At 42.2% G+C, this 143337-nt stretch overlaps 7 protein-coding genes across 16 annotated transcripts in view; 2 read left to right on the plus strand and 5 right to left on the minus strand.

Annotated features, from left to right (window-relative positions):
• The window catches only part of raraa (retinoic acid receptor, alpha a), a 149044-nt gene extending 134103 nt beyond the window's left edge, over positions 1-14941 (minus strand). Inside the window, exon 1 of one of the 2 annotated variants that reach the window (XM_030400692.1) lies at positions 14573-14941. The gene's annotated coding sequence lies outside the window, so the exon portion shown is untranslated. The remainder of the gene's footprint in view (positions 1-14572) is intronic. The other variant, XM_030400690.1, reaches the window with a different exon arrangement.
• A 41754-nt stretch (positions 14942-56695) lies between these two features.
• Positions 56696-60577, minus strand: LOC115570773 (gap junction delta-3 protein). Of its 4 annotated transcripts, none has more exons than XM_030399481.1 (2): positions 60445-60577; positions 56696-58966 (listed from the first exon to the last, which is right to left on the minus strand). In XM_030399481.1, the coding sequence occupies exon 2, from the start codon at positions 58906-58908 to the stop codon at positions 58033-58035; it is 876 nt and encodes a 291-aa protein (XP_030255341.1). In that variant the 5' UTR covers positions 58909-58966; positions 60445-60577; the 3' UTR covers positions 56696-58032. The 4 variants fall into 4 exon arrangements, with proteins under 4 accessions (XP_030255341.1, XP_030255343.1, XP_030255344.1 ...); XM_030399483.1 differs by having other exon boundaries at positions 56696-58962; positions 60445-60499; XM_030399484.1 differs by lacking the exon at positions 60445-60577 and adding an exon at positions 59765-60070 and having other exon boundaries at positions 56696-58962.
• Positions 60578-60637: 60 nt separating this feature from the next.
• On the minus strand, positions 60638-73192 carry top2a (DNA topoisomerase II alpha). Of its 2 annotated transcripts, none has more exons than XM_030400870.1 (35): positions 73017-73192; positions 71537-71683; positions 71233-71323; positions 71051-71114; positions 70810-70955; positions 70460-70557; positions 70153-70365; positions 69572-69745; positions 69111-69212; positions 68881-69018; positions 68648-68786; positions 68401-68558; positions 68150-68275; positions 67853-67963; positions 67361-67466; positions 67109-67218; positions 66918-67010; positions 66720-66834; positions 66504-66625; positions 66233-66381; positions 65878-66109; positions 65653-65787; positions 65103-65303; positions 64789-64984; positions 64507-64598; positions 64271-64417; positions 64089-64172; positions 63781-63990; positions 63556-63676; positions 62772-62939; positions 62214-62394; positions 62052-62107; positions 61825-61956; positions 61343-61575; positions 60638-61202 (listed from the first exon to the last, which is right to left on the minus strand). In XM_030400870.1, exons 1-35 carry the CDS (start codon positions 73032-73034, stop codon positions 61053-61055), a joined length of 4758 nt encoding a protein of 1585 aa, XP_030256730.1. In that variant the 5' UTR covers positions 73035-73192; the 3' UTR covers positions 60638-61052. The 2 variants fall into 2 exon arrangements, with proteins under 2 accessions (XP_030256730.1, XP_030256729.1); XM_030400869.1 differs by having other exon boundaries at positions 62772-62942.
• A 10475-nt stretch (positions 73193-83667) lies between these two features.
• Positions 83668-91367, plus strand: lrrc3ca (leucine rich repeat containing 3Ca). Its single transcript, XM_030399249.1, has 2 exons — positions 83668-84172; positions 87646-91367. Exon 2 carries the CDS (start codon positions 87726-87728, stop codon positions 88521-88523), a length of 798 nt encoding a protein of 265 aa, XP_030255109.1. The 5' UTR covers positions 83668-84172; positions 87646-87725; the 3' UTR covers positions 88524-91367.
• Positions 91368-98865: 7498 nt separating this feature from the next.
• csf3a (colony stimulating factor 3 (granulocyte) a) lies at positions 98866-102308 on the plus strand. 3 transcript variants are annotated; one of them, XM_030400259.1, is made up of 5 exons: positions 98866-98921; positions 99484-99659; positions 101123-101230; positions 101326-101466; positions 101557-102308. In XM_030400259.1, exons 1-5 carry the CDS (start codon positions 98906-98908, stop codon positions 101746-101748), a joined length of 633 nt encoding a protein of 210 aa, XP_030256119.1. In that variant the 5' UTR covers positions 98866-98905; the 3' UTR covers positions 101749-102308. The 3 variants fall into 3 exon arrangements, with proteins under 3 accessions (XP_030256119.1, XP_030256120.1, XP_030256121.1); XM_030400260.1 differs by lacking the exon at positions 98866-98921 and adding an exon at positions 98990-99111; XM_030400261.1 differs by lacking the exon at positions 98866-98921 and adding an exon at positions 98998-99105.
• A 1015-nt stretch (positions 102309-103323) lies between these two features.
• med24 (mediator complex subunit 24) lies at positions 103324-115883 on the minus strand. 3 transcript variants are annotated; one of them, XM_030400257.1, is made up of 26 exons: positions 115745-115883; positions 115345-115475; positions 115150-115232; positions 115006-115044; positions 114847-114920; positions 114208-114431; positions 113895-114006; positions 113600-113750; positions 113291-113404; positions 112551-112604; positions 112333-112415; positions 112131-112217; positions 111837-111948; positions 110773-110915; positions 110543-110580; positions 110346-110428; positions 109954-110132; positions 109521-109620; positions 108916-109091; positions 108546-108810; positions 106795-106976; positions 106614-106707; positions 106311-106410; positions 105558-105638; positions 104013-104161; positions 103324-103655 (listed from the first exon to the last, which is right to left on the minus strand). In XM_030400257.1, the coding sequence occupies exons 2-26, from the start codon at positions 115472-115474 to the stop codon at positions 103539-103541; spliced, it is 2970 nt and encodes a 989-aa protein (XP_030256117.1). In that variant the 5' UTR covers position 115475; positions 115745-115883; the 3' UTR covers positions 103324-103538. The 3 variants fall into 3 exon arrangements, with proteins under 3 accessions (XP_030256117.1, XP_030256116.1, XP_030256115.1); XM_030400256.1 differs by having other exon boundaries at positions 111837-111936; positions 115345-115496; positions 115745-115832; XM_030400255.1 differs by having other exon boundaries at positions 115345-115496; positions 115745-115832.
• Positions 115884-124180: 8297 nt separating this feature from the next.
• kcnj12a (potassium inwardly rectifying channel subfamily J member 12a) lies at positions 124181-135805 on the minus strand. Its single transcript, XM_030400262.1, has 2 exons — positions 135152-135805; positions 124181-129070 (listed from the first exon to the last, which is right to left on the minus strand). The coding sequence occupies exon 2, from the start codon at positions 128914-128916 to the stop codon at positions 127615-127617; it is 1302 nt and encodes a 433-aa protein (XP_030256122.1). The 5' UTR covers positions 128917-129070; positions 135152-135805; the 3' UTR covers positions 124181-127614.
• Positions 135806-143337: the final 7532 nt, after the last annotated feature.

The following is a 143337-nucleotide window of genomic DNA, read 5'->3' on the forward strand; positions in this document are numbered from 1 at the left end:
ATCATAAAACCATCTTTGTTGTCATTATTCATCTGGCATAAAACGCTAGCCTGTTAATTCAGACTCAGGATGTTGACAATAGACGGTCTACAAAGGGCTTGGAAGGCACAGTCTCTCTCCCAATTGGTCTTTCATATGCTAATGAGGGAACCGTTTTGGGTTTACTGGCCTGGTTGGAAATGATTTAGGGTGACACTGGTGCTCTGAGCCTTTATGTTTAGACTGGCCGCGGGGGCTCATATATCACCCTGATCATTAATCAATTAGCGTCTCCGAGCCACCTGTCGGACACATCGACACACAAAACATTCCTGCCCTTGGGCAGTTGCTAGACGATGATCATCAGTAGCACCGCTATTACCTTCCAACCCCTCGACACCCTGCCCCCATCCCCTTTATGGTAATACCCTGATGGATTACATAATCACACCCAAACACTGCCCGCGACCAAAAGGGCTCCGCTCCAAGAGAAGCAAATCTGAGTGAAAACCGCCATGGTGGGATTTTTAATGGGTCTCCACCTCCCAGCTCAACTGCACAGCAAGTTTTTTAACACGTCCTCCGCTGTCACAAACAGAAAAGACGAGGCAGAGAGGAATTGATGCTGACCTTGAAAAGGAATCAATAAGCTGACGGCTATTCAAAAGTGCTGAATGCACACCAATGCTGTGTCCTCCATTGTTTTAAATGCAACTGCCTCCAGTGGGGTATTGATGGCTGTTTAGTATTGATGACGTGTCACAGTAGCCAAATACATGTGAGATGGAAAGGTTTAAGCTATCAGGGTCTTAGTGACTTTAGAGTAGGTCCATGAAAGTGATTTTGTTTAAACCGTATGAACTTACTGATGACTGGCAGTAAGTCAACTAGAAACTCTAATGCCAACAGGATTTTAACACTTTATTTCGACAAGTCTAGTAAAGAGTCAATGTAGTCCTACTCGTTCCAAGTGTCACAGGTCCACAATTGTTCCTAACAATGCTTGGAAACTTGAAATGAATACGGTGACCGATGTGACATTACAGTGGCTCTCAAGCCCATGGGAAAGCAAACTAGTTCTGAAACGGTTCACAGGTTGAACCAGCTTTGAAGCACCAGCCCAGAACCAGCACATGGCTAGCTTTGGTCAAAAAGGGGCAACAGGTGATGGGTCAGGATTGCCATGCAATCAGCTACAGCCAGTGAGAGCAGAGACAGGCTGGAGGAGGGGATGAGTCAAGAAGGACACATGGGCAAGCAAAGGAGCAGCAGCCAGCCAGAAAATTTAGTTTGGAGTGAAAAGATAGACTAGTCGAGGATTCCTCCGACCCAAGTCGCTGATCGGTCATGTAGTGTGCAAACCATGACTTTGAGATTCCTGATTATAAGACAGAATGTTGTGCAGTGCGAAGAGCACAGCCATCTGACAAATTTGAAAGTTATGTAGTGTGACCGAGGCCATAAACAAACACTCAGTGGCTTTCTGACTAACTGTTCATTCATCACAGATTCTGCAACAATCACAAATGTTTCTGTAAACTTCCAGTTTCTGGAATACTGAACGAGGCCAGACAGAGGTGAAAAAAAGTTGTGTTCAATTTTTCATGGTCTGGGTTGTTCGAAAATTCCATCGAGGTTTGTAAGCTCATGAAGCCACTTGAGACACCGTGTGGCGGGTGCGACGGCAATTGAAATACTCCTCAAAGATTTCCGTTTAACAACTGCCCCCTGCTTAACCGCCACAAGTGCCGTTTTTTTTTCCTGGAGATTTGTATGCAAAGTTAAACTCTATTGCAAAGGCCCTCGCTGCCACCAGACAATCTCTTTTTCACAGCCTCGCTTCGCAGACAATACCCAACTCCCTGCACCCTCCCATCCAACCCCCAAAAACCCTTCACATTTTTCACACTTTTTTGTTATTTGGAACTAATTCTTAAAAGCAGCTGAAGAGATAAGTGGAACTAAAATTAGAGTCTAATCCGCCAACCCTCAATATGGGGACATGGAGAAAGTAGATTTGTCAAGCCTTGATTTAGCAGTATTCTTTCATTATAAAAGTAGCACTCTTCACGCAGCTTAGCAATACGAAATGGCTCAATCAGTCTCATGTGGAACACTTAAGTGGGAGAAGGGTGAAGAGGATGGAGTAAGGGCCTATCTGTGAACCCAGACAACTTGGCATCCCGCTGGTGCCATTATTGTGTCACCTGCATTGTTTTCCCTACCTGCGCTGCACTCTTCAACTCTCTGGGTTCCCCCTTGAAAACAACATTCGCCATCCACTTCTAAAGGCTCCAAACAGAGGAGCTGTTTCACTGGGGTATTGTGGAGAATCTGGGCCACTGTGTTGGGTGTGTAAAGAGTGTAACACTGGGCTGGGCACTCGAGACTAGTTTTTTTTTTTTTTCTTTTTCGTCTTTTAAATCCAACCAGCTCAGGCAAGGAGCCAGCTACGGACATTATCAGGTGGATTTTCAGAAGAACAAAAGCTCCTCTGCGATTCTTTACACTGGCAGTGAAAAAAAAAAAAGCCACATCCAGCATAGATACTACCGTGTGTGTGTGTGTGTGTGTGTGCATACACGTTTACAGCCTCTGTTTCACCCAAAACTCATTTCTTCCAGAAGATTATTTCCCAGATAATCTCACACTTTCTTCTATTTGCTTATCTCTCTCGAGTAAGATCCTAAAAACTGGCTGTGATATTAGAAGTGCAAAGGTCAAAACTAAAGCTGAGAACACGGAGAGGGAAGTATATCTGCTCTGGCTCACCGTATCTAATCACATTCACAACATAAATGTATTTCCGAGGCCACAAGGCCAAATAACAGATTTTTTCGGGACGATAAAGAAAAAGGGGGAAGAAAATCTCACACTTGACTGCGAACAAGGAAAAGTGCATATTTGTGTTGCCTGGTATCTGTGTTGGAGAGAAAAACTAATGCCTGAGCAAGATAAAGGCTATCCAGGGGGAACGGGGGCAGAGGGAAGACAGCGGGAAGGCGGAGGGTGATGGGTGACAGGGCAAAGGCTTGACCTCTCGGGGTCAATAGGTGATTAGTAACATTTATCATACCTACGCGAGCTGCTAAAAGAGAAGCCAGGCAACTTCCCTCTGAAGAATTCATCCACATTTCGATGTCAAAGTCCAAATGAAGGCTGGACCCACTACTGGCAACCAGATGCCCCGTGTTTATGACAGAGACAAATATTGGAATCCCTAAGTGGAAAAACATGCCATGCTGGCACACAGCAGCAGCAGTGAAACGTTACATCATTTTGACGATTTAATGAGCGCAGCCTGGATCACATCAGAAGTTTAAATACCTGCCAATGCCAATATAAAATCTTGTATTTCACGCTTCATGAGAGGGGCTAAAAAATAAGTTTCATGCGATAGAAACACAATGGCTGGATGATGTAGGAGCGGCGGTTGTGGTTGAGGGGGAGGCAAGCAGTGCTGTCTATGTCCTGATGGAAGCCATGTAAGGTATGAACACAGGGAATCCATGGAGCCACAGCTCAGCCACAGTGACATTCACATGGAGGAATTGACAAAGAGGCAATTGAGTGCCGTGACCAGATTTGGCACAGACTTATTAGAAAACACTCCACCCTTGGGGGACTGCCCGACAGTGGCTCTCTGAAGAAGCACGGCAGCTTCGCATTGTTTTGGCGCTCTGGACAAGTGGACCAGAGCTCAAGTGGGCCAGGGACCGGCGGAGGATGAAAACATGCTGTTGTGCGGGAGGACAATTAGGACACGCTCACGCACTAGACATCCATCAAAGTGAAGATGACACTTAATTCACCAATAAAACAACATAGCCTTCTTGTTAGCCATTTCATAACTTGTGCATGGGCAGAAACCCCACAATGAGTCTACTATAGACATGAAATTCACAAGCAAAACACAAATTAAAGATGGCATCCCATTTTCACATCCCACACCTCCAACGCACAAAGATTAACTGCGTTCAGTTGAAAACACAAGCCTTCAAGATTCTCAAGCGCTTTCTTTAAATCAAGTGTTGAGATGGTACAAACGCAGTGAAAAGCTACTTTTTCTGGAATTTTTCATTAGAAAATCAGCGACCCTTAACCCTGCAATCTCAGTTGTCCATGGAGACTACGTTGCCTAATGCAACAACTGAAGGCAGGGATCCATTAAGATGATGGGCTTTTATTAACTGAGAGAAATCATCAGGTATGAGCACATCCAGCTTTGATAGATTTACATCTAAAAACTGTTCTACCCCTCCTTCAACAACTTGATAGTGCTCCCTCGGTGCTCAGATGATGAAACAATGCACACCTGTTTTCAATTTTTCAATTCACGAGCCAGATGACCACAAGCCCGACAAAGAAAACATTACACAGACACGCGTTAATCACAGCTGTCATTTTGTTGTTTGTGAAGAGGTGAAAGAAGAATAACGGATTAACAGTAATAGTTTAGCACTTCAAGCGCCCCTAAAATGTCGGGGAGCAGGGCTTAGCTAGAACGCAAGAAAACTTCTCCAGACTTTTCACATGTGCATAGGTGTCACAACGGGCAGAGCTCCAAATGCTCTGCAAACTGTTTTCACCTCATTTTTCACATTCCTGCTTCCACCACTGTCCGCGCTCACCGCTGAGCCACGCCGGTCAACTCTGCGGACTGGGACAGTGAAGGAGAGCAGTCAAAATCAGCAGCCAGCATTTTCAAATTTCATATCAGAAAATGCATCATGCCCAGAAAGCCATAACAGTGAGCTATCATGTACAGAAACAGGCTTTAGAACTGGTAAAAACTAAACAGGACACAGCCATTTTAATGTTATTAGTTACACCTGTGCCTTTTTTGCACTGAAGGGGGAAATTTCAGATTTTCTTCTTGATTCAATCTGTTTTCAAATATGCCTTCCACAGAAGATACTATTTTTAATGTCTCTGTTAACAAGTCCTTGATTGTGGCAGATAACCCTCTGCTGACAATATTTCGGTTGACATGGGGGGGGCGGGTTTGCTGCAGGGTTAACTACTAGAAATGTGGCTGTGCCTTAATACTCTTGAGTGTGTGGAGCCATTTTTGAAACGACCACATCCTGTTGTGCTTGGGTCTCCCACCCACACGCTGGATCTATATAATATCTACAAAGAAACTAATATCAATCAATATAGTCATTAGTATTAATGTGCACAGTTATCGGATTGAGATGAAAATCAGTTACACATGAATAGGGATCACAGTTATTGATATAAATGTTGTTGAGGACGTCCAGCCTCATTCATTTTGTCTTTGAGTTTTTTTTTTTGTCGCAATGAAAAACAGAGCCTAGCTTGTGATTGTAGCGAGCTTAAACTAGGTGCGTCCCAGGCTGTTCAGCAGGATGGGGATTGAGGCCATCTAGGCATTTTTTAATGGATTATATAAAGCTCAATCACTACTCCGATCCTTTGTTTATCATAATCCACTGCGCTCCTATAAACACTGGAACCTGGTCCTTGAGGCGCAGCATTGTACTGCAAGTGAGTGAACCGAAAGGCAGCATGAACAAATAAACAGTAGCCAGGAGTCCCAATTAATATTTTCCAAACAAGACAGCCAGTGAAAGCAACCAAAGTTTGGGTTTTAAAAAAAAGTCAGTGTCACTTCTCAGGTGGAATCGATGATGTGGCTGAGGAGAGAATGTCCAGATCCTGCCCATACCTTCCGGTCATATGAGACACACACGTTTTTTTCTACGTGGATACTAAATAAAACAATACAGGCCACAAAATCACATAGGAAACTATCAAAAGGAAGAAGTGATGCATGCTGTGATTCGGTATGTATTAAAATGTAATGGCAGTGCTCAGTTGAGTAGGCCGTGACTAAGAAAACTAGCAACAGCAAATGAGAGGTTCAGCAGAAATCGCCCTGGAACACGGAGTGGAGCGTTGCCGAGAAGCCTCCTGGAACACGGTCAACACATTTCACACACGCAGGGCCTGGAAACAACACGCTTGGGGCTTCCACCTTCATTTAGATGAAAATGGACCTCCTCGAGAGGAAATAAAGCCATTTTTAACTCCCCCTCTCGCTACAAGACGGCCTCCTGTAATGTGCCCAGTCAATGGACTGTGGGTTTATTCAACTGCAGGCAGCCCACAGCACTGCCATAAATAATGTAGGGCAGCTCACATGAAACCCTAATCACCATTGTGCTGTCACCCAACAGAGAAGATTGCTTGTTTAATTTACAGCGCCGCATCTGTCTCAGTTCTGCCCAATTTAGCTTCACAATTTCAGTGGGCAAGTGCTCCAGGTATTTATCAATATGCTTTTCAGCCAAAGCCATGAATCAATAAGAACGTAATGTTTATGTATCGAAGTCTGTGTGAGTGTGTGTTTGTGTGCGCACATGTGTTTTGGATGATGGCGTGCGTCTGTGCCATGAAGAACAAACAAGAAAGCTGCGGCTCGTGAAACAACAAAGGCTGGCAGAGAAGACGCCATCAACACTCAATAACCAGGGCTCATTATTGGCCATCTACAACGTACTTCATTACATTACAATTCCATTAGCATGCTCACATTTGCATATTCCAGTCACCTCTTTACAGGGGCTGTTGATCATAAATGGCAGCCATATGCTGCCTGGTGTGCCATATTACAGAATTATTACTGCGACACAAAAAGGCAAGAAAAATGGAAATTATGTTGACATGAAATGAAGTACAAAACCAATCAAAGGATCCGCCTTTATTGATAGTGTCTGACAGACTCACTTACTGAATGAGTATCATTTACATCCAGCAGTTGTGGTTTCTCACTGACAAACATCTGCAGCCGGAGGTCTAGTTTGATGGGTGCATTTCTGAGATACTTGTCTCGCAAATACACATACTGCACATGCAGTTTATTTGTGTAAACTGCCGACAAACTAACGGCCGACAAATGTTTACTTAACTTTTACAGAAACAAGACATGGAAGATTAATTTGTGCTCTATACCCACACAAAGGGAAACGTCATTAGCCTGTAATCATCGCACTTCTTTTTGGGGCAGATTTTTGGCTTGCCGTCCACTCCTGCAGCTAAAAGCATAGGAATCCTATCATCTAGCAGGCTCAGCACTGAAACATTTCAGCATGACAGTGATTCGGTGCGAAGGCTCCTGCACTGGGATGACAGCCCATGGAGACGGAATAAGCAGCAGCAGCTCACTAGCTACACAGACTCTGCGGGCACGAGCTAAGGCAGCAGAGCAGTGTGATAACGATGCTATGAGCTGAGCCACTTACAACCACCTAGCTGTTCGAGCTAGCAGCAACCAGAGTGGTATCATCTTTGTTCAGGACCATTATCTCTCCGACGCGGTGTTCACTTCACACTGATAAATGTGGCGGCGCAACTGAGGCTAATGTGCAAGCAGCTGCAACCGCAGCAGCTGGGTAATACACTGTCAACTGCCACATACGCCCACACAGGAGGCACAATAGAGAGGATTTGTTCCACTGAAATCTTTGTTAAGATGCTTTGGTTTGTGTAGGGAATCTGGACATGGCCGCTGCACATGACACTTACATGTGTCTTAATTAGGCAGATTAGATTTGGTATGATGAGGAGCAGTGAAGCTGATAAGTAATCACTTCAGTCTTAATAGATTCTTGATTAGTTAGATTTGTTTGATAATTGTTATTCATTCTATTTATTAGTCACGTTTTCAACAAAAACACCAACCACTCTGAGGTTGCAATATTGAATAATAGTGAATATTTTCTCACTGTAAACTGAATATCATCTGGTTTCGGACTGTTGGTCATAGGGCTGGACGAAAACCCAGTCTGCTCTGATTGGTCGGCTCAAACACACCTGAGCCAGCACACATCACTGCTTCTACAGTTGGATCAGTCATAGCTTCCAGTTAGCCTCACTTCTCTTGAATATAGGCAGAAATTATGCAAATGTGTGACATGGTGATGTAGTGTGATGTCAAGAAGTCACATTATTAAAAGTGGGACTACTTACAAGGCATTTCAGGCACTTCAGGAGCAGTATTTTCTGTAAAAGAGAGGGGCTCCACTTCGGACTTTTCAATTTTCAAGACCTTTTACACTCATAACAACCTACGTTGCACACTGAAGGAATTATTGTCCAGTCCTAGTTGTTTGGGAAGTCTCAGTAAAGTTAATCGAAAAAATAACAGAGTAACCCAAAAAATGAAAATAATTGTTAGTTGCAACAATAATCTGGAGACATCGAGTGCGACAAGTATTATCTTTTTGCCTCCTTGGGTATTCTCTATCTAGCACCTTTGTGTGTTATTCTATTATTCATTTTTTTTAAATGAAGGTTAAATTCAACCAATGTCTCTAAAGTAAATATAAGAGCGAAAGGCTTTATTCTTCAGGACAACCAACCACAAATCACTGCTATCTGATAACGGACCGCAGACACACACTGGGCAGTATGGGCACAGAGCAGAGCTGGTTTTATCAAGGAGCACTTAAGGACAGATTGGCTGGTCAGACATCTGTGTAAGTGACACCAGCTATCTGGCTGGCTGTCTGACTCATGGCAGCAGAGGGTTAACTTGGCAGCCCGGCTGTACAGTGCAGCTCTAAAAGGAATATTAACAGTGTGTCCCTCAGTGCAGGCTGAGAGAGAGCAACAAGAAAAAAAGGAGGACGGAGAGAGAAGGAGAGATGGAGAAAAGGCAAGCAGCAAAGGGGTGGGTGTGCGAATCCAATTTCCAGTGACAGTGTGCTCAGGATCACTGTTTCAGTGAAAGAACATATCATCTGTCAAAGTTAATGGCAGTGTCCTGGGGAAAATGAAGGAAAATAGAAAGGAGACCATTCATTAAGAGGGTGGGGGATGGGGTTGTGTCGAACCCATTGGTCTGCTCCAGTGTCTCCCCGGGAAAATAAATATATACACAAGCCATTATTTGTGCATTTACGAGGTGGCAGTGCAGCTACAATCAAGGTTCTCATGCTATAGAGATAGTATTAGAGGAATCTGTGGGCAGCACAGAGCCATCACTGGAAACGACAAGGTCGGCCTGGCTGCCTGGTAGGACGGCTGGCAGACTAGCTAACAGGCCCGGCCAGTCTGTCTCTCACTCAGAGCTGTGGATGTACTCAGTGGAAGCAATTGATACCATTGTTTTATGGAGAGGAGGGTGGAGGGGGATTAACAAGCAACAATAGTGCTCTTTCACTAGAAATGTCAGCCGTCACGCCGGGGGACTGTCCGACTGGGCAGAGACACTTTCGTAAAAAGCCAAGGTACAAAATGAGTGTGGAAAATAGTATGAAACCCTGTGACGAGGGCAATGAAACCGGGTGACACGGGCCAGAACATTCCCATGCCAAATGGTAGAAACGCAATCTCGAACATGGGACAGCAGGCAATGGGAAACTTCACAACACAGATCATGTGAGAACAAGTCAAACAGAAACACAAGGCTTTCAATTTATTATTGTTTTCTGCATGTCCTGAAGATGTCTGTCTAAAAAAAGCAGCACAACAGATAAACATGTCGATGATTTCAAGGTCTACCAAAACAACCCATAGCGTGAAACACATTCCAAATCAATAACCAGGATAATAGGTTATATGGGTCTTTAGCTCAGCCTCATTAGGAAGAAAGGAGACAAACGTGGCCTGATTCTTCAGGCAAAATTAACATAGTGAGGAACCTAAAATATCACAACCGATGAGCCGTTCTGGGACATTTTATCATGAGACTATACAACAGAGAGATACAACATTCGCTTTCAGAGTGCTTTGATAACCCCGCTGGCCTTGGACCTCTTTGAAAATCTCACTCTGAAGGTTTGAGGTGAATATAAAGCGCAAGTTGAAGTGAGGTACCCTGCCGCTTTAAGGCTGGGATGAAACCAAGTTATTCTACCACTCTGACCTAATTGCTCTCTCGCTCTCCCGACATGAACACTGGGAGCTGTGCACTCTGACACGTAAAGATTATTTAATACCATCAAAGCCATAAAAAGAAGAATAAAAGGAGGCGGTGTGAAAGAAGGGGGGATGTTAACCCTTGTGAGGCTGGCAGTGCCGGGCAGTCCAGTGAGCTATGTGGAAAGCAGAAGAAAGAAGAATCAGTATGCGAAAGCGGGCCCGTCTAACTGCTGCCGGCCTACATGAGTGGAGCTCCCACATCCCGACATCACAGCAGCTCCTGAACTCCCCCTCCGAAAAAAAATGAAAAATCCCACTCGGCTTCAGCTACACTCTCCTGGTATCGGCTCCCACCCTTCTTCTCTCCTGCTTTTCCCACACTCTCCCCAGTCCCTAAGGCAATGACTACGTCATTGGGCACCACAGCCAAACCACTGTAATATCCCAATTTATTTCTACTTATTCTGACAGAGTCGGGGCCTGTTTCATTTAGGTCAAGGTTGATTTTATTAGCGTAAGCTACACTGCTTGGTTCCAGTGGACTCCATTTGCAGAAGTAACTGCTTCTCTAAAAACCCAAACTGAATTAATCTGAATGGCGACATCACTCCACATGTGCAAATCAAAACAAATTCTAGAATCCTAGCTCACCGTTTTTTCCTATTTACAGTGAGTGAAACTGCAGTGCACTGCAATGTGGTTATTCATTTCTTCCTACTCCACAAACAGAGTTACTAGCAGTCAAGTCTGACAGCATGTGGGTGGGCCTGGGTAGAGGTGTTTACCGTTAGGCAAGCGCTAGGTGACATCTCCAGGGTGCCCTGCCATTGTGGGGAGCATGTCTCATCTGTCAGTGCCTGATGACTTTATGCTGCACAGCCATGGCCTCGTGGGTCAGCCTGACTTGTCAACAACAGGGAAGCAGGCTGCTGTTTCAGGGCTGTGTGTAGACCACCACAGAACAAAACACACTAAACCACCTGCAACGCTAAAAGGGTTGGGCACCTAAACACCACGGCACTATGGCACCGGTTACTGTATGTTTTTGCATGACAAACTGATCCAAGCACCTACAACAGAGCAAATCATTTCATGTTGATACTATAGTAACTAGCACTTGGTGGCTTCTGAGATCTAAACCTATGAAAAAATATAAAGAGTTAATATCCTAAAAGGCTGCTGTAAACTCAGCAGGGACCTACCCTACTTTATATCCCATATTGCTTCATCCTAAATAACAAATCTGTGTTGGAATCAACAGGAGGAGAGTTAGTTAGCCGTTCGCTGTTAGCATCTAGTGGGCAGCGAGTCCCGGTGTCAGTGTTTTTGGCTAATGGAGCTAACAGGTAAACACTAACACTAAAGTTTGCTGTAAAAATATGTACTTCAGCTGAGTGCAGTCTGGAGCAAAAGTACAATGAATGCTGATACTTGTAGCTAAGAATTGGGCGGAGATGAAAATAAAAAAATAAAGGAACAGCTCTTTGATCGAACTGAAGGTTCTCCTGAAGAAAAGGGACATGAGAAGAAAAAATACACTTAAACGGTCTTCATCAGAAATTTGTACCCTGATGAGGAACTTCAGGGTTGAAACTAGCCAGTGTTTTATTTCATAAGTAGCCAAGTATTGAATAAAAGGCTTTTTAATTTGATTCAAGCGTTTTTGTTCCTGCTCCACGCATAAGTCCCTAAGGTTTGTTGTTGTCTCATTTGTGGCCCCTTTTTTCAAACCCATCTGCGTCTTTAGTTTGATAATATAATGGAAGTTCTTGAACACACTACCACCTTTTTTGAGAAAAATTAAATAATCCTGTTTAAATATTTGGCCTTCCAGCTACAACAGCGACCCCATTTAACAGTTGATAAAAAGAACTGCTTAATTTAAGTCCAAATGTGCCTTTCTTGTTCTCCGAAAAAATGTTTTATTTCATTTCGTCAACCATCATTGTGTGCTATTTTTAAAGACAAAGTTAATTACGCCAAGAGTGCATCTCTAAAATCCTCTCTCGAAATATTTCCTCCTCACTTTGCCAAATCTGCATTTACACCGCCTATTTCTTATGGTTTATCAATCTTGTGACTGAAATCAAACCGATGTGCCTATTTCAATGATTTGGTGACCTACTGAGCTGCATGGGTGAAACCATCGATCACAATCGGGTGGAAAGCTGCACTGCACCCACTCAATATGAAAACAAATCACTCACATTCTTAAATTCAGAAAAAAAAGCCGGTGCTCCTTTCAACGAATCATCGCTGAACAGACATAAGCGCCACAAAAATGTCTCTAATGCGAACAATCCAACCAACTTTTAATAACTCATTATCTTTCATCTGGTAGCGTAATTCGTTCCACAGATGATGAGCAAAAGAAACTGCGATCAAACATGATAAATACAACTGTTTGAGCTAGGAGCTACTGACTCACCGCTGCTGTGTTTTTAGGCAACAAAGCTGACAAAAATTTCCTCTCCAGTGTCATTCACACTTGACTTTACAATCTGCAGAGGAAGAAGAGGGACGTGGTGACGGTGTGTGTGTGTGTGTGTGTGTGTGTGTGTGTGTGTGTGTGTGTGTGTTTGGAGGAGACGACGACAAAGTGAGTGTGCCACTGCCTCAACAACGATGACACATTCAGTACCATGTGAAACTGAGGCGTGCAAGGCCTTTAAGTGGCACGGTTCACACGAGGAGAGAAGCGACTTCCCGTTGGCGCTTGTCGGAGAGGGTTGACAGTATCACAAAAAACTTGCGCCTTGTGTTATGTAATAGGACACCACTGCATTTATTTATTGATTTTACAGTACATCACTGAGCAGTTTGACATATAATAAACCCTCAACTGAATTCATTTTAAAATTGTAATTTAAAAAGTTTTCACATCTGCAGAAACGAGGAAGCATGAGACAAAAGTGTTGCCGGAGCTGCTTGCTTTACGGCCACACTTTCCAACTGGATCTGAAGGGTTAAAACATGAGAATTACTTGTGAATGTCAACATCATACCTTTGATATAGCCTCATTCCTGCCACTAGGACAGGAACTGTATTTTTAGAATTCAATAATGAGCAGGAGGTGGGATTTGGTATCATAAGACGGCTAGACAGCGGATTAAAACAATTACAACAACCGTCTAAAGGTTATGATCAAAATCGTTATCATATGTGACAGTTTAGCGGGCACATAAACAATCTTGCGTTTAACCCAAGCCATCCCAATTATGGCGGTGGCACAACATTTAACTGTGAATCACACCAACAGAGGAGGCTGACAGGGTGGGAAAACCCTCAGACACGCCAGATTTCCCACAGAGTGCCTCGGCCGTCCGCTGCATCTCGCTCTGAATGTCACAGGTTGTCACAGGAAAAGGGCATCCTCTTCTCTCTCTGCCCCACCCCGCAGGAAAGTCAGTGTGCCGCATGCATACGAGAGAAGCCGAGCGCAGGCCTCATAAATCTGTGGCATCATAAAAATAAAAAAAAAAATCATTCAACAAATCAGGCCGTGCCAAATGCATAAAGTGCCCGGATTACTCAGATTAAAAGGAGGCATCTTGAAAGTACTTGTTACAGCCTTAAATGGAGGGTAATAAGCAGTGTAATCTGCGGTTCTACATGACAGTCTTGCACACTAACACTGCAGGTTTCTGATGCTGCAGGGTATGTTCCTCCACTGTTATAACACAGTCCTGACATTTCGTTTCAGCTGGCATCCAGACACCTCAAAACTGCCACATTATGTTGGCAGAGGATAATCAGGGGTGTTAACAAATTAGGTTAGATGTCTGTCAGTTCGCAGTGGCGTTTCATTTTTCTTTTTTTTTTTTCAGAGGGGATGCATGTGTGTCATGGAGTGCTCCAGCTCTGTACATTGGAGCACGCCAAAAGGAATGCAGGCTGTGGTCGCCCCTGTGCGAGCTCGTACCTGCTCATCCATTCACAGCACACCGAGGAGAGGAAGTGTGCTCCTGGGGTATGATCGCTATCAACGGCCAAGTACACCAGTGCACTCGAGCAAAGTTCACCCTGAAGCCTTAAACAGCCCACTGCGAGGCAACATTGGCCGAAATGTGCAAAACGACTCTCCACATTCCGTTGCGAGAGCAAAATCGGACTGGGTACACGCACACACACACAGAGTGAAATTAATGATTTCTACCCCACATATCGACACTTTTCTGATGTGACCAACAGGATGGTAAGCAGGCTGGCTCTGCTAACCGACTCTAGAAAACTGTCAGCGCTCAAACACGTCCCCCCCATACACACACACACACACACACCACACCAGGTCTCTACGAGCCCCGCCGAGGAGCAGGGGAGCGTTAGCTTCGTATGCTAGCTGCCCGGGCGGACGTCGTATACACTAAATGTACGCCAATGTCGCCAGGACAAACACAGTTCTACTTCTTGTTCGTTTCGGCCGCCGCGGATTAGCAAAACTCGACGGGCAGCCTCGGACTCCGGTCGTTCTGTCCAGCTATTTCAGACAGTGAACGGCGTTTTCTTTTCTTGTCTTTTCTATTTTTCCAAAAACCAAAAAAACCTGTCACACATCGCACATCAACCGTAGCCGTGCATGACGCATTCATGGTCCTCCAGGTGCAACAGTTAAGCTACACGGTTAACCCCCGGCAGAGGCTGACACCTGGACGCATGCTGTCAAATGTTGACAAGCTGTCAATGACAAGTGGATGGTAGTACCTGGGACCTGTTGACTCCTCCTCCCGGCCCCCTCGGGCTGCTGTTGCTGTTGCTGCTGCTGCTGCTGCTGGAAGTTGAGCCGCGCAGCTGTATTTCACCGCGGCGGCGACTCTTTTCAAAGTTTTCTGTCGACTCTCGGATCTGCAAACGGTGGCTCTCACGAGGGCTGAGTGGCATTAAGCCCCCCTCCCCCCCTCTTTCTTTCCCCGTGCCCTCGTCAATAAAAAAAAACGCGGTAGGTGAGAGACGGAGAGCCGCTTTTTTTTCACAGAGCAGGCAAGTTTGGCACGGCTCTCGCGAAGGCAACCATTGCAGTCACGTTCTCTGGCTGTGAAATCCAACACCAGCCCTGACCCCGCCCCTTTCCTTCTGGGGGCCAGTCCTCGACAGAAACCAGTGGACGTCCTGCTCTCTCCAGATGTGCTCAGTGGTCCGCTCAGGTGATGCGTGGCATCAGGACAGCTTTTCATCATTTTTATTACAGCTCTTACGCGCTGGACTAAAATTAGAGGTGCTCACATACAGTATTCACTGAAGTCAAAGTAGCAATAAAAAGTCATGCATTCATAATGTGACTTAAAGGGGCACTATGTAGTTTGGGAGAAGAAATTCCGAGTCAGAATTATAATTTACAATGTGAATGAGGGAATGATACGAACGCAGAAATATTAATTTTTTTCCATAAATTAATGAACAAGCTGTTTTTTGGTCCCCAGAACACTCTTTAAAGCTACAGAGGTGGCAGGGTCCGCCAAATATAAACAAAGTAAAACAGTATGAAATTGTGCTGTCCTTTAAGGTCAGTTTGTTCATTCAGTCATGAAAACGAAAAGAGTTCCTTCTCTTCTGATTAGATTTCCCAAACTAAAGTATAAAAGTATTATCAGACAAATATATAATATATATAATGTTTTATATATGAAAACACTAACATACATACAGCATTTTTATGTCACAGCTGGTGGAGTTGGAGGTCATTTTGGTCACTTTACAGTATACTAGTCGTTCAGTCCAGTCTGGTAAAATAAATACTCAAAAGTCATACAAAGAAAGATAGTGTACTAATTTGTTACTGGTCAAAATAGTTTAAGTCAGTCATACAAATAATAGTAAAAGTCTTAAAGCGTCTGATATTAAATGTATGTAAGTATCAAAAGTAATTTGGGGGCAATAAATGTATTAAGTATCACAAGTAAATAAAAATGTATTACATATATTTAAATGTACATACTGTATACTATGTGTCAACCGATTACCAGCATCATTCAATCTGCAAAATAGCTAGTAACTAGAGACATCAAATACATGTAATGGAGTAAAAAGTACAGTCTTGGAAGTATAAAGTTGCAGAAAATAGCAAATAGCAATGTGGTACAAGTACCTCAAAATTGTACAAAGTACAGGACAGTACAGGAAGTAAATGTACTTTCCACCACTGGTTTACTCTATGGCTATCATTAGCTGTTACATAAAGTGACCACTTGTTGTGTTCAACAAGTCCCTCCAGCTGTCAGATAAATGAAGTGAAACGTACAATATGTCCTCTACTTCCTAGGTATAAATCAACATGAAAGGTACTGCAAAATTGTTCACAGCACTTGAGTGCACAACACTCCCTTTCTATTCTCAGTCTGGCAGCCAAAGGCACAGTTCCTTGAGTTGCAAAAGACCTAACTTTGTACTTAACCTTTAATGTGAGGTTAAAGTCAATGATGTCTCCAGTGAATGTGTGATTATGTAACCTGTGGTATTTTAAAAGTAATGCAACCAAGCACAAGTTTGCAACAGCGAGTGTAGCAAGCCAAAGGAAAACACAGCAAAATGTAATAATCATTTTACAAAAGCCTCGAAATGTTTGGAATTTTGGCAAGACAGATGAAAAGTCATTTTATTTTGTAAGGAAAAGACAGAATGTTATTATAATACTGATCATTAGAATACCAGCACAACAATTCTGCATTCATTATACAACCACTGAAATAAATTCCCCTTTTTGTAAAGCTTTTAATAAAACATCAACTCCATATCACCACAGGACACCAGAGAAACTGTGGAATCCTCTGATTTTATTCAAATATGTATCATTTGTATGAAATTTTAAACAATCTGGGCCGCCCTCCATTGCGTGACTGCCTCCCCATCCTGCTGAGAACACCATTAAAGGCTCTAAAATATACTCCATCACAGATTGTACAGCACCCTTTTGTCACTCTGCATTTGGGCATTCAGCGTGTTGTGTTAAATTCACCACTCATCAAAGTCTCTTCCACATCATATAAAGATCTTCAGCTCTTTTTGTATTTCAAACCAAATTATGCATTTGTCTTAAGGCAAAGCGACTAGGTGCTTATTGACATTGTGATGCATTTGACATTTATACTACAGACATAGGCTGTAATGAATAAATATAATGCATAAATAAAAAACTGTAAATCTAAACATGACTTAAACATGTTAAATGTCATGTGTGCTTTCGTGTAATTACTCTTTTTCTGATGGGTGTACAAACTGTGTGCGGAAATACTTTACAATAAGGATCACAAAATGTGAGTAGTTACTGAGGAGTATATAAGGAATCAATCCGGAAAAGACTTAGTAGTTAATGAATCGTTATGAGTAACTCCTCAATAACTGTGAATTCCGGACTATATAGCAGATAATGATGAGTTACTAGAGAAGAGACTGGTAGATACTACATTAATGAATCAGTAGGTAATGAGAAGCTCATGGATATCTGTGAATCAACATACTGAGTTGAGTCGTGAGTTGTTCATAATTAGCTATAAACCAGCTGCTGAGTAGCACGAACTAGTGACTCATTCATTACCTATTACTCAATCAGTAGTCACTGTTTTTGTCTACCTTCAAGGGAAATTAAACATAATACTGAGTAGTTACCCACTAGAAGTGTTTAATACCTATTACTTAATCATTACCTACTCTTTTTGTGTATCTTTATGTTAAGTGAGACATAATACTGAGGAGTTACCCAATATACTCATTATGGGTGTCAACATTATATGTGGACACATACATACTTACTTGTTGTTCAACTGCAAATTAATTGGTGGTGGCAGTTGTTATGATGATAAGTTACAGCTTTTAAATAACATTTAAATTTACAATCCTTTAGATTTTTCGCTACTGATGAAACAAAATGTTTAATAAATTATATAAACATTGACTAATTTCCCCAGTAACTTGTCATTTGTGTTTTTGTCTTTATTTTTTAAAGTTTGTTTGCAAACAATTTATTTATTGGAAACATAAAAAATAGATTGACCAGCCATTAAAATAACAGTTATCTGCAGCTTTAATGACCCACATTTAGCCAAGTCATGTGTGCATACAGTAGTAGGTGCGAAGAAGTGTATGCATCTGTGAGCATGTTTGCGTGCGAAGGCGATGTGTGCCAGGGGAAAGGACAGGTCTATCAGATTTGACTGCCTCACTCAATAGCTTTCCACCCCAGAAAGCAAAGTTCGGTGACAGGTGGTGGATGTGAAGCACCTTGTCCCATATGATTGGACTAAAGGCCACGAGACAGCTTGTGACATACTTTGCCTCCACCTTACCTTCTCAGTTGCGTTTCATCTCTTTTCATTCCTGGGAGCACTGACACTGCTACAGAGAGAGCGCGAGCGACAGTATCCTCCTTGTTTCCCCCGCTGCCTTTAAGGCTTCCTTATACAAAAGCTGTGAGTGGCACTAAGCTGTGTCAGTTGTCACACATCGCCACACAAGTGAGGAATGCAGTGCTGGGGGTGGTGGTGGGGGAGTGGGGTTGTGACATGGGACACAGGCATGCGAGTAACTGTGGATTGAGGGAGTTGTGAAACGCTAAAAGTAGTGGCAGTAGCTGCTGTCACAGCAGGACGATGAAGAGATGAAACTGTCTTATTTCACCGCCTTCTGACAGGTGGATCTGTGGTCCAGCTTGCATGTGTTTTGTTCGTGTAAACTGGATGGCCTCGCCCTCGTTGACTCAACCGCAGTGTGGGGATTTGTATTGTGTTGCATTGTGTTTCCTCTACATATCTCTGGGTTGGATAGTAGGGCCTCTGGGGTCTCCTTAGCCCAGCTGCATCCTCCACTTGTAGCCAGGTTTACACTGGAAGTTACTGGAGTAGAATCTTAATGGCCTTCCAGTCTAGTATGGCTCCCCTCTGCTCTGAGATGCAGATATAGACTGCATTTCAGCGTGTACTGTATAGTGTATGTGTCATGTCATGCATAGTGAAAAGCCATGTGATGTATGTTCCACATTAATGCTTTACATAGACTCCCTGTATGCAAGCAAACCTCCAGCATGTCGGGTTAGACACAGAGCCTTGTGAGGCACATGCAGTAGCTTGGTGTCTGGCTACTGTACGGGGAGAGAAAATCAGGGTTTGGACATGCTTCAAAGATCTAAGATTTTCTAATGCTGCCTTCTCCATGTACAAGACTGTAAAGGAAGTCACTAAAAGTGACAGAGAAGCCTGACGTGAAGGATTCAGTACAGTATGCATACAGGGTGTCTGTCTAGGCTTTTGGTTAGTAGAACATTTGCAACCTGCAAGTGATGTTTCTTTTCAGATTGGGATAGCTATATCCATCTCTACAGGGGTTCCTAAACTGAGAATTAGGCTACTCCTCCGAGTCAGATGTACAGTATATGAGTGGGTGTGAAGGTGATTAAAGGGACAGTTCACACCAAAATCAAAATTATATATTTTATTTCATACCTGTAGTGCATTTTATCCATGAGGATTGTTTTTGTGTGAGTCGCACAGTTTTGTGATATTAGCGGTAGAGACTGTCTGCCTTCTCTTGAACATAAATGAGACAAGACCACAATTGGCTTGTGCTCAAAGTACCAACAAATGCATTTGAAAAACTAAATTTTGAATCCTGGAAATAGCAATTTATCTTTCCAGAAATCATGGCCCAGATGCTTAAGATAATCAACAGACTGGTGGTGAGCAGTTTTACGTAGGAGCTATTTTCTTTCTACCGCTTAGTAGAAAGTAGGTTAGTTAGCTCGCCTCTTGTCCAAGAGGGTCACAAGTCGACATTGTTTAAAAGCAATATTGTCACATTTGGGGTAATGAGCTGATTCTCTGTCTTGCTAACTAGTGTTAGCTACTGTTGCTCTCTGTTAGCGGAGCAGAATAAGGCACTGAAACGGAGACACATCTTTGGACCATCATGTAAAGTCCAACTTGAACAACTTGGTAATTGCTAAAACATTGTTACATAGGTATAAATGTAGATTAGCTTAGCTTGTCTTAGCTTAGCTTAGTTAAGCTTAGCCTAGCTTAGCATAAAAAATTGCAACAGATGGAAACATCTTGTCTGGCTCTATCAAAGGGCAGCAAAATCAGGTTTCCAGAAGCACTAAAGCAACTTAACTGTTTAACAAATTAGCATGATATATCTTGTTTGTAATCAGAACAAAAAAGACTGGCAGCCATTTCATATCCTATTTATATAACTTCTGCGAACAAGTGGTCTCTCAATCAAAGCAATTCAAACAAAAAAAGAAGTTTAACACAAATGTATTTTCATCATTGTTAAACAACCACACTGCTGATGAAAATCTGACTTTACTTAGGCAGAAATGTTCATGGACGAGGTAATGTATCGTATCGTGTACCATCGGGTGTTTCCCTTCAAGTTATAGCGACAGGCAGTAGGGATGAAATGTAATGCACCATTACCTTGTGAAGAATTACAGATGCCTCTGGGTTTGAACATAGTTGGAAACATTTGGGGCGATGTAAGTACACAACTCAGCCACATTTTATTACATGAATGTTACATATTAAATCTTAATACAGATGCGTCACAGAGCTCCCTTAATCCTGTGATCCCCTCCTATAAAACCCACGACATGAAATAGTCCCTTTAGATGCTCATTGTTACAGGACTGTAGTGGAGTGTCTCTCTCATGTTTCATTTTACAAGGCACCTGGTGAGCCCCAATAGCAGGTGCTCCGTTTCCGCCCCTAAACGTCGGGTCCGTCGTCTAGTGTAAAAAGTCCTGTGCTGTTTCCAAAGTGTGGTAACATCAGCCAGCCTGATCAATGTTTTCCCCCCCAGCACGGGGCCACATACCACATGTCACGGTCTGGTTCACAGAAAAAAAAAAAAAAGGGTGGCAGGGAGGCAGGGGGCCCCTCCTGTGTGTGCGGTGTCACCCACACCCAAGAGAAACATTTCCAGGTCCCCAAATGTCAGTGGGCAATTACAGAGGGGCGTCTAATGCACCGGGGCAACATGAGAGCTCAGGGGACTGACGTCAAAAAAAGGGAATACATTTGTAGAGGATCAGAGACGTGGTATAAGAGAAAAAGCCGCAAAGGTGCCAGGGCTTGGTGGTCAATCACCATCCACAGTCCCTTGACTTTTAATTCGTCCAGCCTGGCGCTGCCTTCTCAAAACCACATATTTATTTGGAACTCCCAGCAGCCAACCATTCATCACTCTGCGACTCCCCTTTATTAGCTTGTCATTCATAGTGGAGCGTAATGGTGAGACCGTCAGTGAAAGCACTCCACTGCCAGGCTGAAGGCTACACGATTGTGCTTAACAACAGAGCCTTTTTGGATGTATCACAATGAGATGAACAAATCGCACCATTCCGTCGCTCAAAAGTCGCTACCCTGCCAGTAGCTAACTGTACCACCCGTCTCTGTAAGTGTGTCCTGACAGGCATGCTGAAAAGCTACATAGCTTTCACATTGGTTCACTTTATGGCGCAAGGTTGTGAAGTATAAAGAAGAAATGAGCGGAGGGGGTCGAGCGCAGATGAGATTGTATCAGCCGCATGGAAACAGTTAGCCCGGCCCCAAAGCCTCCTTTGAACTGGAAAATGGCTGTTAAGAAACAGCTTTCACTCAGAACACATTCGAATAACATGCCACCTACATGCAAGAGGACACACAGTTCCACTTACACTAGATCACACACACACACACACGCGTGCCTAACAGGGACGGCCTTTGCAAACCCACCCACATCTCTTACCTAATCTCACCTGCAAGAGAGAAAAGCCATTATACAGTTTAATTTTCTTCTTTCTAATTTTTTCCCCTTTTGGCGAAAAAAAAAAAGAGATGATTTTTCAAACCTCTGACAGCCGAGCCTTTCGCAGGATTTAGTCCATCTGAAAACATGTGGTAAGCCTTGTGGAATGTTTCAAATGATTCCCAGATGTGGGCCGCAGACAGGTTTAACCCATTCTTCTCCCGCTCGGCGGCAGGGAGGAGGTATAAAGGAGGCCTTGTCGGGAGAGAGCCTGAGCGATATCAAAAAACTTTTCATCCCTCTCCGTCGATTTTTGTTACTTTCAAAGCATTAGGGCTCACTGAGCTGTGGCTTAATGTAATTTGCCGTAAAGCTAAAAATGGAAGTCCTCTTATGCTGCATTACCCAAGAATAAAGAATGCGAGAGCGCTGCGTTTTCCAGATGACTCAGCAATCGCTGGGACCTGGCAAAGTAAAGGAAAACACCTTTATTAGGGACAATCAAACTCCCGACACGGTTAACTTCTTTCCGCATTGCTCAACAAACTGTTTCCTTGGCTTTTTTTTTTTCCTCCCTGCAGAGCAACCTGTAACAAAGCAGAACATTTCTCATGTATCAGCTCAAACGCGACATCTCACAGCGCATTTAATGCAGTCTGCTGAGCTTTGCCAATGCCATGTAAGAGAAATGCAAGACTAACGCTCACTTAATGCTTCACTTGAACTTCATCATAATTGTTTACATGGCGTGATTAAGCCGGAGCTCAAAAACAGAGTTGCTGGGTCGTTTTATGAAGGACGGTGTTGTTGTAGTAACACTCCCAAAGATGGCGGTTTTGATGAGATAGGGAGGGAGGTAACAGAGGAGCCAAACTACTAAACGGGGTGGAGAGAGTGAGCCGCTTGATATCCTATGAGCAACAAACTCAAGTGACCCCATTCCCTGTTCTCCCTCTCTATCTTCAGCTCCCTCCCCTCCGCCTTTTTATCTCTCCTTCTTTCCCTCTCTCCTTCCCTCCATACTTCCCTCTCTCTCTCTCTCTCTTTCTCTCTCTCTCTCTCACTCTCTCTCACCAGCCTCGCCGACTGTGAAGCAGTTGTCCAACACGCCCGTCAGACTGCCAGCCAGCATGCTGGACTGAGTCCCATTATGCACAATCATAACAGACAGAAAGGGTACATGCAGACAACTGATAGAATTGCGCTAAAATCGAGGGCAGAGGAGAATGGCAGGCAGGGCAGGCAGTGACTCTGGCAGAGAGTCGAGTCGGTGAGCGAGCGAGGAAAGATAGAGGAGCGGTCAGAGAGAGAGAGAGAGGAGGGATAGAGGGAATAGTCTCGCGCTACGAGGCTCTTAGCAGGATACCATAGGCCATATGAGGCCAGAGCAGGCTGGGAAAGATTGTTACTGCTTTAAGCTTCCACATGTGAATGCACCGCAAAACACCCCTCCCTCCCACAAGCCTCCCTAAGGAAGACCAGTGTTTTAAAAGAAGCACAAACAACTGCCAACTCCGAATTCTGCTTTTTATTTCTGAAGGGGAATCAGGCGTGCTTTTTGCTTTCCGCCGCCGTGCTGTGTTGCAAGCGGCCCGACGCTCCGTTACTCAGGTCGCCCATTAAGACGGAGCAAGTGGGATCATATCCAGAGGGGATTATGTGCAATAGGCTCATATTTGTGAATATTTCATTTCCACCTATTCCCATCAAATATCCACTGTTTTTTTTGTTGTTTTTTTTTGTTTGTTTTTTGGAGGAGTTAGAATATGCATGAGAAAGAATACCACACGCCAAGTGCTGGATGTCTCAAATTAAGACTATGACTTTAAAGGTGCATTATGTAGTTTTGGGGGAAGACATTTTTATGAGAAGAGAAATCATTGTGTTGTGTTATTTTATGCCTAAGCTAACCAAATAAACAATCTCTCTTTGTTTTTGATGACTGAATAAACTGAATGAACAAACTTAAAGGACAACACAATTTCATACTGTTTGTTTATATGTGGCAGACCTTGCCACCTTTGTGGTGTTCTGGGAGCTTATTATCCTCTGAGAACAGCTTGTTTATACAGTTATGGAACAAATAAATATTTCTGAGTTTGTGTTATTACCTCATTAACATTATAAACATTCAGATTCTAATTTTGAAGAGCTTTTTCAAAAAGTACATAGTGCCCCTCCAAGGTAATTTCAAGAATTGACAATCAAGTTTGACATTTGACACCTGACAAGCTTAGCTTGACCATAAAGAATGGAGACAGGTAGAAACAGCTAGCCTGGCTAACTATAAATTAGATAAATACACCATCATCACATCACATCAACAGTGCCTATAAATCTTAATTAACATTTCTTTTGACATTCTTGGTCAACAGGCAACACACCTAGCACGTAACTTCAGAAAAATGTATTAATTAATACAAAAAAACATTTAAATTTCTGTTTGTTTATCGTTTAAGGCCCTGTCATATCAGGCCAACGTCCGGCCCGTCAGCCAGTGTCGGGGCTGTTGTAGTTTTAGCACTAGGCGGTCCTTGTTAGTGGCTTTTCAGCTGACTGAGCACGTTGCATAGGTCAGAGGCATAACTTTGCACTAGCTGTTCACCTAAGTGAATCAGTGCATGACAACAAAACAGAAAAAGAAAGGGAAGAATCTATGACTTCACCCTCGTGATTTTACCGCGTTTCCTCCTCATTCGCCAGTGCCATTTGCAACTTTTTATCAGTTAGTTCCCTTTAGTTCGAAAATGTTCGCTGTGTAAGTTCCTTTTCGAGTGCCCTCCCAGCGAACCTCTTAATTTATTTAACCCAAGCTCCTCAAACATCCACAGGCTGGCGCAGAACGCACAAGCTAGTTGTCCATCGGCTGTGGTCTATGTGGTGCATTCAAGAATAGCTTTTTGGCCGAGAAACGTGTGACATGAGGTGACGAAGGCCGACTTGTGCGTCACTGGGTGTCTGGCCCCTTAAGTAGACTGCTTACATCACGCTAATCATTGCGTGTTGTTTTCCTCTCGTCTTGTTTATGCTATGCTAAGCTAAGCTAAACTAAGCCAACCTTGATACCGAGAGTGGTATCAATCTTCTCATCTCGCTCTCAGTTTTTGCATGTTTCCTAAAACACCGATCCATTCATTTACAGCAGCTGAAGTCGTATTAAAAATCGTACAACTACACCTCTTGTCCTGTCACGCGACATGAATGAAACATCCTCTCCGGCCTCACCACCTGGCAGCCTCCATCTGTACGCCACCTTTATACCCACACATAAGGTTATGTTTCAACCCCCAACCCCCCCTCCTCCTTCCTGCCGCGTCTTCCATTTTGGATCATCGGGGTGCCAGTCGCCAACATGTTCCCCTTCCCAGCATCTCATCAGAGGAAACCCAGAGAGTATGTCCCTTTAATTAGACCGCCCGTGAAAATAATGGTGCATTAATGACATTTCTATGGGGGCCAATGAGCTGGAACAACAGAGGAAAGACTAAATCACAAATCAATTCCAACAAATGTAATTAAGGCTTAATTATCCTCCGGGGTGTCGGTGGAATGCCATGGAGGGGATGATGTTGAGGAAGAGAGAAAGAGAGAGGGGAAGTGAAAGGGAAATTTAGAGAAAGTGAGATCGTCACGGGTCACAGAAGCAACGTCCGCCCTTTAGCCCACCTCATGTAAAACAATCATAAAAGACACACTACATTTATTGCGCATCATGCCTGGATATCATAACGCCACTAAATGTCCTCAATGCTTTGATTAAAGTCATAAGAAACGCTCGCTTCTGTATGCTAAATGTGTGGCTCTTGGCACGTGCCGAGGCGGTTTTAAAGGGGAGGGCTGATTTAAAGGCAACACTTCCAGTGTGGAGCCACACAGCCAGCGCTGGGTAGAGAAGTGCTAATTCTCTATAAAAACAGCAGCATGTACGGTTAAGCCCAGCAACATTCTGGTGTTAAAAAAGAAAGGAAGGGGGGGGGGGGGAGAAAAAAAACAACACAGTGGAGGAAAAAAAAAAAGAAAATGCAAAACCGCAGGGAGGCTTGGAGAGGACCGGCCTGCCTCACTGGATGCCAGATCACACAAACACAGACTCTCGCGCCAATAAATGAGCTTCATAAACTGCAATTAAAACCCTGGGCACTAATTTAGTGGAAATGGCAGCCTGTAAAAAGCGAAGAGTGTTAGAGAAAGGAGGCGAGGAGGTGGAAAAGAGGCAGAAAAAGGGGAGCAGTGGAAGTTTTCTGGACTTGGTTCTGATTTTTTTTTTTTCTTTCTTTCGCTTTTTTTCATCCGTTGCATTAATGCACAACATGCCATGCTTATACTTCTCCCTGGCTTGTGCCACACACATGCAAAGACACAGACACAGTGAGTAACTCATTTTAATTCTGGCAGGCGTAGACTTTACACACAAATTAAAGGGGCACTATGTAGTTTCAGAGAAGAAATTCAAACACAGAACTTTAGTATTTACAAGATTAATGAAGATATAGTACAAACTCAGACCTATTTATTTTCTCCATAACTGCATAAACAAGCTGTTCTCAGAGGAAAATAAGGTCCACAGAACGCTGTTTTATTTAGAACAGTATGAAAATTTGTTGTCACTTATTCAGTTTATTCACTCATGAAGAAACAAACAGTTTGCCTATAAAGTTAGTTTAGGTGTAAAAATTAGTCATTGAAGATCTTTCCCTTCTCTGACTAAAAACATTTCCCCAAAACTACATAGTGCACCTTTAACTTAAAAAAAAAAGAAACTTAACTATTAACATTACTTAAAAAAAAGCACCAAATTTCCCCTGACAATGTTCTTGTCTTTGCCTCTGCGCTCACAAACACACACATTCATGCTCACTTCGCATACACCTACACCCCCTCAGAGCCTCATCCACAGTCGTCCAGGACGCCAGGCAGGCAGGGCTGTCATATCCGAGGTGTTGGGGGTGGAATGGACACGGCTGATGGGAGACATCTGCCCTGGCTGCCTGTCTGTCAGGGTCAAAGACTATAGAAAGAGGTGTCGGCATTGTGATAAAACAGCCCACACATGCACATGCACACAAATACGTACAAGGTGCAGGGAGAGACAGAACCCCGCTCCAAGGCAGACAGCACAATCCATTCTGTCAAGTGACACACTTATAATTGGGGATGAGCGGTCGTGTCATGCGAAGCACTGCAACTCTGTTAGATAATGTTGTAAATGCCTTTCGGTGGCTGTGGTGCAGAGTGACAGAGGTGGGGGGAATTGGTGTGAGTGCTGCGGCCACCGTCTGAATTCCTTGCAAACCAGCAGCAGCAGCTATTCCTTTCGCACAGGATGGGTGGTTTCGACATCTCTTCCTGGTTACGATTACCGCTGAGCGTCGTCTGACCTTGAGCTGGCTCGTCTTCCCCCCCCTCCCCCCGCGCTTTAAGACTGATCATAAGCTGCTGCTAAAAATGTTATTTGTGGAACTCGCGGAGTCAACATCATCAAATGTCAGGAAAATGGCACGGTGATGTCATTAAAAATCCTTCAAATACCATACCTGTAACCACAGATACATGAGCTAAAAGCAGCGCGGTGAGCCTTTATAAAATGTCAAAAGAAATCTACTGTAAGGCGCCGAACACACACCGGTGGGCTCATCCACGCACCGTCCCTGCGAAGGCTAAGCGTACACTGGAACTAAGTAAGCAATGCCCCTGTGCCATGTTGCCTTTTTTTTAATTGCTTATTGATTGCCGTGTCATGCTGTGACAAAAACAGGGGAAACAATGGAGGAAAACCTGGAAGTGATGAGAACTGAGGGGTGTATTGCATGGCTGAGCGGGAGCCTGGCTCAGAGGGGGGGCGAACATAAAGTAAACTCCGCTGGAGAGTAAATAAAGGGGATTTTTTTTAACAACACGCCACTGCACTAGCTCACAGGAGGGGTTCCACTTTTAAAAGCAGGACCTGCCATTTTTTTGTGTTTATTGTAGACTTTATTGTAAAAATCTATAATAAAGAAAGAGCAGACAGATGAGTAGAGTTGTCCTCAGCTGCCAGTCTGGGTTTTTTGAAAGAGAAAAACAACTTGAGCGACGGAAGTTTGTGGTTTAGGCTTTTATCACCACCCCGAATCCTCTGCTCTATCTCCTTTTTGGGTTTCCTGTGTAAAGTCACCATCACACTAATGTGCCCTCGATGACTCCCTGCATGAGCAGTCACACACACAACTTTTTCAAGGTTTATTCAAGTTCAGGTAGCTCTCAGGCGCGACTTAAAGCACCCGAAGAAATTAGCTGAATTAACACAAGCAAATTGGACCGTCATGAGCAAAATCTCATAATTCTGTTTCCATTACGAAAGCTTTGTAGTGTTATTGAAATCAGAGGGTATTTTGGAGGAGATTTTATCAGATCACATACTTTTAAACTCTCTTCAGAAAGAATGTGTCATTTCTAAATGAGAAACAACACTCTGTTCAGCCGCGCTATATCACTAGTTTAACTGCTGAAGTAATGAAGTGTCTTTTATATATTTAGACAATCATTTTCAACAAGCACAGACAGTTCACGCACTAGTTTCAGTCTCCATATTGGCACTCTGACTCACTGTCACGATGACTCACTGCATGCAGGCACGCAAATGGGAAACGATACCCACATATAATGATCGGTTGGGATCAGATGCTGCTCATCTGTGACTCCTGACGCTTTTCCCAGGGTTGCAAGAGTCCGTGCGGAGACTGACAGAAACAGGCAGCGAGGAGTGACCGTAATCCCCTAATGTCTCCCCGTGATCCACGAGCAACCTGCCGCTGATCTGATCCAAATGAGGCGGGGAAGGAAAACGTCTTGCCTTGATCTCCCTGCGGGGAAAAATAACAAATAACAGGGGGACAGCAGTTTGATGGTAATCTTGCAGAACCACGTTTCTGGGTCGGTGGACGGAGGTTTTAACAAAGCAGGGATGAGTAACAGTGCAGATTTCCCCTCTTTTCATGCCATATCATGTAACACCAGGACTGATGTCTTGATACTGGTATGGTTTCAGCAGTGTTTTTGTTTACGTAAACTGAAAAATCTCGGTGGGAGTGGGCATCAAATGTAACTATGCTCAAGGGCATTTCTACTACCACTGCCCCTTAGTCAATTCAAAGATAAACCAGCTCTTTCCTGTTGTCTGTGCCACTAGCAATGTGGTTTGTCTGCATGTCTAAGTACAGTGAGGGGAAGAGGAAGTCTCTTGTGAATAGCGACTTGCCACACTTTCTGTTCCTTTTCGACATCAGATACATCGACAATGTGAAAGCTATATTTATGATGATTATCTTACATGAAAACACACACACACGCATGCAACATAAATATAAAGAAGTGGGAAAAGATCATGATGTTTCCCTCACAGAGGTTATTAGGATACAATATGATACAATACAATGTGACTCGATATGTTATGATATGATACAATACGATACGATATGCAACAATATGATACGCTATGAAACAATAAGATATGACATAATATGATATCATATGGTACAATATGATTCAATATGCTATGATTCAATACCATAAAATATGATACAATATGATATGATTTGATACACTATGATATGATACGGTACTTTGTCTACTCAGTGAGGTTACCGACTTTGTAGATTAGCCAATGAAATTTGTCCTGTGGTGGCATTATAAACTGCTGTCCATACCCGGCTGAAGACATGAGTAAGTGCTGTCCGTGGGGTCCTTCCAATGGAGAAATGTGATGGGGTGCCCTTTAGGGTGCCCTTTAAATCAAGAAAACGTGATGCAGCACTTTTAAGAGAAGAAAATGCAGTGCCCTCTATGACGCCCTTTCGATGGAGAAAATGTAATACGAAGGTGCCCTACATGCCTTGTTTTTTCTCACACCAGTCGGCCGGTACTCATTTTACAGGTTCATGTGAACAGGTTCTTTTAACTTGGAGCCAATCTGTGGCATTTTTGCCTTCTCAAATCTCACTTCTTAATACCAGAATTCTCCAGTAAGAGAAAGTATCATCAGGTTGGAACAGTGCCGTGTGTCCATGTTAATCCACAACAAGTCTGAGCGAGTCATTATGCCAGGGCTGATTAGGGAGTGCAGTTTAATGAGGGCTAACCTATAGTGTTGTTGAGGAAAGAGGCTGTAAAAACAGTCAGGGATTATCACGCCCACCACAGGGCACACGGGAGTTGCGGAAGCGGACCTTGCATCTGGCGATGGCCAGATGTGTCAGGAGCTCAGTGACAGGCACAGAGATTAAGGTCGCACTGTCCTGGTTGGATTAGTGCCAGGCGCTACATGATGCTAATGGACTGGCAGTGCCAGGCAGAGGGAAGGCATAGGTATGCTGGCAGATGTCGACACAAGGCTTTTATGTTTGTGGCCGGCCCGTCCCTCCACACGGCCCCCTCTGCAAGCAAACTTTACAAAAACAGATGAGCAATGATATAAAAGGCTTGGTAGCAGCAGCTGGGGTTATGAAAGGGGCCACACCACCCAAAGGTCCAATCTAATAATTGATAGAGTATTGGGCTCATGTTTGTATATCTTCTTCAGTTTATCTCTCTCTCTCATGCATCTGATGCTCCAATCCAGTGCAATAAACTCTTCTTCTGTGAAGTGTATTATGCGAAGTTCTTGTTACAGTTGCAGGTATTGATTTAATCTGTGAGACTGTCTGTTGTGGTGATGCACTGGATAACCGATTATACTGTACAGATGTTACACGTTAATGTGTCTGCGCCCTTTGGAAGCACTGAAGCTGGAGTTGTGCTGTTTTTGTAAGCCTGTTTTTTGTAGCTGACCTCAGAGTAGGGCTGAAGCGTAAACAGCAATGATGTAACAAAAAAAGGGAACAGAACGAAACGTAACACAGTGAAATCTGAAAATCAACACAGCGCAACACAGGATATTGTGATGCAACTTACTGCTTTCCCTGTTGTTGTTTACCAAGAAAGCACCTGAGTCACTGCGCCGTATCTGCACTAATACTACTTGTACCACCATTGAAAACAAACATTCACTTTTTCTTATTTCCAGCTTCCATTGTAGGGTAGAGCAAGGTGAGCTGTTGCAATCTGCAAGTGTCATTTACTCTGGGGTCATGTCCCCATCACTTTTTACAAGCATTTCTCATGAAGAATTTGCTAAAAAAAAAAAATAGCCCACACCAAGAAAGGCTAACAGGCTAACTAACAAATTAGATGAAATAAATGTTGATGCACCATTTTTTTTTTTTTAACCAACTCTAACCTCGTACGATCCCCGGTTAAAGTGAAACTCTCGCCAAAATGCAACCTAGGCTTTTTTCTGAATGTATACGAGTCAAACCTTTGTGTAAAATCATAATTATGACGAAAGAGCCACTTTTAAGATTTACCATTCAATGGGAGTGCTTGGGGCAAATTAGCGATAGCATCAAAACCGCTATTTTTAAAACACTAAGAAGGCTCGACACAACATGAAACTTTTTTGAAGGTTTGACTCATATTCATTCACAAAAAAAGCCTAGGTTGCATTTTGGCTAGAGTTTCACTTTAAATTGCATAAAATGACAAGTGTTGAAGACAAAACTGTTCATTCATCGGAGCCCTTGTGTCCCCACCATTTTTCAACACAAAGTGATGCCCCTGCCCAGATGCCACTTAATCCCATCACAAGTGATGAGCCTCAAGTGACTTCAATTCCCTTTTGTTGTCTGACTCACAGTCCAAAACTGAGAACAGACTGACCAAGGTTGGTGGATATAATCGGCCAATATTGTCAAATCACATATAAATCTTTATCAGTGTATGTACTGTCTGATATGAAAACTATTTTAAGACATTTATATAATTTTTTTTATTAGAACGTATTGTAATTATGGAATGTCCAATGAAGTTTTCTGTTTTAGTGCACTGGCGTCATTTTGGAAAATCCAGGTTATTGTTAAACTGTTGAAATATCAAATGAGTCACAAATATGTTTCTCGCAAATGCTCAATGATGACCTGAAACAGCCGGGCACTAGTTTTTCACACGTGTTAGTCAAGCAGGAGCAAATCGTGCATTTATCGGAGACTATTTTAGCAGTGGATTAATACACATCTGGTGTGTATTTAATATTTAGAATAGAATCACTTTATTGATCCCACACTGGGAAATGATTTTAAAATTATTTTAAGGCAGCAGGACGATGCATGTTGGATTGAATCAGGAGAAATGACAGTGTGTGAGTTCGACAGTCTGCACGCGTTTTTGATTTAAACATTTTCGGGCAACTGACTTTGGCGACACATTGAGCTCTAATTGTCGGTTTAGACTGATTCTATAGTTCGTTAAAAATGGATAAGTCGATTATCAAATGTTATTTGTTGATTGATATTCAGTCAGGTAACTGTTTCTTCACTCCGTGATATTATACAACAGAAGAGCAGATACCAGACGCAGACAGTGAAGGCAGCACGGCGGACAGTGATCTGGCTGAGCGGGCAGGCAGCAGGCTCCTCCGGGGAATGGTTGGAAAAGGGAACATGAGTCCACATTTCTAGACAGTGACTGGCCTAGTTTCAAGAATACAGTCCATGCTCTCTCTCTCTCTCTCTCTCTGTCTCTCTCTCTCTCTCTTGCTCTCTCTCTCTCCCTCTCTATTCTGTCTCTTTCTTCACCACCACAGCGGAGCAACCAAACAAATCATGCAAAGTTAACATCAAAGTTTTGCTCTCAAAGGTCACTGGATCTCTCATGGAGCAGCCGACCTCTGTGCTGCTGGACTGAGGAGGTGTGCCTGTGAAGGCCGGACGTCATTACATTTTTGGATAGTTTTTTCCTCTATCTTCCCTCATCCCCCCTGACCCCATATACTCATCTCATTATTTTTTGATATCCCCCTCCTTTCCCATCCCTCTGTATCCCCTCCCTCTCTGTCTCTCTGCCAGCCTCTCGCTTCCTAGCTTGTCCCGTGTTTTAAGGACACGGGCTTGCTGAAGTGGAAACCCGGCCTGTCGCTTGATATTATGGCCGACATAGGACCAGCGGAGTGACGCAAGGTGTGCGTAGCCCAGAAAAAATAAAACCCCAACCAAAACAGATCGGACGACTGCATTAGCTCGCTTGTCTTTTTCGCTTCTCCTTCCAACCTTGCTTCATCCCGAACGCGGAGACGCTCGGGACAAAATGGAGGGGGGAGGGAGGAAGTGTGGAAAAGCAGTTTAAAGGAGAAAGAGAAATGAGTAGCACGGCCGGTAATAGGGAGAGGAAGGACAGAACGTGAGAGAGGGAAAGAGAGTCCTTGGAACGAGCGGTAATCCAATAACAGGTCTTGTGAAAAGACACGCTGACCATAAAAACTCCAGAGAGGTCATGAGGGGACTCTGCCAGACACATAGAGCATGTCCATTTGGCAGAGGAGGAGGACGGGGCAGGGAAGGGCAAGAGAGGGAGGACAACAGGTTTGTTCATTTGTTAAGGCCCCCCCCCCCAACTCGGATGTGTTCATCCCGATCTTTCACGCCAGTGGAAAGCCCCCCCCCCATTGCCGCCGCAATGTGATAAGATTTCCCTGGAGAGAGTCAGATGGTGCAACTACACCCCCCCCCCACACACACCTCTCTTTACCTCCTTTCCTCTCCTTTTTTCCGCTTTAACCTTCCTCCTCGCTGTCGATCGGCGGGCCTTTCTTGTCTCTTCCTCTCCTGCCATCATATCAGTCATTCCCATGGCACTGATGTGTGAAGAGCACAGGGGGAGAAACCTCCACCGAGGGGCCTCTTAAGTATTCAAGGTCACCGCTTGACAAAGTGCACGCCACAGCGCGTGGAGTGTTTCACAAGGCATGTGATGTTTTGTAATATGTGATGTGCTTCCCTGTAAATCTGATAGCGTGCGCTCAGGCGAGTGAGTGTGTGTTTCTGCAATTTGCGAAACAGGATGACCTGTGGACAGGGTGTGTCCTGGCAGGGAGCGTTGTTTACACTCATTTAGATTTTCTGTTCCAACATCATCAGGCTGTCTTTAAGGCCGAGTTGACTCATGCATGTTTAGTTTTAGTTTGTTAAATCGGCATCTTATCGCACATCTGTTGTCTGGAGCAAAATCTTCGCAGTGATGACTTTCCAGGAAGGAGACAGCTTTTTCAAAGAGTTTCATAAACATAAAGATGAGACGGAGTTTCTCAACCATAGCAGAGTTAAAGGGACAGTAAACCTATTGCTAATGCTATTTGTTCATCTAGATATTTTTGGTGTGAGTTTCCAAGTTTTGGAGATATCAGCTGTAGAGATGTCTGCCTTCTCACAAATGTGATGGCACTAACCACGACCTGGTAACTTAAGATAATATACGGATCTTGACATGAGCTGTTTCATGTAGGAACCATTTTCTTTCCGTATCACCACGCAGAAGGATGTGAGCACCTGCTCGCAGACAAGAGGCTAGATAACTAAGCTAGCTAGTTACAGTTTTGTGGAGGAGCTATATTTTTCTACCAGACTACACCAAACAAATGTAAAAAAAAGTAGCAGGGAACATGCATCTACTCACGGACAAGAGAACATCAGTGGTGTCCATAGCTTAGTTAGCTGGCCATTTGTCCATGAGTAGGTGCTCTCCTCCTAAAATTGCTCACAACAAGCTTTGTGGAATATCCTGAGTAATCGGGTCATACTTTCTTGAAAACCTTGCTGTTGAGTTTTTTTGGCACTTTGAGCACCACAAGCCGAGTGCCATCTAGTTCCTAAAAACTGGCCACTTGTTTAATTCATGTTCTGTTAATTTAGAACAAACATAGAAAGCAATATCATCAGAGCAACCGCTAACTGCAAGTTAACCAAAGCTGCCGTTTACTAGTTGGCTCAGTTAGCCGTGCAGCTAGCGGACTGGGAGCTCAAGCACCGGGAAAGTGCTGGTGTTTAAACAGCTGGCACAGGAGATTTGGACAGGGATGGGGCTAGCGGGTTAGCATGCTAAATACGCTTTGCCACACCATAGATGGGTGTCATAATGTCAACACTGTTATACCAAGTTTGAAATGTTTTCAACCATAATCTCTACAGCTGATATCTCCATAATCCTGCAACTCATGGCAAATCAATGAAGGAGGATAAATAGCACTCGAGGTAAGAGGGAAAATACTTCATTTTGATTTTTGGGGAGAAATGTCCTTTAACTGGAGCGAGGCGAATGGTAGCCTGGTTGGATTCCAGCTGGGTACCATGGTTGCTTGTTTCCTGCCTGCCTCTATACTGTCTGCAATCGAATTAAGGCAAGACAATCCTTTAAGAAATGGGAGTTAAGACACGAGATACACCGAACTTGCACTAAACTAAACTCCAGCAACATCATTTGCCAAAACAAAGACGGAAGCCAAATGTAATGTGATGCAATGAGAAACAAACCACTATCTATCAAAAGTGATGGAAGCGATAGAAGACTCACTCACACTTATTTCGACACACTGTGAGGTGACAGTGATGTACGGTCTTGCGGCCATCAGCCAAGCTAACATTGATCAGCACCCGGCTGCCAGCTCGCCACCAAATCAATCATGTCCATTGATCCGACACCATGGGAGGAATGTGTGTGTATGTGCGGGTGTGTGTATCAGGGAATGTTTGTCATTGCAGCCTTTAAAGAATATGATATTACTTTGAGGAAAATCTATGTTGATTTACAATGTTATTCTGCACGGGGAGCAAGGCATTCGGCTTCATTTGTGCTCCGTCTTAGAGAAAAAGGGGATGAATGAGGGAGGAGGGGTTAGGTGTCCCGACACGCCGAATGACAAAAGCAATGCGAGGGCTTTTATTAAAACAACTGAAACAGAAAAAGTTTTATGTGCTTTGGGTGAAGATTATGAGCACATATCATCTTGCCTCCCCCCTGGATCAGAGCAGATGCAGAGGAGCAGAAAGAGCCGGGGGAGGGAGACATGGCTCCGAGAGCTTGTTTTGAGACTCTCCCTCAATACTAGGTTTTCTCCACAGTCTGCCCGAGCCAGAGCTGAAGACGTTCGACACAGACATGCCGATAAAAGACATGGCGAATGAGGAGAAAATAAATGTTATAGTGGGTGGGATGAGAGAGAGAGAGAGAGAGTGAGAGAAAAAGAGAGAGGGAATAAAACACAAATGAGTGCATGCTGGTGGAATGAAACACACTCCTGTTCCTCTTATCTATCTTTGGGGAGGTGAGGAGCGAGCATCACACTGAGACCAAAACATCAAAATCAGATGGAGGGAGATGAAGAAAAGGAAGAAGAAGAAGAAGAAGAAGAAGAAGAAGAAGAAGAAGCAGAAGAATCCCCAGACCTCCGACTGGTCTGAAGAGCCTGCCTTTATGGTTTTAAGAACAATGTCCTGCATTCTTTTTCTTAACCACAAAACTCCAAGCGCGCGCACGCACACACACTCACACACACGCACGAAGGCATTTGCACACACCTCCTGCAGAACACATAAACGCAGCCGTCCTCGCACACATGTTCGCAAACAGAGGTGCACAGAGTTTTTCTTCAGAAAAAAAAAAAGAAAAAGAAAGAAAGAAAGGCTGCATTACACATGAAAGGATGTGGGGTGGGGGCGGGTGGGGGCAGCGCTGGGCGGCTGCTCAGAGTGTGTGTCTTTTTATCAGGTGAAGGAGAAGCAGGGAGGGGGGCGGTGTAAGATTTATCTGCTGCCGTCGGAAAACTTTGACCCCGGAGTTGTAAATCTGTCAAAGGAGTCTAGCCAGCTCAACAGGAAACACGAAGAGGAAAGGGGGGCGCTGGTGGTGGTGGTGGAGGGGCTGGGATGTTTGGGGTGGTGGGGAGGTGTGGTGGTTGGCGGGGGGGGGGGCACACACACCCATGAGCTCAACCATTTCAAAAGAGGCACTTTTCAGAGTTGTGGAGTGGAGGGGGGGTTAGAAGAGGGGTGTCCTTGCCATGTTTACAATCCTGAAACTGATCCCTCACAGCCGGCGTATCTCCCTCCAGCTTTACCCCAACCCCCGCTCCGCCGCCCCAGCGCTCCCCCAAATAAAAAAAAAGAATAAATTGGAAAAAAATCACAGCGACTCTGCAGGAAACGACTGTTTTGATATATGTCTGTTTGTGCTCGCAGCATATGTCATCAGAGAGGCATCTCTCAGTGATTATCTTGAGCTTGTTTCACTCTGTAATGGAATGCTGGAAGAATTCACGAGCGGTATTAAGACTATGTGGCCGCAAATCCATCAAAAAATAAACAAAAAGGCATCTCTTTTTCCATCCACACCACAAAAAAGGAACAAATCGCAGAGACGCGCTCGCTCCGGAATCATTGAAGAGATCGATGGAAGATGATCAGCTATCAAAGGCATGGTCAGGCATTTCTGTACCGCCACCGTCTCTTCATTTACACGTTACATGTTTCACGGCGGCCGATCAAACACTCCCAGTGTTCCCATTAACATGCTGTCAGACAACTAAATGAATATAGATTAGTAATTTGATTGAGGCTCCTTATACAGTTGCCAGGGAAATACCGACAGCATCGGTTAAGGTAGCATTTATGACCCCTGATCGAATCACATTTTACAGTACTGCCGCTGTTTCAACCGAGCAGCTCAGTTCAGTTATCTGCACATTGTAACAGTTATTTTTCTGTTCCCAAAAGTTGTCGATGGTACCAAAAGAACCGCTCCATGCCATCATGTGTTTCCTTTACCCTTCTGTTGAGGGACCTAGCACACAGATCCGGTACTACAACACTGCAGACTTCGCACTGGCAGTGGCGTAAAAAGAACCCAAATGTGAAGATCGCCTGTTAAAATATTACCTTGCGAGAAGTATTGATTGAAGATACATCAATACAAGTAGTACTTATGTAAAAGTGTTAAAGTATCTGACATATAAATGTACCTGAGTATCAAAAGTAATTTGTTTATTAAAAGTTAGCGCAGGTTCAAACTAGATGAGGCTGCACCTGGCATGGCAGTGCTTAAAGCTAAATGCCGGGATCGGATTTCTCGATCGAATTAAAACACCTAGATTATTCGATTGATAGTCGCATTACTCCTTCATGTATCCACATTATTCCTGACTTCGTGAGTTTACCCATGGTTCATAGCGGTATTCGGTTATGCTCTTCCGGTTGAACTGGCTGACCTCGGTGTTTACGCTAGCATAGCTGTCATGCTCGCTGTAAAAACAGGCTTTTAACACAAAGAAAGCGACAGAATGGATACAAATCGGAGGTGGATACACAATTCAGATGTTTTAAAAAGTCACCCGTCAGTTCTCACGGAGTGGGCAGATGACATGAAGCATTAGCCCGACGTTAGCTACATCGACATAGTTAATTATCTTATATTTTCTGAAGGTGTTGACGGCGGAGAATTACGCAGTTACAAAAGCACAGAAGCATACAACTACCTGCACAGTAACAAAATAGGAAAAGTACTGTTGAAGAAACACAGCAAGTTTATATTTCTGAAGGAAGGGAAGGCAGCAGTAGCGCCCAGCCAGAGTGTCAATCAAGCTCAACATACAGCATGGATAAAGCCGAAGGAAAGTGGAGTCGTGGAGACAGGCGGCTGCTCGGACATTGCCGGGTTAGGGAAGTCATGTAGTCATGCAGCAGCTATTCTAATATTTATTTTAGTGTCAAAGCCGCAAGCCACACTAGTCTTCGTTCCTCCTTCCTCAGCATGGCGTGTAGGGCGCAGGGCACGGACATGTTTGTCGAAGTTGTTGATGTACTACATGAGACGTTTCTGAAAAAAAATTAAATTTTCATGAATTGTTGTGGCAACCAACAACGGCACATGTTGCACCTGAGTTCATTTTAAAAACAATTTAGCACTTATGACCTAACGCTAGTTGTTTAGGGCTAGCTTAGCGGCAGCGGTCAGTCATGCAGTTGCAAGGCAACCGGACACAGAACACTGCCAGCGGAAGTAGTTATCTGTCATGGCAGCCCCCATAGGCTTTCGAGGAAACAGGTGGATACAATCCATCGGATCGTATCGGATTTTGCGTTCTGCGCAGGCGCGAGATTTCTTTCCCAGGGCAGTGAGCCGGAAGTAGAAGGGCGGCGGCGGCGGCGGCGGCGGCAGCGGCAGCGGCGGCGGCTTTCCTCTGAAATAACCGCAAGAAACAGTGCCATTGTGCATGTAGTTTGTGTAATTATCATGTACACCATATACGAAATGTACAAAGATGTAGCTTCGCCTCTCTCTTCGTACGCCATCTTTCTCGAATGCCGAGGCAGTTTGTTGTTGCTGGTGACGTAAAGAGGTCAGCCGGAGGTGGCTCTGTTACCACTAGTTGAAATGGGCACAGCGCCACCTAGCGTACCGGGGTATGACATGCTCCGGCCAAATTCGATTTTCTCACCAGCATGTATACTCGGAAAATTGCAGTTGTCTGATTGAGTAGCATAGTCGAACTATGGCTGTAATCCGACTAAGATGTGCATGTAAACGTACTGAATGAGAATGCTAACAAGGTGACGTTCAGCAGATTAGATGTTTAGCATCAGTCACCATCTTGGCTCAGCACGTTAGCGCGCTAACATGTTTTTTATTAACTCAAATTGCACAAAGTACACAAAGTGGAGCTGGGGCTGATGGGGATTATATCAGCTCTTCAAATCTGTCATAAAAAAACAAGAACGAATTTTAGATTGATGGTGCGAGATATAAAGACAAGGAATGAGGGGGTTTTTTTTCAATAAATTCTGGTGGAAACCAAATTCGGTCCATGTATTAGCTTTTGAGAAGTTTCAGTCAACACCAGGGTCCACAGGGTGTTCGCTGAAGTCATCAGGATTCCTCCTCTTGGGACCGGTTCAAAAAATGTAATGATGATCCATGTGTAGTTGTTGAGTTAGTCTGGACCAAAGTGATGCACTAACACTAACCGACTGACCGATTCAGAAAGGAAAGAAAACCTTTGGAAAACAATCTCATAACTTCTGATTTCAGTTTTTTGACAATGAAAGGAGCATGCACTAAAACTAAAAGTATGACAATACTGTACGGTCTGTATATGTATCTGTATTCCTCGTCTGCAGGAAGTGCAGCAGACATTCATCACCTTGATCTATGCAAGTTTTAGCAGCGACCAACCGTCACACATACCATGAAAAGAGACACCACCTTTACCCTGAACCCTGTAGAAAGCACAAACAGCAGTTCAGTGCAAAACAGATTGAGAATATGTTGCATTGGAGCACAGTGTGGCTACACCCGAAGAATATGTTTCTCCGCTAAACTAAAACAAACAAAAAAAATCTCCTTCTCTGTTTCATTATATTTAACCAAACGCAGCAGGTCAGGTGTTGGAATCCACATCCAGCACATTATCAAAAGGCTCACTTGACCCAACATCTCTCTGCTGGGATAAGTGTGACCGGTCTGTCCTGTGCATCCTGTCCTGTGTGCCTGCTCTGTGCCAGCGGGGCAGAGCAATTGGACACACTTTACGGGGACTAAAATCATCTATTACTGAGCCCTGGGAAACCCCAACACCTTGGCACAGGGTGGCACGCTGTCACAGGCTGCCCTGGGAACAGCTCAATTAGCCACCTGGCCGCTGCCTCTCTATCACAAGACCGAGCTTTTCAGCCGACGGGCAGAGGTGCAATGGATCAAGAGGATGGGAGGATTTTTGGCAGCCAGCTGCACACGTAGGCTTAAGGGAACACCTTCCTTAGCGTTGGATATTGTTTTTGTCCAAATGATCCACAAACCGTCTCAATGACGGGAGTGCTGGTAGAGGGAGTGAGATCATCCATGAGCTATTGTCCACCCACACCTCAACTTTGCATTGCTTTAACTGAAATCCCATGTGAGAACAAGAAGAGACGATGAGAGGGCTGAGATGTTGTGTCGGCGGGTTCATTCACAAATCACTAAGAGAGAGTTTTGAGGCTTCAGTATGAGTGTGTGGGAGCAAATCTGGACTGCATGTAAACAGAGCCGTGAGGTCGCAGACAAAAAAACCTCACGTGCATGCGGGGTGTTGATCTGAGTCGGATTGACGAGCTACATGCTAACAAACCAGTGTGTGAGAGTCTATTTCTGCATGCGCGCGCGTGTGTGTGCGTTTGCGTGTGCGCGTACAGTGTGTAAAATGACACAAGCCAAACAAGGGCATAGTCTGTCTGTGCCCCAGACAGACACTGACACACACACAGACACACACACACACACTTCTCACATTACTGTGGGTGAAGGTTTTTTTCATGCTTTCGTTGAGTGAAAGAGAGAAAGAGAGGTGTGAAGCCTCAGTCACGCAATGCCGCCCTGTTGTGTGTATTTGTGTGTGTGTGTGTGTGAGAGAGAGAGCGCTCTGGGTGCCATGGCACCAGTAGTGTGCCAAATTTGGTATGTGTGTTGCGGTTAGGTAGTGAGTGTGCCTCTGCATACAAAGGTGACAATCTGACGTTGCAAGCAGGAAGTCATGGTTCCTGACACCGCCCTTCTGTGCTCAAAAACAAATTTGCACCTTTAAAAGAGTCTTTTCCGAAACCTTTAACCGCTGCTTGTCTGCTGACATGTCTGGAAATATCATTAGTCTTCAACAATGCACTCAAGGGACGACCCGACGAGCAAACTAGCACACCGCGCCGCCTCAAATGAAGCTCGGTGGCAGCAGTTTACTATATATATATATATATACGCGAGCATGCCTGCAGGAACATGTGTGCACGTGTTGGCATGAGGGAGGTACAGAGGGCATTAGAGGCCACATTTGGGGAACTTGTTGTGGTAACAGATACATGTGCGGCTTCAGAAAAGGGGAAGTGAAAGCTGAGGGCCGCAGCTGTTCATGTCTAGAAGGCCTCATCTTTGGTAACAATAAGGGAAAGGAAGTGAAGAGCCGAAATTGGCTGTGTGCCACAGTAATCTGAGTGTTACAATCTGCCATGCATGTGAGTCAAACTGTGCGTATTATTGGCGCCCCTGCCAGCAAGACACAACAGTCGAACTTCCTTTTTTCAGCCCCTCTCCTCTTCCTCCTTGGTTACCGCTCATGAGATTGACACAAAATGCACATGCTGCAAGATAAAATTCTGGTGTAGAGAGCTGTAATTGTCATTTTTTTCATGCTGCTTACGAACTTACGAGAAGTAAAGTGAGTCATCCTGGTTGTGTATGCTGACAAAGTCGTTCGCCTCTTCAAGAAAAGGTCAAAGTAACACCACATAGAGGGTGCCACTCCGAAAACGTCACCTTAGCTATTTCCTCTATCGGGCTGTGTGTCATCTGTTCCCACAAAGGTCTTGGATTTTATAAGGTCACAGTGACTGGTAGGTCGTGTTTCTGTGCAGGGAGTGTATCTTTCCAACAGTCCCATGTTACCAGGGTGCTAAGTGCCCGTGCTGCTATGTACCCACTGTCCCACATTATCAGTTCAATATTCTGGAAACACACGTTAATCGTCCTATTGTGTTTGGGTCAAAACCCTAACCTTAACCCTAAACCTGGAACCATAAGAGACTGGGAACATATAGGACCCTGGCAATGTACATAGAACCCTTTGTCTTGTTCTCATTACGTGCCATATAAATCTAGAGAACATTAGATTTTGAAAAACATGAAACCCAGGGAACATATGACTTTGAGAACATAGGACTTTTTGACCTGTTCCCATTATGTGCCACATACATTTAGGGAACATAAGACCTTAGGACCTTGAAAACATTGGACCTGGGGAATATAGAACCCTTTATCATGTTCCCAATACATGCCACATAAATCTAGGGAACACAACAGTAGGACCCTGGGAATATAAACACCGGGGAACGCAGGACTGGGTTACATAAAACTCCTCGTCATGTTCCCATTCTGTGCCATACAAGCTTTTGCACCAAAGGGACCTGGAAAAGATATAATATGTAACAATATCTACAATGTTGTGTACTCAAAGTGTCCCAGATGTTTCCAACTATGCTCAAACCCAGAGAAATCCCAATCTTATTCAAGATAATGGCGCGTTTATTTGGTCGCTTGTCGCTATAACCTCCGGGGAAACACCAGATGATACTTCAGAGAGTGAGAGAGGAAGTTGGCGAATGTGATTAAACGTGACTTTAGTACGCCACCTTGTCTGTGACATTCTGTCTGAGTCACATCAGATAGATTTCTCTCAGCGATAGTGGTTGTTGGAATACAAAGAGGACAGCAACCGTCATGATCCCCCACCAATTCACGACTCGATCAGACGACGTCTTTTGTTTTTGCATTGTTTTTACCGATAGAACTTTTGTGGAGAGCTAGTAAGCCAGGTTAATCAGGAGGCTAATGTGCCTAAATGCTAGCACTTCTACCCACTATCTATTTTCAAACTTCTCATTTCTTATCATTATTGAGCAGAAGATGTAGCACTTGAATCAGAAGTCATGAAATGCTACGACAAATGAATACATGAAAAGGCCGATAGCTGGCGAGCGGACAAGTCTACCTCCTGGAGCGATCTCCACGTGGGGTCACTGTCAACAAGAAAGAGCATATCTATGACCGATGAAAGACTGAAGTTGTCCTGAGGCCCTCTCCCCGGTGCTAAGGTGTGTGTGATTGTAGGCTGACTAAAAAAAACACCTCCACTAGCGTGCTCACATGTTTGAAATCAGCACAGAGCGCTTGAGAGAAGTGGAGGTGAAAGTTGTTTTTGGCCTGAACTCAAATACCCCCTTCGCTTCAACAGCCCCTCCGTGCTCCCCCCTTACCCATCTCACTGACTGAGACTCTAAACCCCGAGCTCCAGTATGAAATCAACATTGGACCTGCAGGAAATGAGAGATCTCCACAGGAGATAGAGGAGGGAGGGAAGGTGGAGGAGGAGACAAAAGGAAAACAGCGAAGTGAAGCGCAGATTTGACTTTTGGCAAACCTCCACTCTCCATCTCGCTGTCCCACTTCCTCTCCCCGTATCTCCTCCTTCGCCTCGTCTCTCCATCTTTCTGTCTCCGTCTCCGTGAACATCTGCTTGCTGTGTGTGTTCGTGCGTGCAGCTGCGCCTGCGTCCATATAGCGAAAACCTTGAAGGGCTCGCCTTATGAAAGGCTCCGGGCTTGTTGTTTTTTTCCTGGCACGGTAATTCGCCGGCTAAGCCAAGAAAGTGGACAAGCAGCGAGCTATTTCAGCAGGGCCTAGTTTTTGTTGTTCTACACTCAAAGACAACATGACCTCATGTGACCCCCCACCCCCTCCAAGAAAAGCTACTCTGGCTGGAATACAGCAAAGTGTTCAAGTGTAGGTGGTGGGGGGGGCAGTCTTCGCTTTTGCTCAAAATGTTTCATTGAAAACATTCAACTAAAGAGAGAGAGAGAGAGACAGGCCGCTTTAAGAGACGCGGTCTCAAATGTGCTGTGCAGGGCCGAGGGGGTATTTTGACTTTCAACATGTACACACAAGTGCGCACACAAATGTGTCTGTGTCTCTGTGTGCAGACGCAGATAAGCGAGACAGACACACATGCACTCACACACACATACACACACATACACACACACACACACAAAGGGGTGGGGTAGCAATGAGGGGCTCGGTTAATGGCTTTTAAATTTCCACTGAGTGAGTGACTTACAACTGTGGAGGAGCACAGCTGTTCCTGATTTGGGGAACAAAGAGGGGGGAACGGCAGCGATCTGAGAGACTGGACCAGGCTGCTCTCATTTAATGGGCTGAAATCTCCCAGGAATGACACAGATGTGTGCGTACGTGTGTTTGTGTGTGTGTATACAGCGTGTACAGTGTGTGTGTCTGCACTTGTCTGTAAGTATCTGTGGTCATCCTTCATGTGCTCACTTTGTAGAGTAAAAGACTCTTCTGTGTGTGCGATGTGCACGCTTGTGGCGTGGGAGGCTGGAGGGAGCAACAGGATACGTCTACGGCCATAGATTATGGCCGGAGTCAGCGACAGAGCTGTGCGATAGCGAAGGTCAACTCACTTGGGAATAAAGTCGAGTCGGAGAGTGGGAGAGGAGGCTCAGATGCGTGAGATTTAATGCAGGGGGGGAGATTAAGGCCGGGGCTCATCTAAGCATGTCAATAGTCGGGGAAAAAAGAATCTAACGTCAGCCAGGTGGAAAAACTCCAATTCGCTTTGATCAAAGACATCTCAGGCAGACAAACAACGCAGCACGTTTGAACGCAGCCTTGCCTGAAAACCCCACGCTTCTTGATGTCAAACTTTTTATAGTGGAGTTCCATCCCTTGAAATACTGCTTCCTGAGCCCCCACCCACACACACACATACACACACAATCCCCCCTTAACACACACACACACACACACACACACACACACATAGCTTCTCTGCTTTGTTTCCTGCCACTGGTGAACGCAGCCCTTTTCCTCGGAGGCCCCCTCGCTGCACTGCAGCCTTGTAAAACATAGCAGGTCAGCGTCACATGACTGAGGTCTAGGACGCTGAAGGCTGGGGCCGGCCCTCTGCCGCGCCAGAGCAGGGGTTGGGTGTCAAAGTACACATGGGTGGGACAGCGCAGAGGGAGGAGGACGGAGACTGACAGCAGAGAGAGAGAGAGAGAGAGAGAGAGAGAGAGAGGGAGGGAGAGGTAGTGAGGCAGAAATATGGGGAAGAGAAAAAAAAAGAGAAATAAAGAAAGTAAGGCAGGGGAGGAATGAATGTTAGCAGTAAACCCATAATTCTCCCAAGAAGCTGAAACCACTAAAAGAATATTATTTCCATCCATCCATCCCTCCCCAAGGAATGCCGCTCTCAACTCTCATCTATCACCTCCTCCCAAAAACAGTGTAACTCTTTCTTTCTCACCTCAGGTTTGTGATGCTCAGTCACCCGTGGACTGATGCAGACGTGAATGGGAGTCTCCCCACCCCCGACCCCACCCGCTCCGTTTCACTGAGTGATCGGAGCTGACATACATATGGAGCACACTCATCCTGGTGGCACTCAGATAGAAAGGGGGGAGGGGAGAACATGAACATGCCGATCTATTGATGCACACGCACATACATGTAGCCTTGTCATGCATTCACATGAGCTGTCTGCACAGTGTTCAGGCTGTAGGTCATGGATTCCTTCACCGGGGCCGTTTTCAGTTGTTTCTGTGCGTGCACATACTCACTATGTTCTCCAGTTTTAATAATTTGGCTTCTGTTCTGTCTCATCGTGTTTGTCTCTCACCCCCTCTCTCTTGTTTTTGCACTGAGCACTGTGAGTGTGTCCCCAGAGGTCTCCTGCTTTATAGGAGGCCTGTCACGCTAATAGATTTCACCTTGTCTCATTTTCTCTCTCGCTGTCATTCCCTCTCTTACCCTCATTCTCATCTGCTGCCCATTACGGGCATAAGTGTCTGCACACTACGAGCTACAGTATTGTCTCTCTTTTTTATGTATTGTATTATGTATGGCAAACGTGTCCGTATAGATATCTTAATTATTCTAGAAATTGAGTTCACAGTTCTTCAAGGGGTGCTGCCTCAGGTGGTTCTGCACATGCACAGATTTTAGTAGATAAGGGGCTGGTGAGAAAATGAAAAAGAAACACCAACCTAACATCCGATTGCATTCAGTAAATGAGAAATTAAAACAAGAGCAAACCACAGCCACGCTAGCAGCAGTGTGAGGCCCGTCACTGCAGCGCTTAGCCCACGTCAGCATGCTACTAACATGTTCGGAATGAGCGCTAAACTGATGTTAAGCCGGTAAAATGTTCAGTAATGTCAAATGTCCATGTTCGCTATCTTAGCTTGGCATATTAGCATGCTAATGTTTGCTCACTAGCACTAAATACAAAGCACAGCTGAGGCTAACTGGAATAAGCTAGCGCTAGTTTTGCAGGTATTTGATCATAAAGAAGAAGAACTGAACTAAGTGTTTGACCATGATGGAGCTCGATGAAAAGTGAAGGATTAAGATATGATTGCGTGTACTGAGTTTCTTGTCGATCCATCATTAGTTATTTAGATTTCAGTTTGGACCAAAGTGGAGGACCAACTGAACAATATTATCATGCAACCAGCTAGGCTGAAAATACATACACAATACATACATTTACAATAACTGTGAAATGGAGGGAAACATAGTTCTTGATAACTTGACCTAGTTCCTCTTTCGTGTCTACAAGCAACTCAGCAAATTTTCATTTCTACAAAAACACAGCAAAGGATAACAATGTAATAGGATGGCATTCAGTAGAGTGCCTACCTCAACCAAGGCTCAACGGCTCCCCCCATTTCAATCAAGCTTAATCCAATATCAAAATAAAATATATTTAACTCCACTTGATCTGGATTTATACTGGGATCCGCATTAAATTGTATTTAACTCATAGATACCAGCTAAATACCAGCTAAATACGCCTGATTTTTATTGCTTGAGAAATTAACAAAAAATGTGGGAAAATGCCCAATGTTAAAGAAAGTAAGTAAAACATTCCTGGATCCGTCCCTTTAACTGGATCCGCACCTAAAGTTAACAGGGTCAATTCTGGGCTGAGACCCATCCTCCGTCCAAGTTTTGTGGAAATATGTTCAGTAGTTTTTGTGAAATCCTGCCTACAAACCAACCAACCAAAGGACACAGGTGAAAATGTAACTTCCTTGGGGAAGGTTTTAACGCTAAGAGCTTGTCAGCGTTCATAGTACTTATTAGTTTTGTGATAAATATGTAACGTATCAGAATTGCTTCACTATTTTATCAGTGACGTATATGGGGATGCAGAATTTCGTGTTACGGAACAAATACTGACGCTTTTTGTCTTTTCTGCAGTCAGTCTATCGCTTATATGGCTTTTATACAGTATCCCAGCACTGCGCCTGCGCTGTCCCTCTGCAGCTGTACAGTAAATCTACAGTCTGTTTAAAGTATTTTAGAGTTTGTCAGAATGCAGCCTGTCCGTGTGCCTGTTTGGCAGGCTGACTGTGTATCCCTCAGTCTTGTGTATCAAAGTGTCCTTTAGAATCTAACAACAACAACCTCACTTAACCCTCTTCCTCCACCTCCCCCTCCTAACCTCACCCCTCGCTCCTCCGTCTTGCTCATCCAACATGTCACATCACATTTCCCAGGCAGCCCCGGGAAAAGGGCAGAGGCCCTATGAATTGATGTGGGTCGCTTACAAGAGCACGGCCAGGACAAGGACAGGCAAATACAGGCACACACACACACACACACACACACACACACACACACACACACACACACACACACACACACTCACACACACACAGATAAAAGGTGAAGCGCAAAGGTGAGGTGACACTGTGTATGTGCACTCACTGTCCTTCACCTGTCGCCTGCTGTCATGTAGTGTGCTCGTGCACTCATCGAACCCGGGCTTCGCATTAAAACACACCTAAATGCAAAAAAAAAAAAAAAGGAAGATTCCCCCAGCCTTTGTAACGCTCACTCTGACAGAGCTATGGCGGCGATGCAGCGTTACACCACACTGTGCCCCCGGTTGCTTTAAAAGCTTCTCCCTGCCAGCCTCATCTCTGCTCTGTGACCTCTGAGAGAGACAAACTGGGCAATGACGACACCTATTGGCGGCGAGATGTCGTCCTGCAGTGGGGAGCTGTTGCAGAGAATATATGAGATGAATAACCAGCGATATTGAGTGCATTCATCATCCGCTGACAGTAAATTCACAGAAGAAAATTGACATTAGCTCATAAACATCTATCACGGGCCTGTGTGTTTCGGCGACACACATTTGAGTGTGGCATGCACAGCAGATGAATCAGGTGCAGTGGAGCAGGTGGGGGGGGGGGGGCTACGTTATGATATTTCCTGTGTTTTATATCAGCACTCCGCCGGTTTCCACACACCATTCTTCCTCGCCGTCATCTGCGTTCCCATGGCGCTTCATCGTCCCGTTACTCCTGATTTATCCCCTGCTCCCCGCAGCCTGCGCACAGTCTTTTATATGTCCAGTTAAGCAATTCTCTCCTCTAATTGGTTAATGGAGGGCAGAGGGGTTTGGTGTAAAAGGGAACTCCCAGGAGCCTCTGAGGCCTGCTTCATGCCCATTGGACTGGAAGCATGCCAAAATGTAGCCTCCACCAGTAGTCTTTCCCCCCCCAAACGCCTCCACAGAACTGGAGAAGATCCAAGATGGATGCCTCCGGGGCTGCACTCATGTGAAACTTACATTATCAAGAATGAAATCTGACGGAGATGAGCTTTGCATTCATCAATACTCAGATTTCACACATTATAAATTATTAATGTTGGGGAACTTTTACGTCAAAATGATATTACCACCGAAAAAACAGTCAACTTTAAATGACCGTACAACCCAAACAATCAGCGACAAAGACGTATAAGTCACTTTACATGAATAATGCAACAAAAGCTGATCCATCATCTCACACAACGAATTCCAAGACAGGAATTGCAGCATCATATCAAGCCGCACGTCCCTCTCAGCGCTTTGAGAAATAGAAAAAGAAAGAGCTCTGTGGAAAAAAAAAAATAAAAAAATGGAGCAATTTTTAGAGACGGTCTCTTGAAGCTCAGTGATCCACGATGCTTGTGCATGCAGCCGGCTCCCTGAGGATAGAGAAAAAACACAGCGTGGAGAGGAGGGAGGAGAGGAGAGCCCACAGAAAAAAGGAGGAGAGGTGAGAGGGAGAGTGATGCAGAAAAGAAAATATAGACGTGATGTTTGGGCTTAATATAGATCGTTCTGTATAAAAGGTCAAAGTGGGCGAGGGGAGAGGGTATTTCTGTCTCTTCCTCTGGCCTTATCGGCTTTTTGCCATCTCTCTTAGCTTCCCATCTTTTACAGTCGCCATCAGCAGCGGGAGAAGTACTCAGAGCAGATAAAAATACTCCATTACTTAAAGATGTACAAGTTAGACAAAAGTCGTGGTCCTGGAATAGATTTTTGCAATAGCGATTGAAATAATGAAGCATATTTAAGCATATAGTCAGATGACTGTTAACTTAAAGCCCCTGTACAGACTTTTCATTTAGTGTTGATTTTGGCGGCCCCGCTGGACGAAAGCGGTAGTGTTTTGCCGGAATGAAGACTGCATTTCCCATGAGCTCTAGCGCCCACTGTCGTGAAGACGTTTGTCTTCGGCGAGTGTAGATTTGTTTTGGAAACGTCGGAAAGACGACGGGACTTGCTTTGAACACTTTTTTTTTAGCAGCTATCTGCAGCGTGCATATGGACGAGGTAATGTGTCTATTTGTATTTCTACTTAATATAATATGCCGCCGGTGAAACAAAGTAATGCTGCTGTTGCGCTGCAATTTCCCAGCTATATATATTACCCACGGTGCTACAGAGCTAGCGTTACAGCAAAGTCACAGTGATTGTGATGGATGTTTTGTTTTAAGTAAGAAACTGAATCATTTATAATGACAGAGGATATTACCGATGCATCGTTGCAGGTCGGCTGGGCTGATACACACAGCTGAAATGGATGCGTGATCTAAGACGTTTGTTGTCGTTTCTACGAGTGTAGTATCTAGAGCTAATCTAGTGGTAACGTTAGCCAGCTTTGTTTTAACAACATAAATTCATGTATTGCTGTAAACTACGTCCCGCAATATATTTCATAAATGAAATAAAATTTACAAACCTGTCTAGGAGGAATCGGGCGAATTATGGATCCGACCCTCCCTTCAAGCCCCGCAACTCTCTCCATCTCTGGAAGGAATCGCCAATGTTTATCCGTGTTTTAGCCCTAGCTCGATTGGATTCCCTCTTGGCCTTTCGTTGGTCTTCGGTTTGAATTCTTTTTATTTTCTTTGTCTCATTATCAGCCATGACAAAAGTTTTAGCTCGGTTAGCACTGGCTAGCGTAGCAACAAAACAGCTATGCCGTATCCTGAATGTCGTCAGTTCCGGTCTGACTGCCGTAAATCGTTTCGTCAGTGGTCCGACCCGACCAAGGCCTTTCAGAGGTATAGAATTAGACTACTTAGAAAAAGCGTATCTTCACGCTGATGGGCTCATTTGCTGTTGTAGGTAACAGAGACACATCAGCAGAAACCAGAGACATTTCTATATCCAGTTAAAAACTCCGTACAGGGGCTTTAAGTTCAATTAAAGGTGCGCTACCTAAGAATTGGCCACCTGTCGAAACAAATGGAGAGAAGCATATCGCTGCCGTTAGCTAGTTAGCCGTGCAGCTAGCGGTCCAGGCTTCAGAGAGGTCTTACGAGACGGGAAGGTTCGGGCTAGCTTGTTAGCATGCTAACTTCACTGTATACATCGGCAGTACATTAAATAGACGTCTTTGATATAATGATTAACCTATTATCTCTTCCCATTCTGTTGATAATTTCAGTACATTTTGGGATATTTTAAACCGAATTCTTATCTTGGATATCCAGTGTGCTCTTCATGTTTGTAGTATGAAGGGGCATTACATTGCAGTTTAGCTAGCTTACTTGTGTGCAGGAGCCGAACGCTTCTTCTTTTACTTGCTTGGGAAAGAGTTCAGCTTGCCCCCAAGAAAATATCGACCTAGCGGTGCATTTTAAATATATTCACAAAACATGTTCTGCTCCAAGGATGCTTTACCAGATACGCTTATTGGCATCTCCACAGTGTAAACAATCTGAGTACATTTATCATTATATGTGAGAATATTTCACAAACTTCTGAATAATAAATGGCTCTTGCCTTATTCATCATTGTTCCAGCAAGGTGTGAATCTTACAGCGAAAATAAATGAAATCTGATTGAAAGTTGTTGTTATTGCGCACTCTTATATGTAACGTGTGTATACAGTATATGTATACGTTTGTGTATTGTTAATATCATGCCACCTATTCATGAAAATTTCATTAAATCATTTAAGAGTGAGGCAGCAATCTCCTCGCTCAACAAGTATAGCAGGAAATGTCCTTGAGCAAGGCACTGAGAGCTCAAACGCTCGAGCAGAGCTGCCTGGTGGGCTTTTATCTGGCAGCATCCAGGCGTGCAAATGTATAATGGTATAAATATGGAGCAAGGTGTCGCATGATAAGACAACTTTCCCTGAAGGTTAAAGAAAGGTGTCTTCGTCTCCTTCTTCCTCCACATCAGGACGCCACGATGAGGAAAAACGGTGCGGTATTTAAATCACTCCTTGTCCTTATCAGCTTGAACTTGCCAGCTGTGAAGGAACAGGGGTCAAAGTTCAAACTGTGACAGCCGCAAATGTCAAACGGCTCGTCCCCCTACTGTGACTGTCACCTTGGCTCATCGTTTCAGGAAGCCAACCGACCAGCAGGAAGGTATTGAAAGAGAAAAAAAAAAAAAAAAAGAGAGAAAGAGGAAAGAGGTCGTCTCGCGAGGCCGGGCGGTTGAACGTATGAAAATGTGCCGTTGCATAATGGGATATTGCGTAATATGTCCCATTCGAGCAGCATGTCACTCTTTGATGGAAACCAGGGGAAGGGCTTCTGGGGTAAAATGAAAGGGGGGGGGGGGGGGGGGGGGGTGACATGGAGGGCTTATGGTTCTGTCTCCGAGCAGAAGACGTGGAGTGACGGAAGTAGACAGCCAATGGGGTGTGGGCGCGGTGCGGCGGAGTGGGAAGTGTGTGTGTGTGTGTGTGTGTGTGTGTGTGTGTGTGTGTGTGTGTGTGTGTGTGATGGTGGGTGGGCGAGAGCGCGGTCGGTACTGGTATTTCTACCCTGTCACATCGCGTTAGTGTGCAGCCGAGCACGACTGCTGAGCACACCACTCTGGACAGCTCTGCACACACGGGGCGAACCACACACACACACACACACACACTCACACACACACACAGGTTCAAATTCACAAGGACACACAGTACCTACACTTGAGTGCACACACACACACTGTAATCTCCCACGAGGACCACAAGGACATCCAAAACAAGTGAGCACCGATGGAGGTTTGACAGGAACCAGCGGAGAGCGCTCCACCTCCCAACTTTGCTTCCATCCATCCGTTCATTTATCCTTCATTACAGCGCTCTGTCCATCCGCCCCAACAGCCGTTTGTGGCTACAGCCCTCACAATGGCATATTAATTTCCCCTTTGCCTTTTTCTCACAGAAAAGTGCACACTGAATGGAAAAAATGACTGGAAAGGGATAAATCAGAACCAAATGAATCTCTGTCTGTCCCAGAGGACTGTGCATTCATGTTGGGAAAATATTGCAACCTGATGTTCTTGGCCCGGCGCTGCACTAACACAGCCGATACCGTGTTTTGGAAAAAAGGAATTGTTCAAACCCATATGTGCGGGCTGCACAACGCTACAAATGAAGCATAACAATTTACTTTAGTGCTGTCGAACACACTGCTGCACGGGGCGAAGGGAGCAGCCAAGAAGCATCACCGTCATCAGAGGAAGCTATTGTGTCAGCAGGGGCAGAGCAGTCAGCTCATCCTCTCCCTGGTCACTATATGTGACGTGGCTTAGTGGCCCAAGCCCAGAGGCCTTTTGTACAATATTTTCCTTGAGAAAATGAGAGATAAGGGGGGAGGAGATGGGGATGGAGATGGAGATGGAGATGGAGAGGGGGAGAGAAAACGAGCTTGGATGACAGTGCACCATTCACATCGCGACCCCCCTCGGGCAGGGAAAACAGGAAGGAGTGAAGAAAAGCAGATGGAGGGAGACAGGAGAGAAAGAGAGAGAGAGAGAGGCGGGGAGAATATTTCACTGTAAACGCTCACACAGAGCAGCCCGTGGCAGTGGGAAAGAGAGAGCGGGGAGGGGAGGGGGAGTGTGGAGGGCACAGATGGATGGACGAGGAGGAGCAGGAGGAGATAGAGTGGTGAGGTGTGATGTGCGCTGACCCGAGCTCCTCGGTGACGCCATAAACTTGGAGACACGCTTCAGCGGCTCTGAGCGAGGAGAGAGATATAAGCTGTCCTTGGCCACCCGCTCTGTGGCTGGCTGCGGCGCCGAGGTCGGCGAGGACACGCACACATGTACAGGGCATTGACGAGAAGGCCTTAAAGGTCGCAATTATATAAACGACCTGGAGATCTGATCCAGAAGCACACGTCTGTACACTTGCGAAACATTGTTGTCGTTGATGTTGTTTCATCGCAATATGCTGTTTTCCTATATCCTTGATCATATCTACATAAAATAACCGTAATAACTATCTTTTTCTCTTTTTTTAAAAAAAAGGAGGAAGAAGTATCGTTAGCTCTCTCGGGCCTGTACGGTAAATATCAGTCAGTAGACCAACAACTGGTTAGCGTAGCTTAGCACGAAGGTGGAAACAGCTAACCGAGCTCCATCCAAAGGGGACTAAATCCGATTACCAGCATTTGGCCAGCATCTCAAAACACTAAACAAATTAGGTTTAATCTGTTCATTTGTGTGGCTAGCTGTTTTTTCAGACCTTACTGTGCAAAGCTAAGCTAACTTGCAGCTAGCCGTAGCTTCATGTTTTTCTGGTTTCTTTTTCTTAGGCTTTCTAACTCACAGAAGGAAACAACAGGTAAATTCAAGTCATAATGAATTGTTTACGTTACCAACCCAAGTCGATACAGCTGTGTTCAAAGATTGGCGTGGAAAAGGTGCTGAGAGTAAGTGCATGTCCTCCCTTCTTTGCGCCACTGAGCCACATTCCTCTAACAGCTCTTGCAGCAGGCATTACAGAGGACAAGTGCCCTCTTAGTTGGTGCTAATTGGTACACTAGCATCGACCAAAAAAACGCTCCGTTACACTGAACAGCATTAGGTGAAGCGGCTCAGTTGTGGTTCTGATGCATATCTGTGACGCTCTGCCATTTGCCAATATCACTATTGTTTGCATAATCCCCACAGAAAAGTTGTATTTTTTCTCCTTTCCAGCTCAGAAATGTGCTGCGTCCAACTCAATATCCTGAATAGCTGAATTGTTCTCCACTAAAAGCAATAATCAGCATTGCACTGGCCTCAAATAATCAGGCTCTTGTACCGACAGGAAATCTGTTTGGATGCCACTTAATGGTTATTACCGAATCTTCCTTTCTGGAAGAAACCACTGACCGACTGTGACTGAACGGGTCTAAACGACTTAACAAGAAATAAAGTCCTTTGAACGCGGCACATTACCAATCCTCCTGTATGAATATCGTTATGAACAACAACATCTGGATGGGGATAGAAGATCTGCCCGTGCACGTCCCTGCTCTGTCTCTCTGTCTGCTGTGGATTCATTTTCAACGAGAACAACATCGCGGCCGAGCAAGATGCAGCTCCAAAACTTGACAGGTATGAAGATCAACATGAAAAAAGGCTGCGTTTGAAAGATGGGTGCGGCGAGACACATGAGCACTGAGTGTGGCACATCAACATGTTGATGGACATCACAGCTGGTGTGCTCCCACTGCAGGACGGCCTCTAAGTTTCTCCTATTATTGGTCACAAATCGTAAAGATTAGCTGTTGTAAGTCATGTTTTCCCTCAGTCACAGGGACTGGAATCGACATTATCGGGTCACAAGGTAGCAAAACCCCGGCCAGTAGACAGGCTGCTTGACCTGCTTACGGCTGGGCACTGTGCTGTTAATAAACCCAATCAAAGAGTAATGCAACAGAGTCAGCAGCTGATGTTCGGAGCAGAAACAGAGTGGCGCCTCTCCCCCCTTGAAAAAAGAAAGTGTCGCCCCTGCATGACTTAGCAGAAAGGGAGGGACTCGGAGACACTCCATGTGGAGCTGTCAGTCAGCCAGAGACCCTCCATGGGGTGGGACAGGTGACACAGGTGGAGCGTGGGGAGCCCCTTAAGTGTCTCCGTGAGGGTGGAGTGAGAATGGAGAATGGCGGCGGAGGGCGCCGAGAAAGATGTTATCCCTTCCATCTCCTCCTCCGCGTCGGTGTGAAGGGAGTCGCCGAAAACAGATGACCTACATTTGCTTTGAGAAAAAAAAGATTCCAGCAGCGAGGCCTCCCAGGATTCAGAAAAAAAAAAGAAAGACGAGAGCAAAGTATGGAAAGGCACGGAAAGAGGGGGGGGAAGGAGAGAGGAGAAGGTATAGAAAGACAGGAACAGGTACACCTCCAGTTTGACGAGGCAGACAAGAAAGAAACGGGGGGGGGGGGGGGGAGAGAGTTTTGACGGTAATCCTTTTCGACTCTTCCTTCCTTCCCTCTCGAGCGGTTATATAAAACACATCTAGAATTCCGTTCTATGCACATCAAAGAGCCTGCTCCGCTTTGCAATCTGCATATATGATGCGTCCAGGGAACAGCAGGAGGAGTGTGTGTGTGTGTGTGTGTGTGTGTGTAATGTTTCAGTCTAAAATAAGCTTCTTTACAGAGTATTTAGATTACTTTGTGTTCAGAAGAGCCACTCGGATCTGTGCATGCTCGAGTCTTCGAATGATAATCACATCTCGGTGCAGATACAGCAAGGACGAGAGTAGTCGGTTCACGTGGAGCTTTAAGATTTTTTCACTGTGCGACGGCTGAGAGTGACATTACAGAGTTTCAATCTGAACTGGAGGATTAATTAATAAAAACCAGTGTCGTGCAGCGTGTGGATGCTGTCATTGACTTAATGTGGCTGCAAATGAAGTCATCTCGCTGATGATGAGAGCTTCATGTTTCACGGTTTACCGCTCCAATGCTGCCACCTGCTGTTGGAACAAATGCACACTTTGCCAAATATTCTTAGAGGACATACATATTCAGTCACCAGTGCATACATTTGTAATGTTTTATTTGGATCTCACATGATTTTTTTTCATGTTTTGATGCAGACATTACACTTTTCCCCTCAGCAGCAGGGAGACCAAATATGTGACATGCATTAAAACAATAGAGCTGCATAAAATTGTTACTTCAGTTTTGTGTAAAAGAATATTTTGCTCTGAGGCTCCAGAGCAAAACAGTTGTTTGAAAAAAGTCAATATATTTTTTGGATGAACTGTTCCTTTAAGACGTAGAATAATATTAAAGTTCAATCACGCAACTTCTTAAGAGCAGTGACCCGTCTCCCCTCTTTAAACTGAGATTCGAGGCGACCACAGAGAGTGTTTTTACTTCAGCAGATGAGTGTGAAAACACACTGCACAAGTATCCAAGTAACAATACGCAAAAACACATAATGCAGTGACGTGGAACTTTGATATTCATGTTCTGCACTGATTTAGACCAGAGTGGCACCGCAGCACAATTCCTGCATAATACCATAATAAAACTAGAAACATAAAATAGAATTTTAGGAAGAAGAAGAAGAAAGTAACGGTCATACTGAAACCATGTGGCGCAGCCTGCTACTGGCCTGTTTACCATCAAAAAATACACTAAAGGAAAAACATTCACTACTCAGTATAGTCAGTATAAAAAAAAGAAAATGCAGCCATGTGAAACATAAAAGTTGATGAAGTGACATTTATGATGTTGAATTGAACAAATGAAGTCTGTGTTCACACAATTGAATTTTAGCTAATAATCATAACTTGCAAAATAAAATAAAAAAACATTCAGAATCAGCTCTTTGCTCCGCCTGGTCGAAGCCATGGATGTTGATGGATGTAATTCAGTGAAATGATCACAGGACATGAATATAAAGCAACATCTGTAAGGTGGTGGGGTTGTCTGTGTTGGAAAAAGACCTTGTGCCACTTTGTAATAAAGCATCTTTATATTAGGTTTGTGAGTTAAAATAACTTTTGTTTTAATGGTTAAGAATGAGAAGAAATTTGGCAGTGATGGGTCAGTGTTCTTACCTGGTTATGATGCAGCTATAAATACCACCAATTAATGCTTAATGAGTTGTTAAGAAATGGAATGTGGCACAGTCCTTCAGTTCAGTCAGCCAAAGAGATTTTTTTTTATTCACAATCTGGCAACTCAAAAGTGGTTCTCGACAAGACCCTCTATAGCCGTTCTATCAAGATTTAGCAGATTATTTACCCAGTTATATAGCTAGCATAACTAACCCAGTATTGATAAATGTACACCTCATACACTCAGGACCTTTGTGCAAAAATGTACTAATAATACCTCAATATAGAATCCAAGGGAAGTCTTTGTCAACAAAACAGTCACAAAAAGAAATAGTTTGACATTTTTGAAAACTTAACATTTTTGTTCATCATATACCAAGCTACAGCCAGCATCGGCCTAGTTTAGCTTAACAGAAAAGACAGAAAACAAGAGGGAAATAGCTAACGTCAGACACTTCTGCTCTCCCGCCGGAGAGCAGTGGGGAAACCATAACGTACTGCTTTTACACTCCTTTTTTTTCCTTTTGTATGGATTAAACAAATAAAACGTGGTATCAGATGCTACCCCCCCGGAATAAGTGGATTAAGAAGGGTTCGGTACATGGATGTACAATCAGATTTCTTCAAAACAAAGAAGCAATCAGTGCATCAAGTGTAATCCACGGGCCCTTTCCCTCCTGTAATATTTGTATTATGTAATGATTCATCAGACCAAACAAGTCAACAGTGCGTCCGCCTTTATCAAAGCAATCAGTCTCGTCTTCTCTAATTTCCTGTCTACTGTGAACTCCCTGATGATGTCTCTTACGCTAAGGAAGTGGCATTCAGGAAACAGTTCCAACACTTAGATGAGGGTAAGTGAAGCTCTCACACCATGAATGTCCTGCTGCTCACAGATTTGACAGCCCTGGGTTTGTGGCTGTAGCTGGAGGCCTTCCTAATCGCGCTGCTCCTCATCGATCCCGCCTTCATCCTCACGCTGCTGTACGCTCTCTCTGGGGCCTTAAATGCGCTAGGTTTCCCATTTGCTGCCACTGCCTCCTCTTGCTTGACGTTGTGGAGGTTCTCGCAGACGTAAGAGGAGGAATCCGTGGTGACGGACCCCCGGCTTGAGCAGAACCACTTCTTGGAGCCGTAGAGAACCTCTGCGCAGCTGGAGATGAATGCTATCAGCCCCACGGCGAAGTAGAAGCAGAGGAAGATTGTTTTCTCTGCGGGGCGCGAGGTGAAGCAGTCCACTGTGTAGGGGCAAGGAAAGCGGCTGCAGGGGAACTGGGCATCCACCTGGAAGCCGTACAGCCACCACTGTCCCAAGAGAAAGCCAACTTCTGCAAATATGCGGAAGATCACGTTGACCATGTAAAGCCTCCTCAAACGGCGGTCTTGTCTCTGGTCCCGGCTGCAAATCTGGTTGAACTTGGGGTGGGCGGCGGTCCTCTTGCTGTGGTGATGCGCGGCGTACATGAGGAAAACCAAGGAAGGTGTGGCGATGAGGACGACGTGAAACACCCAGAATCTGTACTGGGAGATGGGGAAGGCCATGTCGTAGCACACCTGTCTGCAGCCCGGCTGGAGGGTGTTGCAGACAAACTCCTCTTGCTCGTCATCAAACAGGTCGCTGGCTACAGTTCCCAGGATCACAATCCTGAAGATAAGCATGAGCAGGAGCCAGAAACGACCAAGCATCGGCGAGTGGACCTGGAGGCTGTCGAAGAGCACGCCGAGGAAGCCCCATTCCCCCATGATCGCAGCGCCGGTATGGCTTCTTGAGAATCTGGAGATCTATCCGCCTCGGAGCTGTCTTTGATAAAAGAGAAACCAAAGTGTGTCTTATTATGTCCAACTTATGACTCAAAGGAGGGTCTAAGGTCAGTCAGCTTATCTAGGTGTTCTTTTTTTTTTAATCATTCAAAGTGGTGATAAAACTCACATTCTAATTACCTGAAACCAAAAATGAAACACGGTTACACCACCTGCAATAACAGGAATTTATCAATAGCAGGAAAGGAATAAAACAATCACAGCGGCACCATTAAACCTCTTGGTATTCCCCTCATCTTTAGGTTTTGTTTTGACAGATGACTGTGAAGATATTGAAAGAGAAAACAGTCAGACCTCACGATGTGATATCTATATAAAAAAAAGTTTGCTATAAAGTACATTCATCCCTCGAAACACAGGTGACCCCGTGTTTGAAAAAACACGGCGCGCACACACTGTTGGCCTCCCCTATGGTAGGTAAAACATGACAAAGTGCCTTCTCCTTACCCCACTGGTTGCCCCTTGCACACATGTGGTGCCCTTTTTTTTGATCTAGTTCACCCCTGGCCCTCACACATCCTGAATCCGCCACTGAAATAATTAACCAGTCACCAGAAATTTTGGTTGATTGGTTGTCGTTTATTCTTCACATATTTGACCTTCATTTTCGTGGCACAGCCGTTATGAATACAGCATCGTTCAATCTACAGGCTGCTGCTTGTGCAAGTAACCTGACTGGTTGAGCTACTTGCTGGTCTGTACTCAGATTTCTGACAAGTCAGTGGCAGCAAGATGACAAAACAAGCCGAGGCTTTAAGGCATTAGGGATTTGATTTACCTGAAGCAGAGACACGCGAAAACCAAACCATGAAAAGAAAAAAAAAAATCCTGTTTTCTGGTTCCTCGTCCTCTCCTGCTCAGATATGTCCCAGGACAAAATGGAGGAGGATATATAAAAATTGTGTCCAATCAAGCGTTACACCTTGGTCCACACCAGCTCTCACTCCAAATGGCATGTGGTGGAGGCTTGCAGGGGCTTCTAATTGAGAGGGTGGCAACCGGAAATTCCTGCAACGTCCTAATCTGGACCCATCAAGAGTCCCAGACAGGAGTGATGTTTACCCAAGAAAGGCAAACTCTTGATGAGCATTTCAAAGAGCTTCCTAAATGGCAGGAAGGGTCAGCCTTAAGCTGCACCAACTGTTTTCTCTGATCACAAAGGGCAACACGCGAACACTTGCGTAATGCTACCCTGTGATGAACTGTTTCATTCAGAAAGCAGTCAAGACAATTTTTATTGAGCTTTGTGGTTCAAGATTTGTTCTTTTTATCTTAGCCGTTATAACTGTATGTCAATGATTTTATGACTTGGAATCAGTTTATCAAAGTTGTATTAGATAAGGAGAATTCTTTCACTTTCTACTCTCAACATTCACAATCTCAATTTGTGCATAAAAGCCAAGTCTTAAAGATTTTAACCTCTGAAATGAAATCATGGTTAATAAAAGTGTTACTTACCCATCCAACTTCCCCAAAGACTTGTTTCCCATTACACCAGTCCTATCTACCACATGTGCAGCTTATCAGTCTCCCTCCCCGAAACACTACTGAGAAACCTGACTTGTACAGACACAAATTCAACGGCACGTTTCACTCGACGTTAGCCCTAAAGCAATCCCATCATGTGACTCTCATTTCCAAATACGCTGCAATCGGTACAAACAGGTTAACTTTATTTTTTTGCCATATAAACTTAACAGCCATTGAAATATTTACAAGACAGGACACAAACAAACAAAAGTGGATTACAAAGAAATGTCGAGTAGCCATAAGTGTTAGTAATTTGGACACTAAAAGCAGAGATACTCAGGTGTAACAAGGGTCAAGCACCTGACACAGAAACAGATTCTATTTCAATTTTTTCTACAATCAATCAATCAGCTTTGTAAAAACTGCAGGTCCATTCAAGCAACAAGTGTAAATGCAACGGTGCTTCCAGTGATAAAAGCAAAGCCATATGTCAGCATATGGCACAAACTTTATGTATAACTTACTAAAGAACCGGTCTTTGATACAAGATCTATGAAAAAAATTGGCCATGTAGACACTGGTTTAGGGACTAAGTTTTAAAAGTCTTCATCGGAGTCTGAGTCCAGGTTGTAGGTTACAGGTTTCCGGGCACGTGAGGGCTTGTCCCGCGGCGCCACCGCCACGGGAGATGCTTCCTCCTGATCTGAGACCTGGAAGCTGTCGTCATCGAGCCACTTCTTGGTTTTCTACAGGTACAGAGAAAATGTTCAAGTTTATAACAAGGTGATGATAATGACTTGAACTAAATAGATTTATAAAATGAGGTCTGCTGGCCCATTAACATGTAAAAACCCTTTCTCAAATTAGAGTTCAGTGTAAAACTGACCTTGCTGCCGGCAGTTGTTTTGGCCTTCAGACGTGACATGAGGTTGTCTGAGTCGCTGTCAGAGTTGTCGCTGTCGGCCTGTTTCCGTTTTAGAACGGGCTTCGCCTTTGTGACCGGAGCTTTAGCTTCGCCCTCAGAGTCGCTGGTGTCAAACGTAGGGACCTTCTTGGCAGGCTTGCTGGACGTTGCTTTGGGCTTCGAAAAAACATCCATGATGGACGGCTGCTTCACATCTATGAGAAACAAACAGGAAGAACAAACCAAGAATGCATTTCAGTTCTTTTCTCCAACCATCACGCACTTTAATCACAAGTTAACAACAAATATTTGTAACAAACATGTAAAACTATAACTGTAATTTAGCTTTTGTAATCTTGACTTTTTATTGGTATCATTTCTCAAAAAAATACATAAACAGAGAAACATCAGTGTGTCATAAACCACGCTGAGCTGTTCCTAATTATTGTTTAATGGCTGTTTACCTGCAGCCTTCTTCTTGGATGCAGCTGGTTTCCTGGCAGCAGGAGCTTTCTTAGGCGCAGCCTCTTTTGTTTTATCTTTGGTTGTACGTTGAACTGGTGCCTTGGCTGCAGGCACCTGATCATCAGAGGGAGCTGTGAAGCGCCACAAGAGCAAATAATTAGATCTCAGATAAATTAGCCCATTATTCCTCAAGCTCATCACAGGAGTGTTACACAAAAATACTTACAGCTCGACTTGCTTTCAGCTTGTTTCACTGTGGATTTGCTCTTCACCACCTTCTTCCTGCATAGAAATAATGAAATTCAATTATAAGATCAATATAAAAATGTTCTGATAAAAGCCCTGATGTTACAGAAGAAGTTTTGTACGTCATTGTCTTCATACTCACGTGGGCTCTGGAGCTTTAGGAGGTGGGGCTGGTGAGTCCACATCGCTGTCAGGCATGGAGCTGGGCTCTGGGGCGAAGCTGGTATCATCATCACTGACAACAGCTTTCTGCACTGGAGCTTCCTTCTTCCCCCAGTCATCAAATTCATCTTCACTGTCAGACATACTGTACTTCACCGCAGCTTCAGAAAAAAAACAACGGAAAGGTTTGATTAACCAATGCTGCCGGGTATTCTACGGTTTTTGTTTTTTTTAATCCAAAATTAGACTGAAAAGTTTGTTTTCCCTCGAGATATCCATAATAGAGGAGTCACTACAGTCAGGAAGACCAGTTGGGGACGAATTGAGATAAGAGAGCTAATTAGCCTTAGGAAATGCAGCTTTTCAACATTTTAATTAAAATCAAAACATTTCAAGAGTGATTACATCTAATCTGGTGTTCTGGGTATGTATGAGCAAACAGCTGAGACAGTCCTTTTCAGAGGAGGATGGGAAACAACTATTTAAACCCCCGTCTAACCGTCACTGATGACAGGTCAGGATCATCTGGTAGATTCACCTTTAGTTTTACGTTCAACCCGCTCCCTGGGGGCAACCACTTCCTCCACCTCCATGTCACTGTCGCCAGACTGATTGTCAGACTCTTCGTCCGACCACGGGTTCTTCTTGGACTTCTTGGAAACGGGCTTGAACTGAAGAGTGCTCTGCTTGCCGGTCTTTGATGCCACTGCTGCAAAGAAGAGTGTTCCTTAGTCATCTTTAATAAAAATGCAATAAAGCTTCATATATTTTATAATGATGGTTAAAGTTTTTTTATTTCTTTTAAGTCCTTTAAGCTATCCACTGTGGGAATATAGGTGCCGCTGTTGGTAAATGGATATTCAGACAGAACTTTTAAATGCTGGTGCAGAATTGTTAATAGCAAATTATGATGTAGATAACAAAGTCCATATATTATTGCCCCAATTTTGCAATCATATATTATTGCCCCAGTTTTGCAATCAAGCAGTATGACATGACACCTGAGTCAGTTTGTTATCAAGTGGAGTTTGCAGATGATGCATTTTCACAGAGCTGCCACTAGATGTTACTAAAGAATAGTTGGTTGCTGGTTAATTGTATGCAAACACTGAGGGAGTTGAAGGCTTAAAATGATTGTTTTATTATCATTATTCAACAAATAATCTTGCTGCATATTTCTCGAATGAGTGGAATATAAGTTGAATTTGAGCTATGAAGAAAAAACATACATCATAAAAATGAGAATATACCAAGAACAGAACTCATCATCAACTCAAGTTTGGCCAATTATCGTTTTCATGTGTCATTTCAGCCATTTTTACCTTTTTCCTTCGCCTGGGTTTTAGTTTTCTTCGTCAGTCGTGCAGCCAAACCAACCTCCTCGCTCGGCTCTGCGTTCTCTGCATCTTCTCCAAACTCCATCTTCATCACCACATCTTCGCTCTACATTACAGAAATGTAGTCAAGTTAAATGTTATTTCATTTCGGCAGTGTGCTAAACCAAAAATAGTTCAAGACGCAGATTTAAATTTCATGAAAAGACATACCTTGACTTTTTTGCCCCTCTTGCCTTCTCCCTTCTTGAGATCAGCCTTCCTGTTGGCCTCAGCTTTCATGGTGCTGGTAACGCGTGGGATAACGCGGCGACCCTGTGGTGTTGGCATAGTCTCCTGCTTCACCTTCACCGCTTTGCCTTTACCAGCGCCCTTTTTAACGACAGGCATGGCGGCACTCTCCTTTTCTTTTGCCTCACATTTCTGAGCACAAGAAGGAACAGGATATTGTCAGTGAGTATATGTGACTAAAGAAGTGCACTTATGGCTGGATGTATAAAAATTAGACAACGAGCCGGTACCTCCAGTTCCTCAGAGAAAGCAGCCAGGTCTTCCTTCCACATGTCTGCTGGACTCTTCTTTTTCAGGGCGTTCAGCTCTGTAATCTATAAGACAGCAGTCAGGTCAGAAATTGACAAAGTTTGCATTAGACAGACCAAATTAAATTTCCAATTTTTTTTGAAGGCATGACTGAACATCGCACCTTAGCATCCCTCTGTTTGCACAACTCCTCTTTCTTCTCTTTGGTCAAGAACCACATGGGCATGCTCAGCAGGTAGTTGTAGTCTGGCCCGCTGGTGTCCTCCTTCTCTGCTTCTTCCTCATCTTCCTGCTCCATCTCCTCTTCATTCTAAAACCATGAACACCAATATGTGAAGCCATTAGCTCAGATGTAGATGATTATTTAGTATTCCTCATTGATGTAGAAACGCGCCCTACCTTCTCTTGAGCCTCTTTCCAAGCCTTGACTGGGTCAGAGTCGTAGCCCATCTGCTGCAGCATGCGAATCAGTTCCTTCTTTGGCTTGTTCTCTGCAAGCACATGGACAGGATTAAAACTTTTAATCCTAATAAAAATCTAAAACGTTTTAGGTCTGCGCAATGATGCCTAAAACTTGGACTGTTAGATTGCTCACTTTTAGTAGGAAGAAATGTAGATAATACAAATGTTTCATTTTTATTATTTGCATGTCTTTTAAATTAAATTACACAAGCTACTAACCAATAACCAAGGTGCCCTGGATTTTCTCCAGAATGAAGCGGGCCTGATTGGTCAGTTTAGCGCTCTCTGCCCCGAGCATGCCGGTCAACCAGTCCTTTCTCAGCACATAGTACTTCATCCTCAACTCAAAGAAGTCCTTGAGAATATCCTGCACGGACTCGTATTTCTTCAAGCTGCCCACATGGTCAAACAGAACCTAAATGGAGAAAAAAGACAGATTAAGCTTTTCAGAAATATGTGAGATTTTATAGCAAGCATCCAGAAGACTTGATTTATCCTCTGTCACTGTAATGTTACATTTATGCAGCCATTACCATAGAGTTGCAGGTGAGGGGGCTCTGAAGCTTGAAGACCTTGTGGAGATTGGCAGCCTCCGCCTCCCGCAGCTTCTCTTCTGTCATCTTGACCACAAAACGCACGGTAGTGTCTGTGTGGTATTCCTTGAAGTCGGTGATCAGAGACGGGACCTTCTCTGTGCCGTTCAACATTGGCTCCAGGACGTTTTCCTTGTAGGTCTAGACCACAGAACAGAGGGAGACGAATGGAGTCTCTGTTAAGTTCTGAGTTCTGTAAGAATCTCAATAATCAACATTCAAATAGCTCAATGATAAAATCTGCTAAAGAAGTCCACTGGGGAACCACTACAGCCATTTTAGGCGCCTAAGCGTTATAATGGCAGGGAAAACCCTGGACTCTCATTCACAAGTTGTCAAACACCAACACAATGTATGACCTGGATTTCTCTCAATTGCTGCAAGGCATGAAATCTACCAGGACATGTAGACCAGCATTAGTTTTTAGAGACAGAAACTCAGTTCCTGAATATATCCCCCTAAGAACAGGGATAAAGCTTAGACAACTAACCTGGGTCCAGGATTTGACAGGCAATTCAGAGATCTCAATGGTGGTGGAATCAATAATGGCCACCTCTCCGCTGTTCATGAACTGGTTTTCCATCACCTTCTCAATTGTGCCTCTGAAACCTTTGTAGTTTGGAAGCTAGGGAAGAAAAGGATCAATTATCCTTATAATTTTATTTGTTCACCAGATGACACAGGATAAAAAACAGCAGCCATTTCCTGTCCTCACCATGGGCAGAGGCTCGTCGCCATTGAGCATGCGGTGGATGTTGTTGATGATCTCTCGGATGTCGTAGTTGGGGAGCTTGCTGGCCCAGCCTGTGCCGATGCCCTCGGCACCGTTCACCAGCACAGTGGGGATGATGGGCATGTACCACTCTGGCTCTACGCGCTGGTTGTCATCATAGTTGTACTTGAGCAGGTTGTCATCCACTGCTGGGAAAACAAGGCGGGCAAGTGGGCTGGAAGGACAGAAAGTTGGGAGGTAAACCACGACATCAACGTCCACACATTCTTATTTTAGCAAACGTGTGCAGGAGGCCTGCAGCTTCAGATTATGTGGAGTTTGTAAGGAGGCTGCTGACCTGAGCATGGTGAAGATGTATCGAGGGCTGGCAGAGTCTTTGCCACCATGCAACCTGGTTCCAAACTGACCCAGAGGCTGCAACAGGTTCAGGTTGTTGCTTCCCACAAAGTTCTGGGCCAAACCAACAATGGTCATCATCAGAGAGACCTGAAATAAGAAGAAACAGTATAGAAAATTGAATCATCTGTATTATCAAAGCAGATAAATATAAGAAACACAGATTCTTAGCATGTTTACAACCAGCTCATTTAAGTGTAAAGTCATCTCACCTCTCCGTGGTGGTAGGCTGACATCTCAGCCACCGAACCAGCCAACTGGGCCACCTTCACCTCCCGCTTGTCATTCCTCTTGAAGCAACAGTACAGCACTTTCCTCTGGCCTGGTTTCAGACCTGATACACACGTTAAGCCAGACACACATTAGACCACTATTATCCCTAATAAACAGATTTTTTTTTTTTAAAGATTCAATTTAATTTCACATACCGTCCACCAGGCAGGGGATGGACCTCTCATTGTCAGAGTTGGAGAAAAGTACCAGCTCCTTGTTGACAAAGTCATTGTAGGAAAGGGACTTGGTGGCCTGACCATACAGGTAGTCCTGTGAAGAGAGCAAATATGCAGTGAAACTTGACAGAAAACAGCAGTAGAGTACATGCGGTTTACTCCATTTTTAGATTTTACCTCAGGCAGGTTGTGCTCCCTGCGCTGGCGCCTGTTGACCATGAAGTTGGTCAGCCACTCTTTCCGCTCATCCACTTTCTTCTTGCTAAAGGCCTGGGACAAAAAAAAGAATAGGCAACAATCAGACGTTCACACTTCTACTGACTGTATTGTAAGACATTTTGAAATAGGTTATAATGTTATATAATTACAAGGGTGATAGCTTCATCGTCTTCAGGTCCAGCGTATTTGAATGGGATACGGTGTCTCTGCATATCAGAGAAGTACTCCTTGGCTTCCTGCGACGTGCTAGTTCCCAAACCTGAACGGATGAAGACAGTAAAGAAAGAGGACCTTTTAGATATCGCACTATAAAGACAGGCAAGATTACAACCAGCAACAGGCCAGGTATGTAGAAGTGCTTACTTGTCATCTTTACTACCACACAGGGGTTTATAACAAACCTTTGTAGTATTTTATTTTCCAAGATTTGGTGTTGGGCTGGCTTTCCTTCCATGCATTGAATTCAGGGATGCTGTAGAAAGACAGCACAGTTTTCTTGCAAGATGCCTAAAGAGAGGGAAATAAAACAAGTCTCAATCACTTCATGTCTTCTCACCATGTCATTTAAATGATTAACATATTAAAAATTAGCATAATAAGGATAGATTATGAACATCATCAAAGAGAAATCTTAATTATTAAATGGTAGAACCGTTGACTAAAAGCAGTCAATAGCAGCCTTTCCACAAAACAATGTTGAGCTCTAGGATTCGACACCAGATGGCAGTGTTGTTGTAAATTAAGTAGCATGTTTGGATCTCTATCAGGGCTAGAAATCAACTCAACCAGACGTACAGAACAAGAACTACCAAGGCTCCATCTGAGTTGCTCCATCTGAAATGACTCAGTGAATCGATTCAGTGAATCACAGTGAGGGTAGTGACAATATGTACCTTGATGATGGGGGTAATGAACTCTTCCAGGAAGTTGTGGCGCAGCAACGACGGCCAGTTATGGTGGATGAAGTTGATCAGCAGGCCCTTAATGTGGGAGCCATCTTGATCCTGTCACGATCACAGGAATACAGTAGATACCATTCATGCTAATGTTAAGAAAGCTGTAAAGCTAATTTGAACTTGTAGACGCAGCCCTATAGACATACATTTCATTTAGTTGAATCATTTTTAAGTTGGAAATGAATACAAATTAGATGCACTAAACAGAAGTCTGAGACGAAACAGCTGGTGCACCTGATCTGTCATGATCATGATCTTGCCGTAACGCAGACTCTTGAGGGATTCTGGGTCGCTGTAGTTCTTCTTGTACTGAAGGCCGAGGATCTTAATGATGTTGTTGATTTCAGCATTCTCCATGATCTAATGAGGAAGACCAAAAAATATGTCACCCTCAGCTCTTTGGTAAACTACATCAGAGACAGATCTGTGTCCATACAAGAGAAATTCAATAATATAAAGCTAGATTCACTGACACACTCACTGACCTGTTTGAGTGAGGCCTCCCGCACGTTGAGCATTTTTCCTCTGAGGGGGAAGACTCCGTAGCGGTCCCTGCCAACCACACCCAGCCCAGACACAGCAAGTGTCTTGGCTGAGTCTCCCTCAGTGAGAATCAGTGTGCAGGCGATGGAGTTCTTCCCACCTGCAACAGAACATGGTAACTGCATGAGCTCATTTTCATTCTCACAAGGCTAGACTATTAAAAAAAAAAAAGAGTGCGGTGTACAATACCTGCATCGTTGGCATCGTCCAGTTTGGGCACCCCCTTGATTTTTGTGTGTTTGACAGCTGAGCATTTCTTGTTGAGCTGGGTCTGAGCCTTGAACTTCACCCAGTTCATGATGCTTTCCACAATCCCACAGGATGTGGCCTATGAAAAACAAAAAAGAGGGGAATTAGTGAAAACTATTTTATTACACTTTTAAAAAGGCAAGAATGCATGCCAGTGGTATTTCCATTAGCACCTGTTTAATGAACTTGTCTCCTAGAGGACAAGTAGAACCAAAGCTCTTGTGCTGCAGCGTCATGTTCTCTTTGGTCTGAGAGTCAAAGGTCGGGTTCTCAATCAGGCAGTTGACAAACAGCCACATGTGGTTTTTCACCTGGATGGAGTGGGAGTGGAGTTATTTAGTTATCCATTTTGATAACATCACCTGGAGACTTATGATGTGACGGTATACTAAGATGACTGTACCTGGAAAGGCTTGACGGCCACCCCAGCTTTATTCTTCTTCTTCACCACTTCGATCAGCTTGGCAACGACCTGGTCAGCCACATAGTCCACGTGCCTCCCTCCCTGAGGCAAAGGGGACAAACATAACATCCCATTTACAGAATAAATGTCATAAGTCTTAATCGTTGTGACATAAAGTGGCTGGGAGAGCAGCCAAGCATGTACTTAGCTGACAAAGGGTCCTAGCCTACAAGTTCAATCTACCTTAAGATGCTTCATAGTTGCTCTAAGATGAAAATTCAAACAGGGCTGACAAAAGATGATTAAAATTGGCATTCAGTATTCTAGCGGCTCACACATAAAACATTTAATAATGGGTTTGGCATAGTCGTCAAAAGCCACATTCAATCACTGTCACACAGATATGTACTGTAAACATAAAATGAATGCATCACAAAAGTTCTGATTCACTGTGACATTACCTTGGTGGTAGCAATACTGTTGACAAAGCTGACTTGCTGGAAACCCTTCTCGCTCATGGTGAGGCAGACCTCCCAGCGCTCATTGACGATCTCGTGGACCACAGTGAGTGCATTGCCGACCTCGTCCACCTTGTCTTTCAAGTACATGTCCACGTAGCTACGGAAACCTGAAACCTGGAGTAAAAGAGCAGTTGTCTTAATCGATAGATTTTTTTTAAAAATGTATATGCAATTAATAAATTATAGAACTTAATACGTGGTGAATACTGTTTGTACAATTTAAAACCCTAACTCCTACATCAAAGCTATGTGAAAGTAAAGGATATTTTTAAAGGCTTTGAAGAATGTCATAATATTATGTTGGAGCTTGATTACTAGGATAAAAAAAGCAGGTTTCTAATTAATTAAAATCATTTAACTTTCATAACTGTTCTTAAGAGGTGGAGTTCAACCGTAAACCTAATTTGGCTTTCAAAATTAGACTAAACTAATTTAAAATTTAGAGAGAGTTTTAATAGATAGGTGGTTGTCAGGCAGAAGTGAGGTTCAGTAATGTCAAGTGAAATGACATGATGACGTACTGGCAGCCTCTTGCCGTTGAAGAACACACGGACACTTTTGGACGCCCCAGCAATGTCATAGGCCCTCCTGGTCATCAGCGCCACTGTATCTTTGTCCAGGGTGCTCATTTTAAACTTGGGCAGATCTGGCCTGAAGGTGATGCAAGTGTATTCCTCTCCGTCAAAAGATCTGATGTTAGCATCCCCTGCCCTGCCCATGTTGTCATACCAAGTCTGTGAAAAACAAAGACAGACATATAATGAAACATTTCCACTTACAATTTACAATGATGGCAAAAGAGCAAATTTGGTTTGGCCTCCATCTTACCTGCTTGAAGGTCTTCTTTGAGACTTTACAGGCAGTCTCTACGGTGAACTTTGTGCTAAAGATGTTGCAAAGCTTAGCACCATATCCATTGCGTCCACCTGAAGAACAATATTGGACAATGTGGGTTAGGATATTAGAAAATTAACAGTCTACTGATTTAACACCAAACATGACTGTAGCTCGTTTATACACAGCCTTTGTGTGGCCTCAATTTATATTTTTGCTCAACTTGAGTGTTCACAGATGGCTAATCCACCCCTTGAAAATCATTTCATGGGCATTTGGAGTATGTTTACTCCACTCTTATAGTAGACTATAAGTAATTCTTCACTTTAAATTAGTAAACTCACCGGTGACCTTCTTCTCTTCGTCATCGTAATTACTGGAGGTGAGGAGCTGTCCGAAGATGAGAGCAGGCACATAAACCTTCTCCACCTTATGCTCCACCACAGGAATACCCTTCCCATTATTCCATACACTGATGGTGTTGTTTTCACTGAAAGGAAAGAAGTAGACATGCATTTCATGATGTGCGTCTGCAAAGTGACACTTGAGATCTTGTAAGGTTGTGCATTATTAATTATTACTCACACATCAATGCTGATTTTGATGCAGTTCATGCTCTTATCCCTCTGCTTATTGTCAGCTGCATTTACTGTAGAGAGAATAAACAAACAAACAAATTGTTTGAGTAAAGTAGGCCCAACATAGGACAATCAACACTTTGTCTTTCTACATAATACACCATCTGCAATAATGAACCATTTACTCACCAAGGATTTCATCAAAAATCTTGTAAAGCCCTGGCACAAATGTCACATCGCGGCAGTTCAGCCCAACGTCCTCATCATACACCCACATTTGCTAAAAGAAAGAAGTCAATCAATGATTCCAAAGATCATGCATACATTTGTATAATAAGAACCATTAATGCTTTATTCCTCAAATCAATATCCTGCAACTCTGCAATGAGAATACTATTCTCTCCAAAAATATTTAAAATTTACATAGGACTTAAATCAATTGTTTTATCAGAGAAGCCTTTAATTTCAAAGACCTTGCTTTGTGTCTTCTTACCTGGGTGACAGGCTCTACAGAGCCTATGTAGGAGTCCGGGCGAAGCAAAATGTGCTCCAACTGCGTCTTCTTTTGGTAGATCCTCTCCACCGACATCCGCTTCGGATCTTTCTTCGTCTTCTCCATCGGCTTGTTTTCAAAGAAGGTCTGTCGAGCATAACACACATTTATAATCTTTAATGTGCATTTTCTTGTCTTGCTGCCTAAATTGTATGACTAGACCAAAAAAAACCTAAAACAAATGTGAGAGAAATAATGTTTATCTGGGACATGTGAGACATGTTAGAGATGCTGAGAGGTAGTCAGATTTTATATAATGTCCAACAAACCTGAAAAATAAATATTTGTTTTCTGCCCCTTAGCTTGCAACATACAGTATGCTTGGCCATTTGGTTGATTCAGTAGTATGCAGCTTTTAAACACCCACATTACTTTTTTGCACAGTGTATTCAGGCTTCTGTTACCAGTCCTATAATCCATCACGTTCTACCTAAATTCTGTTGGTCATAGCGTAGGCAGCGAAGACTGTGACAGGTTCACTTGTACTTTAACCCACATTTGTGCAGTTTGATCAACATAAAACAAAACACGTCCTTATGATGACAGCCTTCCCTCTTTTCTCTTTAGAGGTCTTGGATAAAAGACAGATATTAGGAAATTGTCAAAAGTTTTTCAGGGAATCTCCAAACAATAACCAACAACACCTGCATAAACAACTGCACATTATTGAAATTACTTCAATCTTGAGATGACAAAACAAAATTGGACAAAAAAAATGACTTTACCCACTAAAGAACTTAAATCATCAGTGTATACTGCACAGTCTACAAAAAGAAAACATCTCCGGGGACCTGATTTCACCATGTGGCTTATAGACAATTTAGAGGGGAAGATGTTGGAAACGGTGTTTGCTGGCATGCACTAAAATGTTCTGCGTTTCACCTTACAATCTTAAGACAAATATCATTAAAAGTGATCATGTCCCATTTTGAGAAAAGGTTACAGCAAGTGCATAGGCTAAGCAGTTAAATTTAAGTTAACATTGACTCTAGCTGAATATAAGTTAATATTATTATTCAGTGTGCACCGCCATGTTGTGATGTGAAACGGGTAACGTAACATTATTTCTTCAGCGGTACAGAAGAAGGATGTAACGGTACTTTAACGTTAGCTAACTAGCTAAACGGTAAATACGGACCGTAACATTAACACGGTTTCTGAAAATGCAGTGGCCCACATCAGATTTGTAGTTTGGACGTGTGTCTTTGAGTGGAGTTGTTACGTTACTGACGGATCACTTAACCGTTGCACTTTGCATGACGCATTGAACACCACTCTTATTACGTTAAATATCGTCTAAAACAGAAGTTGATAGACGATGTTAGCTAGCTAACATAAACTGTTGCTAAGTTTCAATGTGACGCTAGCCAACATTAGCACTGTCTGCAAAGAGCTAACATCGAAGTGACAATAATGTTACCTTTAGTGGTTCAGCCATTCTTCTTATATTTATTACTAAGCCCTGGCGCTTAATTTAGAGACTAGTTTATAACTACGCTAGCTGATAAGCCCTCGGCTAACTCCTAACGGTAACTGCTGCCTGGCTTCACTGTGGTCGCCGAGTGAATCAAAAGCCCGGTTTCAACATTCAAAACTTGGAAGAAGCTTCTCGCGCCAGCTTACTGACCAATCAAACGAAGGGCCTTCTGAAGTGTTCCGCCAATGAGGAACTTAAAGGCGTCTGTTTTCAAAGAGAGAACCAATCATCCAGTTTTTAAGACGCATGAGCCCGCCCACGACGGGTCAAATGGCCAATCAGCTTCAATTTCCCAACACGGAAATAATAGAAGACGTGCTCGAAATACATTTGCAGGAGTTTATTTATCATCGACACACATCTAAAAACATGTGAAGAGAAGAAAAGTGGAACGAAGTTTTTTGTTATGGTTGTCATAAAAACTGCACATTCAACTCTGATTTGGCAATTATTGGCCTATATGGAAATAAACATTGTGTTTGTAAACACTTTATTCTTTAATTGAATGACTGAGTGATTATTATATGTCCTGGTTCATAGAAACCCTGCTCATATTGGCCTGTTACAGTTAATACGTGGCACTTATTTATCTTAAAGTGGGGAGACCGATATAAAAATATATAGTGATGTTTTGTGTTTTTTTTATCGTTATGGCCATACTGCAGCGCAGTGGGAATAAATGCTAGACATATTGATATGATATTGGCATGGAGGTACTGGAGAGGATTATTTGGTGAGCAGTGTCAGAATCATAGCCCATTTATCCCATGGGTTGTTTTTATAAAAAAAGGACTACACTTTCACACAGTTGCCAGGATACTGATGTAAACAACCATTCAATCTGAAGGCCAGCACTAACATCATAGCATTGTGTCATTGTCACTGTATGTACTGTACATTTCCTACACAGTGTGTGGCCACATACTTTAGAAATTTGTTTGTCTTTCACATGCTTTACCTGGGTATTGTTAAATAGTATATACACTTTTATCAAAGAGCTTTTATGTCTCATCATATTACTGACTAGATTGCACCTTGTGTGGTATTCAAAAAGACATTAAGCTAAAACTGAAATCCTCCAAATGCACAATAAACAGTCTGATGTTATTTCACTTGTCTATTTTAATGAGAAAGAAAGAAACAAATGCCTACATTTTATTGTCCTTCCTCAGGTCTCACCATACAATTTTTCTCTGTTCCACGCTTAAATTGCAAATGTTTTACTCAATGGCCGGTTACCAACTTACTCAAAGGTCTGTCTTTATTGATGGCATATCACACAAGCTTAAGCACTTTTAAAGCATTACCATGTTCTTTGAAGCCTAATATGATCGCTGTATAATCCTGCAGGATTTCCAGAGATCAGAGAAACTGTGATATTCACAGCTGCATAATGCCGTCCAGGATTCGCACAGCCAAGTGAAGCTGCAATATTTAACATCTTCGCACACTCCATCTTATTTACATCTCGGCTGGAAGCCGCACCTGCAAAGTCAGCAGATAATTTCCGAAAGAGTCAAAGTGGCCATCATCACTCAAGGTACTTTTTTTAGTCCAAAGAACAGCAGGTGACAGCTGCTTGTGACACACAGTAGAAAATACTGAAGATGTACTCCTTATAACTTTCCTTTAGTTCATGTTGGCAGATAACATGTATGATAATAAAGTTCAATTTGTTTCACTGTATATGTTACACAACTTGCAATACACAATTTGGCATGTATGCACAAGCAGACGCAGATGTGTATGTGTACATACGTGCGCAAGTCCTAAATCCATATATTTTTATACATCTTTTCCAACACACTCACACCTGCACACACATAAACATCTAAGATGTACATTTTCCACAGATGTACAACGACCAGGAAACACGATTGGCTCCAAATGTATGATCTTTTGAATCACCAGACAGTCAGCACTTCACAATATACATAATTTCAGATCAGTTGAAGGTGCAATATGTAGGCATTGGCCTCCTGTCGAATCCATACTCAAAAAGAAATACGGGGGCAGCAGATCATCAGAACCGCTGGCTGCTGGGAGCTGGGAGCTGGCATTACTTGCTAACTTCAGTAGATATTGCTGCAACAAAACATATTGAACTAAAGGTACATTTCAGACTGCTTTAGACAATCAAGTATTCACCACAACAAGTTCTCTGCTGCTGAACCGCATCAGTTGGCCTGCGGTCTAATCAAAGCTGGTGAGAGATGGTGTCCTGGTTATGCCTGTACTGTGTCTTTCCCTCTACACACTACCCAGCCCACTAGGCCATCCCTAATTGGAAGGAAGTAGAGAATGAAGCTCACCCATTCTCTCCATGTCGCCTAATGATAATGCCATTGTTTATGTCGGCCGCTTCTGGTACAAACCATTACTGTCTTTTTCGATGTACAAATGTTCCAAAGTGACTTGCAAGAAAATGTTCTGTGATGTTTTCTGGAATTGCAGCCTTCCATTTCCCCCCAAAGTGTTCAGCATCCAATTTTGCTTCATTTATCAATATTCTCTCCAGCCCCGCCCTGCCTTCCTCCCTCTCCCCCTCATTTCCTCCAATCGCTCTGTCACACACGCTTACACACTGTACATGATAGCTGCCTAAAAGCTATTTAGTGGTTAATGGGTTTATCTCCCTAAAAGTGTGCTGCCATAGTTTCATGATAGCACTCAGCTGATGTGTTTTAGCAGCTACAGTATATCACTGTGCAGAGCGTCGCTGTGTGTCTTACAGCCGTGTTCAGCTAATGTAAAGATATTCTGAAATCTAGGATTTTATGCGGCACCAAGCAAAGCTTTTACAGTTTTAGTCTGGTGGTTATCAGTCAATGGAAATGCAGTAACCTGATTTATCTAACCGTTCTACCATTCTTATCTGTCTTCCTCTGCTATGCTGCCCACTCATCTGACCTTGGCATGATAATAATAGGGCTGAGGAGTTTGCGCTGTGGTCCAGCAGATGTAGTGGAGTGTATGTACACAAATACACCCACACCTGCACCCATGTATAAAGGTGCAAACGCACATTACAGTTTGGTTTTGCACTCGGTATCTTCAGCCGGAAAGAATGATTGATTTCTTTTAAGAAATATAAAAAAATGTGCCAACTGCCCTCGTCCATGCTTCTTTTTGCTTTGTACACGTACAACAACACAAGGAGGATGGATGCTACCTTCAAAATAGCATATTTTTGATTCCTCTGTACCTGACAGAGAGACAATTTAGAGTCAAAATGTGCTGCAGAGCTGTGTCGAGAGTTTTGTGAGATGGGATTTACGGTTACCTTCAAACTGTATTTCATCACCTCATCAAAACTATAATTAGAGGGGATTAACCATACCCTTTATTCAAACTTTAGTTTCTTTTTGCTTTTGCAGAGCCTCACGAATACCACCCAGAGAGCCTATCACAGATCTGCAGCTACTCAGGAATATGAAGCTGTCTCATGCTTGTTTGAAGGCCTTAAGCTTTAGGATTGCTGTCTCATCCAGGGGAGGTGTTTATTCAATCTCTTCTTGAGGGCGTGAACACTATTTGGAGTGATGTCTCCGACGACTGCAGGGGGGTAGGCGAAAGAGTGGAGAAAGCTCCAAAATTAAGGTAATAGGTGTTTGCTGTTGGGAGAAACAAGGCATGGCCTGGCAGTAAACTCCAGGTGGTTCAACCTGGGGCATCAGCTGAGGTTAGCAGTGCAGTCAGGACTACTGGACGGTTGGGAGTATGTATTCTGAAAAGAACAGTTCATCTGCAAACATAAATTTCAGATTTCTATATGACAGAAATAGTTAGCATTTTCGGGAAATAAGCATATTAGCATATTGCTCACAGCTTAGATCTACAGAGACCTACTGGTACCTTTAGACAGAGCTGGGCATGTTTTTATCACCTGCTTTAAGTCTGTTTGCTAAGCTAGGTTAACTGTCTCATGCCTGTACTGTTCAATATTTAAAAAGCAGGCATGAGAGTCATATCTATCTGTCTTGAACTCTCTGTTAGAAAGCAAATCACCAAATATTTCCCAAACTGTTAAAATATTCATTTTAATGGCAGAATGGGAAGCCTACATACAAGAAAATCTGACAAAATAAGAAGTTTGGCAAATGTTTTGTGGATGTAAGAAACCCTCTGCTGCCTTCTGATACGTTTCTCTGTAGTTTTTTTTTTTATTTTTTAAAGTGTCTCTAGAGTAAAAAATCCACTAGTAATTTAAGAGAAGGCAGTTTCACACCTGTTTGCAACTCGTCCATTACTATTCTAACCTCGTAACACACTCACACACAGACTAGAAGTGGGCAGTTCTAAACAGGGAATACTAAGTACGCAGCATCCAAAAATAGTCACCCATCTGAAGTTGCTGAGAGATGTTAGCAAAGTAGATGGACACCCGCGCTCTCAGTACCACCTGCTTTCCTGTTTATTTATTGATGGCCCTGTGTTTTCTGAGGCCTGATACAGCCTGACTGTTGGGGAAGTGGGGGAGAAAGAAACTTGATGTGTCACAGATCTGTTTATAGCCGTCTAAAGGGGCTGCTTGGTGCAGCTTGATGTCCCGTGTCATACAAGGATAGTGCTGCGTTGCGGATATTAGGGTGACAGGTAACCAACTGCTGCTTCCAACTGAGTACTTGACAGGTATGTCAGAGCTGGTTCCAACAGAAAACAAAAGGTATCTCAGTTGACAGGGGAAAGGACCCTTTTCAACATCCACCTTTTTTTCTGCATTTTTGGCCTTTCCATCCACCAAAGATATATGAGCTGACCATGCCACGTGCACTTTAATTGACTCAAATTTGACAGCCTGACATTCAGAAATAATTTTCCCACTACTTGATCTTAAAGGAGCCGTAAGATATTTTAGGAAGTCATTTAAAGGCCAATACTAGTCTTACATCTGTCCATGAAGCTACAATCAGGAGGCAGTTAGCTTAGCTTAGCTTAAAGGCTTAAAGTTGGGGAAAAAAGCTAGTCCGGCTCTGTTTAAAGGTATGAAACCCTCTAAAGTTTACTAATTAAAACTGTATATGTCAAAAACTGAAATGTAAAAACAGCAATTTTTGCTAGGAGGTTTGCGCAGAACTATTTCTTGGCCAGGTGCAGGGATTTCTGGACTGACTGTCACTCTGTGGCATCCAGGAAACTGGTGTAAAACCTGATGTGTTAAAGATGCAATATTAAAGAAATTTGCCTCCCTTTAATTCACACTAAAACAAACAGGGGGTGGCATATCTGCAGTCACCACTATGGTTGCCCTTAGCTGGCTGGATCAGTTAGCCTTGCAGCTAGTGGTCCGGACTGGGAGCTCGGAGTGGTATTATAGATAAGCCGGGGCTAGCTGGTTAGTATGCTAACTTCAGTAGATATCTTTGCAATTCCACACATACTTTTTTTTTTCTGCACAATATTTATATGTAACAAAAACTAAAATTCTTACATATTGCGCTGTAAATCTGTGAGCTTTACTGGTGCTGGTAGGCAGATTGTTTTAGCTCTGGAAAGAAGTAAGCTAGCTTCATCGCCTATTTCCTGTCTTTAAGCTAGGTCAAGCTAGCCATCTTCTAGCAGTAACTTCATATTAAACGTACAGACACAAGAGTGGTAATCATCTTTTCATCTAACTCTGCAAGAAAGAAGCATTTCATTTTTTTCTAAATTTTTCACCAAGGTCAATTGAAACCTCTGCCCCCAATTCAATTTGGTTAAATGTTGAATTAAAACTGGACCCAACATGTCTGTAAAAGTTACTCTTTGAGAAGACTCAGTGTTTTAGAGTTGCGGATGTGTGTTCTCCCTTGGAGAACTCAATTATGAGTTTGCCTAAGTGAATTTGCTTCAGTTCACCTCAGTGTTTCTGAGTAATTATTTCCCAGCAAAGACTATTCCCATTTATTCCTGTGGTTGTTAGATGATCGACAGGAAGTAGAGCATGCAGGGTGTAATGTGCACACTGATATGAAAACAAGCATGAAATAATCGCACCAGTCTTTATAAAACTGAAATTACAGCTTCATGCTCACTGTCAGCATTCGGTGTATGACGGCAAACTGTTTAACGTGCAAAAGCAGATCTCAGTAGCTCACTGTATGCTGAATTTGTCATAGGAAAAAATAAAAATGAGAAGACCAACCTTGACTAAAAATAAAAAGCATTGGTAATATTCTTGTAGATGAGACTCTTGAATATTTAATCCTCTAACATTTACAGTGGTCGGGAAAGTAAAAACCTCTCCAGTGATCCTCTAACATTCACAGACGATTTCCATTGTCGGGTCATGTTTTGACCATCACATTTCCAGCAGTGTCCTTGGAGGTCCATAACATGACCTTTAAGGTGAACACCCCTCCCTGTCTGTCATTGTGAATATGTCTGAGAAACACAATGAAGGACCAAGAATTATTAATTACTTTAAAAGGGCAGTGGAAAGCAGCTCCAAGTGCCTCTATTGCCTGTGCCGGGAGGAAATCATAACAACTTAACATTTAAGATGCCATTCATTGCAATCAGTGACGGCACTTGGTTGATTGTTCACACCTATTGTAAAAAATGTGACCATGAGTTCTTTCACAATCATAACAATGAGGAATCTGCAGCAGATGGAATACCTTATATGGACAAAATGCAGAGTGAGCTCTGTCTTTTCACTTTCTAAAACTTAATATTGACTCTACAAAGGAAGCAGGTTTGATTAACCGGCTGCATCAGATGGCAGAGTGAAAGATAGCATACCATGACCTCAATAATATTGACTGAGATAAGCATCGACGATCGTGTAAATCGCGCTTGTGCATGTGCCAGTCGTGGTCAGGCACCATTAAGTTCCCCATTAGCCTGGTCAGCCATGAAACAATAGTTCCCAACCTTTCCCACTTCTGACCCATTAATATGAAGCAGGGTGTACTGCGTCCCTGTCATAGAGTGTACGTCTCCTGAGCAGCAGGTTTTCTCTCCTCACACCGATTCATAATGATTTCTAGTGATGTACGACCCCAAGGTGGACTGCCATGAATGATGTTGTACAGATTTTTGTGTTCACCAGTAGATAAAGCTAACAGATTATTGTGATCCCCTGATCTTTCCTCTAGCGTCACCATGAGATTGATTGTTTAGTGGAGTCTCCTGATCGCCGGTGTTAAACCAAACAGTTTCTTATATTTCTTGTCATTTTGTGTTTTTTTTCCCTTTATATTTAACCAGATAGTTACTGGTTGGGCTATCGAAAACAAAATTAACTGATGATGACATGAGACCTACAAGATTAATTGTAATATCTTTGGTGATGGTATGCTATATATTGTATACATACATACTGTACATATATACATATATATATACATATATAGTGTTGTAGCTATATAGCCTGCCCCTGTAAAATCAGATTTCCAATGAGCCCAGAGAAAATGTACACTTTCAGTAGATGAATATGCCGTCTAGTGTCAAAGTGTGTACGTACATAATACTACACAGTGAAGGATATTCAACTATAGGAAGAAGAAAAGAAAAACATTTCAACATTCAAAAAACAGCAGACTCCCCAAAACATTTCAAGGAAATTTTATGAAATCGCGAGCCACAAACAACGTCAGCCACTTGGAACATACCTGTGGAGCAAAACAAGTCATTCATAATCTGCTGCTGCTCAAGATTCTAACCTGCACGTTGGAAGCTTTTGACAAGGCTAAGCCAGCAATAGCTTTGCCAGTGGGGAATTCAACGATCTATGAATATCTACAACACTTTCATATTGCGAGTCCTTTGTTTCCTCAATGTCAATAGTATCGGACTTCAAAGACGAGGCTTTTCACAGGAAAGATGAGGTGAGGCGACCCCCCCTGTTACTGGCGGTAGATGGGAAATGCTTTTAATACACCTTTCTCACCACTTTTGATTAAAAGCTTCAAGACTGGCGAAGGAAATAAATAAATAAAGCGGGGTAATGTTGTATTCACAAAGACAAGGCAGGACTTTGATCTTGCACAGGGACGAGGAGTAAGCTGGGAGCCAGAGAGAGAGTGTGTGTGTGTGTGCTTAAATATACACGCGTGTATGTATGTTTGCCTGAACGGGTGAGACAAAGGATAAGAAAATGAGAATGAAAGCGAGAGAGCTCATTAATATGAGTCCTTTTGTACTGCTGCATCACAAAGAACCCTAATAGCATCACATTCCCATCCTCTGTTGAAGCCACATCGTAGAAAAACTCTGGTATTTTCACAGGCAAACCCCACGCTCAGCTCTTTGGCGTCATGGGTTAATGTTAGCTCACAGGTATGCCACCTGCCCATGTATCAGGATGACAGGGAGGAAGCGCTAGCCCTGCTTTGCCATACTTGACAGGCTGAAGGGGGAAGCATGAAGAGTAAAAAAGAAAAAAAGAAGACACTTTGATCCACTTGAAAGTGTAGTCTATCAGGACTAATGCTTGGTTGATAATGCACACAGCACCCGTCTAGCTTACAACCTCAGCGGAGCATTTGAAGTAATCTGATAAGGTTGGGGAAGACTCTCAGTGCACTCTCCTCTCTCTCCATGAGGACAGTAATCCTATTTTCTGCTGTTTCGCTGTCATATGCTCTTCCACTTATCTCGTCGTCTTCTAATTGACAAGAGCAGCTCCGTAACCTCGGGGCTGTCAAAGGAGTGAATAGGGAGCGGGCAACAATGAGCGCCACGTTGTATGTGCTTCTCATGGGGACTGAGACACACACGGATGTGTTACGACGATCAATCAGTCAGACCTACCGTGTCACACAGGCAAACAAAACTTGCATTAACACAGTCAGAGACAATGCTGAGACGGCCGACGTGTATTCTCTGCTGGAAACAGCAACACAAACCTGAACAGTTCAGCCCGAACTTAATGAGCAAAGCCTTTGTTCAGAGGACTAAACATCAAACGGGGTGGCCCAGTAACACAGGATGACCGCCCATTGCATTGTGGAGCTCTGTATTTATTTTGGAGCCGATTTTTTGCAGGGTCAGCACACTGTTAAAAGTAATTGCACTCAAGTTAGCCTGTAGTTACTTTGCATCTGTTTGCAGGGATGAAACACCACAGAATAGAAAATACACTTCATAAAGCAGCACAAAACATTCAAGCCCATCTGTGTGGGATGGTAAATACGATCTTTATGAGAACTACATTACGTAAAGGGCAATTATTGAGACGGAACTGTTGTGCCAAAGCTTGAGGATGGCTTTAAAAACCACAACGCTTCCTGAGCCCTAAATGCTTGTTGCTAAGGAGGTCCACTTCCGCACTACATTACAGAAAGCAGACTGACCAAAGGATGTCTTACTGAGCCCAGTCAACCCTATTAGACCTGCCACCACAGGGATAGACCAGGCATCTTCTAAGAGGGGAGGGTGAGGGATTGTAAATCACTTCAAGTATCAAGCATGCAACAAAGCAGAATATTAGTCATCACATTTGAGTAGATTATATCATTTATTAGGATATTACAGCAACAAAAGATGCGGCCTTGGTTGAACAACCGAGAGGTCCAAAAGAATTTCAGACTAGATGAAGATCAAACTAGACGCAAAATAAAATAGAAATGATATTCAAAGACTTGGTTAAAAGGTTATTATTTGCCTCCACAATTGAATAAAATTAAATGCAACAGACGTGCCCTCTTCAATGCCCCTATGATAGATCAAACATGATAAAGTGCCCTAGGGTGGAGAAGTGCTGTCTCTTTACTCTGAATATATGACTTTCTGTGCGCCCACCCCCTTAAACTGCCCCTTAAACACCCTGAGCCAAACTAAAGACAGTTATTAAAAACTAGAATTGACGGGGAGACACCTACGTTGCCGTGCCTCAAGATTGGTAAAAAATATAAAAAAGAACCTATACCATCCTTTACCATTTTAGTTTTGTTTTATCGGAATGACAAAAATGCAAGTAATCAAATCAACACAAAGCAATGGCCAGACCAGCAAACTGTGGTCTGTGGGCCCTTGTTGGGCTGGGGCCCAGGCCGTAGTTACAAGCTTTACCCAATTGGTCAGTCCAAGGAAAGAAATCACGAAAAGACATAAAGACCGTTCAGCTGCAGTCAATCATTCATTGTCTGTGGTTCCAGAGAACCGTGGAGGGAATTTGGGTGGAGTGTCCCACTTTATTGATTTTAATTCCATTAATACCTTATGACTTGCCGCTTGGCAGACTCTCCCATACCAGTGCCCATGCACGTCTGTTTTCATAGTGGATTTGATTGGGCTTATCGGCTGGCAGCAGGCAGGAAAAAGGCCTGGAGACGGCCGGAGATCCACCGCCCTGGCAGCCGGGCTGCATGTTTGAAACAACAAGCTTCAGATCAAAAACGATTAGTGCAGTGTGCCAACCCAGCCGCTCCATGTATGAGCCCTGTATGAGATCACTTCTCTTTGTATGTGTGAGAGAGAGAGAAAGAAAGAGAAAGAGAGTGGGTGTGTGTATTCGTGTATGTGTGTATGTGAGGGAGGGGTGCCGCTTACTTTACTGGCACCTGATGCATGCACATCAAATCCACTGCACCCGCAGCAATCAACAGTTGCATATGAATGAGTGTAATCAGTCACGCCATGACATATTTGCATGAACGCTCTCAGCATGGGAGTGAGTGTTTCCAGCCATTAAGGGCTTTCCGTCTGTGCGTAAATGCACTGCGCGCCATGTGCCTGCCTTTTTAAACTTTCCATTATTTATTTATTTTTGTCATTATTTTTGTGTGTCTGCGTGCGTGTGTGTGTGTGTGTCACATCCAGGATCAGGGTCGGCGAGACACCGCCTTCAGTGACAGCCTTGCCCTCGCCCTGCGTCCTTGTCAATTCGCGCTGGCTCCGGCGATGTTGCCCAGTTTTCTGGTTGCGTGGAAACTAAAAGGCTGCGCCGTGCGAGCCCTGAACTGCAGGAGCGTTTCCAGTGGCGCTCCGCGGCTGCCAGAGCGGCTCTCAGCACAAGTTTAACGAGCTGCGAGAGAGAGAGAACCTGATGGAAGCGAACCAAAACACCGACAGAGCCGCTTGCTTTGTGTGCGTTTCTGCTCAGCCGGAAGAGCTTGCCGTCGGGCACTTGCCGAGAAACGCATCATGAGAAGGAGAGGAAAAGCGGCAAAGACGTGAGTGCGTTTTGTGTCTGATCATGTGTGTTCTTTGGGATTTAATCCATAAAAGGGCAACTGTTTTTGTTTGTTTTTTTATTCCAGTGTTTAATGCGGGTTTCTACATGTGATCCTCGCTGGAAAAACAAGCAGCGGATGGTGCTGACTAAAACAGGATGAAAGACAAACTTAACAAGGGTATCAGTTCCCGCGAGGCATCGCCTTTATCTCTTGTCCTTTTGAGTTAATTTTCCACCAGATGCTTGTTGCAATATGAGCGGGATTTAAATTTTGAGCAGGAGCTGATACTTAACCCACTGCTAGGCTTTAATTTTGCATCTTAAATGTGCTCAGCTCTTGTTGTGATTAACAGAGATGAGAGTGATTAGATGAGTGTTGCTTTAGTTTTGAAGTTTGCATTGAGGATGTGAATATTTAAGTTAAATTGACCGAGAGAGAGATATAGAGATCTCTGACACACTGTACATTTAATGACATGACGCCCCTCAGAGGAGCTGACTGCCCTCCTCAAACTGTGTGCTGTTAACTCAACCACATGATTCTATCTGTGTGTGTGTGTTTGGGGGGGGGGGGGGGGGGTGTCTTCAGGAAAAGTGGGAAATCTGCCAAGCGCAGTGTTGTGCTCTAATGAACGAACAGAGCCTCTGTAGTAATCGAGATGGGCATTGAGTAAGGCATTGGGAGTAGACGAAGCTAAAAGCACTGGAATATGATTACAGTTGCATTAAAAGCTCTCAAGGCAAAAGACGTCCAGGATGCTTTATTTTCCTGTTTCCTTTTTCTTCTGCCCTGCAAACACTCCTCCTTCCCCCCTCCCTCCTCATTGATAACTAGAAACCAGGAGCCTATTTGCCATTCATGCAATGCTTACAGCTGTGACACGATGCCACGAAGAGGTCAGATTCATGCATGAGAAGCGCCACGTCACAAGGTCTATTAACATAGTAAATTTGGGCCGCACTTTGAGGCCTCTCCAGTCCAAATTACCTTGAATCATCTGTGGCAGGGCCCTTCTAGTTCAGCACTGACAGCGGTGAATTTATGAAGCAGGAGACTGACCTTTGGCTTCCAGAGCGACACATTTATGGTGTAAATTAAAAGCGGGAGAGTTATTTATCGCACTGACAAAGACCCCATATGATTTAGAGGCCGACTGATTTATTGCATTTACAGTGTATGGTTTTGAGATGGGTTCCATTTGCTACTAGGGTGTGGACCATCAGTAGATTGTCTTTTAGGAGAATTTTTCTCTCTGAAAAATCACTTACACTGGTCGCCCCACCCTGCAACTCACCCACTCTTGTTTATCTCATCCGAAGGCGACACCTTCCTCCTTCCTGTCGCCTTTATTCCTCAACTGCCAGCTGTCTTCATCAGCTGTCCCTTTGACTCACTCACATTTGCCCCTTCCCTCCTTCCTCGGTATCTCATTAGTGTCACGCACGGCTCTCCGCGTTGTTGTCGTAATGTTACCCCTCTCCTTAAATCCTCTCGATACCAGTCTTTCCCTCACCACGCCGTGCCAGTGTGTCCAATTTCCTCCCTTGCCCGCATGCTTTCTCCTCCTCTGTCACCAGCTCTCGACTTCTGCTCCCCCATTATCTCTCAGGGAAATACCAGGCTGGCATGCTGTGTGACGGGAAAAGTATAGCCTTTACAGGAGCTTAATGCTTCCCACTTAGTTCAGGCAAGACAATTTTTTTTAATTTCCTTGGGTGTTCAGCTGCGTCTGTCATGCTATTTTATTTTCTCATGCACCGTGCTGACACAGAGGGAAATCCTTTCGAAGTTGCTCTGCCTCAATGAAGATGTCTGGATAAACAGCCTCTTAATCGCAGAGGCTTCAACTGTGTTTTGCTCCGATGCATCAGCCTCCATCTCCCCCAATGGCTCATTATTGGGGTTGTCTGGCAGGCCTCTTGTAAACCGGCGTAACACAATGAGCGTTATTAGCTGTGTCTCGTAGACAAATCATCTGTCCCCCTAACACACACATACACACCGCCATCGCCACTACACTCTGTCCTCTACCCCCCAACGTCATGTGATACGTAGAGGTACTTAGAGATCGATTTCATTTTTTAATCTTGGTAAGTGGATCTTGCCCAGTCTGAAGCCATTTTGAAGAAATTAAGAAGTCTGGTTGAACTCCGTGGCTCCTTTTTGTCTCAAAGAAGACAGGCCATCACATTGTCTGTTTTGTTGGCCTCGGTGCTGTTTATAGCATTAGCATTTACCCCGACAAAAGGATTGGGTGGCCAACACTGATGCTACACTGACTTAAGGAGTTTTTCCCTAAGAGGATTAGTAACAGGATAGGAGGTAGCCCTGATCAGCTATTAATGAAGTGTGTTAGGGTGGGTAGAGCTGCTATTTTCAAAGGCTTGCATACAAAATATAAAGTGTAATTTACAGGACATGCAGGGGAGCTTTTACCTTTTGTGTTACTTGCACTAAATTACCTTATGGACTAGAGACTACATAGCTTGACGGACACAAAGTTTTAATGGTCACTTTTACTGTTGCATCACAACGGCAGCTATAGTATTAGAAAGAACTGGAAAGATGGTTTATTTACACTTTCATGAGAAATGGAGTTGGTTTCATGTTTTGTTCGGAACATTTTGTTCCTCGTGGTGTCACATCACTATGTTAATGCCAGTCTCTGTGTACTGAAATAGCCCTGCATCGCAGGGATGTCAATTATAAAAGAGGCACAGTGACACCAAAGGATTTTCAGAGCTCGTTTATTGTGCTAGTATGAAGGGAATGTCTGATCCTCAGACTTTTTCTCGGAAATACAACAGAAGCACGATTGTTTCTGGTCAACAACATGCTGGAACGAGTGTGCAGCATTCCCGCTGCTTTTTTACTGCAATTAGACAAGATACTGTACCCCCTATTTCTGCAGCAAATGGACTCTAAAGAACATCATTAATCACCAATGCTCTGCAGAGAAAATAATTTCACTGTACAATCTGCACTTTTCTTTTTTCAAAGAGTAGTCTTCTCTTCCAGTCTTCTTATATCTAATTATTGTTTACAATATGTATGTATGTATGTGTGTATATATATATATATATATATATATATATATATTATATATATTATATATATATATATATATATATATATATATATATATATATATATATATATATATATATATATATATATATATATATATATATATATATATATATATATATTATATATATATATATATATATATATATATAATTTTCTATTTAACAAAAGTCTTTTATTTTATTTTTCAGTAATTTTTTTCTTATTTTTAAATGTATTTTCTGGTTGCACTGTTTTTTTTGCACAGTCTACGGTGTAGTTGCAATTACATTTAACTGCTGCTGTACTTGACAATTGCATTTGATAAATAGACCTTTGAATCTAGAATCTTGAATCTTGAATCACTGTTGCTAATGTGACTTTCCGCTGTTTTTATGTCATAGGTTCAACAGCTACTGGGGAGGTTGACGTGCATTCCTGTTCCTCCACCCAGGTGATCCTTCCTGGAGCATGCCCGTATTTCATGATGTCCCTACCTGCAGACTGGCTGCTGCGCCACTCAGTGGTCATGTGTTTGCTGCTGCACAGCCTGGTGCTGATGACCTTCTGCTTCCACCATGCTGCCACCAGTTGCTCCAAGAGCTGCTACTGCTCTGAGAGCGACAGCGGTGGAAAGACGGTGCGGTGCAGCAATCTGCAGCTCACAGAGATCCCCCAGGATTTCCCCAATGACACACGCCGCATCTACCTGGACTTCAACCTCTTCACAACAGTCCCAACGAATGCTTTTGCAGGTTTGCCCCATCTGGTTGAACTGGATCTATCACACAATGAATTAAGCCAGTTGGAGCAAGGGGCATTTAGAGGCTTGGGCTCCTCATTACAATTTCTAGACCTTTCTTCAAACAAGTTAGTAAACTTTAACTCTGAGGCCTTCGAAGGCCTGCAGGCTCGCGCCAATCTAACAAACAATCCATGGCATTGTGATTGCAGCTTGCAGATGGCCTTGCCTCACGTGGACCTGGAGCCTGCATCTCTGAAAGGCATTGTGTGCCAGACTTCAGATCCTGAGGAAATAGGAGTTCAAGGACTTTCCTTCCTGTTGGCACCAGACATAGACCTATGTGTGGTGATGAAGAGGACTACAGATGTGGCCATGCTAGTCGTCATGTTCGGCTGGTTCACCATGGTCATCTCCTACCTGGTCTACTATGTCAGGGCTAATCAGGAGGATGCCCGCAGACACCTGGAGTACCTCAAGTCGTTGCCTAGCAAGCAGGGCAAGTCGGAGGAGTCTTCCACCATTAGTACTGTGGTATAGGGATGATGGAGCTACACATGGGACTTGAAGTGGTAACCTACACCAAACAGGATGGAGCTACAACCTGTGACTACTGGCGTCATCAGTTTCAGATGTTTGTTTTTTTTCTCCCAGCTGTTCTCCCAACGGAGCCAAGGTGGGCAACAAGGCATGTGCCTGCGCAAGAAAACCAGGCCGATGCAACCTAGCCCTGATGAATAATTAAGCTCTCAGTGACCCATTAGGATTTTTTTGTGGCTGGGATGATGGTCTAGTCTGTGCGATAAGGTAGAAAAAGCAACTGTATTTGTTTGGGCGAACTCGGAATATGGGATACAAATGGGATTAATCCAGTGGTGCATGCACCTCGATTGATGCATCTCGCTTGCAGACAGACGATCCAGGATGCAACGTCAGACAGTGATACGAACAATGGGAGAGGCAGTAGTAGAATGCAGAACTCTATGTACAACCGTTTTCCATTAACACCCCTACGGTATTCACTGGTATATTCCAAGTAAAATGATGTTTTCCATTTAAGTTGTTGTTTTCTTGGGGGTTTCTCTTACTTGACTCAGTTGTCTGTCTCACAAAAAAATGAAGAAATACCTACACTACTTAAAATATGAATTGCTCTTTAGTAGATGCATATTCAGCTCACTATGCTGATGAATCAGGTTGCGGTAGGATGAAGGGGCTCATCAGTTATTCTGGGATGTTTTTGATAGGAGCTACTCTACCAGAGCTCCATACTGATGAGAACCGCAAAGCTCCAAGCTGCCTCTGTATGTTAAGAATATTTGACGGGAAACCTCTGCTAGCTCACCCTCGTAACCAGTGGGATCCCTAAATGATCTATAGACCACAGAAGTACTCTCGTTGAAAGTTACAGTCTATCAAATGCAGGGATTTAGGATGTTGTAGGACAAGGAAGAGCTTCTCACCCAGAGACGATAGAGGGTAAATAGATACGTACCTGATTGAAGGAAACTTTACAAAGACATGGCCTTTAATCTTTTTCTGGCATCAGAGACACACTGCAGCTGTGGAATTACTCATCAGCATAATATGCTAACATACCAGTCTTAAGTCACAAGCCAATAACTTGATTCGAGAAGTAGGAAATTGAAGGTTACTGCCGTTCGGCTGCTATGAAATCAAAAGAGAGAGTTGGAGTGAGACTTACAATCAGAACGGGTACAAGTTTTTCATATTCTGTTTAGATAAGCCCTTCAGCAGTCACTTATTACTCTCATATTTTCACCCAGAGTAATTCAGGGAACACAGAGGAGTCCTTCACGATCTTATGTCGTTATCAAGTTGGAGCCTTTTATTCTTTGTCATGCCTTTTTAAAAAGCACCCAGGGTGCCTCTTGGAGCCATGTTGTCGGATGAGGGCACACTCATGGGTTTTCCAAATAACATTTATGGGGCCATGACCTGCTCGTCCATTTGAAAGAGTTGCTGAGGTTGTGAATCTCCAATTTCACCAGATTGTGGGGAAGAGGGGACGCATTTGTGCCTCTTCTAATCAGATTGTCAATACAAACTGAGACCACGCAAAGGTAAATGTATTTTGACCGGAGGCGTAATTCAATCCTCAATCAGACTGTGCTCTAAAATATGCTTGTGTCTTTTCCACAGAGCAAGGTAAGAAAGACCCTGTGCTGTCTTGAATAATCAAATTTGATGTTGAAGATGTGGGAAGTGGTTTGTCAACAAGGATTTCCCTGTGTCAGACACACAAATGCCTCTAGAGCAGAGCAAGACCAATCAATGATTTATGGTGACCATAAAAACACTTGGGAATGTACCCATCATCTTGTGTGACCCAGTTCTTGAGGAGAAATTTAGGGAGAATGCCACAGGGTTTCAGCTGCCCCCTCTGCTGCCTGGTTCACCCTTGCTTGGGTAAAGCACTTTCCAAATGCCCTTGGGCGGCTCACTGAGGGTTCAGAGCGCTCACAGTAGAAGCCAAAGTCAGCTCCACCTTGTCCTTAGACTGCCTCTCTCCCAAACGCAGCACTCAGTCTTTAAAGGAATGGTTTGACATCTTGGTTAATGCACTTATTCACTTTCTTGCCCATTTGAACAAGATGATTGATGCCACCCTCTACGTTCAATAAATATGTAGCTGTAGTCAGCAGAAGGGTAGCTTATAGTGTAGCATATAAGACTGGAAACAATCTTGGCTGCATATGTCCATGGGTAACAAAACCTGTCCACTAGCTCCTCTAAAGCTCAATAATTAAAATTTCATGTGGCGTTTGTTTAATTTGTCTAAAAAATTATAATTGAATGTGTCATGGGGGCTATGTGCAGAATGATCTAGCCAAGATTTCAGGAAGTTATTGGTCCCAAGAAATGACCTGCTAAGTCAAGATTCAAACCTTTTGGAGACATCCTGGGTCTATTATGGGGGTGTTTGTTTACTAAAATGAGAGCATAGCTGTTCAAAACAGAGTTGTCAGAAAATGTATGAAAGAAAAGCTTTCTCTTTCGATTATGTACTATAAAACAACATTTTTAAACTCTTGTGGAGAGGCTGTCAGCAGAATGTCAATGTAAGAGATGGTTAGACATACTACCGTAACAATATGTCTAGGAAAACACATGCAGAAATCCATGCATGCAGTAACAGCTTCTTCTCTGCTTACAGTATGTGTGTTGAATTACTTGGGTTAAATCACTTCCAAGACGACTTTCAACTGTTTATGAAGCTTCTGTCTCCGAATGTGGTAGGCTACTCTGAAGATCAGAAAATGATGTTCATACAGTGCGCTAAATTTATGAATGATCCATTTTGGTGCTTGGAGTGACTTTTCCCCGCGCCTCCCCCAAGAAATAAACATCTTTGTATTCTTATGTCAAAATCTAATCGTGTTCTTCCTGTGAAACAAAAAATTAAACCTGCTGTAGCATTAACCAAGCAATCTCAAGCAATGACAGCCAACATGACATCGATCAATCTTCAACTTTGAGCAGCAGAGAGCCAAAGTTTATTAGCTAGCTAGTTAGCAACAGCACGGTACATTGGTGTGACTTCTGATGTTAAAACCGCTATGTTACCTCAAAATATGGTGGTTACAATGCCGCTGGTGAGATTTTTTTTATACTTTGGGGATAAGTAATTACGCTTAGCCTTAGATGTGTTGGTTGGTGTATTTTGCCACCATTCACTGAAGGTGTGCTAGCTATTCCAGTCTTTAAGCTTCTGCAAAGCTAAATGGCCAATTTTAATTTGATATAAGAAGACAAATAAATTGTTTTTTTCTTTTTTTTCTTTTTTTGGGATGAAATGGCAGTTCCTCGCTAGATGTAGCAACACACAACATAATTCCAACACACATGAACAGAGAAGGGTGAGCTGTATGTTGTAAGCTAACGGCTAGCTAATAATAGCTGATAGCAGCGATCTTCCCCAAATTTCCCAAAATGTTGAACAATTTCTTTTCAGAAATCAGGAAGAAACGTGTAAGGATAACATGGCTTTCACTAAACCATGTATTGATATATTTCCCTTGTTATCCTCCAAGAACAAATTTAGAGGTGGTTGTCTGTGACAGACGTTTTCTCTGCGTGTTACTTTTTTGTTGTTGTCCATGCTCCACAGTTTCAATGAATAGGCTGAGTCTGTTTTACAGAAAACAATGATACTGATCTTGACAGAGTTAATCTTAAGGAAGCCCAGGTACAGCCTCCCATGACGAGCAGGAGGTTCAACAGTACTGAAAAATAGATGGTAAGCCTCTCTCTCTGACATTTCCTGACACACACACACACACACCTACACACACACACGCACACACACACACACACACAGCTCCCTCCTTTCCTCTGTCCTTTGATAACAGACTCTCACGGTGGCTTTGAAACCAGCCACTGTTAAGAAAGGCTCACCACCGGAGTAGATAAACACAGAACTAGTAACAGACATGTGTTGCTCTGTATTTCTTACAGCTTATGTATCTGAGTGCGCGCATTCCTTTGTTCACCTGTATGTACGACAAGTGTGTGTGCATGGCGGGAGTAAGGGTACTGGTAATGTAACACCTCTGTTCCCCGGCACACATAAATGTTGCTGAGGTTAATTTAAATTTCAGGCCAGCTCAGTTTGCCCCGCCTGCTACCTTAGACACGTTACACTGGTGTGAGCATTACAACTGCTGGGTAATGGGACACAAAGTGGGGGATAAGGTGACTCATCCAATCCCACAGAGCGCGGCCCGCTTTGGGATTGGGTTGCAGGTGAAATTGTTTCCAGGCCCTGAGATCACATGGGGTCTCCCAGCGAGAGTCCATGTGGGCACCTGATTTCCCCTTTTAGCCCAAAAATGGGTATGCTACACTTAAGATGCTGCTTCAGAGGGGAGTGACATGGTTGACCTTTGGGTGGATGTCAACCTTCTGTGATGGTTTGTCTCAGGAGAACACACTGTCTTCAAGTCCTGCCCTCATTTTGTGTGACACAGCACCCTCTGTTGTGGAGAGTGTGTATGTGTTAGGAAAATACCTTTCTATATCTTAAATGTGTTCACGTCAAGATAAACATTTTTGTGTTCAAATGTGCTTTTGTTATAAATGTTCATCAGTGATAACACACAGCATGTGCAGGTAAAACCAAAAATACAGACTGTAACACTTGTTTCTCCCAACCCAGAGTCACAAAACGCAACCTGCATACTACCATACTGCAGGTTTGCTGTAAATTAGATTGTGAAAATGTGATTAAACTCAAACTTTTAGATTGCACCTCATTTAATCATATTAATAACTAAAGTATTAAAGGTGATAAACTAGAACTGACACCAGGCATATCTATAAAACATGGCCTCAAGGTAAGGTAATTGCAGCATAAGCAAATATGAGTAACCAACAGGGTAAATTACAATCTTGCTTATTTTGACCAACCAGCAACCCGGGACCTTCACTGAGGGCAGTGACCTCCCAGAGGAAGATTTTACTGCTCAAAGCTTGCTCCTTTACGGCTATGGAGCTGTAAAGGAGCTCAATGCGAGTTCTCATTTCAGTCTCGTTGTAGTCTTTTTTGGTCTCAAACATTTCTCATTTGTTTCTCCTAAAATTCCTTAGGAGCAATAGGTGAGACTTGAGACTTTACCGCTTAAACCTTGCTCCTTTCCAGCACTGAGGAGACATTCTGAAACTTCATTGAGAGCTTGATGAAATCTCCTTTGAAACTTACAGGGAGCCCAAGTTGAGATTTTCTGCACCTGTTTCTCAGGAGAAACAATTGAGAAACAGGAGAAATCAGCCACAGCCTCACTTTGGTCTCACATAGATCTCATAGTTGTCTAGGAGAAATGAATGAGACACTACTGAGATCTCTTTTCCAATTTTCGTTTCCTCTGGGCTTTGCCAGGTTGGTAATCCTTGTTTGAGCATACCAATCCATGTCCCAGCATTTTCAGTGTGCGTAAAGAACTAATCTCCATATTCAGGTATTACTTCACGTAAGTCGGTGTGTCGTACTATAATATCATGTCAAAAATGTTAAGTTAAACAAGTGTGTAGATTCAAAAGGCATCTTCAAAGCCAGTATGTGGTTTGTCTTTTTCCGTGCTCCTGTAGAAATGTGGCGGAGTCTATGGAAGAATTGCTCTGTAGATTTAAAGGCTAATTCTAAGATAATAAAAACACAACAGTTCTTATTTTCAGGTGATTATACACAAACCAAAACATCATGATAAATATTATTTTCAATTCCTGCTAGTCCTCAAAGTCCAACACACTATATCTTAAGACATAAAGATACTTTAGACATATAATGGCTGTTACATGGATTTACTAGTTAAAGCACAGGGGATGAAATGTGATTATTGACAGCTGTAATTAATATTTTATACAATATACTATTGTGCTATATAACAATTGGACTGTACATAGATATGTATATTCATAATTACCCTGTAGACAATCAACCTAAAACTAGATTCAGAGGTATCTTTTAACTACAGTGACATAACCATAATGTAGGCCAAGGTTCTCAGTCTGGATAATGTACCGTTGGGGACTGATCATCTCTTGCGAAATCATAAAACCAAACCGGGAACAAGAACATATGAATGATTTCTCATTTAAATTTCCAGTTTGTGTAAATTCCGAAGAATAGCAAAATCAGAAGATTACACAGGAGAGGTGTGCTGATATGTTAAGAGTTCAGCTGATTCAGAGGTGTCTGGTATCCAAGCAGGAGTTGTTATGAACTTACAAATCATGTTTCCTGTAAAATCATCTGCTGAGCAATGTCCTCTCCTATCCAAACATCCTTCCTCTGAGGAGAAACACATCCTCCTGCCTGGGTCTGTATTCCAAGTAAAACACATTTTGCAATTGTTTTCTTCTGTCATTTCCCCGAGTGAACGGACAGCTCAGCTTAACTCTCACTCCATGTGCAATCACGTGAAACAGTCAGTTCTTCAAACTCGGGTTTCGAAAGAGCCTGAACCTGGACGTCCTGTTTGACTAGTGGTATCAGTCTTGTCATGCAACCATTACAACTTGTGTTTGGATCTGACCCATGACTCAGTGCATGTTATTTGAAGTGTCCTGATTTGCACTTTAAATGTACCACAAGGAACTTTGAACTGGTGGTGAAACAGTTTCATTAAATACTGATGCTTCTATTTGATCTACATAAACACGTGAGGCCATAAGCGAGGAGAATGGCAATTTCTATCATTGTTAATGCCTACGATTGGGTTGGAGTCTGAAATTAAAAGCTAGCTATTTTAAAGAGTGCCGAGTATGACTTGAATAATCTCACAGCCTGAGGAATGAAGCTGCTCTGTTGTCTGTTGGTACGGCGGTGGATACTTCTGTAAATGCAGCAGAACAAAGTGGCTTATAACCTAACATTTCATGTTGGCCTTGCTACCGAGCTGTATCTTGTTGCTGGCTTGTTATTACGAAGACATAATATTACTTGGAAATGCCAATAACTTCACTCGCTTCCAAAACAAATGCACATGCTAAGTAGATTGAGATCTTCTTAACATGAGGCCCTGGTGCTCGTACCACTTGTGTCCACAGAGGACACAAGAATCAACACCAGTGACAGTTCTTTGTAGCTGCTTTAATGAGGGAAAAAATCACTAGAATTCAGTGTTTGAAGTGTGGGAACACATATGGTATTTCAGCACAGCTTTTGTTCACAGGATTTCAGTCCTGTATGAACACTACAGTTTATATTGAGCTGAATGGATATCAAGTCCTTTAGGCCAAATGCTTTTACTACAAATATTTCAGAAAGTATTTACTTATCTACTAATATCATTGCAGATTAACAATATTTATGTTTAAAAAGAAGAAAACATTTGAGATCATGGGAAAATTAGAAGTGGTCTCTGGACCCAGGATTTGCCGTAAAGCCTCTTTTCTTGAAGGTGCAGTATGTAAGTATTGGCCACTTGTTGAATTCATACTCCCAACCAAAACGAGGCAGCATACCACGGGAGTAACCTTCAACTGTAGCTGCTCTTGGCTAGTTAGCTCAGTTAGCCGTGCAGCAAGCGATCCAGGCTGGGAGTGCAGATTCACACAGGACATGACATCGGGACTGTTATTCTTTCACATTCCATTGATGATTTTAGTGAAATCTTGAATGGTTTCAAGCTAAATGCTTACATATTGCACCTTTAACATGCACCCTTAAATACTTAAATGCCTGGGTAATGTAACATGACAAAGAAGCTGTATGTCACAAAAATTAGAGATTTAGCCTGCCATTTTAAAATCCCTTCAGAACGCCTCAACCCCTCCATATTTTCGTTAAGGTCCATCTTTACAATGCCTTTGAAAAGCAGAGCCCTGTTCTTCCTGGCAGAACCTTATGCTAAACTCTATCACACTAAATGTAATGGACTCCATGCACCAGATATCTTTCCACTTCTTGTTATGAGAGCGATGCAACAATCAGATACAATCAGAAAGGGGACAATGTGTGATGGATTAAATCAAGCTTCAGAGTGGATGCGTTCAATGGTTAAAAAGGCAGGAAAGGCTTGTACAGCCTTTCTCTGCACAGCCAGAGGCGAGCTAGCACATTGTTCCACCGCGACAACCAAATAGTGTTTCCAACTGGGTCACTGTCGGGGCCACGGAGCGAAGCCTCAGCAGTGAATAATGCCCTCCTTTCATGTGCAGGATTGATTGGAGGTCAGACCAGTGTGGATTTCAGGGATCAGATTTGACGGCTTCACTTCACAGCCTGTCAAGCATGCCAGATGTAACGTAGCTACAATGACTGATCAAGGGGCCCTCGTGTCAGAGCATGAAGCAAACTGATCTTCCACAATGGAGGCTCCGGATTAACCTATGAGGTGATTACATACATACAGTAACTCTTGACAGAATGGTAAACAGTATGTCTGGAATGAAATTAGGTTTTAATGAATAACTAGGGGCAGAAACAAAATATGTTATTTTCTTGCAAAAAGGTGGGTGCAAAAATCAATAACGTAGCTGGAGGTTGGCTCAACATAAAGACGGGAAACAGTGGGAAACAGCAAGCATGGGTCTGTCTGAAAAGATATAAACCAGCACCTCTCTGATCTCTGAAGCATGAAAATGTCAAGGGGTGGTTTTATGGGGGTCAGATATGGGACTATCTATTGGTTGGGGGCAGTGACTTCCTGGTGTCTGTTTTTTTCCTGACAACATCACAACTATGACTTCAGTTATTGCACAGATTAAACAAAAAAACAATAATAATGTGCTTTAGAGGTGGTGATAGGCTGATTTTTAACCTTTTAACAGAATCAGGCTAGCTGTTTCCCCCTGCTTCCAGTCTTTATGCTAAGCTAAGCTAACCATCTCTCGTGGTAGCTTAATATTTACTATACAGATATGAGAGTGTGATCGATTAACAAATTTAAGCTTGTTTGTTTAATCCGTACAAAAATTGAAGCGTGAAAATGTGAAGTTGCGCTTTAATTGGGGGGGGGGGGGGGCATATATATTTCTTGGCGGGGGGCAGTGACTTCCTGGAAACTTCCTGATGTTCACCTGAAAACCTCAAAACTACATCTTCAGTTTATGAACAGATTAAACAAACAATTCTAACATGCCAATTAGGGATCTTTGAGGTGAAAGCACATTTTTATGGAATAAATCAGCGTTACATCAGTATTTTGTCGCATTTTCTTCCAGCAATCAAACATTCGCCTCAGTGACCGTTGCTTTTGACTGCACTTTGAACTGAGATATTTCTGAGTGAAATGTATAGCATAACACACGTTCCCACCAGATGGCACTCTTGTATCTGTCAAAGCTTGTTCAGCTCTTTCCACTCCCCATTATACTGTGCTTGTATGCACATAAATTCTGGTGAACTCTCTATCCCTGAATCACCTGTTCGGATCGAAGAAGCTTCAGTCTCTAGGCAGTCATTTTCGCTCCCATCTTATCTTTCACCACAATTATTACTGTCTTATACAGTATGGGTTCCTGTAAGATGATACATTTCCTGTTTTCTATTAATGGCAAGGCAAAAGCCACAAGTCATTCTGCTTGCAAGTGTCTTGATGGCCCAAAAACACGCAGGACGACCACAGACGTCATGAGAAAATAAAACAGAAGGTTTCTCTCAAAAGTCCGACATTTCAGAAAGAATTTAAACACTTCCAGTTTCAATTTCCGCCCGAATGGTGTCAGGTGATGCCTGTTTCCTTTCTGTCTCTTTATGTATGACTATAGGATAGTTTTGTGCAGCTGGCTAGACTCATATGTAAACTACAAGCTGTGTTACATCAGTATAAAAAGTCTGCGATGAATTCCAGTTCCCAAAATAAAAATCTTGAATTGTGTTACTTTGGAGGCAGACAACTGTCACCCCTTTCCTTTCTTTCTTTCTTTCTTTCTTTCTTTCTTTCTTTCTTTTTTGTGTAATTTTTATCCTTGTGGTACATCTGTCTTTTAAACATTCTCACTGTATTGTTTGAAAGAAACGTTAATAGCTGTCTTTCTGTAACCATTTACTTTTATTTTATGTTTATGTTTATTTCATGTGAAGTGACTTGTGGGGGGTTTTGTTTGAGAGATTGGATTAAAAAAATGTGTTATCGGGAGACGCACATTGTCATGCTGATTTACAGAACATCTAACGTTGAGCCAAATTCAATTATTAAATTACATTAAATCACTAATGTAGACAAATTAAATTGAATCAATAGATCTTTATCAATCCACAATTTGGATGCCATTAACTTAACTTCCTTAACCTTGTACGTTTTCGTAGAACTCTCCTGTCACTAGTGAGAAAGATGATCAAACCTTGGGAAATCCCACACATGGACTTGCTATATATACCACTATAAGTGTGCTATAAATCATAGATAGTTTTCACTTGGGGGGTCAATACTTAAAGACATTCCTGAGCAGAGGCCATGCACATCCTGATTGGTGAGTAGGCTAGTGAGGTAATACTTGAGAAATGCTGCTTTCTCTTCCCTGCACACACACACAGCAGACAGAGGCTCCGAGGGAGGGCTTCAGGGAACTACTCAGCACCAGCCTCTGCACTATCTTCACTGGTATCATAGGCTAGGAAAGTTTATTTTAAAACATCTGGAGCTGTTTTTAGGAGGGAAGGGTACATTTCTTCTCCAGTTCACATCTTGATCAGACTGTCACATTCGCTATGTTTGACTGCTGTAGTGACTTTTTCTGGCTCAGGGGTTTCACATTACAGACTATTCTCAACTCACGCAGCTATTTAGCCTGAGGGGAGACAGACATGCCCAGTGCTGCAGCAGGCACAGAGGAGCTGCTGAGGAGAGGGAGAAAGAGAGGGGGAGAGGAAGGCTTTTGTTCCGCTTGTTGTCCTCCTCCTCCTCCTCCTCCTCCTCCTCCTCACACAGCACACACACACACACACTCACTCCGACACACTTGGTGCTGGATGTATAAAGCCGATTGTATTGATGCCTCGGCGGTGACATTTCGGTTTCTTCTCCTCCCGCAGCAGTCTTCGTCCTTCCCTCCTACATGGCCACGCTCGGCCGCGGCGCACCTCTGCCGGGGAGAGGCGCACTTGTTGAGGACCCGCAATCTCAGGAGATGGTGAAGATGAGCCGCGACCTGATAGAGAAGATCCTGCAGGCCATTCCCGACACGCACGCGTCCTGCATCCACTCACAGGTGAGGAGACCGGCGCAAGCGTTTTTCTTTTTGCTGCTTTTGCTGTTGCTGCGTTTAGATGTAAATGTGTTGGGTGCGGTGATTCTGCCTGTGAGCCCATAATAAGAGCTCCTGAGCCTGAGTCAGCACTTTGCCCTGGTACTGGTCTGACAGGCTGCATCATCGCTCCACTTTTGCAGCAGTCATCGTGTGCATTACAAACGTGTTGCATGTAAAAACACATACGTGAGATGATTTATTAGTTGTAGTGCTGCTCAGAGGTGGGAAGCAACGAACTGCAAACACCTCTTACCTTACTGTACTTAAGCTGACAACTTTTTAAATTTTAATACCAATGTGTTCGCACTTTCTTCTCCTTACATTTTCAAGACAGGCTCCTCACTTTGGTTTTTAATGCATTCAAGAGGGATTATTGATTATTTAATAGGCGACAAAGTGTCGCTAATTGACGTCCTGTGAATGGAACTGTCTTTGTGGTGCGTTTACGAGAAGCTCAGACAAATCCTTTTGACTCTACCTTTAAGTTTACTAGTCGTTAAATTGTATTAATTAGACATGTGGTTCAGTAAGATTTGAACAGAAATTTGAATTTTGAGTCTTTTTTATACAAATATCTGTAGCCTACTTATACTTGAGTAAAGAATGTGTAACTGTCTGACTTAAGCAGTAATGAATCTGCTACAAGACTCATTTGCACTAAGTACTTCTCTTAAGTACAATATCAAGGTACTTCCACTTGAATATTTTCATTACATGTTACCTTACAAGTCAGACGGTACATACAAGACCTATAATAAGATTGTAGAATATGATCCACTGTCCAGATTAAACTAGTTAAAATTAGCTCAACCTCAACAGCTCGCCTCCAAACTAATAGTGAACCCAAAATATGATGCTCAAATGCAGCGTAATGAGTGCTTCTAAAGCTTTAAAGGAGGCTGTCACGATATCAGAAGGAATTCACAGTAACAGTAGGCTGTTTTTGTGATATTTGTAGACTTTTTGAAGAAAACAATAAACAATGGTGTCAGTCAAATTAAATCTTTCATGGAATGGAAATAACAAACACACAGCAGCCACAGACTGTGTTCGTAGATAGCTGATGTTTCTGCGTCATCTTTGTCTTTTTTGTTTAATGGCCGGCTGGATACCAGCGTCAAGGTGCTTACCACTGCCTAATGTGACACTCTGAGAATAAAAAGAAACATAATTGATTTAAGAGGTGCTGAATTTTACTTGCGATATTATCATATGTGTATTACTAACATGCTATCAATATTTCATCTGCAAATGTCATGGTTATATTGCAGCACAGCTACTTTAAAGCTGCTGCAGAATCTGTCAATTTCGTTGATTCTGGTGCCCCCTGTGACCAAAAACAGCACAATGTAATTTTGTTTACTTGCTTATGTAGGCTGCTATCGATCCATAACATTTCTACACTCTCTCTCTCTCCACCACAGGCCCTACAGCTCAATTCCACTGAAAATGAAAGGCTGGCGATGATCGCAAAAACCATTGGAATTCCGTCTGCTCCTGTACTCAAAGCCGTGTCAGAAAACTACACTTTGGTGAGCATCTTCTAGGGGAATAATTCTGTAAATTAAGTGATGGATTAAAAAAAAAAAAAAAACAGACAACGTGACCTGGTGTTCTGTCTTCTTAGGAGACCTGTTTGAGACACATGTCCGAGGGTCTGCAGCTGCACCGGGCCTTGCTGAGCTCCGTCACTCCTCGCCTGGAGAACAAGGACAAAGTGATCAGCCTACAGGCTGACATCAGAGACCTTGTCATTCAGGTCAATAAGGTGGGGGACTTATTCTAAATCAATCTTTCTTGACAAATGATGCTTACTTAAAGGCAAATGTACTGATGTTTTTTTTTGTGTCCTTTGCAGTTGTTGAAAAAGGTGCATGCAGAGGCTGTGGTGCAGCCCTCACCGACCCCTGTTGCCCTAACTCTACCAGGGGACTATGAGATTCAGGTGGCAGCACACCTGACTCTGGTGCAGCTCCAGGCCTTCGGGCAGGATGTGGTCCGCTGCCTCAGGAGTCTGGACCGGAGCAATGAAGAAGAGACAGAGAGCTGACCATGAGCCAACCGCTTTTGGAACATGTCCAAAACGTGACATATTCTGCCATTTTTTGTTATGGCATTTATTTATACAAAATATTTATTTCTATTTATATAGATATTTATTTAGATAGAATATTTATTGAGGGAATTTTATTTTTGATAGCTTTGTTTGCCTTATTCCTCTTTCTGTTGACAGCAGAGCTAACTTCTGTTTTAACACTAGTCTGCTGACTCCTTCTGAAAGTATGCCATCACGCCTACGTTAAATGGCAATAACTGAAAATGAAATCATCCTCCAAAAACAAACTATAATCACTTATATTTAAAAGTGCAAAAGGAAAGAATACACTAACAATTCTCGCAGCTGAGTTTAAAGGGGCACGATGTATTTTTGGGGAAGAAAAAAAAGAAAAGATCTTCATTCACTGATTTTTAATACCTAAACAAACAGAATAAACACATTCTCTTCATTTTGATGACTAAATAAAGGTTCAGGTTCAGGTCTTTATTGTCCCTCAAGGGGAATTTGATTTACAGTAGAGGGCAAAAAAAAAAAAAAAAAAACCCCACAAAGACAACATAAAGAGGACATGGGACATTAATCACAGTTACAGCAAACAACCAACCAAAAGATTAAAAGTAATACTGCAAATAGTAATTAACTGATAATCTGAATGACGTTAAAGGACACAGTTTCACATTATATTACTTTGTTTATATTTGGCAGGCCCTGCCACCTTTCTAGCTCAAAACAGTGTTCTGGGGACAGCTTGTTTGTTCAGTTATCGAAAAAAATAAATATTTCCGTGTTTGTATTTTTACCTCATTAATATTGTTAATATTACCATTCTAAGTTTGAATTTCTTCTCGAAAACTACATAGTGCACCTTTAATAAATAAAGGAAAAAAATGGAGGAAAACCTGAGAACCTGACTTCTCAACATCTGTCTGAGCTGAAAGGTAACACTAGCAGACATTTGTTAACACTCATTTCAGAGGGTTGGGGGCACACTAAGGCTTTAATGATACATTCTGTTAAATGTTTAAAAGAAACTACTTTTAAAAAAGAAAAATCCGTTTGAATGAATGACTTGCAGAAAAAAAAACATTTGTATTTTCTGATTTTCCAATAAAATAAATAACTCTTCACTGAAAAAGGGAGTCCTTCCTTTCCTTAAGGCAATCTGATGTTCAGAAATGTGGTCTCATTGATGAAATGACATTTCCAGTGAAGCTAATACTGGCGTAGAGAAGTGTAACTAAAAGTGAAATAGAGGCCTGTGTGTCATTATTTTCTGCCATGCTGCCAGACAGATTTCCTGGAGTGTTGCAAGCGGTGGGCAACAGTCTGATGACCACAAGCTTTTGTCACTAAGAGGACGGTCCAAAGTCCCTTGTGCGTAATGTCATGTGGCCGCCCTCGCTAGCATGTGACCGTTCAACTGACCCATGGTTTGTGATCACAGCGGTCACGTTATGGTAACTTCCAAATGTCACCAAACGTAACCATAGTATGATCTTAACCGCACATTGAAGGAAACACATTCCCAGTAAGTAAATACTGCTAAATAGATAGATAGAAAATAGATCATGTTCATTACAGGGTTTTTATTTAAACATTTATTTACACATTCTTCGTGTGGAAAAAAGAAACATAAAAAACAATAGCAAAACAGTGTTTACACAGACATGGTTATAAACATGGTATTTTCCAACAAAGACGATCTTTAAATGAATGATCCAGTCAGGAAATGGGCCACCCGAGGGTCATTTTGGTACCGAGGTTGAATTTAGACCCACAGCTTACAGGGCAGAGATGGCTTTGGCAGCTACTCTCCTCCCCAGTGGCAGAGTCAGGTCGGTGATGGCCAGGACGACTCGAGGTTTGGCCAGAGCAGGCAGCTTCACCAGCTCAGAAACCTGCATGCGTGTAAAAAAGACAAATAACTGTTATTTTACTGCTTTAGTGGATCTGAAGAAACAGTTCAAATGGCATCATGTTGCTCAAGGTATAAAGAAATCTGGTCATCCTTATTCAGAGGGAGGTTCTGACCCCTTGAGATGGTTTTCAGGGCATGTTGGTTCATATACAACAGCAGCAGCAGCAGACGCCACTTTTCTCCAACACCCTGACCTATACGTTTTCTTATCATACCTCAACAAGAAATTCCAAAGACTTCCCAATAATGTCTGATGCAACAGCTGCTCATCTCCCTCCTTATCTCCACCTGACCGGCTTCCACTCCCAGTTTCTTCTCCTCCCAGGTCATAACTCACCATTGTGAAGGGCATGAACTGCAGGATGTTTCCACGGCTTCCCTGTTCCAGGCACTCAACACACTCCTCCATAAAACTCTGTACAAACTGGGTGTGAGGGCCAGCCATCTTGGAACCCACAATGGAGGAAATGAGGAGGAAAAGGTTGGCTGAGGAGTAGAGAACAGGTGGTGCGAGTTGTCATGGTAGAAGTTATTAGAGGTTTCAGTGTCGATGGCATTTTCCCAGAGGTGATGGGCTGTTACTGCAGAGGTTTGTAACTAGAATCTTTTCGCCTCCAAATACATTTTTATAGGTCAAGTTAAATTTGAGAGAGCAGCACTGGCAAACAAAACTGTCAATAACGATCGACCTTTACCTGATTACTTCCATTCAAATACATAAATTCAAATATTTCTCAAGCTGCATATTTTAACATTGACCCTGGGATAACTTGGCCCCTTTTCACACACACACACACACACACACATTCTTACCCAGGGTTAACCTTTGCCCAGGACTATATATTCATACTGTATCTCTACTTAACCTGGGTTAAATGTCTGTTGGAACTAGGGCTCTCACAATATCAGATTTTCACTATAATTATCTTCACAAAATGAAATCACAAATGATGTTGATGAGTGAGATGAATGATGATGAAGGTGACAGTTTGAGATGGGGCTAAAGTAAAGCCCTGTTCAGACCAAAGATTCACAATAAGACAAAAAGGTTTAGATTTTTGCTGTAGCGTGAAGTGGCCTTTGTCAGCTCGACACAGGCCGGTTGATGGTGCTACCTGCGACTCAGCTTGTCAAATAGCCTGTGGCTGGTTTTAGAACTTTATGCACATTATACAATGAGCACCTCATAGGATAGTCAGCTGGTTGAGTCAGATACAAATTGGAAGCTGGTTAAAATAGCAGTTTTGGGAGTAGGAAAGAGAGGATCACCTCATTAATATGTCTGAGTAACAGCCTGACTGTATGACACAAGCCGTAGAGTTTAAATTTAACATTTTGCTACACTAAAAACATAACTGCTCTTCTCCTACTCTGTTCACAGATATACAACTAACAAGTAACCCACTCTCACTGCTCATTTATATCTGAGGTCGTTGCAGGACACAATGCAAGTAGCTGCAAGTTTTAACTCATCGCAAATATTTGGAACAGGCATTTAAAAGTGGAGTCACACATAATTCTACAATCTAAACATAAGCCACATGATCCAGTGGATATTTTGCCCAGGTCTGGTAGAGATGCAGTGTGAAATATATAGCCCCTGGTCTCGGGTAAGCCCTGGCTTAAAAGTATGTTTGTGAAAAGTTATTGCAATGAACAATGAAAGGTGGGCGACAACTTGAGGGGTAGGCCAACATAAAATGTCTCAATAATCTGTTGGCCCAACTAGAGCAGGAAGAATACTTTCAAGTTTTAATTTATTTTGTCACTTGACCTAATTTTTTCTTTAAGGAGGTATACAGAGTGGGCAGATGTTGCGCCATTTCTTTGTGCAATATGCATGCAAAAAAGGACATAGTGTGGACACAGACAGACTTCTCACCCAGGACTCTGTTGAGAGGGTCCCTCATGTTGACAGTGTGGAGCTGAGAGGCAGAGAGGGAACTGCTCATAGATCTGTCACCTGTAAGGAAAAAAAAAAACAACGCAAGAAGCTGTTTTCATTTAGTTGTATGAAAACAAAATATGCAACATCAAATTCCAAACAGGGAAGCTGAAATTGTCAGTCAAGTGTTCAGTCAGTGGTTGACGAAATGTGATCTCGGCTTAAGGTTGTGAAAGTACTAAAAGGCTTCCTTCGACTGAAGTATTGCATCATCTTCTTTTTTTCCTTAAATAATGTTGACACACATATTTCATTTGTTTTACTTTCCAATTGACTTTTCAACGTAATGGGCAGAGCTCATTTGCCAAAAAAATGTCACTTTTTTAGTTTCAATCTCAATAATTCCAAGCAAAGAAACTCATACCGCGCCCTCTAATAATTTCTGTAGAACTGAAAAACTGATCAAAGCTAAAGCCTCGCATTAGACTGGACTGCCTCAAGTCAGGACCTGTTGATGGCCAAGATGCTCAACACATAATTAATGTTTAACTGGATCGGTTTATCACAGAGAGCTTATTTATGCTTTTCTGATTTCGCTGAAGGGGCCTACAAGAAACAACTTGCCGGTGACAGTGTCTTAAAGCTCCATTTGATTTTGAAAACCAGGCTGGTATTTGCCTAATCTCCAACTAAGTCTGACAGACTTCATAATGAAACCATCTATTCAAACGCACACGTAAATAGACTGACCTGGACTGGAAAGGGCTACAGGCTCATCCTCATTTGAGCTGAGCAGACGCATGAGTTTTGAGGGCTGAGTGTCATCCAAGGGAAAGAGGCTGTTGTAGTCCTGCGGCCAACAATATAAATGTTAGCATCGTATTAAAAATCATTGTGATAATAGTTATTGTCATCCTATTTATCTTTAATGTCAGTACAATTGAGGAATAAGATCAAAGAAAACTTGTCAACTTCTCATGTTAAAAATAGTATTTTAAGGAGGAACATAGAACACAGCCGCATGACACACATAGCTTTGTGTGACTGTTTCACCTCAATATCTTCCCGCTGCCTTTTGCGCTGACGAGCTGAAAACGGGCCTTTGTGGTGAGAGGAGTATGAGCTGAGCGCACACCACACGCACAATCTGAGAAGTTATCGGGAAAGTACAGTTAGCGCCAGATCGCAAAATGCAAAAAACGAAAAGCATCAAAAGTATTTAAGGGTCTCTTACTTGGCCAGAGCTTTTCCAGGCGGGTCTGCCAGGCTGTGCCAGTGGGCAGAGTCTGTGAGCAGGTCGGGCAGTATGGTACCCAGCAGGGTGAGGGTGATCTGCTGGGTGTCCAGGCAGAAGATGCTGTAGAGTAACTCCACCACTCGATTGGCCCACTCCTGCCGAGTCTCCTTCAGCAGCTCCTGAAATAAAACAGTAGTCTGAGCACTGAGACACACCGAGTAATCTGCAGGCATACTTTTAAGTTCTATTTGATATCATCTGTTAATAAATAAGCATTAAAACTTATGTATACCAGAGCATCTAACGATTATTTTTCTCCATCAATCCGTTAGTTGCTTTGTCTATAAAAAGTCATAAAATGGTGAAAAATATCAATCAGTGTTTCCCAAAGCCCAGGAAGACATCCTTAAATGTCTTTGTTTTCTCCTCTAGGACAGTCAAGAAACCAGAAAATATTCACATCCAAGACTTTCACAAATCAGAACATTGCTCAGCAACAATTTTCAAAAAAGCTGGCTACTCATTTTTAATAGCTGACAAGTTATCATCAATCGTTGCAGCTCTCATTTAACCATGGAAATTTCAAAATATGTTTGGCCAAAAAGACATACTCAATCCTTTTTTGGCGAAAACTCTGTAAACATAAGCAAACTGTGTTTACACAAACCATTCAACAGGATATCTTTAAATAGACCAGTGAAGAGTATGCCTTATACTGGCGTTATGCCCACATACACAATAATCCACAAAAAGATAAAGCCAAACTGAGCCTTTTTACTGAGCAACAACTGCTCTTAATATAGGCAAAGTAAATTCAAGTTCATCCTGGATAAAACACCCAGGTACATTTGCATGGATGGTTACACTCATATTGACCACAGTAGTATGTGTGTAAACCAGAGGAATCTAAAAATCAAAATATGTTCTGAGCAAGTAATATTATTTAATTCAGCAAAATCCATGTGTTTACAAGGGTTGACCAATAGTTGGTCAGAAATGGATAAAACAAGTTACAACAATTAGTAATTCAATTGGTCTGCAGATAAACAGACAATGTTTTAATATAGCACAATGTAGTTTTTAAGAAGAAATTCAAACTCAGAATTTTAATATTTAGAATATCAATGAGGTAATAATACAAACTGAGAAATAATAGTTTTTTCCATGAGTAAATAAATGAGCTGTTCTCAGGTGAATAATAAGGTCCCCAGAACACAGTTTGAAGCTACAAACTTGGCAGGGTCCACCGAATATAAACAAAGTTAAACAGTATGAAACTGTGTTGTACCTTCATGTCAGTTCGATTACTTAGTCATGAAACTGAAGAGTTTGTGAAGGCAATAAAAATAAAAATCAGTCAATGCAGATCTGTGTCTTCTGACTAAAATGTCTTCCCCCAGAACTACATACTATAGTGCACCTTTGAATCATCATTCAAACAAATTTTGGCAAACATTTGCCGGTTCCAGGTTCTAAAATGTTAGAATTTTCAGATTTTCCTTTTCTTAAATTAATAATTAACCGAACATGTCTGGGTTTCTGACAGTTGGTTGGAAAAGAGAGACATCTGAAGACATCACCTGAGGGTGTATTAAAGTAAAAAAAAATTTTTTAACAATTAATTAAGAATATAATTATCTATCAATGTCATCAATAATGAATATTATTGTTAGTTTCAACCTTTAAATAGAGCCAATGTTGCTGATGTTGATTCTTAAGATATCGGCACGTCTTCTTAGTCCACCTACCTTTACTAAATTGTTAGTGAACCAGAAGACCCCTCCCATATTGAGAAGACTCTCAAACAGATGCAGCGCCCGGCTGTCCACCCAGCCTTTGCGCAGCACCGTCTGGAACTGTTTGCTGAGGGCCACGTGGATGGGGTCTTTGGCCGGCAGCAGGTTGCGGTAGGGGATCGGCTCCTGGCCCTCCACTGGGGGGCGCAGGGTCGCGGCTGTTTGTTGGAAAACGTCGGCACACATGTGCTCCATGATAGAACTCATTATGATCACGCTGGTGGGGGAAAAAGGACGCAAGTGTTTATTACAAGTAATGAATGAAGATTAATCTTCATGAGTTCACGGGCGCTTATGAACATTGATTAGTGTTTGTTTATACCGTTCATTGTAAAACTGCAGAGTGTTCTCCCCATACAGCGGTGTCACAAGCTGTCGGATCATAGTCTGGGGCTTCTCCCTCTCGTCCCTCCCCAGCATCCTAACATGGGCCACCAGCCACGCCACAGCACAGATTGCCATACTGCAAACCTTCCCCTTAATGTTGTCAGTGATCTTCTGCACTCAAAGGGATGACACCAGCAAGAAAAAGAGGAAGGAAGAATGCGGTTAGGAGGGTCAAGAGGATTCTGGCTAAGACCGCGTTGTTTCACATTACGTTATTTGAAAACTTGAATGGAAGAGGGGAAAAAATGAGGCATCAGTTTCATCCATCAACTTTGGGACGTCACTGCTGTTGCAAGTTCTGAGCACGTTGTTATTCGTCAACTTCCACAGAGTATGACGTATGCGCACTTGAGTTATGAGTCAAACTTCAAAAGTAGGAAAGAGAAAATTCTTAGACATGCAATGATCAGGGAGGTTACCAGTACAGCCTGCGTATCATATGAGCAGCTGACTCTTTGGAAATCTCACAACTGTATTTTCCAGTCACAGAAAGAAAAAGTAGAAACAAAAGAAAAAATACAACATTAAAGATAAACAGACCTGTACTGCCTCCACAGAAAGTACACCGTTCTCCCACGCATTCAGAACTTCCAGGATGGCTGCTGGAGTGCTGAGACAGATTTCATGCCATTTCACCTGACTGTCACAACAGATGAACGTCAGAGGAAGTTCCATATTTAGAGCAATGTTGGGGCATGTTTAAGAAATGTTCATTACATAAAAGCGATGAAAAGAAAATGAAAAATTACAGTAAAGTGCTGGGCATCATCGTAGTAGATGATCTGTCTAGAATCTGATCTGATTTAAAGTAGTTTCAAAATAGAAATGACACTAGTCTGAAGCAGTACTAAAGATGCCCACCAAATGTTCAATATATATTAAAAATACATTTATTTAATGTTTTTATTCCATAAATATAAATACAGAACATGGGGCGTAAAGTATTTTAGTTAAAGATTAGTCTATAACTTACACTAGTTTCATCTCTGATGAGTTGTTCAGCAGGGTGACCAGGCTCTCCACTTTGCCAGGCTCTGGTCTGAAGCAGGGGTGGTCGGGGTTCAGAGTCTTGCCTTCCTCTGGCATACATGTCTGCAGCCATGTTTCAAAGAAGGGGGTCTCCCCTGAAGGGCTGGGGTCTGACAGGATCACCTGGAAAGTGTATGAATCAATTCAGGTTTAATTAATCTACAATCAGAGATGCGGCAGCAAATGTTATGCCAGTAATTCACAGCCTTCTCTTGACATCTTGTGGCCTGATGCTGAAAGAGCAGGCTGATTTGCTGTCAAGTCTACACAGAATACTATACCCTAGAAGATCATTATAGTTTTTTTTGTGACAAGCTTGAATTGTCTTAAACTAACCTCAGATCCATAAGTCTGCACCACATGGCAGAGCATGAGGAAGGATATGTCGAAGAGCAGGGCTCGCACTGATGCAGACTTGGCTGAGGGAGAGGAGGGGGAGAAAATCCCAAATGTTAGTATCTCACTCACTAAATAAAATGTCAAAGTGGGACGAAAGTCCCATATTGGAACATGCCACTCTTGTATTAACTCACATCCTTCACCGCTGATGTGCTTGGGAAACTCATTAAGTCTAGGACAAATAGAAAAAAAAAACCACATTACATGATGTGAAACATTTGGTTAAAAATCTCCTTTCTAGCCTGACTGGAGTTTCCAACTGGCTAAACACGACCTGCCACCCGTTTAAATATGCTTAATTACTATTAGTATGACTGAGGGCATCATTTGTCTTAATTCGCAACTCTATTTTGCATTTACTTACTTAATGAACTTCCGCGCAAAAGATTTGAGTTTCCCAGTAGCTGCTGCTGCTGCCAAGAGCAGGTCCAGGCTCTTTCCAGACAGCATGTGTCCTAGGACCCCCAAAAGACCCTCAGGTGACTTGGAGTGGTCTGCATCAACTGTCTAATGAGTAACAAAAGAGGAGATATTTCATTTGTTCTTCTTGCACAGTGTATGTTATATTAAATATATCTGACAACCGCTTTTGATATTTTGCTTTCAGTTTTTCTTAGTCTTAGCATTTCTGTAGCCATTCTGAAAACTACTTTGTACCGACCTGGAGCCTCATGACCGAAAACTCCCATATGTGAAATCTTATCTTATCTCATCAACTGTATTCAGGAAATAAGCTTATCTTATCTGGGATAGAAGTTTGGCTATTACACAACTGTCCAAACTGAATACTTTCCTATTTTAGGAATGACATATACCCTGTCCGAAATTCAAAATAACTGCTGAAATGGCACCACATGAGTTGTCGGGTCTGTATGTAAATGAGAAGGACGACGCGGATCAACATGAGTGCTGAAATATTATACCTGAAAACCTACTCAAACTTTAACTGTTGGAGAAGCTGAAACTGATGTTTGCCTGTTGGCTTTAAATTTACTTGACCATCTATCAATGATTATAAACTCTCTCCTCCACATACACAATCAATACCTCTGACACATCAAAGCTAAAATAGCTAGCTAGCGTCAACTGAAGCAAAACAGCTGTTCTCAAGGATACAGGCAGTCCTGTGTATATTCTAAACACAATTATAGGCATGACAGGACAAGTGCCGATTGAGGAATCAAGTTTACAGTTAGTGAGGATTTCTTAAGTTAAGAGAGATACTTGGTCTGAGATAGGACAGGACACAATCGTGAGTTTAAGAATCGCTTCTGTAATATGACAGGATTTACCTTTCTTTGAAACCAGGACTAGCAACAAGGGCATTTTCTGAAATTTGGCCCCAGACAATTAATCACCAGCACAGCATCAGCACTGTAATACACCAAGAATACACCGTACAGTCTAGGTCATGTTATGGTGCTCTACCTTGAGAATATTGGTGACAGTTGGCTCTGCTCTTAGGATGAGGCCTGGGTTAGGCTGGATGTTAGCATTTTCTGCGGTCTTTAACCTTGGGGCGAACTCCCTGTCCTCGGTCCTGAATCAAATTTGCAAGGGAAAGGGAAGGGAAGGGAGGAGAGGAGAGACAGAGGCGAAGAGGGGCAGAGGGGATGGAGGATGGGATGTACTGTGTGAATATGGTGAACAACCTTTAATCCACAATAATATTTCACAACAAAGTTCAAACAGGTGTCATGGTGTTGAAATGGGAGCCCGTACCGTTTTGAAGTGAGGCAGGTTGTATTTGAATCTGACAGCAGGCCAAGCTTATTACACTCCTGAAGGAGCATGCCGAGGCAATCGCAACTATGTAAAAGGAAGCACACAAAACATTATGGTGCTGGCATACCAGGCATTTATCTAGAAAACAAAGAGATTACAGTCTGAGAAAATGGTTGTGGCAACATTTTGGAGCACGTACTTGCATCTCTGATCTGCTTTGTCTAGCAGTGGTGTGAGCTTGAGTAAGTACTGAAATGCGATATTCACATCTTCCATGAAGTCCTGAAAAATACAGTTGTCATGTATGAAAGAAATAGTGAAGGTTCATTACATCACATTTTAAATACAACTGTTTCAATAAAAAATAGTAATGATTGGATAAGTGTGTTAATTTGTAAGACAGACATCAGTAAGTACCTGTCCTTTGTCACCATAAGGATATTTCTTCAGTCGAAGCAGAACCTGTGGGATCTAGCAGAAAGAAACAAAATCATTTAAATCGAGTTGCATGTGCATAGATCCTTATGCAAAAGAAGATAAATACAGAAAAGTAAAAAATAAATAAAAAAGGTTTATAAAAGCAAATAAGAGTCCATATAAACAGCATACACTCACTAATATATAATATGATCATTAATGATAGTTGGTGTTTGTCTGTATTACTTTAGAATTATAGTAGTGTTATGATATAGTATATAATAACAATAATAATAATAATAATAATAACAATAACAATTATAATAATGAACAGCATAATATAGAATTGGATATGATGTAAGAAAACAGGATAACATATAGACAAGATAGAGTTGTGTAATATAATTAAGTACAGCATGACAGTATATACACTGTAGCATAATATAATATGTAATCAAATTATTAAAGTGTAAACATAAAAAATATATACAAATGAGGGCTAAAAGTGATTAGGGTGGTCTGTGGTAACAGAGATAGTTCACTTATGACAATCAAGTGGAAATAATAGTGGATTCAAACTTAAAATAAGAAATGAACAAAGTAATGAAATTCTGCTTTACTTGTCATTATGTCATTAAGTCATTAATTGTAGGTCAAAAGGAAAATCAACACTCAGGGCCAGAAAAACAGGTGGTTAGACAAAGCAAAGGGGGAGCAGTCATCTCTGAAGTTGAACTTGCCTTGAGGAAAGTGAAGGCAGTCCATTTGAGCTCCTCTGTGCCCTCTGGTGACTCAATGAGGCCAGTGAAGCAGGCCTTCCAAATCTCCAGGACAAAAAGAGGAGCAGGGATTCGCTGTGGAAGACAAACTATTATAGAAGACTGTGGACTATAATGCATAATTTCTGTGTTTCAACAGGCAATGGCGTTTAACACAGAGTTAATAATCTATTTCACTGTTGATGAAGGTTCTCAGCCATCCAGGTCGTTCTTAGTGCCACTTTGTAGGCAGCTGGACTTGTTTCAGTTTCTTGAAAATGAAATATTTACCTGCATTCTCTTGATCATCATCAGCTGCTCCACCAGAGGCTGTGTCTCCCCCGTCAGATTCATGGTCCCTTCCAGCATAATGAAGGCGTGGACTGATGGGAAGGAGGCATGACTCTGAGGGTCACACGGCACGGACAACATCTGGGTAATACTGAGGAAATCGCAAAGAGCTAACATAAGCAAGACTGGTTGTGATGGTCTTTGAATTATTATATCACCATATCTAAACTGAGCAGTGTCATGCGCAAGTAAAATAGCTTAGTGTATTCAATATTGAAGAATGAGTAATATTTACCCTTTTACTAGTGACAAGCTTTCTTCTAATTTCGTTCTCATAGTCTGGTTAGGTACGTTTCCGAGGCCTTCCGTCACTTTCACCATTGACTGCTCTACGTTGCTCCAGGAACCTGTGGAGGCATTCCAACAACAACACTTAGATTTATGGCTTCTAACATTCACGCACAATAACATTTGACTGAGAGTAACGTTTTAAGCTTTTTATGTAGCTTCTTTGTCAGGGGATAACCATAACCTTACTGGTAGCAAAATATAACGTCTGTGACCTTGTTCATTACGCACAATCTTGTATAAACACACAATCGTAACACCTTGTTCCTCCAGCCGAGCGATGTGTACCAGGGCTCTGTTCTTGGTGCTGCTCATCAGAGTGTGAAGCCTCTCCTGGCAGGCTCTCAGGCTGGCCTCTGTGCTGGCTGACGGACCCAGCTCTCTCAGCTTCTCGCAGTACCAGGCACAGCCCTGCAGCAGCCACACCACCACTCCCAGCAGAGCCCGACAAAGCCCAATGCATTCCTCTGCTTTCCCGTGACAGCTTAAAAGTCATAGATGAGTCCCAGGGAGGCAAGAAGTACAAAACATAAGCTTTACATAAAAAGATGACATGCCCATGTGAGTGAAGTTAGAGTTATTGGAATAATTATGATAAAGGAGAATTTCTGGGCCTCTAGATTTCCCATTTAACATGTTGTTAATGGTTAGATAAAATGGGTGAACACAGATGCTAGACCCCATTCAAGGCGGATGATATGCTGCATGTTATAGTTATAAATTAATTTACCATTCCAAAAATAAACACATACATAGCATTAGCCTACATTTAACAGAGTTACAAATATGCTCTCTGCATCTATAATGATCCTTAAAAAAAACCCTTGATCATTCAGAACTGAAAAATCAAACATTTACATTGATATAAGTATTAACACTGTCATCAATAACTTTCACACCTGAGACGATGGCAAAACATGTCCATTATCTCCAACAGCGACTTGACACACAGCTCTCGGGAAAAATCATCAAACTGTAAGAAAAGAGACATATTCACGAGAGTCTTACATGTGATAGTAAAATGCAAGCTGCCGTGACTGTCATCATGCAATAATTACCTTGCTGATGGCTGTAAGCACACTGGAATAAGACACCATCTATGAAGAGAGGAGGCAACATTCAGAACTTGCAGCTCAACGTCAGTACCATTTCACACACTGCTCAGCTACACCATTATTTGATAACACAGCTTTGTCTCTCACCTGGGAACTTATAGCATATTTGAGGTATGACAAAATAAGGGGGTTAGGAGAGGGACCAATCATCGCCTGCTCCATCAGGGCTTCTGGAATACACATACAGCATTTAAAGTCACATTAAAAATAACAATAAGACAACTGGTGTCAAGTCATATCCTTTGCATACTGACTGGGGAACTTCGCTGTCTTTCCTCTTACCTGCAAGGTTAAGGTAGTCCCATGTTGCTCCCTTTGGAAAGTTCTTCTTGATGTTAATGGCCCACTGGTAGTCACTCCATCGTTCCTTCCATGCCTGCAGAATGGCTTGCTTCAGATTGACCACCTTCATCCTGGTAAAAAGGACCATACATCTGTATAAAACAGTGGCAACTTTCAAGAACACAGGCTTGAAAAGCTATTCTGTCGTAGGATGCCACTTTGTTTAGCTTTCTATGCTACGTTATTCACGATTTGGCTAGCTGGCGTTAGCCGCTGGGTGCTGATGCCATTAATTCATGAATTAAGATAAAGTTGTCTGGCTTGGTGCAAAAACACAATAACGCCTCAGTAGATAAGACAAAGCGCGTTACACAGCGCCACCCCTCATTTTGACACTTACCTGACTTTTTCAGGTTTTCACAACACAAAACGAGTGTAGTGCTCCTCTGCTTCACAATACAAAGATCGGCATCTTTGCCGTCAAGTACGAAAGAGTTCATTGGTCAATATTTCGACGTCTGAATATTCTTTCCGCTGATTGGTTTAGAGAGGCGCTCGACGGCAGCGTAATGACTTCACACTGTCACACGATGGCGCACTTAACAAAGCGAACGAGTCAAAGCTCACCACTGCATGAAAACTCAGGAAGAAAGGTGAGGTAAGACTTATCCCTGAACAAAAACACCAAACTATCCAACTGGAGAAATATTTACAAATTAAATTCAATTATGGCATCGCGTCACTTCGTTTGTTGTTGGCTGTTAAAATCTAAGTGACTGTTTTTCTTTTGTACTTAGGCTAGGCTACAGTTTAAGCTAGCCTTAGCTAGATGTACACCATTCACTTACCTCCTGTGAACACGCAGATACCAAATAAAAATGTATATATAGAAAAATAATTTGAAATAAAAAAATGTAGATACATTCTAAGGACTCTGAAAAGAAATGAGGGGGGAGTACTGTTAATCAGAGATAATAACCAGGTTAAGAGGAAACAATAATGCTTTATTTTAATTTTTTTCAATTTATTTTTTTATCTTGATTGACTTTTTGATTTGACATGCTCACATTGTAGCCTGACCTTACATCGAAACCTAGTGGTCATGGTTGTCTAAGCTTAGCAACATGGGCACATACAGATCCACACCAGAGGGGATGATGGAAATTAACAAGGTTGTCTTTATGAGGAAAGAAATCTTCAGGGAGAAAAGCAAATATTGCATGTTCACAAACACAAAACTAAATGTCACAACTTCATAAACAGACATCACACACACAAAGGCCACATCAAGTGAAAACAGTCCTGTCCTTGCAAAAATGTGATAATGCATTATTTTCTTCAACATCGAAGCTGAAGTTATCTCGTTATCATTACAATGGTTGGCCTTCTGTAGCCTAAACCTCAGGTTAATATCTGGTCTGATAAGGCCTCCTCATGTTGATTTTAGGCTAATGATGATGAGTTATTTAACTTTGTTTCATTTTTAATTTTGGCTTTCCATGGCATAATACAGTGGAATGCTTTGTTTTCTTACGTAACCACCTCATTCAGTTGTGTGATTCACTCCCTCACTGTAATTTCATCTTTTTTGTGTGTATCAGTTCAGTTCTTTTCAACAGGGTTTTTTGTCTATTATGTCACACCTCAGAGGTGAAAAGAAAAGAACATTTGTCTTCAAAACATTGAAGATCCCAGCCATACCAGACAGTCAGTTAGACACAGAATGTAATGGTCAAGAGTTTGTCCAATGCAATGTTTGGGGTTGGTATCTTTAATGAGGGGTTAAAATACAGTATTTCTGATTTAAAAAAAAACAAACCCAAAAAACCAAAACACATGTAGTTATTTATTACAGAACCACTCCAAATCACATTTAGTCTCAAGCAGTACAGAAAGTGTTTTTTATATAAATAAAATCTACTCAGGCATGGTCTGCAGAGTTCTACTAAATATCTCCTTTCCACTTTTGCACTCAGGTCGTCATCGTGTTAAAAGGGGTACTGTTCTCCATCATCAAAACCATCCAACTACCTCTGCAAGTAAAGGTTCTGTATTGAGTCTGTGGTAACAAAGACCCTCATTCTGCCTGACACTGGAGACGTTGTCCTGGCTAGAGCGATGTCTGCGTCCGGGGACAGAGCGATGCCAGCCAGCAAGAGATGATCCATGCGTCCTGGCATAGTCTGGGTAGGTGCGGGACGGAGGGGTGATGAGGGTGTGAGGTGTATGTGTGTGTGTGTGTGTGAGTGGAGGGGTATTTGGGGAGAACTATCCTATCCTGTTGCCTTCCACTGAGAGCTGCATTAGTGAAGGGTGCTGACAGATTTGAGTCTACCCCTGGGGAGATTGGGGAGACTGTAGTCGCAGCTCTGTGTCTGTTCTCATGACTTCACTGCTGGGATGGACCCAGTTCTGCTGACTCTTATTGTTCTTTGTAGTTACAGTTATTTGTTTAAAGGGACAGTTTACCCCCAAATCAGTGGTCTTACCTGTAGTGCTATTTTATCCACCTAGATTGTTTTGGTGTGAGTTGCCAGATTGTGGAGACAGAGCTACACCAGACAACCGTATCACCGTGCGGAGGGAAGTGTGCATTTACTTATAGACGAGAGGTTTGTGCTTTTGACTGCGAGGAATGTCAACATTAATAGCGTTCTCTGCTGCTGTAGTTTAATAGTGATGAAATAGTTCCTATGTGAAACTACTTGCTTCAAGGTCTGTGGATTGTCCTGACTAACAGGGTCATGATTTCTGGAAAGAGACAAAGAGAAAAAAGGCAGACATTTCTACAGCCATGTAAAAAATAAGGCAACTTGCACCAAAACAGTCTAGATGGATATATAAATACTGATGGGGAGGAGAAATATGTATTTTTGATCTTGGAATGAACTGTTCCTTTAAAGCTACTCATAGCCTCCTAAAATCACCTTAGGACTTGTTTTTACAAGAGTAAGAACTGTTTACAACATACTGCATTGATTTTTATGAATATTATTTTGAAAGAGATGTTTATCAGTCTCTCTCATATAGTTTTATAGGTGATATGTTCCCCACAAAATACCTCATGGCTCCAATGTACTGGGCTAAACAGCAGCTGCTTTCTTAAACCCTCAGCAAATAAGACAGAAAATGGCTAGATTATGTTTATTGTGTTTCTGTGGTAACTATTTATTAAATCCATTTGTGGAATTGTGTAGCTAATCCATCCATTTAATTCGGAATCCACCTTCTTGGTTTGCACAGGCAGGAATAAGAGAATAATCTTAATGCAATAATATGAGTAAATAGAAGTAATATTTCATGGCCTCTACCTCCGAGCTGCGGTAGAGCCGCACATCTGTTACAATAGGCCTATTCTACCGCTTCTACAGTAGAGAACTTCAGTGTCTTGCTTTTTCTTTCTTGCTTCCTCTAAAACACACCAAAGGCCTTTGGGCACACATAGGTAATTACTGAGGGTTGAGAGTTAGGAAATGAGTGTGCCCCCCTCATGTCCCCTCAGGATGTCCATTCATGCTCCTCCATGAATCAGGATGGACTAGAGGCGCCTACTGTAACCAAGAAGAGATAAGGCGCATAATGTGTTACCATGTTTAATGCTGCACATAACCCCTCTCTTAGGTCTAAGCAACCTCGAGGAAGCAGTCGCTGGTGGAGCTGGTGATTATTAAGAACATAGATGAACATTTGGATGGGAAATCTAATATTAGCCTGAGCGAGCATCAGATATTTACCATGGTGGGAGAAAATGTCTGGTTTTGTCGACCAACAGTACCAAAAACAAACAAACAAACAAAACACTTGCAGACAGCCAAGCACGCATTGAAGCAACACATACAACCTTAACCTAATGGTGCATTGTTGACTAACACAAAGTTATATATACTTTAGAACTGTGATATACTAAAAATGCACACATTCAAGAGGAAAAATAAGAAAACTACTTGGTCAGTGTTTCACACTGTGTTCATATAACGAAAACAAAAATCTTATCAGCCGTTATATCAGCAGAAATGTTCTATTTGGGTCAATGCAAATATTTCATTCTAAAGCCTTTATTGGCCGATACCGATGAACCGCTGATGATCTGTATCCCTAATATTTATTGCACAGAGGTATAATTAGCCAAGTGAAAAACACCTGTGGCGTGTGCTGGGGGCTTTCACTGTTAAAATATGGGTACTTTTGCTTAGCTACTTTAGCTCAAAAGAACTTCTATCAACATCGACACATCAGCCCCTCTGATGTGATTTCAGCAGTGTCATATGTGATTTACTGATTCTCATCAGCAGGCTGAAACAATGAGTCAGCTGAGAGCAATGGGCCTTTTTCAAAGCAGACATTTTGGCTTATCGTAGATAGAAAAGCATGCATGTTACTAATAACACCACATATGCCTCTGTCCTAATCAAGCATCCCTGTAAGGCATGAAACTGAAGCAGCTAAATGGAGTTCAGCCCTCGTTCATTTTGTTATATACACCTGTGCTTTTCCTAACATTTAAAATATCTAACATATTTACCTGAATTAGTGCTTGGTTGATGTCATCACCCAAGGATGCCTGTCCATGTCTTTCAAAATCCTGTGTACATTTGAAGTCTTTTGATGTGTACTTGGTCACCGATGACAGCTGATGGACAATGCCATCAGGCTCTTGGCTTATTATGCGAGACGACAGGCGTAGGCAGTCGGACAGATCTTGTTGTGTCTCTTCGATTTGGGCAACAGACAACAAAGCATGTCTCAGTCAGTGGATAAATTCCCATCACACTTCAGGACTTTAGAAGGATCAGTTTGTACTTTCAGTCAACTCAGCAGCACTTTCATTTTGTTTTCTTTTCAGTTTTCTAAATTGAGCCTATTTGTTGGAATTTTATCTCCTAATACAATAACATGTATTGCTTACTCTATGAATTGCTGTATTTTCTAATTGATTTTTATTAATTTGGTTACTGTAAACTATTTAAAAAGGTCGTATTGTGCTTTTGGGGTTGTTGCCTTTCCTTTATTATGTTATGTAGCAATTTTGTGCATTCAAAAGGTCTGCAAAGTGAAAAAGCCCACAGGAGTTACTCTCTCCCACAAAAAAGACTGCTCCTACACTGCCTGAAACACCTGGTTTGGAGTTGAGCCTTTAGTTCCGTAAGCTATTGCATCACTATGTAACAAGCGTTATACAAATATATAGTTAACTATATTGTTATGAAATATATACACTACATGACCCGTCCTGCTCTGCCTCTGATTGGCTACATCCTGCCCGGTAAATAATGTGCTTGTGTGACTCTTACCAAAGATTGAAAAGAGGTGAGATGTCTCACTATGTAGCTAAAAACGGGGTATTCAAAAGTGTAAAGGGATGCTGCAGCAATGCACCACATGAAAAAAATAATGCATTTTTGGAAAATTAAAGTATGTAAACCTATTCTAGTAGGACCCCGAAATAAAAGTATGAACCTGAAAATAAGCACAATATGACCTCTTGAAATCAGTATATTTGAAAATTATCCAGAGGGTTTTATTGGTTTCTCCCCAATCAAGTGTAAGATAAGCAATTAGTGAGGCTCAGAATACACAAACTGAATCGCAGAAGCTTCAATTTGTGGTAAAGGTAAAATGCGTGACAAAGCATCATTATAATGAAGTTTCATTATTTACTCTCGTAATATGCTACTAATAATTGCCCATTTGTAACACCATGGGCTGATCTTATATATTCATTCGTATATATTCATAATGATATAAAAACATAAACCTCGGATCTTCAGTAATCATCTATGATTGAGTGATACTATCACAGGATCTAACAGGGAGTACTTTTAGCGGTGAAGTGTTGGCCACAGAGCCACATGAGACTTGACACTGAAGAGCTTTATATAGCCCCTTCAACATGATTTCCCCTCATTTTACTGTCATCAAGAGTCCAGGCTACTGGGAGTTTGTTCCAGCATTAATTATAACTAGTCTATATGGGCTGGCTGGCTGGCAGGGAGCCAGACGAGGCCACTTCCTTCTTTGCATCCTTTCACATCTTTTAACAGGCTCTGTCTTTAGTAGGTGTTACGCTGTTTCTTTTATATCACGTAAGCAAATGTGCGAGTCCAGGCCCCAGCTGGCCTAATCAACTGTTCACTGGGAGTCACAGAAGGGACATTCCCAAGGGATCCTGGGTGTCAACGTTCTGTTGCGTAATTCAGACAAAATAACATGATGATGTAGGAAAAAATCATTACATCTATCTATATATCTATCTATCTATCGATCTATCAATCTATCGATCGATCGAGGTTGTGTCTGGTTCTTTTGCCAGCGTCACCCTTTTTTTTTCTCCAGCCAGCGGGTTACGTGGCAACAGCCTCCATATGGTAATTAATAGGTTTTATTTGCAGGAGCCGTGAGTGTGAAGGGAGAGGCTTGTGCACTAGTGGCACTCATAGCTCTGGGATGTAACCAACTGCTAACAAACCATAATTGAATTGCAGCTTTTTTTAACCTGAGGAATAGGTAGAATTAACAAATATAAGATACATAAAAAGGCATTTCTGCTTTTTTGGAAAAATCAGCAATATAAAGCACCATTAGCAGCTTTGCATGTTAGAGCCCAGACCACAGCTGGTAAAGTTAAACTGTGGCCGACGGTAGACACAGGTACTACCTTCTGAGAATGATTTAAATGAGTGAAGTCATTGTCTGCCCATCCCAATAGGCTACCCATCCCATCTGTATGGCATGTGTTTGGGATTACTCAGCAACCATCTCACTTGCAGGACAGTTTATCCTGACATGTCCTTAATTATCCAGGACCTCTTGGCCTTTAATCCCACTATTACAGTGGTTTGACATCACAGCTATCAAAACATGGCTCACTTTCAGAGTCAACTCAAATTCTGAGTTCCACAAGTCGTGTTACACTGATGAAAAAACTATAATGCGTCCATGCATTAGGCGCTCATTAACAGTGTCCAACACTAATCCTGAAAGCTTCACTTCTGCTTTGTGTGTGTGACACCAAAGCCTATATCACACACTGCTCGGGCCACGTTACATAATCAAACTTGGCAACCGCTTCCAGCATGGCCTCTGTGATCCCAGTGTCAGTTAGTGCTGAGACCCCAACGCCTGAGCTCAGCACAACCAGTGGCCAGCATGTTAATCCTACATCTGTCACTCACTGTGGGTGACTTAATCACCCCAACTTGAATTATTTAGAAAGAACTGATGGCTACAGATGTCGTGCAAAGAGTTCAGGATTCATCACCAGTCAAAAATGTGTTCAGCGGTACTGATGACGGCATTGTACTAGCACTCTTTAAACTCTTTACTCTGAGGGGGCCCTGTTAAACAGCAATGCCATAAATTTGATTATAGATCTTTTATATGGATGCCAAAAGTTTTATTTTTGCATTCAATCCTTTGTGCAGTGTGTCATCCAATTCAAAATTATAAATGAATTCCCTCAATTTTATTTAATTTGAATGAGATTGTTGTGAACCAAGCAGGCTGCATCAGTGCAACTGTTATGTCCTGGAGGAGTTGGTGTGAGTTTATGTAACATTTACCCTTTATTTATAAAGTGTATACTGTATATTTGCAAAGCACTGTTAGAATCATTATTTTGATCACAAATTAGATTATACTTGAAAGTCCACGGAAGAATAGAGATCATCTTCCTAACATACCAAGTACTGGTTAGATTTTACTGAACTGGGTACATAGTTTAACACTTTGAGGCCTACTTTTACAGTTATTGTGCAATCACCACTTTTTTCACAGCAGACATTTTGATGTATTACTAGTAACATAAATGATGGCACTGTACTATTCCAGCCCAGCTGCCAGAATAAATTGTTGGAATTTAACATTCCTGCAAAGCTTCAATACTTTAGATTTCTGCATTTCATAAGTATGATATCTACATTCATACACTACGTGTTGTGTAACGCCTAGATAACATGAATGTGAGCTGACTTTCATCATAGGAGAAGACAGGTGTTTGGAGAATTTGCTATTGAAAACTGGAAATTTTAATGAGAGGTTGAGACAATTACCAGCAATGTTTGTGGTGACAGAACTAGGTAAGCCAAAGCATGATCTTTTCCTAACCCTAATTAAGCGTTTTTTTGTGCCTTAACCAGACCATAAGCACGACATTGTCACAAGAAATGTTACATTTTAACATAAAGAATTGTTAAGTTTCAACATGTCTGTGGTTTGTATAATCTTTTTTATTCAAATTTATTCTGGTGATTCGGTGCACTATTCAAGACTCCCAGTAAATTGGCATATTGTGACAGTGAGGCAGCATGCAGAATACCAGGACCCAGACTGAATATAGAACCGTCATTCATTTTATTATTTAAACCTGTACGTTCCCTGCTGTGACACGGTAAAATGTCATCAGTTTAAAAAAGGTCTATAGTGAAATGTAATGCCTGAAAACAAAGGTTTTCTCAGTGCTGAGTTGGTGGTAGTAGTAGTAGTGGTAATAATGATCTCTCCTGTGTTGTTACCACATTGATTTGACAAAGTCAGCTGCAGGCCTCTTGCCCAGTGCAGCGAGGCCAAAAGGCCTCTGGCCCCACTTGTTGTTTGTGTGTCGCAGTGATTAATTGATGAGCCTTCTTGAATAATTGGCCCAAGACCAGGAAGTCATTTGACTTTGGTGACATGAATCTTGATCTCTCATCTTAAACCACCCCTCATTGTGATGTATTACCTCAGCTACTACTTCATCCATTCATTAAGCTGTAGGATGTCCAGGGTTGTGTTGGATTTTACATTTCAAATGAGCCCGGACTGGTAGACCATGTTGAACAAAAGAGATTAAAAAACAATCTTTTTTTCACAGTTAGTTTTTAATTGAATAATTTAAATGAATTCAATGAATCTGAATTAAAACCAAACGCCCAGTAGACATGTTGCTGGACATAGGAAGACTTCTACAGAGGTCAAAGGTTTTTTCCAATCATCCCTTTAAGAGAAATACCTGTTTAATAATGAACATCTGTGCTGAAATGAAACAACAGAAATTAAATCAATGAAAACTGAGACAAGAATCATATTTTTGCCTCTAAATAGTGATGTCATTGTAGTACTCTGATAAAAACAGATAAATATTGATTGCTGTATTCTATCAAAAAGAACTTTGTATAAAAATAAGCAGGTTTGTTCAGCCTGGCTGCTCCCTATTATAATCTTTACAACATTACTATGCTTTTTACACTATAAACCTTTATATTAAGCTAAAACATCTGTGTGTGTTTCTTTTTGAAGGGCTCAGGTGGGCAACATCAAAGCTAAAACAAGCTCCGAAAAAATTATTCAGTAGAAATGACTGAACTATACATTTCAGTGATGCGGCGTGACACCTTTTTTTAACCACTGAGATTTTGTGAGTAGGTGCAGAGGCTTCACACATCAGTGTATAGAACCTTCCCAGAAGGCAATGAGCATAATAAATTATTCAGGGTTGGGTAAAGAACATTTCACTTACTAGCCAATATTTTCTAAAAAAGCAACATATAAGCAAGAAATATCATAGAGTCAAGCATACTGCTATTGTTAAATGACTATTAGGAAAATATTAGTCATTGTGACCAAAATAACAACCATTTCATGGTTCTTCTCTTTGTTTTCATGTTTAATTTTTCTTTCTTTACATATGTGTGTAAGCTAACTTAAATTGTTCCATAGGGACACAACATCCACATTTTAGTGAGGTAATAAATAAACTGGACTTTTTGTGACACAGCGTAAAATTGTTGAGGTTTGAATGATAAGTTCTGACAAGCTATCTAAAACAAGGGATAATCTTTGAATACTATTGTCCATGCTAAACAAACAAAAAAAACATCATGCATCTTACTTTTGTCTCTTAAACTACGACAAATGATTGATTCTACTACTTAATTTTTTTTGTTTATTTGATTTTATCATTTGGTCGTTCAGGAATTGGCTGATGGCATATGACATATTTTTAGGAATTATTTAAATCTGTAAAGAGACTGTTTGCAAACTCGACACTCAAACACCTATTTGGAATATGACTATCCATTTTTCAAGATCAGGCAAAGCTGTTTTTGGAAAATTACCTCGGGAACAACCACTTCAAAGTCTTAGCTACACACCGTTACTTTGGTATCAAATCTGAGAAATCATATGCATACACGTACAATAAAAACAAAAAGTTGTAAGGTCATTCACCCCACACCATGCCCCTCACTTGTTATCTGTGACTCAAGAACTATAAATATGCATGTTCAGTGTATTACAAGAGAATCATTAAGAATATCCTTATTAAAATTCATTCAGAAAGGTGTGCTTCAGTGTTTATTGCTTCCATTCAGACCTTGGTCCAGTGTCTTAACTTACTGTATTAGCATATTGCTAAAATGCATTGAGCTGTCTACAGTATGTGATGTTTGTAAATGCCAGAGGAATCAATGAGGAGTGAAAAACAGGAGGAAGCTATTTTTTTTGTTTGTTTTACCGTTGCTCACGTATATATATGAAAGTAATAACAGGTAGTTAGCCACACTTACTTGCACACATTCGCCTTACTCTTTAAAGGCTTAATTTGCAATATGATATTTAAATAATATTTCTGCCTGACCATACTAATAACCCTTGTAATATTTGAAACAGTGATTAACTCTGTTAGGAACAGTTATATTTACCCACTGTTGATGTAAAATGAATAGAAATGTAGGGCCAGCTATTGCAAGTTAGCTAATGCATTAGGACTATTCTAACCTTATTAGCATAACTTTTGTAGACACATCTGCCCTTACGATACTTGTTCTTTTAGCATTTGGAATGGATGCTTGTTGGGTGGTTAGAAACACCCAAACCTTACATTGCAAATCCAGTTTGACCATAGGAGTACTCTCGGCCCGGACAAATACATAAGGAATACTTCTTGCAGTCTTCCTTTGTACATTTTAAACATTTCAGCGATATGTGAAGTTTTGACTAAACTAAATTTAATGTAAGTGTTCATTAATTGTTAAAACATAACAGCCACTCTTGAAAATTGAGTATATGCATTTCTTTTCAATTTCAGGCGTTTTCTGTTAGCATTAGGCATTGATTGAAGACACGTCATTACACAACCATGCCTCAACACTTTTAGTTTTCTCTCCCCTGATACCTTTAACAATATGCATAGATTCATTTTTAAAGAGGAAAAAACACATTAAGGGTGAGCAATTTATGCCAGTGAGTTACAGTCTTAATTTTCATATGGAATGGAAGAAAATGAGTTAATGACTAAAAGTTGTGGAAGTAAGGATACACCTCAAGGTGCATTTCTTTGTGGGTTAAAAAATGCTTTTATTTTGTTTGATATTACAATCTGGGGAAAAAATAATAATTTTGAGAACTAAAAAAATGTGTAGGTGTATTTACGTCGGTTGTCCACCATTTGTGCTGTTTTACCTGACTACTTTACGTTTGTACATGACGTCATATGTGTTGGCCTGAGCAGCCAAATCATGATGTTGGTGGCTTTTAGGATGTTTGTAAGATAGAGTCAAAATATGAGGCATTAAGAGAGTATAGGTATACATTTCCATTTAACATATTCCTTTATGTTCTTCATAGTGCAATTCATTTTGCCTTCTCTCCCTGTGTCGGTAGATTTTGGGATCACACCAAGACTTAAATGAAGGTGTTGAATTATGTTGTTCTCAGTGGCTCACAGGTCAGATGTTTTATCATGGCTCATTGCATCTGGATGCTGCTGTGCACGAATTTTCAATGTGTCACTGAACGCAGGTCCAGCAAATTACAGCAATGCGAGCAGAGCTTAAGAGAAGCCTTGTAACACTATTATTTGTGCCCAAGAACAAGTTGAAATAGCAACTTGTAGTTTTTAGAGGTGTTTTTGAAAACTGATACTGCACACAAAACGTAACTTACCTAAGCAATGTATTTACACCTAAGATTTGATTATAAGGTTCTGTCATAATAGTATTTTGATGCACTATCATTGAACACTCTTAACTCAAAATGACCATGTGAAAAAAGATTCAAGTTTCCATTAAGGAAGAAGGTCTTTCTCTAGCCTTTTCCTTGATTGTAGACATTCCTTACCACACTTTTCTAAGCTGTGTACTTTTGCCCTCCCCCATTCCTTCCAGTAAAGTCCCTTTTACTGTTGTCTTATTTCTTTTCCAATCTTTCACAGTAGTCAGCTTTTCCTATGGCACTTTGCATTGTTCTGCATTTTTACTCTTGAATAAAGTTTTTGAAAGTGACCCCGGTTAGAGGTCATATTTCCGACTCTCTACGATATGACCTTTGATCCAGTGCCCTGGTGGCCTGTAAGCGTTCAAACTCATGTCGGCTGTTCCGGTCCGGACTGAGGTTAGCCAGTGCCCTGCTCCCACCGCCTACATCCTCCTCCTCGTCATCGCGACTTAGGAAGGCTAGCTCATTCTCGTAGCAGAAGGAGTTAGAACTGGGTACTAGGAACTTGTTCTCCACCATGTCCTTGGCACTGCAGCGAGGGGTGGACGGCACCTCGTAGGTTTTGTGAAAGTGAGAGTAATCCACCTTGTACAGGTTCTTCTCTTCAAACAAGACTGGTTCAAAACGATGACCCCAGAGGATCTCAGAGGCCAGGTAGGAACTGCGAGCCTGCGTGGTCATGGCAGTTGCTTCAACCATCCCCTCCAAGATGACAACAATCTCAAAGTCAGCTGTCTCCAAGTCCTGTTTGCTGATCCCAAAAAGGGGACTCTCCTCATCTATCTCATGGAGAATTGTGATTGGTGAAACCAAGAAAATCCTGTCCAGGCCTTTATCAAAGCCAACATTAATGTCTATCTGGTCTAGAGGAATATATTCCCCCTCATCAGTGATCCGAGGTTTGATGAGCTGTGCCCTGACATGGGCTTCGACAATGTGGCTCTTGCGAAGGTTCCCTACTCTCCACATGAGGCACAGCTTTCCATCCCGCATGGCAATGACAGCGTTGTGGCTAAAGAGCAGAGTTTGTGCTCGCTTCTTGGGTCTTGCCATCTTGGCCATGATGGCGCCAATCATAAAGCAGTCAATGATGCAGCCCACTATGGACTGGAAGACTACCATAAAGACAGCCACTGGGCACTCCTCGGTCACGCAGCGGTAGCCATAACCTATGGTAGACTGTGTTTCAATGGAGAATAGAAAGGCTGCCACAAATCCATTGACCTGTAGGACACATGGAGTGAAGTTGTCGTCTCCTGCTGGGTTATCCAGATCTCCGTGCAGCAAAGCAATGACCCAAAAGGCTAAGCCAAAGACTAACCAGGAGACAACAAACACAAGAGTGAAGACTACCAGCATCCATCTCCAGCGAATATCAACACAGGTGGTGAAGATGTCGGCCATGTAGCGCTGCGACTTGTCGTCCATATTGGCAAATTGCACATTGCACTGGCCATTCTTTTTGACGAAGCGGTTGCGGCACTTGCGGCGTGTGTGGATCTTGCCATTGCCAAAGCCGTTCATGCCATGCATGGTAGTGAGGCGGAGGCCCTCTTCTTCAGATGACACAATGCTGTAGCGGTTGATTCTTCCCACACTCATACTCCCATCAACACCTCCAGCTGCAGGGTCGGAGCAGAAGGCCAGGCCTGGAGTCCCAGTGTGCGATCGAGGCCCCTCACAGCTTGATCACTGGCTATACTCCATGAGTCATAGACAGGGAGCTGGGTGGGAGCCTTGTGCTTTAATCCAGTCCCTGCAGAGAGAGTCAGGAGAGTACAATGTGAGCGTCTTTCTGTGACATGATAGTCAAATTACATCATACCTGTTTATGAAACCACATGAAATCACCAAAGACTCAACCATGAAGGCTTTTAGTGTTGCAATAAAATAGTTTTGCTACTGTACTGGCCCAAGAAATAAAGTTATTCCTCTATCTACACAATTTCCTTATACATTTGTATAGTGACAATAAAGGAATATTCCATTCTATTCTATTCTATTCTGTCTAATGCGGTAATAGTCACTCTTACTGGAGTCCAGCTAAGTTTGTTCTCTTTCATCTAGTGAAAGAAAATTACAGGAATCAAAAGCAATTATTATAATTTTGTTAACTGTATGTTCAACATTGTTAAGGTTTATGAGAACATTTGTTCCTAGTATAAGATTTATATGTGACTTCAGTTACTTCACACTCCTTTTCCTTGCCATCTTGCTCTCTGTAAACATCACGACTCAAAATCCAATTGGCCCTCACTGAAGGGTCCTCGTGTCTTTTGATGTCTGCTGGGGAACTGAAGAGCTGGCCTTGCAGCAGAGCAGATCCACTTCTGTCAATTGGCATTTCCTCTGCTTTTGTCTTTCAAATTCTAACGAAGTCTGGCAGTGCAGACAAACTAAGTCATCACCTACTGGATGTTTATTGTTACATAATTAAAACATTGACCATCGTGTGAGACACTGCTCATATAAGGTCTAGTCTAGTCATATTTTAGGCCTATTAGTTCTATCACTTGTTAACTTTCAGCATGTCTTGGTTATATTTATAGTTTATCAGCAGCATGACGTGACAAGCTGTCCTCTCTGTTCAAAGTGTGCCATTGTCCTTTCAGTACAATACTTTTGTTAGGGCAGTAGAGGGGTATGCGTGTGTGTATTTAAACACTCCTCTGGGATTTGTATGTGTGCCACTGATTCCACGGACATGCAATTCCAGATGCTGTGTGCAGGGACAGAGAGAAGAGGCCCCTATTTATCTGACCCTATTCTGTACAATTTGCAGTATTATTAATCATGTTGTGAGGATGTGTTGAATTTATACCACCTTCCCTTGGTGCTCCATACTGTACAAGTAGGCAGCAGATTTTCTCCCCCGTGCAATGCCCTGTATTACTTATTCGTTGTAATTACATATCGGAACTTTCATTTACAAGAATATTCCAAGATTAAACAGATACCACACTGGAAAATGTACTCTGCTGTATGTGTCAAAGTGTTAGCCTGGGATGAAATTAATATGCAATATATCCAATGATGCTCTTGGTTAGGCGACAAATAACCTGGCTTATGCATTGGATGTCGAACCTTAGGGTCAAGGGGTTTTGACTCATGGGAGCTGGACTGAGGTCCCTCTGGGCGCAGACAGCTTTTATCGCCTGGCCACATCCGTTCTGTGTCTGCCTGTCTGATTTGGGCCCTGAAGACATGACAGTTCACTCATGTGCGCTCCCAAATCCCTGGTGGCCTGCAGTCTGCCACACACTCACAATAAAGCCATCCTCGCTAACGCTGTTTCAGGTGGTAGTTCTCCTGATCTGGAGCCAGATTACCTCATGCACAATCTTAAAATTGTCCCTTAGGGATCAAACACAGACCTGAATCAGGAAAACATACTGTAGCAAGATGTTATGTTCTATTTTTATATTTCAAAAGTGCCTTTTGACAATATTACACTACATTCCCACAAGAGCACAGCTGTTAATTCTTAAATTAGTAACCCTTCCACTACTCTCGATTATGTAAATCTGTCAACCAAACTAGATTATCTCATCTTTTCTAATTGTAACTCGTGCTTGATTTTTACACATACAGCTGAATTGAGCATGTCTGTGCTCCTCGGGTCATCCATGTAGTAGCAGGTGGGCTTGGCTGTATGGTATAGTAACCACAAGCACTTTGTTATATAATTGAGATGAATCTTGAGCCTGAACGTCAATACATTTTGCTCTCTGTACTGCACACATGACCTAAGCAGCCCTACACGGTGCGCAGTCTCCATATCATACTGTAGTTGTACAGTGTCAGGTGTCCAGTGAATTGGTCAAATGAAAGTAAAAACCCTCCCTGTGCCTTGGAGTCATTAGATAAGTGCCTCAGAGTCTCTGAACCCATGTGGAAGGCTTTGACGTAGCTCTGTAAATCAGATTGTCACTCTGAGAGGTTGTGCATGTGGTGCTTAGAAATTAATCTTTGCCACCAGGTCTTTGAAATTGATTTGACACAGGTCTTTAGCATGCCAAAAGGTTTTGACATAAGGTAAAGTAACTGCTAGTGATAGCTGACTAGCTTCAATTTTTAATGTATTAATTTTGATAAATTAGAAGTTAAAGGGGCAATTAATAGTTGTTTAGACATACAGGTAGAATATATTCATATGTATGAGGTTGTAGATAGCAGTAAAAATTAGCAGCTTTTGCTGCTTTAGTGCTGTTAATACCACCGTAAATTAACTTTTAATGGCACAGTCTGTTTATTTTTATTTTTTTTTAAGATTTTTTCTGGCATAGACACCTTTATTAAGCAGTAGACAGAAAGGGAATATGGGAGAAAGAAGGGGATGTGACATGCAGCAAAGGACCTTCGGGCGGAATCGAACCAGGGTCGGCTGCGTATGTGGCATGTGCTCTAACCACTCAACCACCTGCGCGCCCACAGTCTGTTTATTTAGTATATTTTCCAATTTAAGTAAATGACTAACAATTGTTAGTCATAAGACATAAGATTAGAACCTGCTATTATCCACAAATCGAGTTTGTTAAACACAGGAACAATCAAAGAACAACTAAATACAGCATAAACTTACTCTAAGCTCTTATACTTTTGTGTCACTGATATAAAGATAATATATTAACAATATAATTTTGCAAGTTCACCATTTTAGATAGCAATGTACTCATAATTCTTATGATATTCAAACATTTAAATTGAAGTGGGGAAAATGTTAAAATATCCCAAATAAAAAATCACCCATAGCTTAGATGAAAAATAAAATGGACTTTCAGGCTCTGTTAACCAAAATTGCATTTCAATAAACATTAAACATTTGTCACAATTCAGTTTATGCCACTTTTCTTTGGGTCATGTTCGAGGGCATGGCCATTTATTGGTAAGTCATTAGGATAAGATATACATATAATGTAATGATCATAACAAGCTTTGCTACTGCAGCTATAAAACATATGTAGATTTGTTTTCTAGTGTTAGCTATTGAATTGGTGTGTTAATCAGCACGGAAGTGATAGCATGGTCCAGTCTTGTGTTTTTAATTTTGTACCGTGCACATCTTGTACTACAAGCAGCCCGAGAATACAGCACAGAGGGAGGCCATCAGTGCATCTTTTCATAGGGCAGGACACGAAGTGATTTTCACTCCAGCCAATAATTTCGCGAACAACCTTTTGTGACCTCATCTCGCTGTGTGTGTTCTTTGGGAGTCGAGAGAGGTGACTAGGGGGGATGATAAGCTTCCAGCTGATTAGGATGAATAGAATGAATAATTGGATGTGCAAAATAATGGAAGGGATTGGGATGAACAATAAGGTGGAGCAGGAGAGGGTACTTCATCTCAAGACATGCATGCGGGAAACTGAGCCTAACCACTACGATCATGGCCCACCTCCCAAGGCCATTGTGAAGGAAGAGCCGTGGCTCAGGTGTCATTGTATTTTCCTATAGCTCACCACGCGGAACTCATCTCGTCTCAAGTGACCTGCAGGTATTTTCCTATAGAAAGTAACACCACTTCACCATGCAGAGATGTTGTCTGATTGACAGTATGTTAGACAAACCAGTTCACAGCTTTTTGTTGTTGTTGTTTTCAATGTAGTGCAGTAAGTGGCAATATTTCAAAGGCTGTAACTTCTGGAGGCCGTTAGACTCGGTGTGATGCCATCTCAGGTGCTTGTAGAGAGACGTGTTCATAGAGAACTGAGTCACCTTCTCACATCGTTATAACAGCTGCTATTTTCTATGCAAAGAGAACAGAATCTGTATTTTTTATTTTTTTTGGCTAGCTGCACCTGTAGCTTTTTCACCGTTCAGACACCTGGTTCCCATTGATTGATCATTCCCACATGTGGGCTTTTTTGATCTTTATTTGTGCAGTTTTTTTAATTACTTGTACCCATTCACAAAGGCTGAATCACCCATATTAAACCCGAACTCTGTAATTTTCAATGTTAACTGACACCTGTTGGTTAGAGCACATAAGCTTAGATATGTTACTTTTAATACATTACTAATAGAAGTTACACATGAAGTCATATAAGACGATAAGCAATAGTCCATTTGTGAATGTGTTTTTTGTTGTCAGGTTTCTCTACTGCATGTTAAATGTTGAGATGAAAAGCAGGATGAGGTCATTGAACTGTGAGGCAACGCTGCATAATCTTCGTTCTCTTCATCCTCTGTCTCTTTTGTACTCTGACATCAGTGGATATGCCGATAGAAAAGTGCATTACCTGAAGCAACACATTTATCCATTAATACCTGCTGGTGTCTGTCCGGTATTGTCAGATGCTACAGTTGGTTATCTGATATAATACTCCCAGGAAATTAGGTGCCAAAAAAGTCCTCAAGTGGTATCCAGTGATTTGTTTTATGGTATTTTGTTGAGGTTAAAAAGTGTTTAGCAGAAATGAGTGTTTGTTTACATTGTATGAATTAGTGATTCCACCAGTTACAATCTTATCTAGGCCTAAAACAAATGATTATTATATTCTATTGATGACAAATTGATTCAAGTTCTGCCTGTTAAGTATAAAACAGCAATGATAAACTGTCCTTACAGTTTGAACAGTATGAAAGTGGTGTCCTAAAATTGCTTATTTTGTCTGACTCATGGTCAAAAGCCCACAGCTATTAAGTTCATGAGAGAGAAGCAGCAACTCTTCAGAATTTTTAGACATGTTTTACTTAAAGGTGTACTATGTAGTTTAGGGAAAGAGATTCCAATTCAGAAAGGTATATTTACAATATTAATTAGGTAATAATACAAAACTCAGACACATATTTATTTATCTCTCCATATTTTGATAAACAAGCTGTCCTCAGGGGGAAATAAGGTCCCCAGAATACTGTTTGAAGCTAGAAATGTGGCTACTCAGAAGGGTCCTGCAAATATAAAGAAAGTAAAACATTATGAAATTGTAACAGTGTATTTAGTTTCGGTATATGGATCAATTATCCAGAAAATCAATCAATGAAGATGTTTCTTTTTGGATCAACTACCCCAGAACTACAAAGTGCACCTTTAAAAAAGGCTTAGATTATTTATCTATCATTAAGTGTTGGTTTATTTTCACCAATTCAATTCCTGTAGAATGAATATTAGATTATTGTCACACAATATACAGCAATGCGTTTATAACCATTCGCTCTTATTCAAGCAGATTGCTTATAAGGTTTGTTTTGGTCTGCCTTCTAGCTACATTTCACTTTTTGTTGTTGTTGTTGTTTTGACCCCTTTGGGAGCCTGGACTTATCACATCCTGTTATCGACAAACAGGGCCTTCTAAGCCACTTCAGAATCTAAGCTAAAGGCTAAAGGTGATCAACCCTGCATCACATCCCAAGGGTGGAAAAATCTAGAGATAAAGCTTTTCTGCCGCAGTAAAGCTACTTTGCACTTGTAAATATGTGTTTTGACTCTGAACAAACAGCACATTGAATTTAAAATGAAACAACAAGACCACAGCAACGACTTTCACCTTTAATTTGTAGTGCTTACATTTGATTAGATGATTAGTAAGAGAATTTTAGCAGTTTTTATAAATTTTCTTCCAGTTAGGGTACATCATGTGCTTGAATAAAAAGATAAACTAAAGTAAAGTCATCATATTTGATTGTAACTAACAAAAACATGATTCATAAATTGATTGTATTACACGTCTGATTAAATTTAAACAGAATGGCAGTTGCTGCTCTAATGGGAATGCTTAAGAGCAGACATTGCCATCCATTGCTACTTTTATAAAACCACTGACCAGTGACATCCGACAGATATTGATGTAACATTCAGGCTGCAAGTTTTAGGTGAAGTTTTCTATCCTTCTCTTACCTTTATTTCTCTGTCCTCCCCCCAGGCTGCAAAGGTAAAAGGTGGTATCTTGTCTCCCGGAGTCCCTGTTAACCAAACTGATTCATTCTCTGCATCTGCTGCCGCAGCTGCTCCTTCTTTGTGTGTTACTCTAATACTGGAGAAAACCACTCCATCATCTTGAGCACAAGGCACAGACCCTCTTTGAATTTCTTCATCATGGCTTGATCTTTTGTCTCTCTCTTCTTCCTCTTTTTTATTTTTTCAGGTGCTGTTGCGATCGCAGACAAAACGCAGTTCTGCCCAGGCTGAATCGCACCAGAAACCTTGGGGCCAAGTCAGTCAGTCAGCACCGGACGGGGAAAACAGGTGCGAAACGAGGATTATCCCAGTGAAAATTCTGCTTTTTGTATCTCCATCTTCTGAAGGCAATTTCTTCAGCTGGTCTTCTGCTCATCCGTCATCTTCGTTGACATGAAGTCTGTCCTTCACATTTCCCATAAAACTGTACAATACACTGCTTATTAACTGAACAGCTCTCTCTATCAATCTTTTGCAATCTGATCCATTTGGACTGCTGTTCTCTCTCTCTCTCTCTCTCTCACACTCTCTCTCTCTCTCTCACACTCTCTCTCCCTCTGACTATTTCTTTGCTCTCTCCCTCCCTCTCTCCTCTCTGTCTCTCTCTCCCTCCCATGGTGTCACAGAAAACTGCCATTTGCAGCCTCCCTCCCTTCCTCCCTCCCTCCCTCCCTCCCTCTCTCTCTTCTCCTCCCCTCCTTTCTTTCTCTTGCTCCCTCTTGGTTGTCTCTCTCCCTCCCTCCCACATCATGGCACTACCAGTTGACAGCAACTTGATGCACAGACGTATCATTCAGAAAAACTCCAGCAGACAATCCACCATTGTATTTGATCAGATGCTAATCAAAAGTAAATGAAAGCAACATTATGAAGATGAAAGGCTTTCACATAGGCTTCCCACATGAAATTAACAGCCCTGAATTTGCTGCCTTTGTCATCCATCTGCTCTGCTTTCACTATAAGATAAATCCTGTTATCCAGCAATTTATTTTCATGGAAAAGAGCTGATCAAATGGGAGTTAATTTTTTGAAAGTAAACTAAAGCAAATTCCCCTGTACTTCATCAGGCGGAAAGTACTAGCTGCTGCGCAGCTGCTTCATGACCGGGGCAAATCTTTATGCATTTTTTGCGATAGTCATTTCGTAATGAAAGTTTCTATGCATATTATGCAGTGTGTATCGATATACCATGCTGCTGGCCGCTGTGTGTCAGTGCAGAGTGATGCTTTTCACACTTGTCACCAAAGACTAATCAACAGCATTTGACCTGAGGATGAATGCGGGTGCTCAAGTGTGCATGTGTGTCTGACAATACAGCAGTCTCAACACACCAGGACCCCCATGTCAGGGAGATTGAAATTGAAGTGTGCCAATCACTCTGTTAGTCGGCTCTTGTGTCATCATATTCTTTAATGCTGTTCTACGTATACAGTCTTCTAGGAAAACATAGTTATCTCCCCTCCCATGATATATATATATATATCTATATATATATATATATATATATATATCTTAAGCCTATCTTCAGCTTGCATATATATATATATATATATATATATATATATATATATATATATATTTTTTATATATATATATATATATATATATATATATATATATATATATATATATTTATATATATATATATATATATATATATATATATATATATATATATATATATATATATATGTGCAAGCTGAAGATAGGCTTAAGATATTTACAAGTTTTGTTTTACGACATAAAATACAGCATTAAATGTCCTCAATCTTATTCATAAAAGCTCTTACACTTACTAACAAGTAGCTTAATGAGACTACAGAGGCCAGGGACATTGAACTTCATCACACAGAACACAGAGATTTGTCTTCTCACTAGTCCATCTTTACAGGTGAACTTTAGCTGCCAACTATTCTAACTCTAACTTTACAACTTGTACATTGATCAATTTATAAAAAAAACCTATTGAGTAACTGTGGTGACAATTTAATTTACACTTACACAAAAATGGTGACCATCTGTAAAGATTATCTTGCTGAACAATGTAAGTATCATAAGCTTGCGTTTGCCATAGAGCTTATTTTTGGCAGTAATCCAAAATTCAGTTTAAAAATCTCCTAGGCTTTTTGTTGTCGAGGGAGCTAGGGCGATGCTAACTTCCGGGTTAGCTGACATAAATACATCACCATGCACGGCAATTGCTGCACCCACTACGTTAACCAGCTGGGAGATGTTTGGTGCATTATCTAGGAAATAAATATAAGGTGAACTTGTAAAGATTTTAGAATTTTTTCAGATTTTTATTGTTTTCTTTTTTGGGGGGGGGGAGCAGCCTAGAACCTCCAGCAGATTAGAACCCACTGCATGTTGCTCCAGCCTACACAGGACTCTAGATGTGTCATCATTCCTGTATCTCTGACAAATTCACTGTCTCTGTTTTGTTTTTTTTTGCCACTAGTTGTTTTTGGGCAGCGAGCTATAGCTTTTCCTCTGTCGTCACCACTGCTGAGTGCATGGCCGTTACCCTTGACAGCTTCAAAGTGTGACATTATCCTCAGAGCTGAGTGCCGGCTCCCCTTTTCTCACGTCTTTTCAGAGAGCCAGTCATCAGTCAAATGCTAAAAGAGATGACAATTAGTAAGGGAGGGGGTTGAAAGAGTGAGAAGTTTCTAAATACAGCCGTACTGGCTCAGCCCCAGCTTTATCACTAATGATTCATCAGTGCAGGAACCCTCTCTCTCTCTCTCTCTTTCTCTCTCTCTCTCTCTCTCTCCCTCTCTCCTTTTTTTCTTTCAGTCTCTCTCTGTGATCCTATTCGCTCCCCCTTCGCAGCCTCTGATTTCAGACTTCTTAGGGTGATTTGCAATAGCCTGTGTGTGATCATCACCAGGCTATTGTGTTCGGCCGAGGACGTCAACTAATGGAGCTCAAAGCATCCTTTTAAAGAGCCTCTCGGTCTGTGTCTGCAACAGGTACTGTACTGGCTCCTGCATAATGTAAGGCTTCAACGCAGTGGCGCTGCGAGCCTGGAGAACAGTAGATCACAAGGTTCACACATCTAGACTGTAAACCTCGTTATGTAACGGCACCATAATCACAGGTGGCAGCTCACATATCCTTTGCATGTGTGTGTCTAAATGAGAGGGTTTTGCCTCCTAGGGAGATGTCTAAGTGGGATCCACTGCTGCTTCCATGGCTACAGGTATAACACATTTTCACTATTTTCAGACCGGTACGGGGGAAAGCAAAGAGAGGGACAGAAAGAGAGAGAGAGAGAGAAGAAGAAGGATGGCTGTTGGTCAGCTAAAGGCCTTGGCAATATAAAAATGTGTTGTAAAAATCAAAACAAAGAAGTTACATTTTTATTAGGGTTACAACCGACACTTGTCTTCATTGTTGATTAAGCTGCTCATTATTTTATCTATCCATCAATTAATTATGTGATCAGAAAATGGTGAAAAGTGTCGACTAGTGTTTCCCAAAGCCAAAGATGATTTTGTGGACGTTGATGTTTCGTTATGTCCACAACCCAAAAATATACACTTTGCTGTCATAGAGGAGTAAAGAAATCCAAGAAATAATCAGAGCATTTAGATTTTTTTTCTTAAACAACTATTCAAACTGATTAATCAATTACCAAAATAGTTGGTGACTAATTAAAAAGATGACAACTAATCTCTAAAACCCTAATTTTTATCGTGGTGGTAAATTTAAGTGTTGCTCCATATCTCACCCATGAGCCAGCTTTAGGCCCAAAAGTGGCAAAAAAGTTGTTTTGTAGGTATTTAGAGTTTTGTAAGATCACTGTACCAAAGCATAACATTATAACTTCAAAAACCCACCATTATAACTTAATTCAGTAATTTGGGCTAAACTGAGTCATGTTGAGCAACTCTGGACTAATGGCCTTACTTATTGCTAAAGTAACTGCTGACAAAATTCTGATAATCATCAGCTTCTCGATGAGCACGTCCGGAAGATGCATCTGAGAACAATGACGGAGACCAGTTATGTACTGAGGTGACTTATGGACTCTCCTGGTTGACAGATACAAATAGCTTTGTTGATAAAGGAAGCGCTAACTGCTGAATACATAACCTACATTTCTCGCTATTGGCTGTTGCCACGTGACAATACTGAAACAAATAGCACTCCATTAGATGTTTAATGAGAACTTTAAACTTACTCAGGTTAATACACCATATTTGGAGATGTGCTTGATTGGCTCCACTCACTGAAGGTTTAAGAAAATCCTCCTAATCCAGCCACTTCACAGCATTTCCAAATCCATCCAAATTCTACCTCATTAAATATAAACTCAAATATTATATTTTGATTTGCAAAAAAGACTCCATCACAAATAAAACCCTACAACCCTTTACCACAGTGTCACTGAAAGACAGTCACAGAAACAGGATCATATTTCATAATTAAGATACAGACTTTAATGTGGAAATTGAAGAAAGAAGTGGCACACTGAGGTATTAAAACAGCAGCTAAGAAGAGAAAGTGAAGAAAAGAGTTAGTAAGAGATAGTCAGATCTCTCAGCTCCTGCCAGTTGTAGGCAGTAAGGTGTAATTTGCATTAATCAGAAGGATCCTCAGAATAAACTTTTCAAAGTCTTTCTGGTAATAGTGATTGTGGCATTTCATCTTTTACAATGACGCCTGCCTGAGGCAGACACTGCACAGGAGCTCTATTGACTTATTGCTGTTGACAGCTCAATCTCTCTCCATCATAATCAAGAAATAACATTGACAGACTTTTGGCACACAAAGGGACATACAGTACAAATTAAATATATGCTACATTAGTCATGCTTGAAGTTAATGAAATCAGCATGTTTTTTTCCCCTAATTTAGGTAAAGATTTGTTTAGTGAGCTTCTGAAAATGATGTATTAGCCTAAAAGGTATGATGTGACAGGAAAAAAAACTCATATAACACTCACATCACACTCATTCATTTCACCTTATAAAGTTGGCTATATTAATTCATACTGAGTTATTTATTAAGTGATAACCACCCTCTGTCATTTTGATACTTGAAAACCACAGCTACATATGCTTACTGGACCTTTATCTGCCTCTTCAATGCTCATTGTGGCAAATCCTTTTGTCTCACACTAATGTGTCTTAGTATATTGTGTGGAAGCCCGGAAGAGCTCTGAACTTTCCCCCTCTCTCCCTCCCTCCCTGCTCGGCTTGTCACTAAGCACCCCAATTACATTATTCTCTGAGACTCCTGTCTGATGCAGCTATTTCAGGCTTTAGAGCCATTCCTGTTCATTTCTTTTTTGCAAATTCATTTCTTGTCAGCAGGGATTAGGAATGTGATATTACTGTACTCAAGCTGGCTGTAATAGTTGTGAAAAGGCCTTCTTGTTCTTGGGCCCAGCTGGTTGTTGTTTAGCGTGGCGGTTGTGGTGGAGCGTGCATGTGAGGACTGGAGGACAGTGTGGAAAATTAAATCTGACGCTAACTCTACAGTTGTCCAGCTTCTAAGCATAAAGCCTTAATTGTAGTTTACACATGTACATCTTTACGAAGTAATGAAGACATGCTAGACAAACAGAGCAGTACAGAGACTGATTTTTTTCACAGTGAGTCAGCCACTTGCAGTTGGTTCCATCTTTGCTATTGAAAACTTTTGGTATAGCAATATAAGGGGTTTGTTAAGGATGATAAGACAAAAATATATGTATATCCTGTGACTGAGGACGAGCAAAGTAGTCAAAACTATCAACAGACTCATCTTCATCCGTCTCATTCCTAACTTGCTCTCCCTTTTACACCTCCTCCAGTTTCCCTAGACTTGCCTGCACCTGTATCACATAAAAACCAATAATCTGTAAGGCTTTAGCATATTTGACATGGAAAACACATTTTGACTGAACCAATTAAGATTTTTTCAATGGTAAAATATGCAGGCTTATTCCATATTACTTTTATCCTATTCACTTTCAATTGCGTGCTTTGTTTACTATCTTACTTTTATTGATAAAAAAGTATATCGGGCCACTACTGTCATTTGGGTATGGAAAGTGGTTATATTAGAACTGATGCTTGCTTGTTAACACACTAGCTCATCTGTTCCTTCCATGACAGCAGCTATCCCTTCCTCACCTCTGGCTCCTGGCTCTGCCTCTGACACTAAATCACATGTTAAAAATGGTCATAATTCTCAATACAAATCTCCCCTTTTTCAAATCAAAAATTAAGGTCAGTTTCATTATGTAGTGCTGAATGGGCTACAAGACAAAGTTTCCCAGTTATGTGGTGTCGCATCATACTATTTAAATTATTTAACGTTAGGTTGGTCAGGCTATATGTTACAACGCCACGCAATTCATTGACTTGATAGGCTAATTAATTCACTTGAACAGTGCAGGTAAAGTTGCATTTTGTTCAACATCTTGCCTTACCTATTTCATCATCTTCATTGGTCGTTTCAGACCGCAAGCTCGTTTTATTGAAAAATCTGCTGATTTTTGCACATTTGGCTGCACCTGTCTCCAGTGCTTTTCTCTTTTTAATTCTCGCTTTTTCTGCGCCCCCCTTGCTCTTTATATTTTCCATTTTGCAAACACCCTTGCATTTCTGGGGCTGGAGCCAGGCTACAAACACCACTGACAGTGTGCGGTGTGTACGGACATGTTACGTCAGGCTGCGTCTGCAAAAAAAAAAGAGCTGCCAGTGGAGACAGCCCAGGGACAGCGGTAACAGCATGCACGTAATACCCACTCAGTGCCATGACTGAACACCGGCCCAAAATAAATAAATAAATAAAAATAATAATTGAACATCGGCCCTTGCGGCCCAAAAGTCAGACCGGCCCACCAGGAATTGTGCCGGTCCTCCTGATTAGCCACTCCGGGCCTGCTTGTGGACGGATTTTGTCAGCTGTCTAGCATCGCAAGCATGCAAGATGCACTCATTAAACTTTACAGGTGTGTAGTTGAAAACAAAATGAAGGCAAATTTGAAAGATGGTACTGACTACTAATATAACAATGTAGTAATTACTACTGAGTACTTATGAGGTAATGGGACATTAAGGTCAGCGCAAATTCACTGCATGCTCTGATACTAGTTATTGCCTGCCACTCACAAGAAGCAACAGGAAATTAAAAAAAATCCCTTGACTCTGCCAAGCTTGGGTTTGTTCAAGAAAAACACCATCATAGTAGGACATTCCACAACACCTACGACACCTTCACAGTCACAGGAGCCAGGACTGCATGTGAGGACAGAGACCGTTAATGCTTTTATGTAATGACTCCTACAGCTGCACTTAACATCCCTCTCTCTCCCTCCGCCTCACTCAGGGCGGCTTGTACTTACTTAAGTCCAGGAGATGGACAATGATGGGGGTTCAATCTGACGGCGGCTCTAACTACCCTTAAATAACGTCATTCTCATCTTGCACTTGTATTTCCCATCAACTGCCGACACTTGTGCAATGTATTCTATTCATCCATTCTCCTGTGAATTAGGTAATGACGTCACGGAGGCATAACAGGCAATGTCTCAATGTAGGCGTTCATTGACATTGTATATCAGGACACATCAAAAATACAACAGTCAACAGTTCAACCACTGGTTTAAATCAATGCTCAAATTACTTTAAATTGTAATAACCAGTTGTTTCCTTTTATTTTTTTTGGTAAAGCGACATGGTAAAAGCTTCTTTGTTCTACAGCTGTACAGTATGTTAGGGCACGTACATTACGTAATGTAAGTTACACATGGAACAAAGGAACATTTATAACTGAATTTACAGAAGTAACAAAGTTATTTTAAGCCAAACCATAATGTTTTCCTAAACCTAACCAAATTGCGAGTGTACAACAAAGGTCGGGTATACCTGTTGCAGGTGTGCTGATAATTTGGTAACATTGTTGTATCTTATTTTGGCGATCAGTGGCCATCGACCTATTTTGTCTTTTTGGTATGAAGATGTATTGTATATAAAATTAGCACAGCTGAAGCGTCAGATAGGTTGGACCAGACCACATCTGATTCATTTATTTAACTTTACAAACCTTAGCGTTAGAGAGGTCCTGAAATCCTTGTTTACCATGTTTCATAATGTATTGTCACCACCACTCACCTAATCTTAGCCACA

This window comes from Sparus aurata, chromosome 20 (assembly GCF_900880675.1).
Source record: "Sparus aurata chromosome 20, fSpaAur1.1, whole genome shotgun sequence".
Taxonomy (NCBI): domain Eukaryota; kingdom Metazoa; phylum Chordata; class Actinopteri; order Spariformes; family Sparidae; genus Sparus; species Sparus aurata.

What these genes read in the sequence shown, in the direction of transcription:
- LOC115570773 (XM_030399481.1), bottom strand. Translation starts at nt 58,908, where the DNA reads ATGGGGGAATGGGGCTTCCTCGGCGTGCTCTTCGACAGCCTCCAGGTC.
- top2a (XM_030400869.1), bottom strand. An exon ending in GCGACGAGCCTCTGCCCATG is followed by an intron (nt 65,788 to 65,877) that starts GTGAGGACAGGA and finishes TTTCTTCCCTAG; the next exon opens with CTTCCAAACTACAAAGGTTT. An exon ending in CTGTCAAATCCTGGACCCAG is followed by an intron (nt 65,304 to 65,652) that starts GTTAGTTGTCTA and finishes TCTGTGGTCTAG; the next exon opens with ACCTACAAGGAAAACGTCCT.
- lrrc3ca (XM_030399249.1), top strand. Translation starts at nt 87,726, where the DNA reads ATGATGTCCCTACCTGCAGACTGGCTGCTGCGCCACTCAGTGGTCATG.
- csf3a (XM_030400259.1), top strand. An exon ending in CGTCCTGCATCCACTCACAG is followed by an intron (nt 99,660 to 101,122) that starts GTGAGGAGACCG and finishes TCTCCACCACAG; the next exon opens with GCCCTACAGCTCAATTCCAC. An exon ending in TTGTCATTCAGGTCAATAAG is followed by an intron (nt 101,467 to 101,556) that starts GTGGGGGACTTA and finishes TGTCCTTTGCAG; the next exon opens with TTGTTGAAAAAGGTGCATGC.
- med24 (XM_030400255.1), bottom strand. Translation starts at nt 115,492, where the DNA reads ATGGTCCTTTTTACCAGGATGAAGGTGGTCAATCTGAAGCAAGCCATT. An exon ending in TTTCTGTGGAGGCAGTACAG is followed by an intron (nt 109,092 to 109,520) that starts GTCTGTTTATCT and finishes CTTTGAGTGCAG; the next exon opens with AAGATCACTGACAACATTAA. An exon ending in TCACTAACAATTTAGTAAAG is followed by an intron (nt 106,977 to 108,545) that starts GTAGGTGGACTA and finishes GTTTTATTTCAG; the next exon opens with GAGCTGCTGAAGGAGACTCG.
- kcnj12a (XM_030400262.1), bottom strand. Translation starts at nt 128,916, where the DNA reads ATGAGTGTGGGAAGAATCAACCGCTACAGCATTGTGTCATCTGAAGAA.